Source organism: Myodes glareolus, chromosome 8 (genome assembly GCF_982192425.1).
Source record: "Myodes glareolus chromosome 8, mMyoGla1.1, whole genome shotgun sequence".
In the NCBI taxonomy this organism is placed as follows: domain Eukaryota; kingdom Metazoa; phylum Chordata; class Mammalia; order Rodentia; family Cricetidae; genus Myodes; species Myodes glareolus.
The window spans coordinates 70,229,061-70,370,588 of NC_142033.1; the positions used below are offsets into that span (position 1 = coordinate 70,229,061).

General features: G+C 52.3%; 2 protein-coding genes and 1 long non-coding RNA gene across 7 annotated transcripts; 2 read left to right on the forward strand and 1 right to left on the reverse strand.

The window, feature by feature from the left end:
• Positions 1-24,879: 24,879 nt before the first annotated feature.
• On the forward strand, positions 24,880-69,356 carry Sh3tc1 (SH3 domain and tetratricopeptide repeats 1). Of its 4 annotated transcripts, XM_087909097.1 has the most exons (19): positions 24,922-25,002; positions 29,652-29,797; positions 41,079-41,300; positions 43,464-43,538; positions 46,223-46,350; positions 46,871-46,976; positions 48,077-48,223; positions 48,853-49,063; positions 49,529-49,605; positions 50,344-50,539; positions 53,704-53,837; positions 55,005-55,046; positions 57,284-58,963; positions 61,933-62,113; positions 63,679-63,829; positions 65,415-65,537; positions 66,105-66,255; positions 67,511-67,707; positions 68,987-69,356. In XM_087909097.1, exons 3-19 carry the CDS (start codon positions 41,126-41,128, stop codon positions 69,242-69,244), a joined length of 4,032 nt encoding a protein of 1,343 aa, XP_087765223.1. In that variant the 5' UTR covers positions 24,922-25,002; positions 29,652-29,797; positions 41,079-41,125; the 3' UTR covers positions 69,245-69,356. The 4 variants fall into 4 exon arrangements, with proteins under 4 accessions (XP_087765221.1, XP_087765223.1, XP_087765222.1 ...); XM_087909095.1 differs by lacking the exon at positions 29,652-29,797 and having other exon boundaries at positions 24,880-25,002; XM_087909096.1 differs by lacking the exons at positions 24,922-25,002; positions 29,652-29,797 and adding an exon at positions 35,495-35,827.
• Positions 69,357-84,160: 14,804 nt separating this feature from the next.
• On the reverse strand, positions 84,161-88,349 carry LOC146893887 (uncharacterized). The gene is made up of 3 exons (XR_015738588.1): positions 86,393-88,349; positions 85,732-85,806; positions 84,161-84,381 (listed from the first exon to the last, which is right to left on the reverse strand). It is a non-coding gene; the product is annotated as an uncharacterized LOC146893887 (long non-coding RNA).
• Positions 88,316-118,819, forward strand: Htra3 (HtrA serine peptidase 3). 2 transcript variants are annotated; one of them, XM_048415157.3, is made up of 9 exons: positions 88,318-88,848; positions 98,267-98,366; positions 101,059-101,281; positions 103,343-103,537; positions 104,128-104,160; positions 105,798-105,912; positions 114,979-115,027; positions 116,745-116,840; positions 117,780-118,819. In XM_048415157.3, exons 1-9 carry the CDS (start codon positions 88,446-88,448, stop codon positions 117,943-117,945), a joined length of 1,380 nt encoding a protein of 459 aa, XP_048271114.3. In that variant the 5' UTR covers positions 88,318-88,445; the 3' UTR covers positions 117,946-118,819. The 2 variants fall into 2 exon arrangements, with proteins under 2 accessions (XP_048271115.2, XP_048271114.3); XM_048415158.3 differs by lacking the exons at positions 114,979-115,027; positions 116,745-116,840; positions 117,780-118,819 and adding an exon at positions 107,348-108,052 and having other exon boundaries at positions 88,316-88,848.
• The last annotated feature ends 22,709 nt before the right edge of the window (positions 118,820-141,528 follow it).

Below are 141,528 nucleotides of genomic sequence, written 5' to 3' on the forward strand. Positions count from 1 at the left end.
TGACCTGAGTCTTCAGCAGGAAATTCCACAGGGTCAAAGGCAAGGAGTGGGGTGACAATGTGATAGAGTTGGGGGGCTCCGTGGTCATGTGGAGTGGAAAAACGGCAGAGTCCAGATAAACGGTTGGAGGTGCAGGGAGAAGGTGAGCAGACTAGCAGTAAGGACAAAAGAACTAGTGAATGAAGGCTTCCAGAACATTTGGAACAGCTCTGAGCTTGAGCAGGGGCAGACTTTGATTTCTGGAACAAAGGAAGCCTCAACCAGGCTGAGGCTAGACCCACCTGGCCCTGCCAGAAACACTAGGTGGTAACAGCCTCAAGGTGACTCCTCCCCTCCCTCTTTCCCCTCCTTCTCTTCCTTCTCTCCCCCTTCCTCCTTCTCCATTTCCGCCCCTTCCCTCTCTCCTCTCCTTCCCTCTCCCTTTTTTTCCTTCCTCCTCTTCCCTTTCCTCTCTTCCTCTGTGTCCTCCCCCACCTCCTGTAACTCTCTCACCTGTCTCCTCCCCCTCCTCCCTTCTCCCAGCACCTAGCAGGGGCACCTTCCTCCATCTTGGGGAGTTTTACTCACCCCACCCAAGACAGTGTGGGATTTAAGCTCTCCCAACCAACAGTTCCTAGGGAAGTGACTGTCGAGGAGAAACACCCCCAGCTTCTTCATGGGACTGTGAGACTATTACTATATTCCCAACGGGCTGCAGAAGAATCAAACCCATCACCCATCTCCCCTAGTGATGCTCATCCTGAGGCTCCCTCCTGCCTCTCCCCTAACATTCTCTCCCTCCAACCGCCCAGGGTCCCCTACTAGTTAACCAACCCCTGCTAGTTAACACCTCCCTTCTGAACCCACTCAGAACAGAAGCCAAGGCCATTAAAGGCAAAGGACTGGAAAGTCACAAGTAATCTTGGTGATAGTGAAGGCAGTACTTGGGACTCTGCTTTTGTGCCTACTAAAGCACCAAAGCGGGAGTGGGGGACACAGGCTTGAAGGTGTCATTTTCCGTGTCAGATCTTGCAGACACCGAAACTCCACAGAATCTGCTTTCTGAGTGACAGAGGAGCCAAGTCCGAGGCAGGACCCAGCTGCATCCACTCACTCTTCCTCCAGGACAGGTGTCAAGGAGCCATCCCCCTACCAGGGATACTCGAAGAGGCTCAGAGGCTTTGGGAAAGAGTTTGGGGCCTGCCTTGCCCGAGGACAGACTCCTGCGGGCACAGAAGCTTCTATTTCAGTGTGCTGGCTGACATCACACTGCTGCCTCTCTGCCCCTTCCTGCTCCTGGGTGTGAAGATCCCAAGGAAGGCCCAAAAAGCTCAACTCAGGATATATGACTCAACGCAGCACGCAGGCCTCTGAGGACAAAGCTGAGGCATCGCCTAGGCACTCCCTAGAGATCAGAGGTGTAAACAGATATGGAGTGGGGCTGGGCTAGCGAGCAGTCAAAAGAAAGATACGATGCAAAGTGGTTTAGGAGGTAAGCTGACTTCAGAGGACGACTTCGGGTGTCCCCAAATGGGGCAGGGTCTTTCAGATGTCCTGCTTGCAAATATCCCCAAAAGCTGGTGCTAACTCTGCTCATAGGTGGGCAAACTGAGGCGAAGGGCAATTGGAAAAGGATACCTAACCCAAGGGCATGGAACTCCACTGTGCCATGGGGCCCCTATGCTCTCCACTGAGTACAAACTACCCTCGGATGGGGGACTCTGCAGCCGTGGAGCAGATGGTATGAGACCCTCTGCTAGCACCCACACGGTGCCTGCTTGGGACACACCTATTCACCACCAGTCAAAGCCCCCAGGAAGAGAGTGTCAGGGACCAGTCCCTGTGCTGAGCCTCACAGCAAAAATAAGGGTCTTAGAATGAAAACCCATCTTCCACCTGCCTTAATCCTTCCCACAGAGCCAAAAGGCAGTTACTACACATGCAACTCAGGTGCCTCTTCCCGGTCCGGCTGCTAGTCTTTCCACATCAGAACCCTAACCCTAACCAAATCATGAAGGCCAAAATATTTCCCCAGAAGGGAGCCTGGCAAAAAAAACATCAGATGAGGAAGACTGGCAGGCACCGTCACCTGAAACGAGGCCAGCCTCAGAAGGCGACTTCCTGGCCAGGCGTACTCCAAGGGGCCCTTGTTCCTACACATAGGTACACTAAGTCACACGGAGGGGCAATTACTTGCCCAAAGTTGCACACAGGGAGATCCTGGCAGGGCAGGGCTGTGGGAACCAGAGAAGTAGGCATTGTGACTACCCGCTTCAAGTGGATAGTGAGCTCTGGAGGGCTAAGGCCCTGCATGTATGCTGGGGGTATCTGAGGCAGGTGTCAGAGCCATATATTGAAGGGACCAGGAGGCATGTGAGCTGTGCATGGTAAGATCCCTCTCTGGTGGCCAGAGCTGTCAAAGTGTGAATCAATGAACCTAGGGGAAAACTTCACAGAAGGCAGAGGAGGCTGCTGGCATGTGTACCCTCAAGCCCCATTCCTGGGAAGTTGGAACAAGGCTCCCTGGTGCAGGTGAGAAGACAGGTATGCAAATCCCTCTAAGAAGCTCTGAGGTAATGCCCTAGGGTCGGACCTGTGCACACAAAGCTCTCATTCACATTGCCAAGCAACAGAAACTGCCCCAGCTGATGGCAGGGCACACAGGTGGAGGAGGACCAGACACTATCCACTCCATCTAGGAGACACAGGGTAGCTGAGGCAGGCCCCCTGGAGCTCAAATTCCAGCCCATCCACTTACCAATCCTGTGATCCCAAGTAACTACCGGGACCTGCAAGGCCTCAGTTTCCCTCTGTGTGAGGGAACCCCAGCACTAGGCCTGTGAGGTACAAGAAGGATACAGGAGAAAGCAGATCCCCCGTCTGGCCCGAGGCCCTGAGGAAGTGCCCCGTGAGCACGGCTGCTGAGGTGACATACAAGCCTGTCCGTCCTGCCTGGGTGCTGTGGATACCCTAGAAGCCCCGAGCTGTGTGGTGGTGGAAACATTCCTGGAGTAAACAGAGATGAGGCGCTCCAGTTACTCTGTCGGGGACCAGCAGCCATGAGGCTCTATGCAGCAACTTGGTTGAAGCCCAGCATGCTTGAAACAGCCAAGAAGCCCCCATTACAGTACATGATAGTGACCAAGTCCAAGTCCAAGTGACCAAGAGCTGACACTGCCTCTCACACTGTCTTCCTGTCATTGCTGTTTTACCTGCTCCTTGAGGCTCTGCCAGGCAGCTGGTAATGGTACTGAGTGTCTAGCACCCTCGGTCCCCCAAGACCCTGATATGCAATTGGGGAAATACATAGGACAACAGAGGCGAGGAGCCTGCCCAGAGGCCTGACACCAGGAAAGGCCTTACCTACCTCCGATGAGGCTGGCACGGCCACAGGAAAGCACAGGAAGGGTACAAGAAGCCCGTGCAGAGGACAACCACAGAGTCTAGAGCAGGTGGGCATAGGGCCAGCGTCCCTGAGTCCCAACAGCTGCCAGTGTCAGCAACTGTGGCCTGGCCTAGCCCTGAGAATAGGCCATGGTCCCTTTTAAAGGGTTAGTGACAACACAGGGCATTCCTCAGACCTGACTCGCCTCCATCTCACCAATTCAGAGCTCTCCAGCATTGGGTAGGTAGTTTAGGAACATTCAAAGGGTCAGGGGACACTCCCTTTCCTGGGATATCAGAATGGATTTCCCAAGAGTTCATCAACTTCAAACCTGATTCTAGACAATACCAAACTACTTCATTAGCAGGAACTTAATTTGGGGTAGCTAGTTTAAGAACTAACCTTGATCATCATGGGGGGAAAAAAGGGTCAGAGATTGGGGATACAGAGCATATGGAAGCAGAAAGTGCCAGTCCGTGGTCCTCAGAGTCCTGGACACATGTGACTCCTGACACATTTCAGGGCTGGGGGAGGGTTCATCTCTGCTGCACCTTACCCACCGTAGGATTGTTAGGGGAGATGGAACATAGTGTGTCTACCTGTGCTTGGCTCCACCCAGCCAAGGGCAATGAGATGCCCCTCTGTGCAAAGGGCAGTGACTCCTACAGACTGAACAGCCCGTTTCCCTGCAATCATGGGTTTCCAAACCAATGTGCACCATTCCCAGAACCAAAGCAACACTGCTTCCTGCTCGAGTCTACACAACGCCACAAAGAGGAGCGGGGCAGTGAATGGCCCTCAGACGCCGCCTCAGACATGCTGGCGATTCTCCTTCTAAGCCTTTCCTCCTTGTGTGGGAGAGCTGAGATCACATGCAATGCGCAGTTTCACCCTCCACTGTTTCTTTTTATTCTTTTATTTATGCGTGCAAGTGTTTTGTATGCAAGCATGTTTGTGCACCCCCTGCGTACCTGGTGTCTGAGGAGGCTAGAAGGGAACATCAGATTTCCCCAGAGCTGAAGTTACAGAAGGTTGTGAGCCACTATGTGGGTGATGGGAATCAAACCCTTGTCCTCTGGAAGGACAGCCAGTGTTCAGCTCCCCTCTGCTGCTTCTTAATGAAAATGGCTTCCTTAAACATTTTTCCGCTAACGCTGAGAGGTCACCAGATCCATTGTTCATGCCTCCCACACCCACCTAGGACGCAAGTTTCAAGAAACTGTTAGTTTCCTCATGTTTTTGTTTGCTGCAAAGTCTCAGAGCCTGGAGCGGTGAAGGCACACGGTAGGCACCGAGTAAATATTTCCAGGATGAAGGCATGCTGTCTGGCATTCTTTGTTCACCACCATGACTGGTGACCTGTTCTGCTTTGTTAGTGGTGACCAGGCAGACAGCTGTGGCCACATGCTGCCCACTCCTGGGATAGGAGGAGTGAATGCCACATTCCAAGTGTGTTAGATGGCTGTACCAAATACTCTCCTTGATCCTGGAAGACTGCCTGTCCTTCTCCAGTCCTCATTGCCCTGTGTGGGGGTGGGTATATCCGGAGCATCCTCAGGTCCCTTCCAGCTGCCTACACAGCATCCATGGGAGTAAAAGGTAGCTGAACCAGGCTCCCAGGTCTCCACCTGTTGTGAACTGAATTCACATAGTATAGTCTTGGCCACAATGCCTTAGTCTGTGGCTGTATGAGGGGATGAGGCTTTGACAGAGGTCACCAAGATAAAACTAGGTCACTCTTGTGCCCTCATCCAATCAGCATGGTGTCCTCAGAAGAGGAGGAGAGAGGACACAGACACACAGAGGGACAACTCTGTGAGGACGTAGGGAGGGGATGTTGTCTACAAGCCAAGAAGAGAGAAATCAGTCTGTTGATGCCTTGATCTTGGTTGTTTGGGCTCCAGCAACATCCAAAAATAACTTTCTCCATAAAGCCCCTGGTCTGTGGCACCTAGTTACAGAATCAAATACATAGAGACACAGAAACAGACATACAGACACACAGACACACACATGTGTATACATTTATTTACCTCAGCTCAGTTAGGCCTACAGTTACCCCCAGGGACATGTAGTACACAGGCCTTACTCAAGACCCAGTGCCTGTTGGCAGAGCCAGCACAGGGTCCATCAGGTCTGAACCAGTTCGGATGCCTTCCCGGCCCCCTTACCCCACTGTGGTCACATGTGTTCCAATGCAAAGGAGCAATCTCTGCTCCCAATACCACCTTCCAGTCTCATTGTCTGAGGGCTATCACTGCACACACAGCTATAGAGATACCTCCAATAGTTGGGGAAAAATTAAGGCACAGAGAACTGCGTGACTAGTGTCTTGATCTGGATCAAGACCTGACTGCCATGGAACACCATCTCTTTGTACCTTGCTGCAGTGTTCTGTAAGCCTTTTCCAGGCCACTTGAGACCAACAGGCAACCACAGCCAGGGTGTCATCCACAGGCCTCAGTGCCACACCAGAACCAGCACACAGCAGCAGGGTGGCATCCACAGGCCTCAGTGCTCCACCAGAACCAGCACAGAGCAGCAGGGTGGCATCCACAGGCCTCAGTGCCCCATCAGAACCAGCACGGAGCAACACTGTGCTGACAGACACCATCAGTGCCCACTCTGTCCTCACCACAACTGGAAAGGAACCTAGCCCAGAAGGCTGTACAGGATACCGGGCACACCATCACCTGCCTGTCTAGGCATGGCCAGGATCAGTATCACTCCATGACACCTGTCTGTGCCAGGTTCCAGAAGGATGCCAGCCTTTCCCAGGGAGGCACAGGGGAGTCTTTCCCTGTTGATAATGAATGCTCCTGAGCTGCCGGAAGTACACTGCAGCCCCACACTGGAACCTCGGCGCCTCTGTCCACTCTCCTCCACTGTAAATGAAGGCGACATCACAGTGTGTGTAATAGGCTGGTCAGAGCCAAGGCATGCAAGACAGGTGAGCCACACAATACTTGAGCTCCATTTCCAAAATGAACCCAGGTCACCCAGCAATGACAATGACCTTCCCCACTCCTGAGGGGCTGCTGTGTGCAGAGATTTCCTGTGTAGAGGGTAACCGCAGTTCCAGATGAGCAGGCCAAGACTGGGAAGATGCCCCGGTGCCAGGATCACCAGACACAGACAACAGCTCAAAACCCAGTCTCCTTCCCTCCATAACAACCAGTCTTCCTCCCCTGGGGACAAAAACTACAAATGCAGGGAGTGGGCACCTGTGCTTCCTCTGAGGGCTCCTGATTACAGGAGGACGAGAAGTATCAATTATGGTCAGGAAACATGAAATTACCCTATGTGCACCCAGCCATTATCCCCACCGCCATTAGATAAATGTCTGGAGGCCCTGCCAAGTCTGAGGATGGCCGCCCCATACACCTCCAGGTAACAGGTAGACTATCTCAGGAGGGCTCCCACTTCCTGTGCCACTTGCTCTTAGTTACTCTCAATACCCACTGAAGAAGTTCCTCCTTCCTTGGCTAGGAGGGAGAGGGGACAGTTTTCTGGGAGGAGGGACTCCAGGTTGAAAGCCTACAGCCAGCAGTCCCCACGCTCATTCCCTCCCTGCCCACTTTCTCCCAAAGGAAGTAGCTGGACATACTGGTTTATGCAATGTGGCCAAGGGCCATACTGCTGTCAGTAGCAACTTGGACTTGGGGAAGTATCCTGGAATCAAGATGCCCTGGGTTCAAATCTCTATCATTTGCCAGAGCTCAAGTCATTGAAGTCTGGCCATAGCTCCTGAAAATGGAGGCCTGCCCCTCTCTGCTGGGGAATGCAAGGATCAGCCCTCCCAGCAGGCCACACTCCTAAGGCTCAGATGGGTGCATCCTGAGGTGATGTGCAGATGCTCCCGCGTCTGAGTCAAAGCCTTCCAGCTCTATATCTCAGTTTCTCTCTGAGCACAGGCACTGCTGGGCTGCAGGGATGTGGGATTTTCCAGCATCGCACAGAGGCTGTCAAATCCTTGTGGGTGGGTACAGCAGGAGAGGCAGGGCTGAGACACTCGGGACTGAGGGGCTGGAAGGACAACGCGCGCAGACAGCGCCGAGACTGACACACATACAGGCTCTGGTACTCAGATCTGCAGCGGCGAACCTGGAGCGCTCAGGGTCTGCCAGACGCCACCACCCAGGCTCTGCGGGAACCGCTCAAGGGCGGAGTCCCCTGCTGCACAGCTCCGCCTGTCATCACACCTCTCTCCACGGTTAGGACTGCGATGACCCAGGGCCCCTCAGGGACCCAAGTCCCTTTACTGAAGCAACCTGGAACCCCCACAGAGAAGCAAGGAGTGGTGCCTCCTAGACATCTCTGCGCAGCTACCCTAACTGGCATGGTGGGAAGGGATTCTGGCGCACGCCACGGAACTCCGCGACCCCGCTCAGGGAGAGGAACTGAAGGCCGGGCTTTCGGGACTGCACACCCTGGAGCAAAAGTTGGGTGGAGCTGCTGTACTGAGGGCACTGCAGTGCAGGTGCAGCCTGATTGCCACCCAGTCCTCGAGACCCTGCCAGGACTGCAGCTCGGAACCCGCGGGTTCCCAGTCGCAACACTCACCTGCACTCATGACAGCGGCAGCTCCTAGTAGGGCGGTCCCCGCTCTGCGACAGCCCGACAGCTGGGCCCGCAGGTGCGGCGCTCGCACGATCCTCGGCGCTCCTGTGGCCAGAGGCTCGGAGCACAGTACCCTCTGCCCGCAGCGCCACCGCAGCTCGGGGCTCCCGCCCCGCCCCCTAGTCCCGCCCATCAACTAGGCCCCGCCCCTGGTCGAGTCGCGGGTGGGTCGCACCCTGGGAAGTGTAGGCGCCGCGCCCCCGCAGCCCGCCTGCGTGCCACCGCGGTTGGATGTGAGGACTCCAAGTCCCAGTAGGCTATGCGGTCCGCGCAGGCGCAGGCTGGCGGTAGCGCAGGTGCCCTCCCGCACCTGCTTCTGGAGCTCTGCAGAGCTGTCAACACGGTCTAAAGGACAGAAGACTGTGGCTCATTTCAGTACCGGGATCGTGAAGAGGGAGGCGCAGTGAAAAATGATCTTGGTGTAACTCTCCTGGAGTGATGGAAGGTCTCGGAACCATATCTTCCCTTCCTTCCCCGTACACAGAAAGGGGGAAACTGAGGTGGGGCAGGGGAAGCAGGCGGGGGAAGCAGACCAGGAGCAGTATTTAATAACACACACCCCCAGGGCGAGGTTGGGATTCCGGCGCAGGTGTACGAACTCCTTGGCTAAGCGGTTGGCCACCTCGCCTTAAGCCCAGGCGTCGCTCTTACCACTCGGCTGACGCTGGGTGGTGCACACTGAGAAGACTCTGGCTCATCCTACTCTCTAGCCATCCTGCCCACACGGTGACCGATACCCTTGTGACGTCAGGCGTCCAGAGCAGGGCGTGGAAACACAGACTGAAAGGAGAGCCTGCATAGGGAGGCACAGGTGGATTCTGCCGTGCGCTGGTGGTGACAACAGGTGGGCACAAGGGCCTGAGAGGAGACGGGCTAGAGAGGGGAGAGAGCACGGATGCGCAGGGCCCAGAGAAGGAGCATGCAGGATGTGGCACTAAATGGAGAGGCGCGGGCCAGAGGTGTTTGGCCCGGGTTAGGGCTGCTCAAAGTAGTGCTGAGGCAGAAGCAGAAATGCCTCCCCAGCAATCACTATCATTCATCTATTTCAAAGGGGACCAGGAGGCCAGAGGCTCTGTTGAAACCTTGAGGGGAGCAGCACATTCCTCCACATCCTGTAAACCAGGAGACCCTGCTGGCAGCTGTGATTGCAGCAGCGGGTGCCCACAAAGAGTGGGACTGAGTCTGGGATCTCTTGTTCAGAAAGCCAAATCACCCAGGAAGTTGATAACCAAGGTAGGGCTGGCCCAGCTGCAACTTACTCATGCACAGAACTCTGTAGGGCTGGATTTGACTTGTAGCAAATCAGTCGATTTGAATAGATTAAATTTAGACTTTTGTTCTGGGTCTGCAGGATTTTGACCCATGGGTGATCTCAGCCACTTGATTTCTCTCGGCGCCTCAGTTTCCTCACCTTTTAAGTCACAATTCATACCCTTGGCTTATTAAATTGGTAATACAGAGAAAACTGGTCAAAGCTACTCGCCTAGAGCCAATACTGCATAAACAATAGTCAAGATGACAGTAAATGTGGGGTAAATGTGGGCCCATCACACCCCTCAATGGATGGGCCAATTTCACAGGGATCCATTCATGATTTCAGTCAACAATGACTTGAGAAAATTAAGTCCCATCATGATTCACTGTTACCAAGTCCCACTGCTGCTGTTTGAGCATCCAGCCTGGAGAGGGCGCCAAAGGCTTCAAAGTGGGCACAGGAAGCTCTCTGCACCCTTAGCAGCCAGACCAAGACTCTCTCACTGACCATTGAGACTCAGAAGTGTTGTAGGGAGGCCACTTGTTGGTCCTGGCTGCTCAGAACCAAAATAACCACACAGAAACTATATTATTTAAAACACTGCTTGGCCCATTAGCTCTAACCTCTTATTGGCTAACTCTTACGTCTCAATTTAACCCATTTCTAGTAATCCATGTATCACCACAAGGCTGTGGCTTACCAGGTAAAGTTCCAAGCATTGTGTCCAGTGGGGCTCCATAGCTTCTCTCTGACTCTGCCTCCTTTTTCCCAGCATTCAGCTTAGTTTTCCCACTTAGCTCTGTTCCACTATAGCTCTGCTATAGGCCTAAAACCATTCCTTTATTTATCAATGGTATTCACAACATACAGAGGGAATCCCACATCACCTCCCCTTTTCTGTTTAAATAAAAAGGAACATAGTAAAATTACATAACCCATTTCTATTAATCTGTGTATCACCACGTGATTGTGGCTTACCGGCTAAAGTTCAGACCGGCATCTCTCTCCAACGGTTCCATGGCATCTCTCTCTCTCCACCATTCTTTCTCCCAGCATTCAGTTTAGTTTTTCCTGCCTAGCTAACTTCTGCCCTGCTATAGGTCCAAAGCAGTTTCTTCATTCATTAATGGTAACCACAGCACACAGAAGGAAATCCCGTATCACGGGGGCAGATGCAGATCAGATGTGGGAGACACATTCTTGAATATCCAGCCTCCAGAACCATGAGATCTCTCAGGCTCAGGTGTGTTGTCACAGCAACAGAATATGGTCTAAGATAGGTCAGTCTCTCTTTCTGGAAAACCCTAGAGGGAGTGGAGCTTTCCTAGGTACCAGGGCACCAGGGGAGAAAAAGGTGTGGTCCAACCTCTGGAACTGCAGGCAACTTCAGATGCATCATTGGCCTGTGCTCTTCCAGGGAGGATCTGTCTGTACAACACTGCCACTTATGAGATCTACCTTCTTTGGGATTAGAAAACATTTAAAGACAAGAGCATCCACAATCTCCCTTTTTTCTGACCCAGTGTTCTCCTAACTTGGAACTTGGGCTCTGGGGAAATCTCTTGTGTTATCACTGCTATGTTGGAGCTACTAGAATATTCAAAGTCATGCCCAAAGCTAGCAAAGAAAGGGATGAGGTACATGGGAGACAGGGCAGGATTGTCAGAGCCCCCAGTGGGCCATAAAGACATCCAAGGGAGCGATGTCGCTCCTACCCTTAGGAGAATAGCCTAACCACTGATTATGGAATGTAGATTAGCACAGGACGAGGCACAGAACAAATAGACAGCTCCTGGACTGTGGCCTGAGTATCACAAGTTCTGAGTATCACGAGCCAGTCACTGCTTTCTCTTGGGCAACAGGTTATAAACTTGAGTGTGTTCCTAGAAGCATGAAGATAAAATATGAGGGAAACAAATGAAGTTGATGCTTACATCTGAATCTGACAGTGCAGCTAACGAGCTCAGCCCATCCTGCCATGTCTTGTAGGAAGTTTCCTCATAGTTGGGACCTTCTGAGACACATGGGCTGTGACTACAGTGAGGGCTCTTTCTTTTTCCATCAGTGCCCAAAGGACAAGACCAAGTCCCTGTCATGCTGCATGGCCTTTGTGTTGCTTCCAGGTGAAGAGCATTTGTCTTGGATGTATTCACTTCCTTTTTTTTTTGGACAGGGGGTCCCTGTTGGAGAAGGCCACTTGTTGGTTCCCAGTTGCCCGGCTAGCTTAGACCTGAAATAATCACACAGAAACTGTATTAATTAAATCACTGCTTGGTCCATTAGCTCTAGCTTCTTATTGGCTAACTTATATTAATTTAACCCATTTCTGTTAACCTGTATATCACCATGTGTCTGTGGCTTACTGGGTAAAGTTCCCAGCATCTATCCCCTATCCCTAGTGGCTCCATAGCTTCTCTCTGACTCTGCCTCCTTTCTCCCAGCATTCAGCTTAGTTTTCCCTGCCTAGCTCTGTTCCCCTGTAGCTCTCCTATAGGCCCAAAGCAGTTTCTTTATTCATTAACCAATAAAAGCAACACATAGACAGAAGGCCCTCTCACACCAGGTCCTCCACCAGGAAAGCAGGTGGAGCCCCCAATGTCAGCCTCATAGAGACAACAGGTAGGATGACAGCAGATATGTGGAAAGTTAAGACAGGAGAGCTGAGTCTGTTCATAGGGCAGAGGGGCCCCTTTGGCAGCCCACGAACCTCACATGGGGCCTTGGCTCAGACATAAAAATGGAGGATGAATGTAAAACTGTACCTGAGGGGCCAAACCAAAGAAGGAAGGTACAGCCAGGGCTGTTGTGCCTCTGTGCCAAACCCTGAGATTTAGTTACCTCATCTCAAGGGTCCTATTATCACCATAGTCACCACTACCATTTTACAGACAGAGAAACTGAGGCATTCGCTATTACTAAGTGCAGCCATTAGAATGTATCCAGACCTTTTGGAGAAGCATGAGCCATGGGTCATCTGGTAATGTGCCATCCAGAACCTGTCACTGCCTACAAAGAACGTAAGAATCTAAGAGTCCCACGTGGAGTGAATGGTCAAAATGGGTCCTGTCCCACTGGCCCACACCTTATGCTCTACCTCTGGCTGACAGGAATGTCCACCCTTCTGGAAAGCACAGGCTAACGCTTTGGACTTTCTCCTTGTAACAGCCTCTCCTGAGCCCTGCTAAGTCAGTGCCCCCCATACCCAGGGCCACTCACGGCCATGTCACTTCCGAGTCTCAACTTCCCTCTCCTACCTGGCTCCATCCCCAACACCGGAACTGACAAGTGTCATTAAACCTTCTTCATCTTAGTGTCCATGGTGCTCCTCCTGGTCTCTAAAGACTCCGGGGGTCTCTAGCCCAGAGGAAAAGGGCCCACTGAGCTGTGGGGGTCAATGTGTGCCCCCAGTGCCTCTCCATTGACACCCCAACTCCATAAAAGAAAGAGGCCAGAGCTGTTAAACCCCTTCCATCCTCTTGGTCCTTTCCCTGGGTCTGAGGAAATTTCCCTTAAAGTTATTCTGGGGAGGGAAGGGTGCCACAAGGCAGCAAGGCTCACGTGGGACCTGGTTGAGAAAAGTGTGGGTCTAGAAATGTCACAGTGCCGAGTTCCTGCCTGTAAGGGAACCAAGGCAGAGCGAGACCTGCTCTCCAGACTAAGCCATGACCCCCACATGGAGCGGAAGCATCGATCTGCTTCCCAGCCCAGGAGAGAAACAAATGAAATAGGCTGTCACTGTGGGCCTTCCAACCACTCAATAATTTAAAGCCTTGCCATGTGAAACCAGGAGAAGGCCAGCAGCCAGGTCGCTGCTCTGCACTGCTCTCTCTGTGGCAGTCTCTATAGCCGGGAGGTGGTGGTGCACACCTTTAATCCCAGCACTGGAACGGCAGAGGCAGGTGGATCTCTGAGTTCTGAAACTCAGCCTGGTCTACACAGTAAATTCCAGGACAGCCAGGGCTACACAAAGAAACCACATCTTGAAAAACAAAACAAACAAAAAAGCAGTATCCACACATGGGCAGACAGCTGAGGCCAGTCTCAGTTCACCCGAGTTCTTCCTGGTGGACAGAAAAAGGGAAGAATGCAGGATGGTGGCCGTCAGCCCGAACTGTCCCCACTGCTGCTGACATGAAGTGATGTGTAAATACAACAGCGTGTCTTCCATCACTGAGTCATCATGGCACACGGTTGCCCCGAGGACCAGAAAGAGGCACAGCGTAAGGTTACGTCTGAGAATGGCACACACGAGGCTCCACACTGCGAGCCGCTGGATGGACTGGACTCGTGCTGCAGAAGCAGAGGAGTGGGGAGCATGTGACAGAGGGTGCATAGCAAGCCCCGGATGAGCTGGCCAATGAGGGCTGTATGACAAACACCACAGGTTGTGCTGAAGGCGCCTTGAACCCTTCAGAAATGTGTCTTCTCCCAAACCTAAGAGATGGAAGTTTGAAAGGGAGAGGGGAGGAAGGAAGGGAAGTGAGGAAAATGTATAACTCAATTTAAAAAGAAAATGAATAGGAAAAAAAAGATGGAAGTTCAAGGTCGGGGTGTCCTTTCTGAGGCTTCTTTGTTCAGGGCCCCTCTCCTCGCAGTGTCAGGAGCACCCCCTTCCTTTCCCTGCTCTCCTCTTCCTCTGCATCTCCATCACATTTCCCTTCTCCTAGGTTGCTGCTGGGCTGGACTGAGGCCCATCCTGGTCACCTCATCTTAACTCTGACATCCTCAACAACCCTGTCCCATGTTGTGATGGCCAATACAGATTGCCAGCTTGAAAGAGTCTTAACCACCTCGGCCCTGTGCGTGAGGAGTCGGTAATAGTGTGACTGAGGGAGGAAGAACCACCCTGAGTGTGGGCAGTGCCGTAAGCAGTACCGGCCTGAATTGACAAGAAATGGAGAGGCAGCCCTGTACCATCCGTCATTTCTCTCTGCTTTCTGGAGGTGGACACAGCTGACCAGCTGCTTCAAGCTCTTACTCCAAGCCTTTCTCCCACTAGAGGTTGTATCCCTTGAACAGTGAGCCACCATACACCTGCCTCCCATAAGTTTCTGTTTGGGGGGTAGGGACAGGTGGATGCACAAGTGCATATGGGGATCATTGGACAACCGGATACCAATCCTAAGATGTCAGTCCTCCTTTTCCTACAGTATCCTTGTCACCCTAGAGCAGTGGTCCTCAGTCTTCCTAATGCTGCAACCCTTTGATACAGTTCCTCATGTTGTGGTGACCCCCCCCAACCATAAAATTGCCTTTGCTGCTACTTTATAACTATAATTTTGTGGTTACAAACCTTAATGTAGATATCTGTATTTTCTGATGGTCTTAGGTGGCCCCTGTGAAAGGGTCAAGGGCTCGCGACCCACAGTTTGAGAACCACTGAACCTGTCATACTCCTGGCCCATGAGCCTCTGGGGGTCCACCTGTCCCCATCTCCCATCGCACCATTGCTGGCATTCCAGGCACACACCACCACAGCCCGCTTTTTACATGGATTCCAGAGGTCTGAACTCAGCTCCTCATCTTGTGAGGCAAGCACTTTGCTGATGGAATCATCTCCCCAGCCCTTGGGTTGCTTCGCTTGACTATTCTTGTCACAGCAATAGGAGAGTCACTAATGACATGTTGACTTTCAGTGTGTGGACTTTGGGGAGCCACAAGTCAGACACAATTCAGCCCACAGCCATGCTAGCATGAGAGAGCTCAGTTCCTGAGAGGGGATCATGGGATGGGCCACACAGGCCATCTTATGTGGGGAGCCAACTGTGGTCCTAACCTGAGTTATGGAGATAGAACAAACACTAAGCAATGAGGGAGGGAACTACAGGTAGCCCAGAAAGTGTGTCTACATTGAATCCTGGTAAAACTTTCAGATTGAGGGCTCACCACAAGGACAATACTTGCCCAGAAGCACTGCAGAGCCACTAAGGCAATGACTCATTGGGTGTCCAACAACCCTTTCACAGGGGTTGCCTAAGACCATCAGGAAACACAGATATTTACATTGTGATGAATCACAATAGCAACAGTAGCAAAATTACAGTTATGAAGTAACATTGAAAACAACTGTATGGTTGGGATCAGCACAACATGAGAAACTTTATAAAGGGTAGCAGCATCAGGAAGGTTGAGAACCACTACTCCAAGGCCTTGAGTAGGGAGAACCTAACCATCTCTGGCGAAGAAATATCCCTCAGGGCTGGAGAGATGGCTCAGTGGTTAAGAGCACTGACTGCTCTTCCAGAGGTCCCAAGTTCAATTCCCAGCAACCACATGGTGGAAAGGTAGAACACTGTATATACATAATAAATAAATTTTTAAAAAAAGGAAAAAAGAAAAAGAAACGTTGCCCCTCTATGAAGCAGACAGAGCAGAGGCCAGCATGGAAGGGAGGGGCTAAGACTTGTCTTTGCAGTGCACATAACTCAACCTAACATATGAGGCATCCAGTCTCAGGCTCCACAAAGGACTCTGTGGTCCCACAAGAGCTGTGGATGCTGCCCTGGGAAGGGATAGGCAGGTGTACAGACTTCTGGGGCAGGAGGAAGAAAGTGAGAACAAACTAGGTCACCAGAACCAGGTCCCCAAGGTCAGAATCCCCTGGATTCTGCCAGACACATGTCCCATTTACCAGTGGGATACCGACTCAGTGACAACGAGGACACACAGCTCAGTGGCGTCTTAGAAGACAGCTGTTCCTGGCAGAGAGATCAGTTCTTGTCCTGGGACCTGAGAAGGACCTGTCTGAATGGAGCCTGTTTGGTGTCACTGAGCAACTCCAAGCCTATGGTCACTTGCCACCTACAGGCTCGCAACCAATGACTTTTGGGTAAACCTCATTCACATAGAGAATGGGTCTCAGAGGACATGTGCTGTGGAACATGGGGAAGCTGACCCTCAGCCCTTTCCTGCAGACTTTGCACTAGGCTTCACAGGCCTAGCTCCTCCTCCTCCCATACCATGACGTCCTGGTGATGAGTCCACCTGCCCCATAGTTTCATCAAGGCTATGAACAAGGTCAGTGACGCCACTGGGCCATCTCCACCAGGATAATTTTAGAGAGTCTAGCCAAGCCACTGGGAGCAGGGGTCATTTGGCTCCATGATAATGCCAAATGTCCTGCCAGGGAAAAATTAAGGTAAGTGTTCTGATTTCTGCCTATGAAAACAATGCCAAACAACCTGAGACCACAGCCTGTCCAGCTCAGATGTCTGTCTGCCAGGGTCTTCGTGTTCTGTGGAGCCATCCACACCCACTGTGGCACCGACTCTGTTCCCATTCACCCGAGTGTCTCTCCTCTGCCTTCTGCTCCACCCAGCCCAATTGCTCTGCCATAGCCTGGAACCCTGCATGACTCTGCAAAGCGGAAACGTTCCCGCATTTATCTGACTTGCTGTCTAAGCCGCCCCCACTAGGCTCCCATTTCTCCCTCTAGTTTGACCCACTCTCATCCTTGTCATTGGGTTCTCAAACCTTGACCCCTCTCTCTGCTCTGCTCCTCACTCAAGCAAACACACTGAACCCACCCTCCCATCCTTCTACCACCACCAATCCATCTACCCATCTGTCTACACTTTCACCCATCATCCATCCACCCTTCTAGATATTCATCCACCATTCCACCACCCATCTTCTGCCACCTGTCCATCACCCACCCTCTCACCACCCAGCTATCCACCCACCCACCCACCTATCTACGCACCCATCTGCTATCTGCCTACCCTCTCAGACACCCACCTAATCATCCGCTTACCCACCAGGCCACCTTTTCCACCATCCTCCCACCCATCCATCTGTCTCTATCAGTTGGTTTCTCTGGAGAGCCTAGATTCCCAGGTGCCACAGGGCAGACCTGGCCCGAGTATGGCCTGCCCTCAGCTTCTCACACCGCACCCTAGCACTTGCTGCCACTTTTGTTCCCCTAACATCTGAGAACGGAGAACCCATTTTGGCACAATTCCAGGTCCTGCCTTCGGGTCCCTGGGCCTGTTCCTGCTGAGGACTGGTCCAAGTCCTATCCCTTTTGGGTGGCCACAGCCACCTCCTTTTGCTCTCTCTGTCCTCATCCTGGCCTTCCCATCCCTATTCCAGCAAGGCAAAAGCACCTGTTAGCAATACATATCAGTCCCTGAAGCCATCCTGCTGAAGGCCCCCACTTGCCTCTTCCTTATCCCGCAGGTGGCTCGTCAGCCCAGCTGTCACTTCCTCTTGGGTAGCAGAGTTGGGTGTTCTCCTGGGCTCCTGCATATCCTGGGTTCCCCCTTTCACAGGTGCTAAGCTTTTCCATGCTGGCAAAGCTGAAGCTGAGTTAGAGAAGGAGCCAAGTGAAGGATGGAGTCAGAGAACCAAGGCAGGGGAATGCCTCATTTGACTTTTCAACTTCAGGAACAGAATGCTAACAGTCCAGCTTGTTCTAAAGAGTACTTGGAGTGTCCTTCCAGGAAAAGCTTTCTGTGGGAAGATCTTAAGAGCAGCGGTAAGAACATTTAGATTAAGGGATAGTGTGGAAAGACGAGGTGATGCTGCAGGGCTGCACTCAAGCTCCTAGCCTTGCTCAGGGACCGGGGTCAAACTCTGAGCCTGTGCAGTGCAATGGGTGGAAGCACAGCAGCTGAGCACAGCCCATCTCCACCACTGCGTGTCCAGGCAAAGGGGTGCATTTTCAGTTACATCCGTCTTGCTATCCATGGGATTAAGACCATTGCTGTGGGGTTCACATTTGCTACTCAAGACTTGTGTCAACTACTCTTGCAGGTCCAAATAGGAAAGCCAGCAGGGCTTCACCCACAGCCACGACCAATGCAGTGTATGCCTCACGAGGAGGCTCCTTCTCCTAGCCTTTGTTCCTTCCTGTCCCTTTATGCTGCTGGACACAGAAGTTTGGGGTTTACTCTGGGTCCCCAAAGTGTTATATATGTATACATATGTATAGCTTTATTATTAATATTTTTAAAGTGTGTGTGTGTGTGTGTGTGTGTGTGCGTGTGCCAGTATGGTGCGTATGAGTGCAGGTGCCCAGGGAGACAAGAGGCATTGAATCCACTCTGAAGCTGGAGTTACAAGTGGCTATAAGCTGACCAGCATGGGTGCTGGGAGCCAAACTCAGATCCTCTTCCAGATCAGCATGTGCTCTTATTTGCCACGCTATCTCTGTTTTAACAGTATGCATACAGTAAAGAAAAACAGCATTTTAATATCAATAAATAAAAATACTTTAAAACTTTAAATAAAAATTACACATAATTTTACAGGGAAAATATGTGATGTCATCCACTTCCGGGGATACTTGCTGAGGCTTCTGGAACAGAACAAGCAAGACCCCAAGTGTATTTACTGTACTGCCCCCTGGTGGGAGAGTGCTCCACTGCCGCCTGCTGTCACGGAAGGAACACCCTAGCATCTCTGACGGAAGCCTCTGCCCTCACCTTACACAGAAACAGAGTAAAGGGACAGTTTCCTGCTAGGTTACTTCCCAATTCTGAGGTCTTGGTGCCTAGGTATTCCTAGCTTGTGACCATTGTGTGATTAGGCTCCAGGATGGAAAGGGGACTGCTTGAGTCTCTTCTAGTCTCAAGTTACCTGACTCCCAGTTCCTCTCTTTCTCGTGGTACCCCACCCAGCAGTTGATTCAACAGTAAGTCAAACCTGTGTCTAGCTCAGATGGTTCTGGATGGTCACAGGATGAACCCAGGCCGTGAAGACAGAGCTAGACTACATCAGCCATCACCCAGAGTCCCCTAGACACAAAGTCTATCCAGGAGGGCAGACGACCCAAGCCTGGCAACTCTGAGGCTAGCTAGTTGAGTAAAAGTGTCTCTTACCTTAAAGATGATTTCAATGATCCCTCCTGATCAGATTCAGGGCATCCTAGAAGAGTGAACCCAAAGCGCCCCTGGATCAAGTCAGTCTTGAGATCTACCTTTAAACTTCTAGGGACAGACCCAATGGAAACCTTTCTTTTTGGGCCATGTGAACTTGAACTTTGCTTGTTGCAAAGCCCAACCTGAGCTCCCAGATGATCAGGTTTTTATACCACTGGAATGAATAAATGCTACTGAGCGTAAGCATCCTTGGCATGGCCTCCCTCCAATGGCTTGGGGTTTGCTTTTGCCTAAGTGTGGAACACCCCAAGGTCCCCCCATCTCTTGTGTGTTCCCTCTTCTGACAGACATACTCAGGGAAGTCCTGGGCCTCTGGGTGACCTGATCCCTCTCAAGAACTAGAAGGAAAGATGAGAGGTTCTGCTCCAGGAGGGGTTCAGAGGGAGCAAAAGGCAGCAAGTGCCAGACAGCATTCCCAGCATCCCACTACCAAGAAAGAAAAGGAGGACATACCCATGATAGGATAGCCCCCAGACTCCAGTTTCTCACCCCAGTTTTACAAACCCTACTGAGCCTGCGTAATCATCCCTTCATTGCTAATATACTCAGCAATATTGTCCATGCATCAGAGTAGACTTCTATTTTGCAGCAAAGAAGGTATGACTTTTATCTCGGACCAGGACATCCATTTGTCTTCCCACCTCCCATCTCCGGGAAACGGCAGCTATTGGAAACAGTCAGGTGGTGGTGGAGCATGCATTTAAACCCAGCACTCCTGGCACTCTGCCTCTTTTGAGGGAGGCAGATCTCTATGAGTTCAAGGCCAGCTTGCTCTACAGAGAAAGTTCCAGGACAGCCAAAGAAACTCTGTCTTAGAAAAAGAAATTATATATATATTGCTGCTATATTCTTTATTTCACTTTCCTTTTATTTCCTTATTTATTTTGTATACATGTGTGAGTGTGCATATGGGGGAAGCGGTCAGAGACAACTTGAAGGAGTTAAGTCTCTCCTTCCACCATGTAGGTCCCAGGACCTGAACTCAGATTGCCAGGCTTGGTTGCCGCCTTTACTAGCTAAGACGTCTCACAGGCCCATCCTGTTTCTGGACTCTTGCTCCCTTTTTCTAAGCCCATTCCTGGGGGAAATGGGAAGCAGGAGTCGAACTGGGTGGGGGTTGTGTCTCTGGCAGATAAAGAATTATCTCACCTCTCAGAGAGCAAACTAGGGGCTTTCTTGCAAGAAAAGATAGGCGGACACTAGAGGGCGCTGCAATTCGACTCTTAATCTATGGCCCACCAATTGTCTGTGCAACCCGGCCTTTGTGGGGGACTCCAGGGTCCTGATATCCCATTTGAGCCTCATTCTTCTTGTCTTTAAAAGGGGGCATGTCCCCTTGCACCTGGCAAGTCAGCTATGAGATCTACATGAGCAGGTACTGAGGAAACACCCCCGGCACCTGTGAATGACAGACAGACTACAGCCTCCAGCGCTTATCTAAACCTAACCAGCTTGACCACTACCCATGGAGCGGAAGTATTCATGAGGGTCTGTTGGAGAGGGGGTGGGCAGATTTTATTGTTGCAGGAATAGTTGAATGACAGTGCAGTTTAAAGCAGAAACACTGGGTACTGCATCACACCTTTGTAGTCTATGTGTTTAGGAGGCAGAGGAAGAGGCAGGAAGCTTCCTTGAGCCTAGGAGTTCAAGGCTAATCCAGACAGCATAATGATACTCTGTCTCTAAAAGCGAGACAGGGAAAAACTCTTTCAAGAAAACAAAACAGAACCTTGCATGTACACTTTTACTCTCAGTACTTGGGGGGCTGAGATCAGGTCTACTGGTTTAAACAGTGAGTTAGAAACTAGGCAGGGTTGTGTAGACTGTCTCAGTGAAGCCAAAGAGAGAAGGGCTCACTGTATGCTGGATTGTGGGCTCCCATATACTATTTGTAATCCTTCACTGACCCTGTATCCTGTCCCCTTTGCACACAGGTGAGCAAATAGCAGGCCCAAGGGAGGAAACTTCCAGGCCACATGGCTATGAGTGATGGCACTGGCATCCAGCAGCCAGGACCACCACACGCTGCAGGGACACAGTAAAAAAAAGCTGCTCTGCCAGGTCATCTGGATTCTGGAATGTTCTAGACAGCAATGCCTTTTGTCAAAGCTGTGGCCTGCCCACACATCTTGCAGGATCTGTGCTTGCTCATTCCTGCTTCCTTCCAAGAAACTGCTTTTACAGTTTCTTAAATGGGACACTGCTTCAGATCCAGTAGTGACTTTGACCACTGCTATCCCGGACAGGGGTGCCCACACAGCCCCTCAGCGCCCAAGGTCAGGAGCAGAGGCATGGGTCAGCAGGCCTAAGGGAAGGGAGCCACCATTCACTGCAAATTGCAATGAGCCCTGCCCCCTCACTCTCCTGTTTCTTGCCCCACCTAACCTGTGGCCCGGCTTCCTGGGTCACACAAGTGGCATTTAGGAGTGGTTGTATGACCATGACCGGAGGAAGTCTCCTGATCCCTCACAGCCTGCCCCCCTCACCTAGTCCTGGGTGAGATAAATAACAACACAAAGTTGGGGAGCTGTGAGGCCTTGACAGACAGCTCCTTAGAGACAGGGCTGCAGTCTTCACAAGGAGGGCTTGATTGACTGATGGGTGGTGTCAGGGCAGCCTAGGACTTCCTGAGAAGCTAGACTAGAAAAAGCAGAAATCCAGCAGGCCACAGGCAGGGGACAAGAAAACAGGCCTGACCCACCTCAGTCGGGCCCTTACTGAGGTGAGGGCCCTTACTGAGGTCACATAGTCCAAACGCAGTGCCAGGAACACACACGAGATGAGAACTGGTGTTGGGAGAGGCGGCCTGAAGTTAGGCCTCTGGCTGAGACTCCGTTCTTGCTTCACTAGCAGCCTGTCTCCATCCTGAGACCTCTATCAAGGCCACTCTGTGTGTGTGTGGCACACACACACACACACACACACACACACACACACACAGGGTGAGGAGGTCAGAGGACAACTTGAAGGGGTCAGTTCTCAGCAGAAAGGGTCTGAGCCTTGTCCCCGATCCCTTTTAGCCTAGTGCCTGTTTGTCTTCCAGGTTTCCACCTGGAAGAAGTGGCAAGCCAGGACAGGATCATCCTCTTTAGACGGGGACACTAAACACTAAATCTGAGCAGCACGGATGTTCCTTAGAGAAGCAGATGTTGTCCCGAGTAGAGATGGAGAAACAGAGGTGGCTGGGGGAGGAACTTTTGTATAGCCATAAAGGACATAAGTGGCTCTTGGGATCAGTAATGCAGGAGTTTACAATATAGGCAGGGGAGGGGGATCCACCTCAGGTTGGTGGCATCTGAAAATCTGTCCTCAGGAGCAGCATGAACAATTGGGGTGTCCTGACCAGCACTTTGAGGGTAAAAACTGGACAAGAAAAAAGGGAGCTTTGCTTTACTGTTTTTTGTTTGTTTATGTATTTGTTTGTTTGTTTGTTTGTTTAAGACAAGGTCTGTCTGCGCAGCCCTACCTGTCCTGAAGAAGACCAGGCTGGCCTTGAACTCATAGAAATCCACCTGCCAGGACAAAGGTGTGTGCCTCCACTCCAGCTCTTGGCTCCAGACATCCAATATGTTCTTTAAAGGCTAAGACATTGGCTTTAGGACTTGCGTAATGGATCCATGTTTTAAATGAAGTCAGGCTCCACAGAGCCGGTCCTCTTCGGCGGATTGTGTTGGGGTTCCATGCACTTCCTGTGAATTCTGAGCTCAGACAAGTTAGCCTGAAGGAGGTAAGTGCGGTGCAAGGCTGCTGTCAGAAGCTCATAGGCAGAACCGGAGAAGGGGCAGCTCATGGTGTGCCCCCTAAGGTGTGTCTCTTGGCACACAGTGGCCTGGGGACAAGGTAGGGAACCACTACCTGATGCTGCCACAATCTGGAAGGTAAAGAGGGCACCTGCTAGTGCCAGGAGTTCAGAGGGTTCTGGCAGAAGCTTACTTAGAGAGCTTTAGGCCGTCTCTCCCACTATACTCAACTAAACTGTAAGAGGTACCTGTCGCCTGCCATGGAGCTGGGAGGGAAGGTGTGGGCCCTGTGAGGGGACCAGTCAGGTCAGGGAGGCAGAGCACTGAGCCTCTAAGTGTAAATGAGCCTCCTGGTCCTGCCCTTCGGGGTTGGGGGAGCCATGGGAGCCGTTTGCTCTGTTGCAGTCCCCGCACCCCCATTTGGGACCTTCCAGGATGACATTCCCTCATAGCAATTCCACTGCTCAAGTCAATCTGTGAGCCTGGAAAAGGGACAGCTTTGCAAAGCTTGTTGATCAGGGGACACCCAGACTGAAGGCACAAGGGAGGCACCCAGCAAGGCGCCTGGTAACACAAGCCTTTGGAGAGGTGGGGGAGCAGGTTGGACTAACCTTTTCTAAGGCCCCAGGCCTGGCCACTCTGCTAATGATAATGCACTCCAGGGCCACCAGTTCCTACCAGACAGTGTCACTAGGGGCAGAGGGGGAGGGAATGATCTCCCAGTCACACAGGTTCTGCCATACCTGTCTACGCGAGGTGTCAGCCAGCAGCAGCCCTGCCTGGGTGGTGACAGATAGGTGTGAGAGAGGTCACCAGTGTGCACTGCAGAGCTGGAGAGCTCATGGCAAGGGCTGGCAGGATCCCAGGGCCTGGAGCAGCCTTGGAACCACAGGCATGCACACACAGAATAGAGCAGGGAAGAAGGCAAGGCCTGGACAGAGGAACAGTGCCAGGGTCCCCTGAGGACATGGTATCGTCAAGGAACAGAGATTTGAGAGCAGATCCCATGTACATCCTAAAAAATGCAAAGAGAGTTGCCACACAGCTAGAATCCCATTGGTTCAGGGGTCCATTTGCACAGGTAAGAATGAGTGGCCAGCTCCTGACAAACCCTCGGCCTGGCTGGCGTCGGTGTTTCCTGCCTCCCTGCTGAGTTGGCTCTGTCCCCCGCCCCCCCCCCCACCAGTACAAACAACAGTAAATAGAGTGTCAGAATCCCGCAGGATGACTGATAAAAAAACACAGGGGTGGGGGTTGTGTGCAAGCTCGTGCACGCCCACGCGTGCACGGAGGCCAAATCCTCTGCGTTACTATCTCATCCTTTGCTCCCGCGCTGAAATTCCATGGGTTCATTCAGAACGGGAAGAAAGGGAAGCCCAGAAAGGTTGAAACACACACATTCTTGGCGTCATCCAGTCGGTCAGGAGACAGCAGCCTCACCTTGGCAGCTAGGGGGCCCTGGCGGGCAGGGTTACAGCCACCTGTTGATAGCAGGAGTAATATTTAGGGCGGGGAATTCGCAGACCTGGCTGACGAGGATCATTTAGCAGCTCTTAAAAAGAACCCAAATTTGTCACCCTCACAAAGCAAGTGTAGGGGCCAGGTCCTAACTTTAGGGACATCCACATTTGGGAATAGTTTCTCTAGACACCACCTGGAAGACCTGCCCATCTTTGCTGTCGCTTCCATGGCTGTACACGGGGCCTGGAGGCATAGAGTAAATGCTCTCCCAGTGTGGCTAACTCCAGTCAGTCATCCCACCGGGTGAGAGTGAGCGAGCCGTGAGCATCCTAGCACAGCCTTTCCTCTGCGAGCTGTCCTAATGCCCTGCCACTGCTCTCTGTAGTCTGGGCTCCTCTCACACCCCCCAAAGCCTGGGCAGAGCTCCTAAACTGCTCCTCCGCCCTGCAGGGGAATGCTGACCAAGAGCTGACGACTGATAAGGAGGAGGAAGGTCAAAAGGAGGCTGGCCCTTTCCCAGCAGGGCGGGCCCAGCCGACTGATGACTCAGGTTGTCTGATTGGAGCCCAGTGGCCTGGGCAGGGCCTCCTGAGGACTGAGACAGTCATCCCGTGCAGGTGAGGGACCTGGAGGCTCCCTAGCCACCCCTTCCTCCTTGGCAGCGTCTGCTCTCCAGGCAGGGTAAGTTCTAGACAGTTCTGCTGGGTCTGCCCCCCATGGGGGGGGGGAGGTCTACAATCTGCTCACCTGTGGGCTATAGAGGGGGTGCTGGGGTGGCCAGCACTTGAACAGGTCTGGTCTGGAGCAGCAAGGACAGGTTCCAGGTGGCTGTGGTCAAGGAGAGGGACCCTGGTGTCCTCCAGTCTGAAAAGTGTGTGGAACTGGGCCCTGTCAGGGCTGATGTCAGGTCTGAAGAGGAGGGCGTGGTCTCCCCACACTACTCAGAGCCAGACTGGATTCAGTGCCTTGTGGAGTAGTGAAGTCCCCGCGGTCTCAGGGCCACACGTGTTGGATGAGTGTCTTAGGGCAACTCCACTCCTCTGAGCATCATCTCCTCATTTATCCACTGAGGCTGTACTGCTGGGTGCCCAGAGCAGTGTCTGCATGTGGCCAGTGACCATAGTTGCTACTGTACATTACCAGGCACCCTGTAGACAAGCAGGAGTCCTGCAGGGTCTGGGATCTGACGGCAGGCTACTGACCGCCTTTTAGTGTTTCCCACTTGCTGGACACCAACACGAAAGGTCAGGAATTCTGTGCTTTTTTCCCAAACTCCTCTGTTCTCAACCCAGCACAGGCCTCTCCTCCCAGGGGCTAAAGCTCCTGCCAGCTACCAGCCGCTGGGAACAGTAGGGCTCTGACATCCTCCCATCCCCCTCCCCTCTTAGGTCAGGACTGACGGGTGGTAACTGAGTGAGTCTGTTGGCCTTTGGATTTTAAGGCTACCCCAGCCTGGTGAGTGTCTGAACTTTGTACTGAAGCTGAGAAGGCCAGCTCAGGCCCTAGAGAAAGGGGTAGGTCTCCTGAGAATCTGTTTGTCCCTGGGTGCCATAAACCCTGGAATGTCTCCTTGCCCCCCAGGGTGCCTTTGTAACCCGTGCACACATTGGAGCCTGACTCTAGCCAAACTTGGTTCATGGTGAAGGGTGTGTCTCTGCCCTCCAGGCACCCAGCAGGGCCGAGGCTCACAATTCCACAGATCTGGAACAAGATGCCATTTCAAAAGACTGCCTCAGTTTCCCTGGTGCTTCGGGATAGTAGGAGAATCCTCGTTTCTGTAGTTAGCAGCGTGAGGTGGTGTGGCCCAAAATCTTGTGCAGGCGCTGAGGTAGGAGGACTGGGGTGTGACCTTCAGCAGGATCCCATCCACTGTGCCCATCTCTGAGCCTCAGCCATTTGTTCTCCAAAAGTGTCTAGCCTTGTCCTCTGGAGGGGAGTTATAGACTTCAGTATAAGGAACATGTCAGACGCAGGCAATGTGAGAGTCCTGAACAGTCCTCTGTCCCCTGCTGTTGGTGTAGGGTGATGCAGGGATGTTATCATTTCTACAGTAGTGAAAAATGCAAGGTCCAAAAGCAGCTGGTGTGGGGAAGGCTTTCTTCAGCTTACAGTTTGTAGGGAAGCCAAGGCAGGAACCTGGAAGCCGAAACTGCAGCAGAGGCCATGGAGGAGTGCTGCTTTATCCTTTGTTTGTTTCAAGACAGGCTCTCATCATGTAGCTCTGACTGTCCTGGGACTCACTATGTAGACCAGGTTGGCCCCAAACTTAGAGATCCACCTGCCTCTGCCTCCCAAGTGCTGGAATTAAAATGTGTATGCCTAGCCAGTTTGCTTTCTTACATATCCTTGGACCACCTGCCAAAACCATCCACATCAATCATTTATCAAGAAAATGGCCCACAGAGGAACCTGCAGGCCAATCTTAGAGAGGCAGTTTCTCCATTGAGATTCCTTCTTCCCAGCTGGCCCTAGCTTATGCTAGACAAACAAGTAACCAACACAAGGGGTTATCCACTCAGGATCTAGTGCAGATGTTAATATGACTGGAGGCCTCTCCACATTCAAATCCCTGAATGTATTATTTCCAAGGACCCCCCCTCCTTCAGTTTTAATAAGATCCACCATGCATTTGTAACCCATGGAATTATTTTTGTTTGTTTGTTTGTTTGTTTTGCCTACATGTCTTAGAGTGTCCCCCTATCCCCCTGATTGTGTCTCCACTGAGGTCTGCTCTTTGTGCTGTGCTGGTCAGTGTCTCCTGAGAACACCAGGGTGCCACACCCATCTTCACAATGTCATCAGATGGTTTCACTCCAAAGTCCCCTGAACTCCCATGTGACACCCTCTCTGCAGGCCCCATGCATCCTAAGTACCTGGTCTCTTTTCCCATGCAGAGGAACGGAGTGGGCTCCAGTGCCCAGGTGGTATGTGGCTGCTCCTGCCTTGCTTCCTGCCCGCTGTGTCTCCAGAGCATACCTCGTGGGCATGCAGGGGAAGCCCTGGCTCTTTATCATTGCACTTGCTATGCAGTGTGGGAGGAAGTGCGACTTATCTGACACCAGGCTATTTCCAAGGCTCTGGGTGTTGTAAACAGCTGGGTTGGTTGGCACCTGTCCCCACACCGGAGGCAGCAATCTGAACAGGAGTATCCAGGAATGAGGCCGCTGGCCAAAGGTGACAGCTATTGTGATTGCAAGTGTTGGTGACCTAGTGGTGCTCTGATCTTGGCTACCTGCCAAGGATGTGGTGACGGATGTCAGTGCTGCTGATCTAACCTTGGCAGTGACAAAGGGGGCCTTGTCGGGGGCCAGTCAACATCTTGTCAAGTTTTAAGGTAATAGATAGGAATGGGGAAGTCAGCCCTCTTTTGACTACCATTGCTTAAATGTAGGTGTCTGGTGAGGTCTGTTACCCAACTGTTTCTCGTCCCCACTGTTGTCCCCTCAGGGGTAAAGGAGGACTGGGACCGCCACTGCAGATGTGTCTCACCGTGGCGTGTGCTTGCCTCCACCTCCCTCCTCTGTCAGGTCCACTTGGGACTCGTCCACCTTGAGTCTCACGCTGCCCAGCACTCTACACCCATGCAGCCTCCAAGACCTGCTCAAGAATCACCAAACTGAGTTCTAAAAGTCTTCCCTGACTGCAGAGCAGAGTGAATGCCCCCATGTGTCCCCCTACCCCGTTCTGCATACACAGTAGGATTTGCCTGGGTTTGTGGGATTGGGTGATGGGTTCCCAGGACCCTGCTGTTGGTACTAACCCTGTCCCCTTGCTTTTCTGGTCATGAGTCTGTATGATAGGGTTGCTCTGGTCCCCTCTAAACTGTCCTGGGGAGGTCACCATGTATGGTACACTTAGGGAGTAATTGCCAGGTTTCTTGCAGTCGGGGTAGGAGAGTAACATGTTTGTGGAATGCACTGGGTGGTCTGTGTCGTCCCCCTACCCACCCCGTTTACCTACTGTCTGTGAGAGTTTGAATGTATTTGGCTCACAGACGCTCACAGGGAGTGGAGGAGGCTGGATAACACAGACCTTTAATTCAGACCTTGAAGCTGGAGGGCACACCTTTAATCTTGGCTACACCTCTGTTAGAAGTGTGTCACTGTAGGGTTGGGCTTTGAGGTCTTTTTCTTCCCTCAGTATGACAGTCAACTTCCTGATGTCTGCAAGATGCAGCCCTCCCGGCTCCAGCACCTTGTCTGCCTCCACACAGCCATGCTCCCCTTCATGATCATAATGGACTGAGCCTCTGAACTGTAAGCAAACTACTCTCAACTAAATGTTTTCTTTAAAAGAGTTGCTGTGGCCAATGGCATCTCTTCGCAGCAATAGTAAACCCAAGACACTGTCTCAATAACCTTTCTACTGCTGTTAAAAGACATCACGACCAAGGCAAATTCCCAATGAAAGCATTTAACTGGGGCTTGCTTCCAGTATCAGAGGATAAATCAGTGACAATCGTGGCAGGGAACCTGGGGGCAAAGAGGCAGGCGTGGCACTAGAGCGGTAGCTGAGAGACCTTACGTACTGATCCACGGCAGGGGCAGCTTGACACAGGCCTTGGTGTGGGCTTTTGAAACCTAAAAGGCCCCGCACCGAGGACACACCTCCTCCAAGGCCACATACCTCCTAATCCTTCCTAAACAGTCCACCCACTGGGAACCAAACATTGAAATATATACCTATGGTCAGGCAGTGGTGGTGCACACCTTTAAACCCAGCACTCGGTAGGCAGAGGCAGGCAGATCTCTGAATTGGAGGCCAGTCTGGACTTCAGAGTGAGTTCCAGGACAGCCAGGACACACATAGAAACCCTGTCTCCAAAACCAACCAAACAAACAAAAACAAAACAAAAAATCAAATATATAAGCCTATAGAAGCCATACTCATTCAAAGCACCACGCTTAGCTAGATTTAGGGCCATGATCTTATACCTTGTGTATTAGTCGGGGTTCTCTAGAGGAACAGAACTGATAGAATGAATATAAATTTTGTCAACATATAAAGAGAATTTATTAGAATGCTTTACCATCTGTAGTTCAGCTACTTCAACAATGTCTGGAGGTAGTTTTTCAGTCCACGAGGCTGGATGTCTCAAGTGGTCTTCAGTATATGCTGGAATCCTAAAGAACTAGGCTCCGAATCCGATGAGGGAATGGGCTTGCCAAAGTGAGCGAGAGCAGACAAAGGGAGCAAGCTTCCTTCTTCCACATCCTTTACAGAGGCTGCCAGCAGAAGGTGTGGCCCACATGAAAGGTGGGTCTTCCCAGATTAAAAATAAATCTTCCCACTTCAAGTACTTTAATTAAGAAAAGAAAAATCCTTCACAGGCATGCTTGGCCACCTGGGTTTTAGCTCATTGTGGATGTGGCAAGCTGACAGCCAAGAACAGACATCACGTGTTGAGCTGTCCCCCACCTGCTGCTTCATTTTCTTGCTCAAATTGTTCTAGCTGCATCCACTGGGACCTTTTCAAGTGAGTACCAGTGTCCTCTTGGCATAGTCATATCACAGTGGGCACCTGTTGAGCCACCAATCATTCATTCACCCATCTATCTGTCTATCTATCTATCTATCTATCTATCTATCTATCTATCTATCTATCTATCTATCTATTTATCTATCTATCTATCGGTCTGTCCGCCTATCGGCCTATCTGTTTATCTACCTATCTGTGGTTGATTCATCAGTCCATCAGTCCACCAATTGTATTCTCTGACCTCTTGGCACCTCCAGCCACTCCATGACCGTATGGAAATGCATTCAGTCACATTTCCTGAGCCACAGCTGTCTGGGCACCCCACCGCCAGGCCATTTCCAGCCATCTACAGCCAAGATTTAGTCACTGGCCTGTTGCCTGCCTTGTCCCAGCGCTGGGGGTGGAGCTGTTTTATTTGTCTGGCCCCGATGGCTACCATTGCCACTTGACCGTGAACTCTTGTGGGTGGCTCCGCCACAACTCTGATGCTCAGCACTGGTCCGTCTCTACTCATACCCTGCTGAAATATCATGAGAGTAGAGATAACGGTTTCCTTTGTGCCCCTGCTTCTTCATACCTAGCAGGTGCTGAGCCAGGCAGACCTGGAGGCTGAATTTGAGGTAGCTATCCAGAGGACTCATCTGAGCTGTCGACTCTAGAACCTGCTCTTCCTCAGTCACCTCTGAGGAGAGTAGTGTATGGGGGTGAACAGTGGGAGATAGGTGTCTGTCTCCAGGTTGTCTTTTGTGTACGAATAGTACGAATAGAGGCGAAGGGCACGCCCCTTCCTTTAGCAGATGAGAAGAGACCCCACAGTACACACCTGGCTTGGCCTCAAAGTAGTGATCCCTCTGGTCACTCCTCCATTACATCACTTGGGAAACATCACAGCTGGACTCCAGGGTTGTGAAGGGTGCAGGTGTGGCTGTCACCTTGGGGCTTCCTGCTCAGAGCAGGCAGGGAGGGCTTGCCTGCGGATGCCCCTCTGTCTCTCCAGGGCCATCCATGATGTTCCACAGTAAGCAATCCCCTCCCACTTAGCTGGCACCAGAGCAGGACCTAAGGAGGACTGGGCACGTGCAGTTTGCTTGGTTGGAGAGATCAGGAAGGGGGCCTTTGGCATCCACAGCTGATGTTGAGCCTATAGCTGAAGCAAAGGTAGCTTGGGGTGTGTGGCGTGGCAGGCACACCGGCAGCACTTGAGGCTTGGCTAGGAGTGAAGAATGGAAAGTGGCTGAGAGAGCAAGTGTGTCTGTTTGTGCCTCCGTAACAACCAAAGTGACCTCAGAGCCACTGCCCCCATTTTAAGCCTGTGCCTGACACTGGGGGGCAGGGGGCAGGTCTGCAGAAATCCCTGCCTCAAGTCCTCCTGCCCACCTTAGAGGGCAGTAATATGACCTGGGGACCTCAGTTTCCGGAAAGAGGTCTTAGCCAATATAACTTTGTTTCTCACAGAGGTGCATGGGAAGTGTGCGCTTAGACTGGTTGATGTTTGCATAAGCCGTTGCCAGGATCATCCCAAGAATAACTGGGCTCTAGGCAATGTCAGTAAGTCCAGGCAAGGCCTGTACCCAAAGTCGGGAGCACAAGGGCTCTAGGAAGAGAGAACTCATGGGGTTTGGGGCCTAGTATCCTGGCATGTCATTTATGAACTGGGACAAGACTTTCCTAAACTTTCTGGTAAAGTGGCAGCCATGAAGTGCCCACATGGTGCCAGTCTAGAACTTTCTATTCAGGACCCAGACTGTCTGAAGATCTGACCCCTTCCAGCTCTGTGACCTTATCCTGTGAGATCTCCACTCTTCGCTGTTGAGGGACAAGCTGCTGGAGTTTTGTTGGCTGCCAGCCTGGATGGGGACATGGTCCTAGCATGGTAACCTAGACACCCAGTGAGAAGAAGGGCTCTCTGTGGCTAGTTTCTTTCCTGTGCACTGGTCTCCCTATGTGGAGTGCTAGGCCCCATACCCTTCTTCTGACTGCCTTGCCCCAGATGGAGAGCAGTTCAGGGGAGTCCCTGAGACCTGGCCGACTGAGGCTCACTCAAGGGAGAGAAGTGATTGTGGACTTTGTAAGCTGCAGTGTCAGAGACTTCCCAGGCTGGAGGGTGATGCTGGACACCACTGGCTGGTGTCACATCACTGGACACCACTGGCCGGTATGACTACCCTAAGTCTGGCACATCTCCTTTGCCGGGAGCAGGTGCCTTTGGGCAGTCAGAGGCAAGGGAACTGATTCTGACTTCCTGTGAGCCTCCTCCTGGGTGACCTGTCTGTCTATTCATCTGGCCTGAGTGGCCCTCAATTATCTGAGATCCCATTTCTCTCTTCCTTTGTTTTGCAAAGAGCAGCTCTCACGATCCAGGGCTGGAGAGCCTTTTTACTCAGGGCTGGCTCCAGTGACCAGAGCCAACAATAGCAACAGATCAGCACCTGCGGGGCAGACAGGGTTCTAGGCCTACCCATGTGTGCACACAGCAGCTACCCTCCAGCCCCAGACTTGTGCTGCCCCAGTTAGTATTGTACAAGCAGGGAGTGCACGTGGAGGGACAGCTTGTGCAGAGGATGCCACCCAGCAAGGACACTCAACACCCACCAGCTTGCCTCTCAGGGTAGGTGGGGGTCAGGGATGAGTTTGCCTTAGAGGTGTGGTTGGGGTCATTCTGTTGAGGTACAGGACACTGCGGAGACACAAACTGGTTTCAGGGCTGGCAGCTTTGACACGGGGAGAATAAGGCTAGGGTGCACCCCCAAGGCTGTACTCGTGTGTAGACAGGGCTGATCTCTAAGAATTAGCCTGGAAATGAAAATACATTGAAATCCCTCTTTCCTGTGCAAGGGGCCGAGGGTGGCTCTCTTCACAAGCCTCGGTTTCCCCGTGTGCAATCCTGAAGGATGTCAATTGCTGCCTTGTCACCCAAAAGTCTTCATTTAGAACCACTGCCCACGAGAAAACAGAGGGTTTACTGTCCTCTGTGTGACTGCGTCCACTCCTCTTAGAGTAGAGAAAGTTTGCATTGCTGTATTCTACGCAAATCACCTGCTGAACCATCTCTTAGCCCCATCTCATATCCTAACAGGAATTCCCCACACATTGAGCCTTTCTTTGCATGCTCAGTCTGTCACAGGGGCCTAAGTGAGCTTAGGTATCCAGGCCAGCATGACCCTCTCTGCCTCGAGGCCTCAACAGAGCGGTCTACAGACCACACTCACAGGCCAGACCTGGTCCCCTGCTGTGAAAAGTGGTGGTGGAGGATGGTCATGCCTATCCTTGGCTACTTCTCTAATGCCCCATTATGATGGCAGAGTTATACCAGACCCGATGGTCAGCAAAGCTAAACACATTTCTTCTCTGGGCCTTAAAGTATGCTTGTCTTCATGTTCTATAAAGATCTTTAAGGTTCTGCTGGAGGCCTCTGCTCTACTGAGCTCAACATTTTTATAGTCTGTTACAGATTAACCTCAGGGCAGGGCGGCTAGCCTCTCCTAGCTGCCCATGTTAGGGTGTGAGTTGCTTCCAGAGGCTTAGTCCTCTGGGATATGCTTAGACTTAAGTGGTTTTCAGAGCTCACCTGTCCCCTTGGAGACCCCTCACAATAATACATCTTTGCCTAGTTTCCCTCCAGAGTTTGGCTTAGAATCTTCCACTTCCAGGAAGTCCTGCTTCTGTTGTCCACCTTGTCTGCCCTCCAAGGCCTTCTCATCACTGTCCAAGTCAGTCATGGCATCCTGGTGTCAGAGTTCATACAGTGGACCACCACAGTTTTGGGGCTTCAAGCCACAGCTGGATCCTGGTGGGCAGATGTGGACTCTTCCACAGGTAGGGTCTGGAGCAGAAGATCCTTGCAATGGCACCCTTGTCTCCAAAGAAGCCTTTGAGTGTGTCACACAAAGGGACACTATGCAGAGGAGGTGGAATTAGCCTCAGAGTATGTTTGGGGAGAACAAGGATGTGGGGTGAGAGGGCCAGGAACTTTTTTTTGTCCCCATTATGGTATAATGGCACCATGGCCTCCCAGGGATGGCTCTTCCCCTTGTCTTAGATGCATCCTACTCTTGCATTTAATAGTCACAGGACAGTCCAAAATAGTAGCTGTGCCCATGACTTCATTCAATGTGTGCCTCATTGGCCTGGGTGGACAGGGAAAGCCTGCCTCAGAAGGCGAGCTTCTCTCGGCGAGTCCTCCTTGAGGAGGATAGCATACCTTCCATGTGGCTCCATCTGTGACTTCCCCTCCTGGGGCAGGTGAGGAAATGAGAGGAGCTGGGACAAGAGGTGGGGCGGGGTGAGAAGTGGTCACGGGTCACTCTTGCGCCTAATGCATCTCAGGAGCACCCAGGAAGTTATGTGATGAAGAGGGACAAGAGAAGTGGGGCCGCTGCTGTTTGGCTTGGCGTTTTAAGCATACACTTGAGATGCTCTGGAGACCTCACCTCTCAGGGTAGGGTCTGATTCTTGGGGTTCCTAGGAGGAGGGCCTGCTGCAAGGAGTGAGGGGATAGGGAGAAAAGACCCTGGTTCCAGTGCTTGCCTAAGTTGAGGGGCCCTGGGAAAAATACCTCTCTAAGTCTATTTGATATCAAGCCTGTTGGGGTCACGGGGCTGTCACAAAGTCCCATGGCATGATCTACCCAAGGGATCAGCATCATGGCAATGACAACTTGAACATGCTACAGCCATGTCATGGGTCAGAACTGTGGGAGCTGAGTGCCCCCCAACTCTACTTTTTGCAAAGGGGAAACTGAGGCTCAGGAAAGTGACAAGTTCTTCTAGAGGGATCTCAGGAGAGGCAGGCTGGGGTTTGAGTGGTCCTCTGGAAGTCAGAGCTATGTGGTTCTGTTTTGTACCTCATAACTTCAGGATGACCTTACTGAAGAGCCCTGGATCAGAAAGATAGTTGCCCCGCTGGATGGTCCCGGAGTGTCCTGTACACACTGGGGCAGACTCTCAGAAAATCCCCCTGGCCTTGGACCAAGAGAGCAGCTTCTGAGACAAACAGGATACTGGTTTGGGCGCAGTGGGGACAATAGCCGGGAGAGGAAATGCTTCCAGACCCATGTATGGGTGTGGGCTTGCAGGAACCTCTATTGACACAGTTTTCAGAAAAATAGGCCTGGTGGAAGGCTAGCATCCCACGGGTCTGTGTTCTCCGGAGAGGGAGGTGAAGCACAGTGTACTTATATCCTCAGAACTCCTCACAAATGAAGACAGACAGTGGGGAGAGATACCCACAGTGCCTAGTGAGTGTGGCGGACAGACCAGCCCCATCTTTCAGGGTGGGTGCTGCACGGGCCTGAGAATAAGAGGCAGGCCTCAATCTGGGTCATGGGGAAGTTCTCCAGTCAGGCTATAGCCTGTGGGAAAGGAAAGTGTCTACCCGCTCAGGTCGGCTCCAAAGCTGTGGTACCTACAAGCTGAAAAGGAGGCTGGTCTGCTCCAGAATGGACCCCTTGGAGTCAGAAGGCTGAGGTGGTGCCAGCCCGTGTGTATTTCGTGTGTGTGCATGCGGACGTATGTGCAAGGTCTGCGTACCCACACACGTCTCTAAGGCCACCCACATGTCTGCATGCATGTGTATGCATGTGTGTAGCAGGGAAAGGGGAACAGAGAGCTGGACTGGGGTTAGCAGGGCCTGAGGGCCGGCTTCCGGTGGACTTCCCCAATCTCAGCACTGAGGGTGTCCCCAGCCTTCACCACAGAGCACGGGGCTGGCAGTGAGCAGGCAGTGACAAGGCCTGGCTCTGGTCCACAAGGAGCTAATGATCAACCGGTCAGTGGAGAGCTTGGAGTACTCAGCCCGCCTTGGGTCTCCAGGCCCCTAGGCTCAGGGAGGAAGTGGGGCAGGAAACAGGGGGGCGGTGGCCGTACTGATCAGTCAGCCAGCCGGCTGTGGGCGGCCCCTGCCTGTCCAGGCCAGCTGGAGACAGACAGCCTGTGGGCCGGACAGTCAGCAAGGAGCTGAGCCAGAAGTAGCCACCTGGCACCTGTGTCCCCGGGCCTGGAAGGCGGTTCTCTGAAGAGCCGAGTGCAGGTAAGGGGGCTCCGGACAGGGGCATGGATTTTGCTGGTCGACTGTGATTGGTAGAGCCAGGCTTTGCCACAATTGTATCTAAGAATAGTATTCCACCTTCCTCTTTCTTCTGGCTTGTTTAGGGTCGGGCTGTGCCAGAACCCTGCCAGGGAACTGTTAGAGACTGGCACTCAGCACCCCAGGGTTCTTCTGCTAGACTGTCAAGATTGCTCAGATGAGACCAACGGCTAATTGTGACCTGGCCCTTTGAATGTGTCCTTGAGGTCAGGACAAGACAAAATCAGTGGGCCCCAAGTGTTGAACTCTAGTTTTTGTTCATTGCAGGCCATGACAAGAACGCCCATGCTAGCGTGGAACTTGTGGCGCCCCTGTGTCTGTGACCAGGCCAGAGGCCACTCCGGGTCTCTTTATGTTAACCAATGAAATGCATATCTTGGCTAGGGTTACTGACTACTGTCTCTGGAGACCTCAGTAGGAGCAGCCTGTTTTAGGTCTCTAGGACTCCAGGGCTCCAGGACCTGTGCTTGGAGTGAGGGACCAGACTCCCGCCACCTGACTTACAGTCCCCTGCTTCTGGGACCCTGGCTGAGCCAAACCTTGAGTTCCACATCTGTGGCATGGGTGGAGTGAGGGTCATCCTATAGGCTGAGGTAAAGGTGAAGCCTGCAGAGGGTGCTGAAAGGTGCCACCTTTACGTGACTGTCACCATGTTGCTGGTTTCACGGAGCTTCTTGCAGTAGGCGGGATGCCAGTGTCTTAAGTGTGTGAAATCACAAATGGGTGTGTGAAGCCCATTTCCCAGGAGAGAAACCTTTAGGTTGTCACTATGTTTATGGCTGTCGTAACAGACTGCGACAGAAATTGTTCTCTTAGGGTTTGAAGGCCAGGAGTCAGAGACAAGGGTACAGCCTCCAGAGTTCCCAAGGCACGGTCCTTCCTGCTTCTTCCGGCCTCTGCTTGTGGCCCAGTGGCTCCTGCCTCTGTTTTGTGTGTGCCCTTGTCTTTGTAGACCCCAGGCATCAGGTAAAGGCTCACTCTTATCTGGCATGACCACCTAGTCGGTTTGAACTATTCTAATCCAACATCCAACAGGACTGAGGGCCACTTCATCTGAAACCACCTGTTTCCAACCAAGTCCCCACCCTGTGGAGAACACTGCCACCTCCAGGCAGTCTCAACAGTCCTGCAAAGCATAAGCTCAGGATGTCCGTTGGTGGGTCTCCGGCCAGATCTTTTGGGACGCAGGCAGGGCCAACCATAGAGGCTCCTCCGTCCAGCCTACAGTACTGAGGCCGGCTTTAAGCCAGCATGCTGTTTGCTTGCTTGATGTTCCTAACACCTTGAGTGGGTGTTTTCGTTCTCATTTTACGGGTCGGTAAACTGAGGCATAGAACATTTCCCCCACTGAGATTGGTCCTGGGTCTCTGTGTTCCAGCAGTAAACTAGGTGGGAGTTGGAGGTCAGAGCCTGTGGTGAATGACCTGGGGTCACTTCATGCTTCTGCCACCTGGGCAGAAGGCAAAGGCCGGAAGAAGACTCTGTGCGCCACTTTTGGTCACTTGAACCCAGCAGGTGTACTTTTGAGGCTTCTGGACACCATATGTGGCTGGGCTGGCTGGGCTCAGGGCTGCTTCTGTTGCTGGAGCAGGCCAAGCAAGCCTGTGGAGGTCTGTGCAGGGAGGAGGTAGCTCCGCATATGCAAACAGGGCCCACGTCCTCTTTGGGGCTCTTAAGCCCCACTGTGATTGCAGTTTGGGGGCCTTCAATGAGTAGGTGGGAAGTTCCCTCAGCTGGGAGTCCCATTTCTCCAGAAACACTTTAAGCCCAGCCCCAGGGCTGTGTGAGACCCCTGAGTGCCTCCCTGACTCAGGAATGGAAAGTTTTGTGGGATCAGTCGGCTTCTGTAGAGACACTGGCCAGCCTGAAGGTAGGGACACCTGAAGATCTAAGTGGCAGAGAGAGAAAGACTAAGAACCCTGGGGTGGGACATGGTGAATTTGTGTGGAGGGGGTAGTGATTGGGAGCCACAAACCCTATAGACCAGGGCCTCACTCAAGAGACTGGATCAAATACTTGGTTGAGGGCCCCGATGTGTTACATGAGAAGGGATCAGAAGTCACCTACCCCTTGGGAATGTACTTATCCTCATAGACCTGGGCAAGAAAGAGAGTGGGCCTGTGCAGTGGTAGGAACCAGGGTGACAGTTTGGTAAACCAAGGCAGGGAAGGGCACAAGTCCAGGCTCAAGCTGGACTAAGGTTATGGGGGGGGAGCAGGCTGGTAGGGCCAATTCCTGAAGGATGATGGCCTGGAGGATCTCAGGCATGACCAGCCGGGACCGTGCCTTAGGACAGGGGACAGGAGGGCAGACTTGGTCTGTAATTCTGTCCTTGTGTTGTGAACTGGGCCATGCCAGGATCCTGGTGCCTGAAATTGTTTTTGTTTTGTTTTTGTTCCTTTGAGATTGAATGTTGAGGTGAACAGGTGTCTGTAAGGATCCAGGGTCCCCGTTGGTACCTTTGGTATGAGATATCTCTTTTCTATCTGCCTATCTCAGATCTTAGCCTTTAGGCATAGTTGGAGAATGAGAAGGATTTGTCCTGCAAATAAACCTATTGGATTCCATGAAAGGCAGGTGCTAGATGGGTATAGGTCAGGGGCTCACTGAGGCCACTTCACCTGGGAACACAAGTCTCCTCCCTGTGAGTCTCCCTCCCTTTCCAGCTGCCCACCCCCAAGGTTAGGTGGCCCTCTCTTTCTGTCGTAGAGCTAACCACCTGCAGCTGAAACTCTCTGCTGTGTGACTGACTACCCAGCTGCTCACAGGCCTGGCACGAGACTGGCACAGGGTCGAGGGCAGCAGTGTTTGTTGCAACAGCAGAAGGCTTCAGAATGGGGACCCTGCCACCCCGGATTTGTAGAAGGGGAGATGCCATGAGTTAGGCCTGGGCCAGTCCTCCTGGTGCCAGCAGCGCCCAGGGGAACTTGCATTGACTCTTCCCATTCCCGATTCAGCCATCTAGGGTTCTGTCGCTCTGTGCCCAATCTCTGCTGGGGTCTCTGTGGGCAACTCCCAGGGAAAGTTCTCCTCCATACCAGATGGTCAGCCTCCTGAAAGCTACAGGGCTCACAGTCAGTATCAGACAGTGACTGGAGTTACATGTTCCTCCCTACCACTAGAAATGGGCATCACTCAGGTGGTGGTGGCGAACACCTTAAGTCCCAGCACTTGGGAGGCAGAGGCAGAGGCAGAGGCAGGTGGATCTCCATGAGTTTGAGACCAACCAGGTCTACAAATGAGCTCCAGGGCAGCTAGGACTATTACACAGAGAAACCCTGTCTCTAAGTAAAAAAAGGAAGAAAGAAAGAAAGAAAGAAAGAAAGAAAGAAAGAAAGAAAGAAAGAAAGAAAGAAAGAAAAAAGTTTGTGCACAGTTTCAGCCTCAGTTTCCCTATTTGTAAAGTGAGAAGTTCCATGGGCCTTGGCTCCAGGCAGTAGATGACTGGTGAGTAGGTGTGTGGCCTAAGTCTCTCGAAACCTCCTAAAGCTAAGCCTGGCTGGTTGGCCCAGTTTCATGAGCCTGGGCAGTTCTTGGGGAGGGAGCAGGAACCAGGCCAGGCAGTCCTGATGTACCTAATATACAATGAGTCTCATAAAGGTTCTGTTGCCCTATTTTGGGGGGAAGACCAGTCACAGTACCCCTGGCCTTTCTACTCCAGCCTCTCCTCTCCACTACACCCCGCACAAGCACGAACAAAACCCCAGGCATGGCAGCAAACCACTTAGTCCTGGGTAAAAGTTTGCTGGCGCCTCTGCTTTCTGCATTGTAGGCCTGGGCTCCTGCCTATCCTAGTCCTGTGACCTATACGCTAGATCTGAATGGAGCCCAGATGCCCCACTTCCCTGTCTACCTCTGCTGGGGGAGTTCCCCACCACGGATCAGTAGACATGGGCCATTCACGGTAGCAGTTGGTGGCACATGTGGGCACTGGTCCCACTCTGCCCGCTGGGTTTCTGGGTCTGTATCTGGGTACCCCATGCCCAGTATGTGGTAAGAAAGGGTAGGGTCAGACTGTGGACTCAGTAAGAGAGTGTCCCCATGGCTGTTCTGTCTACAGAGATGAAAACCCTCAACCCTCGGCAGATACTCTGTCCTGAAGTGAGTGAGTCCTGTGGGCTGGAGTGTTCAGAACTACACCATCCAGCCTCTTTGTCTTCTCTGAGGGTGTTGAGGCTAGCCCTGTCACAATTACCAAAGCTGAGAGTCTGCCCCATAGCCCTGCCTGTGGCCCCTTCCGTTTACTTACCTGCATCTGGTGCTCTGTGCCCTCTGATGGATGATAGAACCATTCAGAAACATGGCTGTCAGGTTGCATTGTTCTTCTATCACTTCTGACACCAGGGAAGATTAAGGCACAGTGACAGGTCCTGGGGTCACCAGTACTACTGAGGTCATGGGATCTGGAACCCTGTAGCCTATAAAACCGAGATCCCTTCTCTCCCCCACCCTCCTTTCTCTCTCCTTTCCACCCCTCCCTTCTCTTTTCTCCCTTTTTTCCCTCTTGGCCCATCTCTGAGCTGATTCCCTCACCCCTAGCTAGATGGGGTGTGTGGTCATCCCGTTGAAAACCAGGATCCACAGGTGTCTGATGGAGACTTGGACTCAATCCTGTCCCCACAGCATCCTGTACGTGTGTTGAGTCATCTACAAGGATGTTTGAGCAGCTGTCTCAGGTCGGACACTGAGCCATTTCTCAGGGACCTCCTGGAGAGCAAGAAGGGAGATACCCAGCACCCCTACCCACCCTGTCTTGTCAGATGAGGTGCCTTTGATTTGATGTCCCTGTTGGTGCTGGGCTCTGAGGAAGCCTAATTCATCTGTCCGACTGAGCTGGGGAGGAACTTGTCAAGTGTAGCTCTGAAACGTTGCTTGGGGATTCACTAGGTGAAGGGTTTGGGTTCTCTGGACAGAAATATCAGCCTCTGCACAAAGCCCCCACCATTGTGAAAACGTGGCAGACACGAGGGTCTGAAGAGGTGGGTGAGATGGTTCTGAGGAAGAACATGCAGAAACCTACGGGCTGGTCATGAGACCAGCCTGTGGGGTCACCAATGGCAAACAAAGCTCACCGCCGGATCTTGGAGGTGCTGGGCACCCTGTATTGCCGGTCTTCTCTTCTCTTGACCTGCCTCTAACCACAATATCCTGTCACTAAGAGACCCGTCATCTGACCACTGTCCTCTCTCCACAGAAGGCCAACAACATGCCCAGCTCTTAGCCTTGAGGCCACTGTGTGTCATGAGGAGCTCCAGAGAGGAGGAGGTGTCTTCTGAACTATTCACCATGGGACAGGGCCCCGAGGAGCCTCCAAGAGGCTGTAGCCATGGGGACCAGATCCACAGTGTATGTGTGAGCTTGCCTACTGGTCAAGAGAGAGCAGGGCCTGAGGAGGCTGAGGCAACAGTCAAAGGTGGTGAGTACAGCTGCTGAAGCCCATCTTATCCTCCTGCCCACCTGTCTACTGCACGTACTTCTAACTCCTCCATGCTGGGAGAGCCGGCATGGGTACCCTGGTGCTACTCACTGGGCCCACTGGGTTCAGTATGGAAGGCCAGGCTTCTGGGCTGGGAGAAGTGCAGCTAGGCCCAGTGAGCCATTTGCTGACCAGGGGCCTCTCTAGGAGCCTCAGTGATAGCAAAGCTGCCCTGGAGCCAACTTGCTCATCTAGAGAATGTTCTAAAAATACCCGTGATGGACTGACTAGTTTACGCAATGCTATCCTACCTTGTCCTCATTGGCTCCCTGCATTACTCAGGGTGGGGTGCCCTCCCATAAGGCAAACCAAGGCTCAGGCTCTATAGTGACCAGGGCCAAATCAGGACTGGAGTCTTTTCCTGAGGCCTGGGTGGTGCCACCTGCTGTGTGGCTACCCAGACAAGCAGCTGGGTGCTATGATGAGGAAGCTAGAGGGGCCACACCCCAGGAGGGCTCCTTTGCATCATGGCTGTCCACAGGGTACTGCTAGACTTGGGCCTCAGTTTCCCCCACTTGAAAAACCTGAGAAGCAACCGTAACCACCCCCAAGGGCCCTATCACTGCTGTCCTTGGGCCCTGACAGAGAAGAGAGAGGAGGAGGACCGGCCCTCCCTCTCTCAAGCTTCCTCATGTTGTATGACTGTTACTTGCTCAGCTGTCCGGTCTTTGGCCTCTAGAGATGGCCAAATGCTACCTTCTCGGTCACTCCTGGTTGACACAAGAATGAATGACATACCAAGAGAAGGGAGCCCTAACCTCGCAGGCAGGCCTGGTGTGCGGAGGCTGAGCACCTGCCGATTGTAGACCTGCCATTTGGTCCTTCTGCCCCTGGGTGAGGAGGAGGAGGAGCCTGGTGGTCTGGTACTGACTCAAAAACAGGAAATGGTCCTCCCAGGAAGGGAGGGTTGGCTGGGGCTGGGGCTGGGGCCTGGGCCTGGGGAACCCACAGTTTGCCATGGCTCTTTTTTTCCTGGGCAGGAAAACAAAAGGGAACATGCAGATAAGCAGGGAAGTCCTGAGGGTCACCCCCAGGCCACCCAGGGAGAGAGAGCTTGCCAGTGGCCGAGCTGAGAGAGAGCTTGGGAAGCATTGTGGGCCATGTGGCCAGAAACTTCCCCTTGGAGGCTGCTCTGTGGGTCCCAGAGATTGAATGCAAATTGCCAGGCTCAGCAGCAAGTTCCTTTACCAGCAGCGACATCTCACTTGCCCCTCTCCATGGTTGGGATACCTGCCCTGCACACAGGTATAAATTTTTGTGTAGACCTGATTCTTCATTTCTTTTGAGTAGATACTTAGAAATTGGAATTACTGGGCTGTAAAGTAAACTCTAACATTGCGGCTACTACCACCACCACCATCACTGCTGCCGCCACCACCACCATCACCACACACACACACACACACACACACACACACACACACACACACACACACACACACACATTGTGGCTTCAAAATGGCTGCAGCCAGGCCCATCCAGTCTGTGAACTTCTGTCTTGAGAACCGCTGGCAGCAAGGCTGCGCAGTGGATAGCACATCCTCAGTCCTGAGTCCTGGAAGGGTGGGGGCGGTGCAGCAGAAGTCACAAGAAACAGAGTAAACGACTGTCTCCTCTAATGAGTGTTTCCAATGTGGCATTTCTCCATGTTCACTGCCTCTCGCTCAGAGGGTATATATAGACACGACAATTTTTTCTAAATTGTTCGAGAGCAAATTTTAGACATGCTGCCGTTGCATTTGGAAAGACATCTGGTAAGGGGGGCAGAGTCAGAGATCTGAACTTGGAGAGTGGGCAGAGCCATGGAATATGGACTGCGTCCTGAAGCTGCAGGGAGTAAGACTGTATGGAGCTGCATATACCGACTGACCGCACCTTAATTCACTCTGATGCCCATATTGGACTCCAGAACATGCTGGGTCAGGACCTATTTCTTGCAGCATGCTGTCAGGCTAATAGCTTAACCCCTTTGGGTGGTTTTGTGAGGCATCCCAGGTGGCTGATGAGAAAGGATGCCAGTGGGTACCAAGCCTTCTTCCTGAAGGACCAGGTTGTTTGGAGAATCTCTTGCCTCTCTAATCACCATCACCTGGTATGTTGCAGATGCGTCTCCTCCCCCCAGCATGGCTGAGCTGGCTGCTGAAACCCGTCCCCGCCAAACGACAGTGTATCCCACAGGTGAGCATCAGAGCCTCGGTCTCACAACAGGCCAGATCTGTGGTCTGTGTCACTGGCTGGTACTGTAACCGCGCAGAGGTAGATTGGTAGAGTGGGTGGGCCTCCTGCTCACCATGGTTGGCTGGCTCCTTGCAGAAGTCACAGCGGGGAACACTTGTCAGGAAGCAGCACTTGTGCCATGGCTGGGAATTGAAAGAGAGAGGAGACTGATCTTGCAATCCCCTGCCTTCTCCAGTGACTCCCACTCAGCCCCAATTTCTTTGTTTTGGTTTCATTTCTTTTTTCTTTTTTTCTTTTCTTTTCTTTCTTTTTGTTTTTTTGAGACAAGGTTTCACTGCCGCTTTGGAACCTGTCCTGGAACTCGCTCTTGTGGACCAGGCTAGCCTCAAACTCTCAGAGATCCTGCCTCTGACTCCCAAGTGCTGGGACTAAGGTGTGCGCCACCACACTCAGCTGGTTTTGTTTTTTGAGACAGGGTAGCCTCAAACTTGAGGCAATCCTTCTGCTTTAGCCTCCTGTGTGCTGGGATTATAGGCATGAGTCACCACACCCAACTTAGGCCCTCCCCTTGAAGGCCCCACCACCTCCCTAACACCACAAGTTAAGGACCAAGACTTCAACACAGGGCCTTGGGGAGGGATCATTCCAAGTCACACAGTAAGCAAGTGCAGAGCATCTCGGGAGCACACAAAATCCACCCAGGGCTTTGCCACATTGACATTATTTGGAACAAGTCAAATGCAGATTCCTTTTTCAGGGTGCTAAGGATAGGCCTTCGATCCTAAGTGTCTCCACACATAGAAGGCTGGAAGGTCACGGTCAGCCTGTGCTTGCCTTTGCACCCTTACGCTGGCATCTACTGAGGACAGTTGGGGAGCCCTGCATATAGCACTGGGCTAAGGGAGTTCCCTTTGGAGCCTCACTGTTGTCTCCAGTTGTGGGAGGCTCTGCAATTGAACTTTCACTTCTGCTGTTATACCCATCTTCCGTGGAGTCCCCTTTGGGGTGCTCAGTGCTGCCCGAGTCGCTTGGGGTGCATGAACCATTGGGCAATTGCAAATGCAGAGCCTGCCCTTGCAGGGAACAGGGGGTTCAAAAGTGGTCACAGCTCTGGATCCTTGTGAAACGTGAGATTCCAGAGCAGTGCTTCTCAGCCTTCCTAATGTCGCGACCCTTTCACACAGTCCCTCATGGTGTTGTGACCCCCAACCACAAAATCATTTTGTTGATACTTCATAAATGTATTTTTGCTATTGTGGTGGATCATAATGTAAATACCTGATCCGGGGTGGGGATGTGTGTCTGATATGCAAACCCACAGGTTGAGAATCATTGTTCCAGACGCTTCCACACTGCTCAGACTCTGGACCTTCCCCAATTGGGGTGAGAATATTGACATCAGAATCCCCAGGCCAGAAGATGCAGGCAGGTGCTCTGGACTGTCCCAAGGATGTGGGAACCAGCATCTCTCCTTCCTTCCCTCACGCTCTTCTCCCACACCCCAGTATCCTCCATGGAGAGAACGGCCCCTGAGAGGCCTGCTGCCAGTGACCTTGAGGGTCAGGGGGCCAGTTTGATTAGCATTTCCAAACACTGGGACAGATAAATTGGTTGCTCAGGGGCCTGGATTCTGGGGTAAGAGGCATTAGAGGAAATGGCAGCAGGAGGGAGGTCTAGCCCAGGTTAGGCAGCGGGCAAGGCAGGAAAAAGAGCTAAGACAGGGCTGAGGGTGCTTTGATGTCTTGAAGCAGCAGAGAGGATCACACAGGGCCAACAGATTTTATTTTGGGGACAGGGTGGAGACACTAGTCACACAGGCAACTCACATTCAAACTTACTGGACTATATGACAAATATATATATATATATGTATGTATATATATATATATGTATATATATGTATTTATATGACATATGGACAATATGGCACCTCAGCCACATTGGGAGGCTCTCAAGGGCCCTGAAACCCCAAATGGTTGGTGGCCACTGCATGTAACATGCAGACAAACGGGGTATTCACCATGAAGAAAGACCCACTGGATCACGTTACCCTGCAATTCTGGGAGCCAGGCCAGATCATAGTACACAAGGTTCTGGATGTGTGGCAATCAGAACACTGTCTGAGAGAGGCCCAGGGGAGCTGGCTGCAGCTCAGCTGTCCCTTCCCAGCCAAGGCATCTTAAGGTTGGGCAGGGTCAAGGGTGGGGACTCGTGGTAGATTGATAAGGTGTGGGGGCCTTTCTGAAGATGGAAAAGAGCCAGTATGGAGGCTTCAGAGTACCTGGCACGCCCATCGTGGTTGAGTCGGGCTCACCTCTGAAGTTGGGTTGTGGGAGGGGGAGGATGAAGTTACTAAGGCTTAATGGCTACCGTGGCTGAATGGGTACTCTTTGCTGGCCCATGGGAAGGATGGAACACAAATCCCCTTCTTCCTGTGCAGGGTAGGCACAGCTAGGGAAACCACGACTGGAGAGGTAAATGGTGGCCCAGGGTCCTGTCCCCTACTTGAGGACACAGACAAAGAGTTGAGAGAACAAGGCTGGGGAGGGAACAGCCACTCAGGCCTTTACAGGCATTGTGGAGTTTGTTGTATTATAGATGCGTGTTGAGGGGTGGAAGCTGGTGGGGAACATGTTCCCCCATCAGGCCACATAAGCTGCCTGAACCTCCCTCTGCTCCTTCAGACCTGACCCTGCAGTTGTTGGCCGTGAGGCGGAAGAGTGGACTGCGGAGCCCCAGCCTGCAGCAGGCCCTGAGGAGCCGGCTCCGCCTGCTGGAGAATGACAGCCGGGAAGTGGCCCGCGTGCTCGGCGTGAGTCAACCCAGGGGCCTAGGGAGCCAGGCGGGACATCTCCCTTCAAAGCAAGGACAGAAGAGGAAGGTGACAGAGTTGGAAGAGTCACTCAGGACAGTGAGGGACAGGACTGGGCTGTGTGTCACCGTCACAGACTTGGGGTAGAACGTCATGCATGGCCCGTGTGAAGCCAGCTCCTTTAGCTACATTCTGGAAATTCTTAGACTTTTGTCTTCAGTGAGACGCTTTATCAGATAATCACCGCCAAGCTCCTAGTACAGCCCTGGCCCTCAAGCTGCTCAACAAACTGTACCTCTGGGCTGCTGGCTCCAGGCTCTGGATCCCAACTGACCACTTACAATAGGAAGCAGAGGACAGTGATAATGAATTTCTGAAGTGTAAGGGAATGAATCCCGTACTTGTCATCCCAACCAGGGCCATTTCTCAAGTTCTCTCCAGAGCCACGCACCTGTTCTCTAGTAACTGGAGGCACTGAGGCCATGGGGAATATTGTCACTCACTGTCTCTTCCTCTTAAGGAATTGTCAGCCAGGTTGCTGTCCATCCACAGTGACCAGGACCGGATCGTGGTGACGTTTAAGACTTTTGAAGAAATCTGGAAGTTTTCCACCTACCACGCTCTTGGTAAGGCACCCGTGGACATCCACAGTGGGTTATAGCGCCCCCTTTGGAGAAACCTAGCATTACATATGGGACTGAGCTCTATGGTCCCTCCCTGCATTTCTCAGAGGGAGGCTTGGTGTGTGCGCCCAAGCACACCGTGGTACAACCCTGTCTAATCTATAGCTGTGGGCTATGTGCTGTCCAGCAAGACTCAAATGTGGGCCAACACAGACTTATAAATGTATTTAAAACATGATTTTTTGACTGGGTAGTGGTGTACACTCTTTAATCCCAGCACTCAGGAAGCAGAGGCAGGCAAAGATCTGAGTTCAAGGCCAGCCTGGTCTATAGAGCTAGTTCCATCCAGAACAGCCAGGGCTACACAGAGAAACTCTTGTCTAGAAAAACAAAAAAACATGAGAGTAAAAAAAAAAATCAATTGTACAGTTGTTTCCCAGTGTGGTTTGTAGGACTTTGTGGATGACAACGATGTGTTCACACCTGCAGTCTCTGTGGATTCACCATTTCTCACCCTCCAGGCAGGCAGGGGAGGAGCCACCAGAAGCTGGTGCATTGCTCAGTCTTGAATCAGTCAGCTTGGCCTTTGGATACTCTCTAGGCACCAGTCGGGGACTTTGCCATCCAGAAAACAGTGGCCTGTTTAGTTCCTGTCCTCCATGTCCACCGACATCCGTTGTAAATGAAGGGTTCTCTCAGCATTTGCCCTGACTTTATAAAGGGAGTGAGGCCAGGCCTCCCAGCTAAGCAGTCCTTGATAACGGGATGGATGGTCCCTATATGGGCAATGACACCCAGCATCCCATAGGCCTGCACAGGATTGATGGAAGTGAGCATGGAGGACACTGGCTATGACACTGGGGCGTAGGCATCACAGTGTGCAGAGCACTGCACTCATGACATCTCTGAACCCCAAGACACAAGGCCAGATGAAGTAGTGAGTGGGTGTGCAAGTGTATCCCTAACAGCCAGGATAGTAAGATAGGGACCCACAGAGTCTGGAGAAGAACAGTCTGTCAGGGTCCTCTCCAGGTCTGGTATTTGAGGTCTTGGGATCCTCTGCCCCTCCTGGAGCCTGTTGGTAATCAAACCTGGTCTTGCAGGCTTCACACACCACTGTCTGGAGAACCTGCTGGTGGACCAGACCTTCTGGTTGCTCTCACCCAGTGAGGAGGAGGAAACGGCCATTCTCATGTATGTAAACAAGGATGCCTTGAAGCAGACACACAAGAGCCTCCTCGCCCAGGAAGGTGGGCAGCAACGGTGACCGTGGTTAGATCACACGGGGTTGGAGACATTGTGGGGGACAGCTCCAGACACAGGAGTGTCTTGGGTGGGAAGCATGGTGTAGCATAAGCTGCCCTAGACACTGTCACTGGTTAACAAAACTATATATGACTCTCAAAGAGGTGAGGGGTAAAGAGAATGGAGAGGAAGGTTTTTTTGTCTAGAACCCCCATGCCCCTGCTCTGAGCTTGTTGGCATCATAGAAAAAGGGTCTTGAGTCCCCAGGAAGGAATCTCAGGGCTGCTTTTCTCCCCTGACCATGGGGTGGACACCGAGATGAGGCCAGGCTCCTTGGTGATCATCAAAGCACAAAGGGACATATGAATCCCATGTCTGTCCCTGAATAGTGCAGGTTGGAAACTGAGGTCAGAGTGAGTCTGAACACGCCTCACAGTGTCAGTGGAGGTGAGGTTGGGACCTTCTTTGGGCCTCCACAGATGGGTATCCTGGGAAGAAGAGGGTGCAGCGGGTTCCTGCAGGGTCCCTTCTCTTACTGTGTGTCTCCTGGAAGTTAGGGCTGGCAGCTTTCCTGTTTGACAGAGCCATGACTACCCCCCTGGTGACCCTGTTGACCATGTCTGTCCTTTCAAAGGGCCTTTCTTTGTTCTGTGTCCTGACCACCGTGTGAGAATGACGCTGGGACCCCAGGGTGCAAGGAAGGGCTCCCAGGCCCTCAGACGGACTTCGGGGGTCCCTCTGGGAGTGGCCATCCTGGAGACAGACTTATCTTCCCCCATGCCCAGCACATCCTCCAAGGCAGAAGCAGCAGAGGCCGAGCCAGAGCCCTTGACTCCATTCCACCAGTAGGTACCAAGCTCGAATCTCCATCCTGAGACCTTGGAACAGAGAGGAAGGGCTGCAGGATTCAGCTAAGACTTTTGGAGAAACTGAGGCCCAAGGTGGGGGCAGTTTGGCCAAGCCACAGAACAGATGAGAATCCAGGAGTTGAAATCCAGGTCCTTGCCTGGACTGCGGGCCTTCACATTGCTGGCCCCAGTTGCTCCAGGAGAGTGGCAGGGCAGGTGTTTTGCCAGGGGAGGAGGGTAGGGGGGGTCTGCCCGGCTCATGATAACAGGGCCGGCAGTGTCCCCTAGGGTGAGGCACCCAGCCTGAGTAGCACCACACATACCAGCTGCACATCTGGCATGTATGTTGAAGAAGGGGTGGGATCCATGTGTGTCCTAAAGGGCTGCTACTCCTGAGCATTCTATAGGACACACCTGTCCCCAGTTTGCGACCATGGCACAGGCCTCTTCTCCCTACTCCAGGTGGACTCTCAGGGTCCCATGGGATCCTGTCGATGAATCCATGGATGGACCAGGGACACCTGAGGCCCAGCTGATGGGTGAGTATTATACTTCTTTCCCTGGGGAAGAAGCGGCAGAAGAAGATGGCAGGGACTAGAATTCTGGAAGTTTCTGTGTTTGTTCTGAATGCTCCCTAAGCCGGAAGAGGACATCAAAATCCTTTCTACAATACTCAGAATTATCTAAAGCTCAGAGAAGTTTAGGGCCCAACTAAATTGCCCAGCTCTTGGGGAAATGTGTTGGGACTCTTCTCACACCCAGGAATGTGAGCTCACAGGATACCCCTTTGAGACTGATTCATTGGAAGATCCTAGGCTTGGCTGACTGGCTGGCCTACAATCTGTGGGTCAGGATGGAGGGTGGATAAGTTTTCTGGCTTTGTCCGGGCCTTCCTCATGAGGAACTGGTCCTTCAAGCTGCCCTTGGGGTGGGGATGGGGACAGATTTCTCTTCCCCTTGTGGAGCCTGCTGGTGTTTGGATGGTTCCTGTGCCTGCTGCGTGCACACAGTCTAAGCTGCATAAGGCCGAGTCCTGTTCCTGAAGGCCCGTGGCCTAGGGCTGAATTCACCAGTGTCTCCTTAGCCTTGGTGGCCCATCTGGTATGAGGATCAAATGGCTCCTCTGAGGACTACAGAGAGGCCCAGCTCCTCAGACCTCAGGAAGCAGGATTCATTTCACACACCTCTAGCCATGTTGTGGACACCAGCAGATGCCTGAGGGCTACCCTGTCTGTCCACAGGGCCTCAGCTCTGACCACATGGCCTTCTCCCTTCAGGATTTGGCCTGGCCTCTGCGGTAGCTGACTTCCAGGGCTCAGGGCCCGAAGAGATGTCCTTCTGTGTTGGTGATGTCATTGAGATCATTGGTGCCCAGGTGCCTGGCCTGCCCTGGTGTGTGGGCCGGCGTGTGGCCTCTGGCCAGGTGGGCTTCGTGAGGACTGGCCTCGTCAGCATACAGGGCCCGGCATCTGAGTGAGTGGCGGAGGTCCCTTTCCTGAACCCCACACTGCTCCTACGGGGATGCTGGCACCCTCCATCAACCTCTCAGGAGCCACCTGGGCACTGTCCTGGGCAGCTCCTCCCTCTCCTCCTCCACTGAACCTTTCTCAGCCCTTTTAGGTTGCCACCAGAGGGTCCTGTGTGACTGTCCAGGGTGTCTGTTCTGCATGCTTTGGTGAAAAGTGCCCACTCGCTAGGTATAACCTCCACAGTGGGAGCCTGAGGTGCAGCAGCTGAGCTGCTGTGGCTCTGGGAAGTGGGGAGTGTGCCTTCCTGCTGGGCCCAGCACCCACTGGTCTGGGCCTCCCTGGCTTCTGACTGGATCCTTCAAGTTCCCAGTGACTCCTCAGCCGTGTCTGTTTCCTCCTGTGAGACGCTTGCTACTATCTGTCTCAGCTTTCCTGGTGACATTGACAAAGACCCGATTCCCAAAGGTTGCCTGCCCAGGTTCCAGAGCCACAGGCATTTTTGAGGGGTTTCCATGTCCCCTCTTCAACGTAAAGCCCTGTGAAGCTTCTGGACCTGGTTTCCATGGCCTCAGAGTCCACTTGCCGTCAGCCTGTATGTAATCCCATCCCTAATCATTAACCCCTGGCCCTGTTCTGTCTGCTTGCATCTGCTCCAGCCGAGGGAACCTCCGGAGGAGTGCTCTGGTCATTTCTGGATGAACTCTGTATAGCTTTGGACAATGGTGGGTGGGGGAGTGACCGGGGAGTGTCCAGTGAGTCCCTCTGAGCCTACTGTTGGTCAGTTCCTGGTTTCCCCTGGACTTGGCCTGGTTAAGAGCTCAGGCGAAGAGCCTGGAGATGCAGGTGTATGCAGAGAACCTGTCCTCTGCTCCTGACCCCTCTCTGGCCACGCCTCCCTCAAACTGGACATGTTTCAATGGCCCTGTTGCCTAGGGATCCCGTAGCAGACTCTCAGATGCAGTTTCTAAGGCTGCTGCCATCCGTATGAGTCCCCTCCCGTCTAGCCCCTGATTTAAAGTGTCCCTGTCAGTCAGAGCAGGCAGACACTGGCTGGACCTGTGTACTGATCATACTTAGAGCCGCATTTTCCAGCACCCCATCAGAATGTCAGCACGCATGCAGAATAGGGACACAGCCTATCTACGCCCCTTGTGGGTGACCTCCACAGACTCTCCACCCAGGTCCAGGGACAGAGAACTCTGGGCTCTCCCTTTCTGAGTTGTGCAATGTCACTTTATGTGACAACCTCATTAGCTCAGCTGGGTCCTTGAAACAACGGTGTGGCTCGTGGTTTGTGTCTTGGTCTCTCAATACAGAGATGGCGCAACTCTCCAGGCAATGCATCCTCTGTCCCTGGCCTCTTGGCAGATTGGGATCCTAGTGGCTTTCGTGGTTCTGAGCTTAACAAAAGTGAGGGCTGGAAGAGCTGGGTTCTGGTCCATTTTCCCTGTCTCCCCGGAGCATTGCGGGTGTTGGCATTATCTTTCACAGCAAGGGACTGTATCCACTTCTCTGCCACTCAAATATTTTCTGGCATTATTTCTGCCTTGAACCGGTGGGCTCCCACCTTGGGAACAGCCCAGAGGCTCTCCTTTTTTTCTTTCCTGATGTAATCTGAGACTTATGGAGAAGGTAGGAGCAGACAGCAATTTCCATCTCTTACCAGCTCATGGCTGAAGCCAGCTTCTCATCTTGGTTGCTTCGTCTTTTCTCTCTCTCTCTCTCTCTCTCTCTCTCTCTCTCTCTCTCTCTCTCTCCCCCCCCCCTTTAATCTGTCTCCAGACCCTCTGAGAATGAATCCTGCAAGTCACAGAACTTTACCCCTTTGTAGTACTTGGCTCTTAAAGCCAGGATCTCAAGTATAAGCCCAGGGCAAATGTCAAAACTCAAGAAATTCACATCTCCACCTGTTCACATCCTGTTTACAGACAAAGATGACCACTGAGAGCGGCCCACACTCCCTGTGTCACCTGCCTCGCTCCTTCCCCACAGCCTTCAGAGGCCCAAGGAGGCCAAGGACTGGGCTGTGGTTTCCTTGGTTGATAGAAGGTGCATTTTAAAGTTTCACATTCCCCTGCTAACTTAGTCCTATAGGCAAAATACCTTCCTCCCTCGCTCTTCCCTTTCTGTGTCCTCTGCCTGGCTTCATGGCCACATAAGCCCTGTCCTTGTGTTAGGTACTGTGCGAAGAAGGGTGGCTTCACAGGGGACGGTTCAAGTGGGACTTAAGAATCTGCCCAGGCACTCACCTTCCCAGGACCTTTATAATCTAAATCTCTTTTTTAAAAATGAGAGATTATTTTATTTTATTTATCTGATTTTATCTGTGTGAGTGTTGTGTCTGTGTATATGTCCGTCTGTGCACCAAATGGGTGCTTGGACAGAAGAGAGCATCAGATCCCCTGGAACTGGAGCTATAGATGGTTGTGTCTAGGAACCAAACTCAGAGATCCTCTACAAGAGTAGCAAATACTCTTAATTTCTAAGCCATTTCTCCTGTCCACTTAAAGTCTTTCTTAATCTTGAACCTAACAAGGGTCCTCTCAAGGGCAGACTTTGGGTTTTGTTGTTGTTTATTGTTTCCGAGTCAGGGTTTCTCTGTGCAACCCTAACTGTCCTGGAACTCATACTGTAGACCAAGCTGGCCTCAAACTCAGAGATCCTTCTGCCTCTGCCTCCCAAGTGCTGGGATTAAAGGCCACCACCGCCAAATAGGCAGTCTTTGTGTATATTTAGTGTCTCCACTGCGGTAGGGTGGGGCCAGCAGTTGAATGAGGGAGAAGAAATGGGTCTTACTGTGAAATTTTGACTTTTGTTTAAAAAAATAAAAAACAAAAACACCCTCCCAAGTTCAGCTGTAGAGATAAGTGGCTGCTGATCCTGCTTCCTGGCTCTGGACAACTCCATCCTACAAAGAGAACACAGCGCCCAGGGGGCAGTGTCCTTTGTGAGGTAGGAAGTGCAGTGGAGTGAAGCCACCTGGCTCTTACAGGCAGGCGCTCAGCTGACCCATGGCTCTGTTCCAGAGTTCTGGAATGACAATAAACTCAGTTAACCTGAAGGCAAGCGGCTCTATTGGCCAGATTCCTTCTGCCCACTCTCCTGGGGGCCTGCTGGACTTTGAATTAGTTCTTCTAAATACAGCCTTTTTTTTTTCTGTCTCCCTAGTCTAGAAAGTGCACTTTTCCTTAGTGAGGAAGAAAGATCATTCTTCCGCAGAGAGGGCCACTTCTCAGATGAGGATGCTCGGCGGCTCCTGAGCAGAACATCTGGCACAGATGTGTGCACCACATGCAGCCTGGGTAGGTGCAGGGAGTGTGTGGCACCTCTGTTCTCTCTGAGCTGGGGAGGCATAAAGATTGTTCTGAGTCAGATTAACCTGAAGTCTTCCCAGGGCAGATTCCTGGAAGAACAGGAACTTTTCTGAAGGGTGTGGTCTAAATGCTTTGCAACTGGGTGGAGTCCAGTGATCTGGTTAAGGCCACACATGATGATTGCACTCTGCCCTGCTAGCGCTGGGTTCATGTACCCAAGAGAGTTTGGGTGCCTTAGTCCCAAGAGAGCTGGGTGCTGGTTGGATGCTTTTGACTCTTTCCAAGCTCCCCAGGGGTTCTCTCCTCCCCTCCCTTTCCAACTATACCATCTGTCTCAGGGCATCCTCAAAGAAGCAGTGAAAGTCCACCAGGGTGTAGGGAAAGGCAAGCCAAGAATGTGCCCTCAGGGCTGGGTGCAGGCAACTCAGAAGGCAGTCCTGAGGCCCTAGCTACAGAGGGAACCTATCTCCACTGTCATCAGGCACCAGCTGACATAACTGAACCCTTAGTTTCTGAGGGTAGGGCAGTCTGGGAACCCCGTTGTGATCTGACCAGCACCCTTACCAGTACATGGGGTTGGCTCCTTTGCCAGTGCCCATCAGATTCATTTCACCAAGCTCTAGACAGAACTGGTTCCATGGTTGTTGGTTAGCCTGGGGCACTTGGTCCATAGAATCCCCGGACCAGAAGTACTAAAGACAATGCAATTCCTCTCCACTAGACAAGCCTCAAAGTTTTGTCTGATGTTATAACGTCCTGGTTTTTATATGTTTTCTTCAGTTCTTTTCCTGATTTGGTTGCTAGAGCAATCCAGCAGGCAGTTAGTGCCAACCCAAGGAGGTAGGAATGAGGCACCAGTGCCTCCTGAGTGAAGAGCAGTCAGCAGAGGAGATACCCAGCCCAGTTTGTTCTGCAGCTGTCTGTGCCCCCCCTTGTCACGGAGCTGACAAGGATCACAGACACCCTCAGTAGGATGTGTGGGAATGGGGACACCAGAGGTAGACATGTGCTCCATCGTTGCCTGGAGACGTCTGAGAACATGGATTCTCGGGCCCTGGCCATTGTAGGTGCTAGTGACTGGAGAGCTTGCATTCACCTGGCCGCACGAGGCAGGGTGCAGGCGGAGGAGTGACTGCTTCTCTTTCCCTTTCCCAGACTGCTTAGAAGAAGCTGAGGGTGAGCATCTGGAGCAACCAGGTAGGTACCACCCTGCAGCTCAGGTTCCTCCACTCACGGCTGAGTCTCAGGTACCAGGTGTGAACCCAAGGCAGTATGGGGACACCATAGGCACTCACCACCAATGCCACGCCTCTGCAGGAGGTGGGGGATGTGGGATGGGTAGCCTGGAGCTCCTCTGTTGTACCTGTGGAAACCTTGAGGACCCAGATCTCTTCCTGTAGATGCATGGCCTCATCAGGACCTCCCAAGAAGGTGGGCATCTCTCTCACCTTGTTCCAACCCATGCTGCTGTGGGTTCCTTTTCAAGACCAAATGCAACTACCCAGATTTTCCACTGAGGGCCCATTGGTTAGAGGTTGAAGAGAAAGTCCCCCATAACTTAACCTTAGAGGTCCCTCCCTCTTGGGGCCCATTCCAGAATGCCCTTCCCTTCGCTCCTCCTCAGCCATCTTTTTCCCTAGAAGGTCTAAACAGGGGATCTAGAAGTGTGAGCCCTCAGGGTCCTGGGATATTCCCCAGCAATGGACCCATCTCAGCTTAAGTGGGATTCAGGCAAGAGTGTCAGGAGGAGGCTGGCGCTGATGGGATGGGCCCCAGGCCTCCTGCTCTGGGCTCAGTGAGCAGAGGCAGATGAGGATGGAGCAGCTTTCTCCCGGGTAGCCCGTCCTCTGCCCAGGATTTCTTAACCAATCCAATAGCCTCAGGTCTGTTCTAAGGCTTTACAGAATAGTAAAGAGATAGATGTAAATAAAAATTTTAGATAGTGGTCTCAGGCTGACCTCAAACACACTATGTAGCAAAAGAGAATCTTGAACACTTATTCTTCCTCCTGCTTCCCAAGTGCTGGCATGGTGTACACTACCACACCTGACTTCAGATTGTGTGAGCATATTTTTTAAAAAGATTTATTTATTTTTATTTGTGTGTGTGTGTGTGTGTGTGTGTGTGTGTCTTAAGTGTTTGTTTGCATGTGTGTATACACCAGACATGTTTTCCTGGTGCCTATGGAGGACAGAAAAGGGCATTGGACTCCCTACTGGAACTAGAATTAAAGATGGTTATGAGATGCCATGTGTGCAGGGAACCAAACCTCTGGATGAGCTGCAGGTGCTCTTAACTACGGAGCCGTCTCTCCAGCCCATGTTTTGAGCATATATTAACTTTCAAACTTGAGAGCAAAAAGGCTCTTTTATCCCAGTGGAGGAGCTCCAGAGCCTTTGTTCATTCATTCCCTTCCAAATAACTCTGTGTTAAGCTTGTGTTTTCCCAGGAGAAAACAAGGGTCTGCTCTGCCCCCTGAAGGGGTGTGACTTTGGATCTGAGCCCATCTGAGGCCAAGGTCCTGATAGCAGATGGTGGTAGATTGTGCTCAATGACCAATCTGTGAACCTTCCCTGGGTCATTCCCCAAGGAGACTGTCCCTTTCTCGCTCTTTTTTTGTTTGTTTGTTTTGTTTATTCAAGACAGGGTTTCTCTGGGTAGTTTTGGTTATCTTTGGAACTCACTCTGTAGCTCAGTCTACCCTTGAACTCAGAGACCAGCCTGTCTCTGCCTCCTGAGTGCTGGGAGCAAAGGTGTGTGCCACCACCACCCGGTTGACTGAGTGGTACAGCTGAGGCCGGTGACCACAGCCATCCCTGTCCTCATTGTCATTGGTTTTGTCTACCTTCTCCTGTGTGTGTGTGTGTGTGTGTGTGTGTGTGTGTGTGTGTGTGTGTGTGTTGTTGAGTATTGAACCCAGGCCACATGCATTCTAGATACACTGCTTGTCACTGAGCTATGACCCCTACAGCCTGGTTAACTTTGCCTATTTTATGTGGCAGCCTTTGAGTCCATGCTGATCAGTTGTTCCAATGGCTGTCAGGGATTTCATGACTTCTAGAGTCCGAGGGATCTGCAGAATCACACACCTGTGACTGGACTCTTGCTGTGGGCCAGGTGTTTAGGTAGCTTTCCGTTCTTTCTAAAGAGAAACCGTCTACAATTCACCCCTGTGCTCTGATGAGCAGGGCCTCTGAAAACTCTGTTGTCTAAGAGCAGGTCAAAGAGAGGGGTCTGCTGGGTAGGAAAGCTGACAAGAGCCATCAGGACTGGCCCTGATTCAGCCTCCAGTGCTCTGGAATCCAGGTGCGAAAGTGTCATCCAGAATCTGAGGCTAGGGGAATAGTGGGTGGAGCGGAGATGGAGGATATCACATAGGTCAAGTTAGGACTCGGGTTCAGAACTAATCCAACTGCGCCTTCTGTGACTTCTAGAAATGACTCTGCCTCGCCTGAACCCAGAACCACATGAGACGCTGCACATGGTAAAGGACATTCTAGAACGGTGCAAGGCTTGCCCTGACCACCCTGAAGACCCAATAACCTGGAGCCTGGGAGCAGTGTCCAGCAGAGTGAGTTCAGCAGACAGTGAGGAGCCCCCCTTCTGCCTGGATCCTGAAGATGACTGGACAGATCCTGAGCCTCTAGACTCACTGCTGCAGGTCCTGAACGCCCCTGGTTACGAAGCCCACTTCCGGAGCCTGTATGACATCTCACTTCCCTGGCTGAACACTGTCCTCTGTGGCTTTGACGATGAAGAGGAGTTGGCCGGACGCTTGGCACAGGCCCGAGGAGTTGCCAAGAAAGTCGGTTTGGGCATGGCCTTGGCCAGGCTCTGCCTCCTGCTGGGGCGACTGTGTGCCCGAAAACTGAAGCTATCCCAGGCCCGGGTGTACTTTGAAGAAGCCCTGGGAGCTCTGGAGGGCAGTTTTGGGGACCTCTCGCTGGTGGTAGCAGTGTATTCCAGCCTGGCTACCGTGTACCTAAAGCAGAAGAACGGGGAGAAGAGTTTACAGGTGGCACCCAAAGCCGCGGCCCTACTTCTCGGGACACCTGGCCATGCGCGTAACACAGACGCTGAGCTCCTGAAGTACGCACTGCGCAGGGCCATCTGTAGCCTCAGCCCACAGGCCGAGGCCCGGGCCTGCTTCCTGCTGGCCAGGCACTACACGCACCTCAAGCAGCCTGAGGAGGCACTGCCCTACCTGGAGAGACTGCTTCGCCTCAACAGGGATGTGGGGACCCCACAGGCCTCATGGCCTGAGGACTGTTACCTGCTTCTGGCGGACATCTATGGCCGGAAGTGCTTGCCCCACCTGGCACTGAGCTGCATCAGGGTGTCCTCACTGTGGACTAGGTGCTCATTGGCCGGCTCCTTGAGGAGTGTGGACCTGGTCCTCCAGAATGCTCCTGGGCCGAACAGCCAAAGGAGGGCAAGCCTCCACCTCCCCTCCCAGATTGCTTACTACCTCAGGCAGGCATTAGCCTCTCTCACTCCGGGCATAGGACAGGCACTGTGTGGGCCCCTTTATGCCAGTCTAGCTCAGCTGTACAGCCACCATCAGCAGCACAGCCAGGCCATTGCCTTCATGTCTCAGGCTGCAGAAGCTGACACGGCAGCTGGGATCCACGCTGTCGTGGACCGCTTGGTGGCACTTGCCTGGCTGCACATGCTTTGTGGGAAAAACTTAACAGCCATGGACATCCTGAAATCCATTTCAGATGCAGCCGTGGCCAACAAGGCCCAGGAGTGTGTGATGACCAACATGGTAGCCATGGCTCTGAAGAGGACGGGCAGGACCCGACAGGCTGCTGAAGGCTACTTCCGAGCTCTGCACATGGCCTACAGCCAGGGCCACGTGCAGAGCCAGGCAGTAGTCCTGGCTAACTTTGGGGCCCTGTGCCTGCAAGCTGGTGCCCGCAGCTTGGCACAGCACTACCTGCGGGAGGCTGTGGGGCTCTTCTCCCAGCTGCCCAGTGGTGTGTGTGGCCGGGACTTCACCCAGGTTCTCCTGTGGTTGGGCCAACTCTGCACCCGCCGGGCCCTCTCCCAGCAGGCCAAGTGCTACTACGAGTGGGCCTTTCTGGTGGCTGTGGAAATGGACCATCTGGAGAGTAAGTACCACTCTTGTCCCCTCTCCACACCTCCTGGGGTCTGCGTGTCATTCCTTATTCAGAGTACCTTGGCGTGGGAGGCAGAAGACAGAGGCTATTTGGCCTCCAAGTAGTAGAAACCTGGAGTTTTTGCCACCATCTTTAAGATGCAGCCTCTTCCCATGCTGGGCTAGATATAATGACATGGGGAGTGAGCTGAAAGTACCTTGCTCTAAGGACTCCACATCCCTGTCCGGCACCGGAATAGAGGTTACCTTAGACACAACACTGAGCTAACACAAGCCTGGGGTTCTGTGAACCAGACCTCCAGATACATTGTCTGCAGCCCTGAACACCTCCCATGGCCTCTTCATAGAAGTCATCAGAACCTTACAACAGATCAGATTCACCCACAGGGACCTTGTACAGGTGTGATCCCAACCCCATCACAAGTGAGACCATGTTGTTCTTGCTGGGGTCTGGAGCTAAACAGAAAACCGATGGTCGGGTAAGAACAGCCATAGAGAGGGTGATCCATGTGCTCACAGGCATCTCTACTCCAGCCTGTGGCTGGCTGATGTTTCTTTGCTCTGAGACTGGAGGATTTAGACAAGCAGGGAGTACTGGGTAAGGCACCTAGAACAAGGTGACTGAACCCATGCACTTTTGACTGGGGTGCTAAGCATGGACCAGGAACCCCAGCCCAATTAGTTCCTTTACTAAGAGGACTGGAGAGCCATCAAGTGCAACTGAACACTCGCTATGACATGGGGAAAACAGAATAGGTGAATCTTCTTGGAGTCTGTTCTCCAGCAGAGGCCTAACCCACACTTGAGGTCTTATAGACGCAGTTGTGTGGAGGGAGCCAAGGAGGGAAGCAGGGTCCAATAGGTAAGGAATTGGCAGGACAGATTCTGGTATGAAAGGGGCCCAGGGAAGCCTCAGGTTACATCCTCCCTCTGTGGGCCAGACTTCCACAGCCTCCGCAACATGGCCACAGAGCCACCAACCCAGATACCCCTCAAACTCGGACAGCAGCAGCAGAGGACCTAGCCGTATGTGTCCCTCCTCCCCTGGGAGGCTGAGGGATAACGCCAGGGTCATCGTTGAGCCAGTATTGGTGCAGTGCGTCTTTCTGGAAAGCGTACTGGTGTGTTGATGGGCAGTGGTTCACGCGGTCTGTCCCTTCCACGAGACTGTCAGCAGTGGCACCCTCTTTTCTGGTTTTAGAAATTTGCATCCTCAGCTGGGCAGTGGTGGTGGCTCATACCTTTGATTCCAGCACTGTGAGTTCAAGGGCAGCCTGGTCTATAAGAGCTAGTTCCGGGTCAGACTCCAAAGCTACAGAAAAACCCTGTCTCAAAGAAAGAAAGAAATTTGCAGCCTCTTTTTCTTGGTCAGGCTGTCAAAAGGTTTATGATTCTGTCGATGTTTTCAAAGCCTCAGACTTTGGCTTTGCGAGTTTCCTCCACAGCTGGCCTGCTCTCACCAGCATCACATTTGCTCCATATTAGTTCAGTAAGATGGGAGTTGAGGTTTGAGGGTTTTTTTTCTCTTCCCTTCCCCTCCTCCCTTTTCTCCTCCCTGTCTCCCTGTACCCCTTCTTTCCTTTACCTTCCTCCCTTCTCCCCTTCTCCCCACTTCTTTCCCTCCCTGTCATCTCCATCAAAAGCATTCACAGCTATCAGTTTCCCTTCAGCTCTGCTATTCAACACCCTTTAACTTTATTATTATTATTATTTATGGGTGTTTTGCTTTCATGTGTGTGTGTGTGTATGTGTGTGTGTGTAGCACATGTGTACCTGGTACCCAAAAAGGTATCAGGTGCCCTGGGACTAGAGTTACAGGTGGTTGTGAGGCACCATATGGATGATAGGAATTAGTCCAGGTGTTCTGCAAGAGAAAACAATGTTCTTTACTGTTGAGCCATGTCTCCAACCCAATCATCCCTTAAACTTCTACGCTTCTGTTTCCCTGTATCTCTTCCTTTAACCTCTGGCTATTCAGACATGGGCAGATTACTTTTGTATATCTGGGAACTCACCAAATTTTCTGATATTGATTTGTTTGTCTGTCTGTTCAGCAGGACTGGGAACCATCCCTAGGGCCTCATACATGCTAGACCAATGCTCTGTAACCTTTCTGTATTCCCAGCCTTCTTTGGCCTTTTACAAAAGATAAGGTCTCACTAAGTTGCCCAGCCTGGCCCTGGACTTACTCTATAGTTCAGTTTTGTTGCCTGTGTAGCTGAAGAACACATTCCTTATGACTTCCATACTTTTGCATTCACTGAAGCTTGGCCAGTGTGTGTCTTTAGCGACTGCTTTATGAGCCCTTAAGAAATCCTTGAGGTCAGGCTGGTTTATGGCTTAGGCCTTCTGCCTCAGTGTTGATTTCCCAGTTGTCTTCACAGTTGGGAATGCCACATAGCTCCCAGCTCCTCCCTGGCTTTGGGATAGCCCAGCGAGCCCTGGCTTTGGGATAGCCCAGCGATCCATGAGTTGGAGCCTGGCCTCCTGAATGAAGCACAGGCTTGTGGGTGCCTGGGCTAGGCTAAATCCATTATTCTGTGTGGCAGGTTCCAGGCAGGATGCTGGCTGTGGACTGTCCATGTGTCCAATTGTATTGAGCTGCTATTTCCCTGGCTGCTAGGCCAGGGTGGAGGTGGGGAAAGTGTGGTGAGACAGACACAAAAGGTGTGGACCAGGCAAGTGCCTGGACAGGCCCCTTCCCTGGATTGGCTGGAAGGGCCAGCACTATCTGCAGGCTTCCCTGGTATGTCAACTAATGGGAACATCATGGTAGGCTATTCTACAGACTAACTAGCCTGGTTCTGGGCTCAGTATCCCCATTTCTGAGAACCTGATTCATGGAAGTAAAGGAGAGGGCAGTCATGCACTGGGACCTTTAACCCCTCCATACACAGGCCCTGGAGTGCCTCGAAGGGGGTGGAGTCAGGAGAGTGACTTCCTGTCTCTGTCCCCGCCCAGGTCAGTTACAGGCTGTGCAGAAGCTGTGCCACTTCTACAGCAAGGTCATGCCCAACGAGGTGCGATGTGTCATCTACCATGAGTTCCAGCTGGCACTGGCTCGGAGGACGGCTGACAAGGTGCTGGAGGGTCAGCTCCTGGAGGCCATCAGCCAGCTCTACCTGTCTCTGGGCACCGAGAAGTAAGAGCACCAGCTTTGGGGCACAGAAGGCCTGGGGGAGCCGCACCCCCCCCCAGTCAAGCCCCAACCCCTTAGGGCCCATATCATTCCACTAATTGTTCATGACATCTGAGTCCCAGCATAGGCTTCTCTGGTGAGGGACTAGCCCTCCTACCCTCCTGTCCCCACTTTCTCAGTTACACAAGGGTCCCTGCTACAGGCATTTCGAAGCCACCCATGCTATGGTTGCTGCTGTAGGCTGACCTCTATTTGCCCCTGGTCTTTAGTTGTCATTCTGGGGCCGGGGCAGCCAGGTGTCATTCACCTGCCAGACATATGGTAGTGGCCACATGGTCTTCAGCCTTCTCACCATAGAGGGCAGAGTCAACTTCCCTGGAGCCGGATCTCGGGGTCATGTTTAAGGTGCGACCAACATTCAAGTTCTGGGTAGCCTGAAAGCTGGCAAAAATCCTCAACATGACACCTCCCCTAAGGCAGGGACACTGGAGCAGGAAAGAGCCTGAGATGAAACAGGAGATGCTCCGGTCCCAACACAGAACTCACAGCAGGAGCAGCGGGCTAGCGGCCTAGAGCAAGGCTTCTGGAGTATGTCCCTGGACTGTTGTCCATCTCCCTGGGAGCTTGTTGGAGGTGCTCAGCCCAGGCCAGGCCTCAGGTCAGAAGCTTAGAGCAGGGACAGTGATGGCTGAGAGCCGTCCTCTGTGCCACGGCCGGGTGTACAGTTTGAGAAACCCAGCCTAAGATGTGAATTCTGCCCTATGCCAATGTCTCCCTAGGATCCAGAAAAGACAGAGGCTGTGTCTTAGTTAGGGTTTGTTTATTTTTATTTTATGAGCGTTGGTGTTTTGCCGTGGGTGTCAGGCCTCTTGGAACTGGAGTTACAGTTGTGAGCTGCCATGTGAGTGCTGGGAATTGAACCCGGGTCCTCTGGAAGAGCAGACAATGCTCTTAACCTCCGAGTCATCTCTCCAGCCTCTAAAACACCATGACTACAAGCAACTTGAAGGGGAGAGGGTTTATTTCCATTTATACTTCTGTATTATAGCCCCTCACTGAGAAAAGTCAGGGCAAGAACCCAAAACAGGGCAGGAAGCTGGAGGCAGGAGCTGATGCAGAGGCCATGGAAGGTGCTGCTTTCCTGCCTTCCTCAACCTGCCTTCTAGAGCCAGAACCACCAGCCCAGGGATGGCACCACCCACCATGGTCTGGGCCCTCACACATCAGTCATCAGTCAAGAAAGCACGCTGCTAGCTTGCCCACAGGCTAGCCTGGTGGGGGCATACTCTCAAATGAGATTCCTGTTTCCAAATGACTCTAGCTTGTGTCAAGTTGCTATAAAACTAGCCATTACAGACTGGATTCAGCCGGTGGGGGTTGGTAGGTCATATAGGTTTACTTACACAAAGCTGCCTGTCTTCCCTCTGAAGAATTCCCCTTGTCTTTCTATGCTGTGTTGGGGTACCTGGGGCAGGACAAGATGCTGCCCACAGAGTATCCCCTCAGGTCCTGACCTTCTGGACCATTCTGGAGGCAGATCCTATTCTGACACCTGTGTTTGACCCCAGGGCCTACAAGTCTGCTTTGGATTACACCAAACGGAGCCTGGGGATTTTCATTGACCTGCAGCAGAAGGAGAAGGAGGCACGTGCCTGGCTGCAGGCCGGCAAGATCTACTATATCCTGCGCCAGAATGAGCTGGTGGACTTGTACATCCAGGTGCGCTCAGGGCCATCAGGGTGCACTGGCTTGCTCACTCATCACCCACCCCACCTAACTACCACTCATCTACCCCCAACCACCTGTCTACCCACCTAACTACCCATCTCACCCACCATCTACCCACCTAACTACCCACTCATGTATACCATCTACCCACCTAACTACCCATCTCACCCACCATCTACCCACCTAACTACCCATCTCACCCACCATCTACCCACCTAACTACCCACTCATGTATACCATCTACCCACCTAACTACCCATCTCACCCACCATCTACCCACCTAACTACCCATCTCACCCATTAACTACCCATATCACCCACCATCTACCCACCTAACCACCCACCTCACCCATCAGCTACCCACCTAACTACCCATGTCACCCATCATCTACCCACCTAACTACCCACTCACCTACCCATACTCACCTGTCCACCAACCCACCCATCTACCTGTCTGCTCATTCACCTACCCATCCACCAATCAGTCATATATCCATCCATCTATCCTTTCAACCTATCCATTTACTCACCACCCATTCATCCATCTCCCTGTTTCTCACTCATTTGCTCACCCATCCACCTGTCTATCCATCTATTCACTCACCTGTCCATCTACTTGTCTATCTGCTCACTCATCCATCTCTGTTGAGTACCTACGGTATCCCAGGGGCCTGCCTCCCACTCTGGCTCCCTCAGTCTCCTTCAATGCCCAGACTATCTGACAGCCATCTGAGCTTCCTGGGCAGAGTGTAGGCTCCTCACAGTACCCATCTTTTGTCAGTACACAGCAAGTGCTCAGTGTATATAAGGATGCTGCGTCCACGCTGCACAGAAGGACATGCTTCAGTAGCTCATGGTCCATTTACTTCAAAACATGTTTATCATAGAAGCTGTGATGCTTCCCAAACACAGTGTGATCTGTACAGATAAGGAGCACAGGAGCAGCACTGCGCACTGAGGATCTAGGATCAAGGAAGGAGCCCAGGGCTCAGAGGGTCCATGGGCTGTGGCAGGCAGCTGCATGGAGAGGGCCGGCTGAGCCTGAGCTTTGAGTCAGGGTGGTGAGCTAGCGCCACCTGCTGGAAGAGAATATTAACATCCAACCTAGAAGCTAGAGAGTGGGTAGATTTAGTCTCTCATCACTGAGCAGGTGTTTGTTGGGCGTCTACTATGCACCAGGCACTGCAGGAACCCCTGGGCATAGCAGGGAAGCCGCAGCCTCCGGCCCTGTCTTGTGGCACTGGTGGGGGAGAAGGTGGGCATGAATGGGTTAGGAAGGAGCAGGATGTGGTGGGAGCCACAATGTAGGGGCAGGGAGCTGTGATTCCAACATGGTAGACAGGCCAGAGTCCAGGTCTCAGTTGTTCTAATCTCACCTGGGCAGCCCACACCTGCTGGACTCTTGGGCTGCAGCTGGACCAACACTTCCTGGCTCTCAGGTCCTGAAGATTGCTCTTCTCAGAGCCACAAACCCACAGAGACTGAAAGACTGGCCCATCCAAGTGTGAGGCCGCCCATCTCGGAGGCATGACCACCCCAGGTGGTACTATCTCCAGAGAACTTCTGGTCCTTACAGGTGGCACAGAACGCAGCCCTGTGTACTGGGGACCCTAAACTGGGGCTGGAGCTGTTTGAGGCAGCTGGGGACATCTTCTTCAATGGCACCTGGGAGCGGGAAAAAGCTGTATCTTTCTACCGGGTGAGTGGCCACCGTAAGCAAGTAATGTGTGCTTCACATGGGTGCCTCTTGGTGGGCACAGGTGTGGCAGGGGTACTCCCACCATGTAACTAGCTTTCCTAGAGTGATCTTTGAGTCCTCTGTAAAGCACAGTATATGACTCATGCTTGCACACAAATATCTAAAGCAGCCCTGGGTGAGAATTTTGTCACCTTGCAGATGAGGAAGCTGGGCTTTGAGAGGGGCATAGGCATGTGGAAAAGGTCACATAGGGTACCAGGGAAGACAAGGACTTCTCCTCTGTCCCCATGGCTCACAGTGCACAGCTGACTCTGAGCACACATATCGTGCATTTTAGTAGAGTACTTGATTGTCGTGCTTAAGCCCTGTCTCCTGGGCAGAGAGGCACAGGCTGTGCTGAGGCTGAAGGTGTAGTTGACTAGGTGACATCCCAGCCTGGGGTGTCAGGACAATGACATCATGAAAAGACCATACCGTGGGGGATGGTGGCAGTTCCTTGCACACATGTGGGCCCAGGAGGTATTGCATGGTGGGCGCTGCAGAAGCCTAATCTCAATATGTGGACAGGACCGGGCGCTGCCCCTGGCTGTGACTGTAGGGGACCAAGAGGCAGAGCTGCGCCTGTGCAACAAGCTGGTGGCCCTTCTGTCTGCATTGGAGGCACCCCAGGAGGGCCTAGAGTTCGCCCATGAGGCCCTAGGACTCAGCATCACCCTAGGTGAGTCCCCAGCCCTGTGCCCGCTCTGCACTCCATCCTACTAGGTCTCCAGTCCCAGGACCGCAAGCAGAGCAGACATTGCTTGGCGTCTCCCATGTCCTGCCCAGGCTGACTGAGGCCCACAGCAGCTCTGCTGAGCTGGCAAGACCTAGCCCTGGCCGAGCACAGAGCAGGCAGGGCCTTGGGGGCAAGAAAGCTCTGAGGCTTTCTCTGCTACTTTCTCTTGCTGCACCAAATGCTGGCCAGCTGCCTTCCACACAGGTGGACGTGTCTATGCTGTCCTCTCCCATGTCCCGTCCCCACCTCCTGTCCTGTCCTGCAGCCTGTTTCTTAGTGCTAGGCTTCCTTCTCTCCAACACCGAGCCACTGACTGGGAGTGTCTGTGCTCCTCCCAGGAGGGAGCCCTGAGTGGGGCCTCAGGCCTGCCGGAGGAATGCAGCTGAACTCAGTGCAAGGCTAAGCCTGGGGCTCTAAGCATGGCTCCCTAAAGTGCCAGACTGTGCTGAGCAAATAAGGCAGCAGTCACAGCCAGGCATTGAGTCCTGTGCCTGAGAATGCATAGATCACGGACAAGCCTAACTGTAGCCTCCCCCAGGCAGCTCCCCAGGCAGCTCCGTGTAGACACAAAAGGGGGCATGTGAGCCTGCAACTTTGCCAGATATGGAAACAGAAAGGGAACTGTTGTGGGAGTAACTTCCGCTGCCTCAACCAATAGTCGCTGAAGCAGGAGCCCACAGTGCAGCGGGGAGCGACTTCCGCTCCGTCAGCCAATAGCTGCTGAAATACCAGCCCACTGGGGCGTGGTATATTTCTCTTTTAAAAAGAGAAGCAGATCCGTCATTAATCATATATATTAATCATATATTAATATCATATATTATACGATTATAATAATATATAATCATATATTAATCATATAGACATAAACAGACATACATATATTCAATAAAAGACATGATAGATATATTTAATGAAAGGTATGATAGATATGAAGAAAAGTAAAGATGTTTTCTAAACTCATATTCCTTTCTGTCCCATATCAGGGAACTACTGTCATTAGCTCACTTTCCAGATCACAAAATGAGTCCGGGGACAGAGAAGAAGTGGCTAGAGCAGCCTGGTTCAAGGCTGTGAATGTACACAGCTGCCGTGATCTGCTGCTGCATTTACACGCATGCTCCCCCCTGACTGGCTCATGCCATTTTTGCCCCACTGGGCAGTGTCCTCACCCCTGCCCCTCCACCTGCATCCCCAGGTGACCGCCTGAATGAGCGCGTGGCCTACCACCGGCTAGCCACCCTGCACCACCGGCTGGGCCATGGAGAACTGGCCGAGCACTTCTTTCTGAAGGCTCTGTCGCTCTGCAACTCACCCCTGGAATTCGACGAGGAGACCCTGTACTACGTGAAGGTGTACCTGGTGCTGGGTGACATCATCTTCTATGACCTGAAGGTGGGCAAGAAGGGGCTCCACCTGGGGTCACGTCCTTGCTCTCCTGAGTGTGAGGTCTGCACTTGCAGTCATTGCCTCCCAGCAATGGCTTCACGTTCTCAGGGAGCAAGGCCCGGCTGTGAGCAACTTGCTTCAGCTGTTCTTCCCACTTAGCTGGGTGCCCTTTCCTCCAGAGCTTCTCTTCCCCCTGAGATGCAGTACCCCCATGTTTCCCCATGTCCCAGCAATAGCCAGGGAGGAGTGGGCCATGTACGGAGCCCAGGGTGAGGAGTGCCCACCACCATACCTGGCCCATTCTGCTCTGTTCTCGGGTACTGGCTCTGTGGGGGTGGTACAAGAGGAGATATTGGTAGATCTTGAACTTTGTTGCCAGCAGAGGGCACTGTCACAAATGCTGAACAAGGGGAAGCAGGCTGGGTGGGGTCTCAGGAAGCCCCTCAGTTCACTCTTTTGGAGACCTCTGAAAGAAGTTAGGGTGGTGGGAGACTCCTGTGGGGTGGGTGCAGAGGGAGTTGGCCTCCTACTGGGATGCTGAGTTTGAGGCAACGATGCTCTTGACCTGGGAGAGGGGTGTACCACACCTCATCTTAGTTCCCAGGGACATGGGCCACTTGTACAAACACTCTGGGGCCAGGAAGCCCCCAGAGTCAGGGAGGCTCTGAAGTCCCAGGGGACCCACTTCCTCTAAGGAAGGTATCATACAGCCCTCTGGAATGACTAGGGACAAGGTAAAGTAAGATCCAGGCAGCCAGGAGGCTCAGGAGAGAAGCAGATGCCATGACAGGTCAAGGCCTGAGGTTCTGGAATCCTGGAGGAAGGAGGGAGCTTCAGAAAAGGGGCACAGATGTGTGCACAAGGTGGACCCGAGGGGCAGCCATAAAGCTCCTGGCCTCTTGGATTGCTGAATCACACTTGGGGTAAGATAGACCTGATGCTGCTCTGAGCTAGCCCCCAAGCTGGTGTGCCCTTTGCTGGGGCAGTTTAAAAAAAAAAAAGAAAAAAACAAAACAAACAACAACAAAAAAATGATGTTCAAAGACAAGGGCCAGAAAACCCTAGCTAGCCCTGTTGGGGAAAGAGGCTAAGTTGTGACTGGGATGAGAAAAAAATGGGATGTCCTCACAGCACCCTGATATGGCCTATAGGTCAACCATTTTGGGCGGGTGTACCCTGGTATAGTATAGCCCTTGGGCGTTGCTTCAGGTACCCTCCCCTCTCCCCATCCCCCACCCCATGGCAGTGTATCCGTTAAATCCCAGTCAAACACATTTACCCACAGGATCCCTTTGATGCAGCTGGGTACTACCAGCTGGCACTGGCAGCGGCTGTGGACCTGGGCCACAAGAAAGCTCAGCTGAAGATTTACACACGCTTGGCCACCATCTACCACCACTTCCTCATGGACCGGGAGATGTCCCTCTTCTTCTACCAAAAAGCAAGGACCTTTGCCTCAGAACTGAACCTCCGCAGGACCAACCTGGTGCCCCAGCGCTTCTGTGGCCTGGCATCCTGGCTGGCCCCTGGCTACTCATCCTGACAACCTGAGAAAGACTTGTACAAGAAGACTTCTTTTTTGGGTGTGGGTGACTTATTTTGGGGTGGGAGGTGCTGAAGAAAGGACCAAACAGTAGTAAATATCTTTCAGCAACTGCGGTATCTTCAAGGTGTATAGTATGTGTCCCAGTGGGTGCAGGTTCTACCCCCCTCCCAGCTCCCTGACCCATTTTTCTGGACCCACACTGCAGCCTGTCCCCACCTTATCTCCAGTGAGAACTGAGCCGAGCAGGTGTCTGCAAGGCCTCCTACCTGCTCTCATGGTGTGGTCCTTGCTAGTCACTTACCTCAGTCCTCTGTTCCCTTGTCTATAAAAAGGTAAGGTCGTGATGGGAGTCCCTTGGCAGGGCCTAAGGTGGCCTTGTCTCCCTCTCTGCTTGCTCATGGATCTGACACAAGCTTGCGCCTTTCATCCTCCCAAGTTCAGGACATTATGGTCCATTTTGACAGTGGGAGATAGTGGGGACCCAGATTATCCATGTCACAGCAGGTAGGAACTGAACCTCAGGGTCAAGCACAGTGACCGCTCTGCCTGCCTGCAGGCACGTGGACCCTTGGACCTCAAGAGCAGCTTATGGACATCACTACCTCTGATGGTGTCAGGAGAGCCATAGGCCATAGGAGGAGGATTCTCCCTGCTCAGTGTCCCTTGGTCCAAGGCTTCTCTGGCCTGCAGAATGCTGCCATTTGCTGCCTGAGAATGGCCTCATGGCCACCTTTCCTGCCATTGTCTGCTCCCCTCTGGCCTCTGCTGTCATCTAGTCCCCGAGACCTGGTGTCCCTCGAGTCTCTAGCCCAGGCAAGGTGCTTCAGACAGTTTCTTTAAGCATGGACACCAGGACACAGGAAGCCCTTCCATGGCTTCCGGTGGTGTTGACAGTGTCACCGTCCTGCAGCCCCCCCCCCCCCCCGGCATCCCCTAACACTGCACTCTCCCCACGTCTCTCTTTAAGACAAACACTGCAGGCAGAAACTGGGGTGTCCACTCTGAACAACTTCACAGAAAACCAAGGAGAATTATCCACTTTTCAAAGGCTGAAACATGATCCTCCCTATTTCCCCACCAGGGAGCAGCAGAGAACTTTCCAGAATCAGTTCCTCCCCCACCCAAGCTCTTTACCAGTTGTGGACAGTCCTATCCCTGGGTGGGTGGGCCACAGGGGGAGAGGAGGTAGCCTTCCTGAAGATGAAAGGTAATGGTGACTCACTCTGGGCTCAGCCAGAGTCGTGGTAAATAAGGCCACTTGGCTGAGGTCATACCCTGCCTGCTGTTCAGCAAGGAATCGTCCACAGCCTGGGGGTCCTCAGTGGCCAGCTGGCTGTCTTGGGAGTGCAAGGCCTTTGGGAGTAGATCTCTTTGAGCCCAGGTTGGTCAGCCCTGAAGCAAAGTGTCTGCCTTGGGACTGAGGTGAGACTTGGGTAGCAGCATGCTCAGGAGCTTTAGGGTGCTCCCTGAGCTGGTCTTCCCATGGGGCTGTTTCCTATTGTGATGTTCATGATCCCAGGATGCCCCAACAGCCATACCATGCTACACCAAGGCTGAGTGACACTGGCCACTGTCCTAACCTTTCAGACCCTCTGTCTCATCATCTGCAACCAAAGAAGCCCAGCTTTGAGTTTCTGCGCATGATGGAGGAGACAACACGGGCCCAGAGCAGCCTGCAGAATCTCTGCTGAGGCAGGAGTGGAGGATGGAAGCTAGGGCTCTCAGGCTCCACCTAGGTCTGATGCACCCCTTAGGGCTCTTCCATCAGCATGGGTCTAGGATATCCTGTGGCCTGGGGAAGGCTGCAGCAGCCAGCAGGCCCATCACCCATGGTTCAGACTTAGATGGAACCTAGTGTCTGCTAAGTCTATCCAGCCCCATCCTTCACACACAGCCTGACTTTGAGGCTATGGTGCTGTGTCTACTCTCTTGGGAGCACGGCCACTCTCTGTACCAGCTTTATTCAAGGGCAGAAAGATGCAGGCGCTGAGGAATCCGAGAAGGCATGAGGGCAGGATCACCAGAACCCCCTGTGTGACCTGGATGAGAGCTTCAGGTTGCTTTGCTGTGCAAAATGGCCTTCCCTGCCCACTGTGGCATCTCTGCAAAACCAGTCCTCCTGACCAGACTCAGGTTGGCAGCCCCTGTGTCCTAGAGGCAGAAATTCTAGGCTGATATCTGTAGAGAGCAGGGGCATTGGCTCTGGGAAATCGAGGATGCCTCTATGACCCTGTGAGCAGGATGAGAACATCTCTGTGGGGACTCATCAGCCTGGGAGTGGGGATTCCAGATATGTCTGAGGACAGACACAGGCTCGCCCTAGGAGGAGGGCAGTGGGTGTTGATTCCTCACCCATGTTTCCCTGTTCCCAGAACCTCCATAGCTCCCCTCACCTTCCCCTGCATGCTTGCCTCAGGAGGCTGGGAAAAGGACCACTAAGTAATGAACTCACTCACACTAGATGGCCACTTCTAGACCAGAGGCCAGGACAAAGGCTCCACCAAGCGGTCACCATTTAGTAATGACTGGGCACACCCATTCCCAGCATAGCCTGTATCGGGGCCAAGTGAGGCTGGACTAGCCCTGATCTCAACGGTTCACTCTGGAGGTGGGGATTCCCTCCCCCCATAGGGCATGGGGATCAGGGGCTCTGTGGGAACAGCTAGGACAAGCACTGGGGAGGACCCAGTTCCAGTTGGCTTTCAGCCATCACAGCCATGCAGCCATCTGAGCTGAGAGTCCTACCACTGCCAGCAGGGGGCATCAGAAAAAAAGCACTTAAACCAAAGAGTGCACAGGGTCCCTGGTGCAATCATCCCCACCTCCCAGAAATGCCACCTCAGGGACCATGGCATTAGCACATAGACCTTTGTGGTACAGCAACATCTAATTCACATAGCTCTAGGTAAGTCGGCCTCCCCTAAATCCTGGTCCATCTCAGGAGCTCTGAGGCCCATCTCAGACATGATCATAGGAACCATGGGAGGGTGTGAACCCCGATGACTATGTCACTTGTATTTTACTTCTTTTGCTTCAACAGAGGTCACCACACATGGCCAACATTCTACCCACCATTCATGCTCCCTGTGAGCAGCTCACGCTCATGGGCTCCTACTTAGCCCACACAACCCCATGCTGATAGCTCCTTCACAAGCTTTCCTTTCCCTGCCGTGCACCCCTATTGTTGTTTAGTCTCTTCTCCCTGAACACCCCAAGAGCTGCAATCATAGGAGGCTGTGTGATCCCATTCCCCAGCACTTTGCTCTCACTGCGATGCCACAGTTGGGTCTCAGGTACTACCTGTGATGACCAGCTCAGGCTGGCTCAGAAGAGCACAATTCTTGCAGAAGCGATCTGTCCGGAGGTCAGGAGGCTCCCAGAGGCAGGAGGTTGAGTTCAAAGTCCCAACCTTCTGGAGAACTGGCAGGAAATGACGCTGTCTCCAGGGAGGCTGGTTGGAGGATTCTCCATGGTGATGTCTTCTTCCCAGAAGTCCAGCGGCTGCTCTCCAGGTCATATGTCTGGGGGTACATTAATGTGATCTATATTTTCTGAGAAGTTTAGAAGAGCCACTTAGGTTGGATTTCTGCCAGAGCAGAGCCTGCAAGCTACTTGTGTCAACTATGGTGACAACTGAACTTTTCAAAATTCCAGCCTCAAACTTCTAAGGTGGGTAGCTGGAGGCGCTACACTGTGGGGATAAGGGGTGTCCCAGAGATGGTGGTGAATAGGCGGCTGGGAAGGGCAGAACATCCTAGCCCAGCTCCTGTGCCACGTGCTTAGCAAACCTGAGGAGCAGGCCATGGGAGTGCGGAGCACACCAGCTCTGGGGGCTCCAGTCACTTCTGCTGACTGTACCATTCCAGTCCACATTCCTCCAGTCACACCAGTGTTCAGTGTGTGGGGAGTGGGGGTGTCTCCTTGTTCCTCACTCCAGCAAGGATACAGAAAGCGAGTCATGGCCCCCTAGGAGTCTTCCTTGTTCCAAAAGCACAGATTTGGTAAGGATCATGTTTGCAAGGTTTTCACTGTTACTTTGGCATCTCCAGGGTCACTCTGGCTCTCTGATTGGGTGCCTCCAAGCAGAGAGGTAGAAGATATTAAGTCAGGAATCTGGAAGTGGGGCAGGGTAGAAGCAGAGGAGCTAGAGTGGTGGAAGCTTGTCTGCAAGTTTGAGGGGTGGGCTGCGTATCACAGTGGGGGATGGGGCATGGCTTGGAGGGGTCACTCCCCTTGCAGAAGTCCTACGGTCCTACAGGTCCCAGGCACAGGCAACATCTGAAAACAGATTTCCCTTTGGTCGATGCTTCAAGGCATTCCTTCTCCCTTCACCCCTGCACCTTGAGCTTCTACATGTCCACCATCGCATATAGCCTCTATCCACAGAGACATGGGGGTGCCACTTTCTCCCCTGTGTGCCCCCAGTGTCTTTCCCCCTCATCTGACATTTCCATGGAGGGACTCCTCTAGCCCTAAGTCCTGCTGTACTCTTGTGAGTGGCTGGGTGAATTCTTCAGCTCCCTCCTCTGTGACTTCAGAAAGACCCGGGGAGCAATGCTTCACTGGGTGGTTCCGAGATCACCCATAAAGGCACTAGATCCCTGCCTGATGGAAGGGGGCCAACGTGGATGACGTCAGGATCAGAGTACGTATTAAGACCCAAATAGATCGGACAAGGGAACCCAAAAGTTTCCTCTCAGGTCCTTTCCGCAAGTCACCAGCTCAGATGATTGGTGAAGAAGGAAGGGAAAAACTAAATGCTGTCCAAGAAGCTCCCTCCTCTGGGTAAATCCAGCTCTAATGTCCCATCTTACGCACAGCCTACTCTGGCTCCAGCAGTCAGGGATTCACACACACACACACACACACACACACACACACACACACACAGAGAGAGAGAGAGAGAGAGAGAGAGAGAGAGAGAGAGAGAGAGGAGACAGTCAAAGTGCTCTTGACTTCTCAGGCAGTGTAAACACATAACTTTTTAGTTCTGTGCCGCCAGCCTCCTCAGTTCCTTCTATAAAGGGCACTGAGACTGGACAAGAGTGAGGAATCCCTAGTCACATAGTTAAGGTTGCCCAGCCTATCCTAAAGTTCTCACACCAGAGGAGCCAGCCCACTGCTTTTCACCAGCAGTCAGTCATGACTGGAGTCCTGGGCTGCCCCTTAGAGACCCCCCAAGTAATGATGCCCAAGCTTTGTGTGGGCTCCTCTGCCCCTGGATGCCATTCTATAAGCTGGATCACCCCAATGGTTGACCTGAGCTGCACAGGCTCCTGGGTCAACTTCCTGTTGTCTATCTAAGGTTGTCAAGAAGAACCTGTATGTGAGGGGGCAGTTCTTTTCCTCCTCATTGTGCAGGCCCTCTGTTGTCCTTACCCACCCAGGCCTGCTTCTTTGCTCTGTTTAAGTACTCACACTGATCTACTGATAGGGGAGTTCATCCAATCACATTCTGTCTGTGGGGTGTGTTGCCCTAAGGCAAAAGTTTACCTATAAACCTGGCTGGTGCACTCTCCCCACCCTCTCTCTCTCTGGCCTGGACCCAGCATTTCGGACGGTTGGGATTCTGGTGTAAGTTTTTCCTTCTGTTTTATTAAAGCTGTATCTCTTGTAAGCTAGCCTGGCGGACTTTTAATTACCGATCACACTGCGTCATCAGATCTATTGTGGCTGTTGTGGCCTGGCTCTGTGGTCGGCACGGCTGACAAACAACAGGCCCTGGCTTCTGTCTGTCTGTGGGGCAATGGCAAGGTGCAGTAGAGAAGGCTTTCTGTGTCCCATACCTTTCACCCTCTAGGCTTGCTCCGGCCGTAAGTACTCCATCCTAAGACCCTCTGCCTTAGGGGTCAGGATTTCAACAGATGGTTTGGAGCTCTCCCATTTAGCCCCATAACCAGGGTCTTCCATTTTGAACCTTGTTGCCAGGATCAATCCCTTCTGACCAGTCATGGTATCCACATGAACACTTGCCGTTGTCTCTCCCTGACGCACAGGCAGGAGGGGATCTGCATCCTCCATAAGGCTTCCCACACAGCCACAAGCTTCCCAGGCTGGCCAACCAACATACCCTTGACTACCTCTGAAATGACCAGACACTCTGCCTGTGGCCAGGTGGGTCACCTCCTCTCTGACCCTTTTGTTACTCGGCTGTGAGATCCCAGTCTGTGAACAGAATTGTGTTCCAAGAGTATACGGTGCTCTCTGGAGGCTCCAGCCAGGCCAGGCCCAAGACCACTGTGTGTGTCACTGTGTAGCAGGTCAGGGAGCAGTTCCTAGTTTTAGGCCTGAGTTCCCGATCTAGAGTAGAACAGAGTGGCTGAAGTGTTGGCGCCGTGTGGAAGACGTGACGCCGTCCATGCAGACAGACAACAGGACAGAGGGCAGTAGACATTCACCCAGACCCTGAGCCACAGAAGTTGAAGTTCAGTGAGAACTTAAAACGTATTAGACATTTAGAAGTTTCCCACCTCCCTGGCCAACCCAGCTCCTTGGTGCTGTTCACATAGCCCCAGGACGCAGGATGTGATTGAGGGAGCCAGGAGCGAATAGATAGAGGCAGAAGCAGGCAGGGGATTCCAGACTGCGCCAGTAACTCCTGGCTGACAATGAGTCTCAGGGCGTGCCTGCGGAGTGGGCTGCAAGGAGGGATTGATCAAGCCGGCTGCCAGATGGGAGGGTTTGGAGCATGAGCAAAGGCTGGCCAGGGGTCACTGAGGGAAGATAAGAGTCATGCTGATGGAGTAGCAGGACTTTCTCTGGCTTTCTGTCCTCTACCCTGCCCATGGGCTGAGTGTGTCTGTCCAGCACCATGAATAGGAGGAGAGAGATGAAATGACAGATGCCCCATTCAAGATGACATTCTATATGGTGACGATCAAGACGGCCCCGGCAGGAGGCAAATAGACTGTGAGAAATGAGGGGGTGCAAGATTTTCTGTTCACTGACTGGAGACACCCCCTCCTCATTTGCTCTAGCCAGGGAGCTGCCTCCCTGTTGTTCTCTTGCTGAGCTCAGCCTGGAACAGCCCTGGGCTGGACTGGGCTGGACAAACACCAGGCAAGCTTCCCGTGTCCTTCCCGACAGTTCTACTTCCAGCCATGGACTATTGCCTCAGGCTCCGCTGCCCTGAGCCCCTTAGTGCTCGGGAACATAGCTCCCCGCTCAGGTGTTCATGTCCTCCGCCCACCAGGTGGTAGCTGCACAGACTCCATTGCCCATCTATCTTTCCCATCCCTGAGGTAGCTTCCACCTTCAAATCAGGACCACTTTGACTTTTTATCTTGAAGTAGCTGTAGATTTGCAAAACAGTTTAGACAGGTCCTGCAAGCCTTTCTCCCAGCATCCCTCAAGATCACAGGCTATGTAACCTGTAGGGACACCAGGGTGGTGTCCTTGCACTGCTGTCTGTGACTCCATGTTATCGCATTTCAGTAGATTCCTATGACCACCACAGCTAAGAGACACATCTGGCAGCCACATGCCTCCAGCCTCCCTGGCAGCCTTCAGGCTGTTGCCACCATTTCAAGCTATGCAATGAGACAATATGTATGCTTCTCTCACTGAATCCTTGCATCCATCCCAGGCTTGTGGGGACCAGTGATGCTCTTCTTCCCGCTGACGACAGCGTGGTCTGTGGCATGCTGGGGACAGACCATAGCTGCTTCAGCATTAGTTTGGCATAACTGGTGAGTCTTTGGCGGTTACAATGAATGTGCTGTGGGTCACCCTGTCCCAGCTGTCATGTGAACAAGTCTCTTGATCTAATAGCTGGGATTCAGCCAATGGATTGAGAAGCCCGCGAACCATTCTCCGCCATGGCAACACCACTTTAGGTTCTCTGAAAGGATTTAGTTTGTGATTGTGATGTGCATACATGTTTGCACATGCGTAGGCACGTGTGTAAATGTATACATGTAGATGTGTGCATGTGTGTGTGTGCACACATGTGCGTGCGTGCGTGAGGAGGTCACAGGTTGCTGTCAAGTCTCTTCTTTAGTCACTCTGTTTACTGAGTCAGCACCTCTTACCCGGATCCAGGACTCACTGATTGGTCTGGTCTCTCCAGCCAGCTTGCTCCAGGCACTAGCTGCCTCCCCATTCCCCCCCCACCCAGGCTCCGCCATCTCCACATCAGGAGCACTGGGACTGCAGGTAGGCACCATACCTCTCTGGTGTTTTATGTGGGCGCTGGGGCTCCACACTGCAGCCCTCACACTTACACAACAAGCACTTTAACCCACCAGATCATCTCCCAGACGCTCCTGGGAGGGTTTTGACAAAAGCCAAAACGAGAAGAAAAACAAAACTGGTCCTTGCTTTCGAGTAACATTAGATGTAATTTTTTGTTCGTTGTAGCTCTAGCTCTAAATCATCCAACTTCTGGAAAATAAAAATACATTTTGCACTATATATTTTGCAATCAGAAGAAGCAATTCTCTAAAGAGCATGTGATAAGACAGGAGGATTCTCAAGGAATCAAGCTCTTTGGGTTCATTTTTATTGCTTTTTATTGCATTATACATTTTTCTCTACTCTCCTCCCTTCCTCCCCTCTCCCTGTCTACTCTCTCCCATGACTCCCACACTCCCAATTTACTCAGGAGATCTTGTCTTTTTCTCCTTCCTCTTTGGATCCATGTATGTCTCCCTTAGGGTCCTCTTTTTTGTCTAGGTTCTTTGGGGTTGTGAATTGTGCGCTGGTTTTCTTTGCTTTATGTCTAAAAGTCACTTATGAGTGAGTACATATTATATTTGTCTTTCTGGGTCTGGGTTACCTCACTCAATATGTTTTTCTTTCTAGATCTATCTATTTGTCTGCAAATTTCAAGATGTCATTTTTTTTTTTTTTACCACTGAGTACTCCATTGAGTAAATATATCACAATTTCTTAATCCATTCTTTGGTTGAGGGGCATCTAAGTTGTTTTCAGGTTCTCGCTATTACAAATAATGAATGCTGTTATAAACATAGTTGAGCACATGTCCTTGTGGTATGCTTGAGCATCCTTTGGGTATACACCCAAAAGTGGTATTGCTTGGTCTTGAGGAAGGTTGTTTCCTAATTTACTGAGAAATTGTCGTACTGATATCCAAAGTGACTGTGCAAGTTTGCACTCCCACCAGCAATGGAGGAGTGTTCCTCCGACCCCACATCCTCTCCAACATAAGCTGTCAGGGTCTCAGGGCTCAGTGTGCTAACTACTGTCTGCTCTGACTTTGTGGGCCTCACAAACCTGGCTCTGGCCCCTTCTGCCATGATCCCCAGAATTTCCCTGCCTTGGGGCAGGACTGTTAACAGAGTCAGACAATATGGGTTCCCTGGAGAACATTTGTTGAACACCACTGTATGTAGACCAGAAAACATGCCCCTAGTTATCCTGACACTCCAGTCCTGCGATTTGTGTCTGTCAGGTCATCTCAGCATCTTGAATTCCCCACCTGCACGGTTGGTGGGGTCAGCTTCTAGGCATCGCCCTAGCTACTCAGCTGTATGATCAACCAGAAACCAGGGTTCTCCTACACTCTCAATGACTCGAGACCCCTCCCACTGTCTCTCTGAACAGGTGCCCTGGAGTGTGTGTGTATGGGTGGGGGGTAGGTTTGGTTTCCCCTACACTCTCAATGACTCGAGACCCCCTCCCACTGTCTCTCTGAACATGGAGTATGTGCATTTGGAGCGGGGGTAGGTTTGCTCCCTGGACCACGCAGGCATCTATGTGACCTATCTCATCTGCATGTCCGAGGAGACAGCCAGTCAGCGGGGGTGCACCGTGATTCCCCCGCCTGAGGGAAAGGGCCTGCTGCGGACAGAGCCCACAAGCCACAGTGGAGCTGCAAGCCAAGCTGTCCCTCTCGTGGATCTGTGAGGTGATTACCAGTAGGTGGCTGAAGATCTGCTTGGGGTCACAGTCCAGTGCTCTGTCCGCCACAGCCAACTTCAGTTCAGTTACTGTGCAAGAGTCACAACGAGGTGCACTGACGCTTGGGGTCCCTGCTGCCCTTTCTTCCCACCATGTCCCAGTTGGCAGAGTCTCTGCTGTCCGAAGTTCAAGAGATCTGGTAGCCAGTGTTGGGTTCCTCCCAATTTGATGGGGTCACATAAGAAACCCTCCTCTTTAGCCCTCCACTACCACCCCACCTCCCACCGTCCCCCCCCACACACGCACACACACACACAGCACTCAGAGCAACAGGGAATAAGGCCAATGAGCACGACCAGTCCCAGATGCCACAGGGAGAGGAGCCTGCATTCAGCACTCACACCCCAGCTCTCCTGCGTTCACCCCTCTCAGGGGCCACCACTCTGTCTGCCACACAAGGGGCTCAGCCTTGACTGTTCTGTGTGGCCCAGACAAGCCGCAGGGCAGTGTGTCTTGAGTTCTGAGACTCACCAGGGGTTGGAACATGCCATCGGAGGGAGGGTTGCAAATGCAAACAAGTAAAACAAAGATTTCCTGACGGGGGGCTATGGTGGCTAGAACAGTGTGCTGGTCGTACTTGACCTGGCTTCTTCAGGGGAGCCCAGGACCATGTGGGCCCAGAGGTAATGCCTGTCTCAATTTAGGGAGTCACTGCCAAGTCCAAACACACAAAGATGGAGAAGAATCCCAAGTTATGGCAGTGAAGAAGGTGTCATGCCAGAGCAAAGGCCCTGGAGCCGGGAACAGCACAGATTCCTGGAGGATTCTCATGGAGCCAGGAAGTAGAAAACTAGATCCTGGGGAGCCATGGCAGACACACAGAGAGGGGACGGACCTGACTTAAGGTTCCCAGAAGGCTTCAGGCTTGTCCAGAGCACCAGCCAGTCATGGGGACCTTAGTCTAGGCTTGTGGGAAGGAGATGCCTCAAAGATGAAGTCACTTGCTGCCAGTGCTGTGTCTGCACATAGCTACTGCAAGGGCCCCCACAGTGACCCCAGTCAGAGTCCCGCAGGCAAGGGGCCCTCTCTGACAGGGCAGCCACAGCAGATGTGTGGCTGGAGCTTCCTGCCCACTGAACAGGAAAATTACAGGCCGAGGCTGACGGGGACCAGACCCTGCTGCTGCCGGCGCAGTCGGCTGGCAGGAGCAGTTGGCCCTTGCGCCACAGCCTATGGAGTCTGTCACTGACCACATCACGCTAGGGCACATAAGGTCAATGGGGCACTGGGTCTGAAACTCCAAGAGCCACCAAGATGTCCCTGATAACTGTGGTAGCGGCACTCCTGTGGCTACCCTGAGTGCCTATCCCACACAGCGTGCGAACTCGGCTGTCTGAGCACACATAGGCTCACGCTCCAGCCCCAGCCACCCTACAAGTTTGACTGGAGTCTCTTGTCAGCTCTGCCTCTCCCACCTGGCCTAGCCTCACAGTCAGCCTCAGAGCGAGGGCCAGACAACACACCTTCTCAACATGCCCCGTCATCCTCTTCCAGGAGTAGGCATTCAGCCCATGCTCCATGCTTAGTGTAGGGCTGTTCACCCTCCTCCTCCCCCCACAAAAGAAAAAAACTCTGGCTAGGCCTAAGAAGAGAATCCTGCAGCCACTTGGGACAACCCTGCCCAACCCTTGGCTTTGGGGCAGGAGTGTGAGTCCTGGGAGCCAGCTTGGCCCTCCACTGACCCTCAGTGAAGCAGAGGCTCCACTTCTTTGTCCCCAGTTCCCTGTGTTTGGGCTTCATGTGTCTGGCCTGCAGAATGAAGCAAGCAGGTAGGGCAGGGGGGCATCAAGCCCATTCCCCTTCTCCCAGCACAAACAGTCCATAGTTCTGTCCAGTGAGTGACTGTGGGCAGAGAGAGGCCTCGGGTACAGCAAGCTTTGCCCACTCTGGGCTCCCACTTCAACTCCTGGCTCCACAGACGCAGGTCTGGGTTGGACTTTGACCATTGTCACTGGGCATGCGAGAGGCCACCCTGCTCTCTGTATGCACGCTGGCAGACAGCGGGGCAGAAGAAGGAAGAGTCACAAGCTGAGTACAGCGCATGCGAAGGAGGGGGAAGTAAGGAAGGGGAGGAGGCAGATGACATAATCCACACTGTAACCAGACATCTGAGAGCAGCTAAGTTTTAACGAAGAGAGGTATGCTTGGTTCACAGTTCTGGAGACTAGAGCATCAGAAATGTGGCGGTGGTGTTTGACGGTGTCTGCCGAGGCCTTGTGCTATGTAGTGGTGTGGCACCGGGCATGACGTGGTGAGACAGAGCCAACTGCTGGCTCAGAACTCGTTTCCATTCGGAAAGTCACTAATGCCGTCCAAGGGTCCCATCCCCGTGACAGCATCTATTCCTGGTCATCTCTCCAAAGCCCAGCCTCCTCGTCCTATCTGACTTTAGGGATGACATTTCTGACTGGTGGCATTTAGAAGGGCAGTCAGAATGCTGCAAAAGGACCGAGCAAATGCAGTAATGTGCTGGCCATCTCGTGGTCAGCACAGAGACATCTTTCTTTGGGTCACTGGTTCAGCTTTTGTGAAAATCTACAATTATCCCAGAATGAAAATCCCAGAGCACAGTGACATCACTGGGGAAGGTGAAGTGGGCGGGGGCAGCAGAGGGAGGGCTTGCACACAGCCTTTGGATGTGCAGAGAAGATGAGGTGGGTTGGGGAGAGGACAGCCACGTAGCATGGTCAGCACCAGCTCTCCCATTCCAGGAGAGGCGGTGATGTGAAGGCTGGAACTTCTGTAGCCACATAGAGCAGGTGTGGGAGGGGTCAGGGCTGAGGCAGAAGGGTCTGGGGGAAGATGAGTCTCTGAAAGACACCAGTATCAGAGGATAGAGGTGGGTGTGTGTTCAGAATGGGGAGAGGAGGGGGTCCATGGTGCTGGCCAAACAGCTCTCTTGGCTTCTGTTTCCTCTCTGAGGGCATCTGCAGTCCCATATTCTTGAAGTACTCTCCACCATTGGCAAGTATGGGAGCAACTGCAGTCCATCACCAGGCAGGTGGGGTGGTGTGTGCACACACGAGAACACTATCGGGCCCCAAAGCGGGGAAATCTGTCATAGGTAACAACACAGAGGAACCTAGACAACGGAGCACTGAAGGGTAAGCTGGGCACAGGAGGGCAAGAATAGTGTGATGTCACTCATAGGGGATCGAAGAAAGCTGGTGTCACTGCAGTTGCAGTGATGCAGCTGCACAGAAGATGCTCATAGGGCCCAGGGATGGGGAGGCAGGGCACGAAACATTAATGGTCAAAGGACCCAGTGTTCAGACAGACAGGAGGTGTGGTCCTGAGACCTCCCACCCAGGGAATCACAGCCAGCAGTAGCTCCCAAATGCCCAGCTGTGCTTTCCAAGGTCTTATCAGAAAACAGCGGGGAATGGGGCAATGACCATGCTAACACACCGTTCACCCGGAAGCAAGCATTGCCTGTATGCTGCAGTGAACAGTGGTGATTTGCTGATCAAACACAGGATTAAGCCTGGCATGCTGGCTCACACCTATAACCTCACCACCGCTGAAGAACAAGGACACTGTCTTCCCTGCTCAGTTGCTGGCTGCTGACAGATCTGGGAATGGCAAGCAGAGTTCAGTTGTGTGCCCATGGGTAAGCGCACCAATAGACAGCTCCCCATGGTCGCATAGATGGCCTTTGTTAAACTCAGTGGGTCATGGAATGAAACGATGTGAGTGTGGAAAAGGGAGCTGTAGGAGGAGGGAGGTTGAGATGGTGGGAGAAGGATGAGGGAGGATGGGGCTAAAAGTAATCGGAATGCATCATATAGATGTGCGAAACTGTCAGAACAAATTTAACTAGTAGAAAATTAACAAGAGCAACACTGAAAATAATGTTTTTTAAATAAAGGGCATGTAGGCCAGGAAGAAAGTAATGTGGTCAGGCCCAGCTGAGCAGCCCCAGAGAGTGGGGCTTTAGAGGGATAAAGGAGCAGAGATGTTGCCACGGAATGATGCTGAGAGGAAGGGCAGCAGACAGGCTGTCAGGCTGGTGGCCACTGGCCATTCATGGCTCCTCCTTGCTTGTCCTGTAGCAGTGATTTGGGAAGGCAGGTAGAGAGCAACTGCTCAGAGTTCTCCAGAGAGCAAGGGAGAGAAGGAGAGAGAAGAGAACTTGCAAGAACTTTCTGGAAGCCTACACAATGAAGTCTGAGCCATTCAAGGAAGAATGAACATAGGCTGTCTGGGAACTTGGGTCCAAGTGGAGGAGGGACAGGCCTGGAGCATCCCGGAAGTGAACCTATCAGAACAGCTGTAGAGAGAAAGGAAGTAAGTGGCAGGGAGCAGAGAAGGTGCCAAGACCACCCAGTGGGGAAAGAATAATGTCAGCCCAAGGGCCCTGGGGAAGCCAGACACCTGTACATAAACAAAGGAGGCCGGACCCTTATCTCACTCCACACAAACCTTGTTCAAGACCAATGGCGAAACCAAAAGCAAGAACTCAAGCCAGGAAACCTATAAAGACACTGAAGAGAGATGTTGTGATCATGGCTGAAAGAATGACAAGGCTCAACAGATAGCTCAAAGCCGTCCTGCGTGCTGGGAATAAATGCCTGTGTCACCACACTTACTAATGAATATGCAGAGACATCTCTCCCAGGCACAAGAGACACAAGTGACCAAAGACACACAGAAGACATGTGCTATTGCCTGCTCCCTGGAAAACATAAATCAAAACCACGAGGAGACCCCCACGTCACAGCTACTAGAATGGCAACAGAAGTTTTTTGTTTATAAAATTTTTTTTCCATAAAAAGGTCTTTTTTTTTTCTAAATGGAAAATACCAAAAGTCGTTGAGGGTTTGGAGTAAATGGAACTTTGTGGTTTTGGGTGGAAAGTGGGGCCGATATGGAAAAGCCTAGTGCTCCTTAAACGGACGAGCATGACACCACTACATGGCTTAGTCATTCTATTCCTAGGTATACTCTCGAGAGAATCGAGACCATATACTCATGTAAGCCTTCAGACAGGAATGTTCATGACAGCATTTTTTTTCATGATAACTGAAAAGTGAAGGGAAAATCCATGCGTTGGCAGAAGAATGTACAAACATATGTGGTCTAACCGTGCAATGGAATATTATCCAGTCATGCTAAGGAAGAGAGAAGGACTGATTCATGTTGCCGTGCTGATGAACCTTGGCTCGTGATGTTCAGGGAGAGGAGACAGACAGAAGGCCATAGTTCTTATGATCCTGTTCATGGGGGAAGCACAGAGCAGCTAACTCACAGAGATGAAAATGTTCTAAAATCATTGTAATGGTAGTTGTATACTTCTATGAAGATGCCAAAAAAAATGACCAGCCACATGCTTTAAAAGGGGGAGTTGTATATGCAAGTAGGTAGATGTGTTCCAAGGGTTAAATGGTTAACCAGGGATGGGATTAAAGAAATGGGGGGAAAGGATGGATAGGGTGGGATTGGGTAAGAATGAGGGAGAGGATGGATGGGGAGGGTTAATCAAAACTAAGGAGATATGAGAAATCCATATGGAAATTCACTATATTAAAAACTCATCTTTAAAAAAATGCTCTTAAATAAATTTAAATGGAGGCACCCTGCATAGGTGGACAATGGTGCTCCTCCTAGAAGACACAGATTATTAAATGAAAGTCTCAGTGCCAGATATGGGATACCTCCCTATGAGTTGTTAGTCAGGGAGGCCCCAGAGGCTTTCCAAACAGCATGGGCTGTTGCCATTGTTCTTGGCTTCCCAACATAACCAAATGATAAGACCCTATTGCTGGAGACACCACACACATTGGGTGTAGGATACAGAAAAATCAACCTGGATCTGACTAGAAAACTTCCTCCCTGCTCTCTAGTTTTCAGATGCTACTGTGCATTCTGGTACTGTACAGGTTGCTGGGGGAGAAGAGACATTGGTGGTCTCACCCTGCAACCACCCCTGTATGCTGCAATACTGACCTGCTAGACAAGGTGTGCCTACAGGCGCAATAGCGGCACCACTGTTATGGGAGTTACCAGCTATTTCTGATAGAATCTAAAGCCTGTTCCATAGGAGGAATTCATGCCTGATACTGTAAACTTCATCAAAAGTCCAAGGCTGAGGCATCCATAGACCCTCAGTTGTTTTGATGGACATATTGTAAAACTTCTTTCTAAATATTTATATTTATAACCATAGGTTAGTGCAGCTCTCAACCTTAATCCCAGGAGCTTCTTTTTGTGGTGGGCAGCAGTTCATATAGAGACTCACAATAATGAATCAGCCTGCCTCCATTTTAGGTTTGAAAGCCCTCTTACAGTAGAGACAAACTAGACTCATTCCTATGTATGATTAAACCTCTGTTTCTCAAGGATTGGGCTATGTCCCACATGTAACCTTAACTACAAATGATTCTGTACTGCCTGTTCCAGAAAACAGCAACCTCATCTTTGTTTTAAAAAGTTGTAACGATTCTTCTGTAACCCTACCTTTGTTTCAAAGAGTTGTTATGACTACCTTGTTATTTTCTGCTTCTGTAACCCCACCTATTTTTTCCCACCAACCTCCCCCCATCTCCAGTTTGGAAACTCCCTACCTGGTGAGTTATAAAAACCTTGTCTTCCTCATGTCCAGTGCTGACCTCTTGAATGCCATCGTAATGGGAGTCAGCCTGTGTACACAGATAAAAATATTTGCTTCAGTTAATTGCTTGCTTTAATTAACTTGGTCATGATGATTCAAGTCAATGGTCTTTCTCCTCACATCTTGGGGATTAACAATAACTGGTCAAAGATCATCACATCCATCCTTCACAGGGCTTCTAGGAACAGCTAGCTGCTGCTCCTGCCCTTCTCAGCACCCCCATGAGGGAGTTCCCAAAGGAGGGGCTGTAGACAGTGCCTTGTATCATCACCCAAGCAGGGCCCACCCTGTGAGTCACCAACTAACATGGGCTGAGGCGCCTTATCACATGCCAGGTGTAGCCAGAGATGATCCTTGAAGTCCCCCAAAACCATGTAAGCTGTGACCTCATCTGATGATGTATGGGCTGCAGCAAGGGTCTGGAAGGTCAGTTTGGCTCTGTTGTTCTGCTATGGCCTAGCAGGAGGGACAGTCTGGGATGACCAGAAAGGAAGCAGACCCTGGTTCAGCCTGGCTGCAACCAGTTCCGTGCTGTTTTGTGGTAAAGAATTATGGCATATTGGGCAGGAAAAACAAAGATTGATGGTACCAGATGGATCAAGTCAGCCACCTACCATGATTCAAGAGAGAGCAGCAGGGGAGAGCCAGTCCAGAGCTCTCACACTGGTGGATGATAAAGGCTGTCAAGTACTTGTGCCTCCAGCTGTCCAGAGAGTAGGAGGGGCTGCCCCTTCCCTGGTGGACCATGCAGGAGATGCCAGGGCCCTGGAGGTCAGAGGCCTGGGGTAGTGGGTCACTCAGAATGCAGAGACAGATCCGAGGTGTCCCTGCAACTGAATGAGAAGCTGTAAAGGGCTAGGGCAGCAGGGGGAGCCACTTCCCTGCCTTTGCAGAAGACTCCCTGGAAGCTTCCAGAAGAACAAAGACAGGGCCCGGAAACTACCTCCCTCCTAGAAGAGAAGCTACAGCTGGAGTTTTGCTTTAACTCCAAGCCTCAGTTTCCCTTCTGCACAGGGGACTAAAGCACTGTACACAGTCATGGTAAGGATCAGGTCAGGTGACCATTCAGGCTAATGTGATTGAGAGGGGGAAAGATGGACTTGAGACTTCAGACAAAATGGATGCAAGTGAAGCCCACTGTCTTTTCCCAGCCTCACTTTGAGGCCCCTGATACTCACTCACCTCTCAAGCAGGAAGGCGTGGGGAGCCAAATAACACATGCATAACAGCCTGCCAAACAGCAGCCAGGACCTCTTATACACCATGAAACATCCAAGCCTGGAGGAAGGCCTGGTCTACCCCTTTGTGAAGAGACAGCAGCACACACACACACACACACACACACACACACACACACACACACACAGCCCCGACCACCACCACCAGCTAAGTGCTCACACCTCCTCTCTCCAAACAATTCTGTCTGATGAGGTCACTCTGTTTCCTGGTCATCGGGCATTGCCTAGACCTCAAAACATGAGAATTCCCAGGAACCAGATTGCTTGTCAATCCTATCTCCCCAGCCCTCCATCAACAGCCATCCACTGACCCGTGAAAGCAAAGGAGTCGCCACGCCACGCCACGTCACGCCCTCCAGTGGTGCTGGGAAACTTCAGGCAGGTAGCATCTTCTTGCCAGAACCCTCCGCTTTGTATTTTTCTCTTCTGTGCTGCAGACCAGGTTTTCTAGCCCTTGGACTGTGTATTCAATCTAGAATCACCTATTGGGACAAGGGTGGGGGAGTCTGTTGGGTTCTCTGACTCCTGCAGTCTCCACAGCCAGGGACTTGACATCCCTGTGACCAGTGCACTCTGCGGCCTGGCCTGGGTCTGAAATAGCTTTCGGTGAATGCACAAGAAGGCACCCTGAGATGTGGAGGAGAGCTGAGGCGGGGAGAGCTGAGGCCAGGTGCTTCCTGCTCCTGTACTACCTGGTACCTTGGCTCTTTCAACCACCCAGAGGTGAGAGGTGCTCAGTCCTCCTTGTAGGAGAAGAAACTGAGGCACACCAGGCAGCAACCAGAGTTCTAGATCTGGGAGAGAAAATAGACCCTAAGAGAAGGCAGATGGGCCCCCTCCCTAAGCTGGGGCATGCCCTCCAGTTGAAGATGGGAGGAGGGGGCACCCAGTTGTTTCCTAAGTATCTGTCGCAATGTCCCCAGGGGGGGGAGTGATGCAGACCAGGAGGGGTCTGGGTTTGGGGCCTTGCTGATCTCTCCTGCTCAGGAGGGTAGAGGAGGGGTACCTCTATGGAGGAAAGCTGGGGACAGAATTGAGACTTGTTATGTCTCTGGTGTTGTAGTCAGATCCTTGGCTAGGACTTGGATACTCCACCGCAGCTCCCTTTTCTCGGGCACTCACCATGGGCTAGCAGACCTGTCATCCAAAATGCACCCCCCCCCCACCAGGCAGGCCTGGCGCAGGAAGCTCCGGGTGGGTCCCCACCAGCCGGGGCGGGGTCCCGTGGGGCTGGGGCGGGGCTGACGGCGGGCAGGGCCGCCCCTTACAGAGAGGGCGGGCGGCCTTGGCCTTTAAACGCCAGTAGACGGTCGGCAAAGGAGAGGCCCGGGTCAGTCCCCATACCATGTTCATGCGCTCCCGGCCAGAGTGCGCCTGAGCCGCCCGGGCTTTGGTGTCCCCGCGGGTCTCGCGTTGCCGCCTTTTTAAAATGCAGGCGCGCGCGCTGCTTCCCGCCTCGCTGGCCGCGCTGGCCACGCTGGCTGTATTGGCGCTGGCCCGGGAGCCCCCGACGGCGCCATGCCCTGCGCGCTGCGACGTGTCGCGCTGTCCGAGCCCGCGCTGCCCCGGGGGCTATGTGCCCGACCTCTGCAATTGCTGCCTGGTGTGTGCTGCCAGCGAAGGCGAGCCCTGCGGTCGCCCCCTGGACTCGCCTTGCGGGGACAGTCTGGAGTGTGTGCGCGGTGTGTGCCGCTGCCGTTGGACCTATGCAGTGTGTGGCACGGATGGGCACACCTATGCCGACGTGTGCGCGCTACAGGCCGCCAGCCGCCGTGCCCTGCAGGTCTCCGGGACACCGGTGCGCCAACTGCAGAAGGGCGCCTGCCCCTCGGGTAAGCTCCACCAGAAATCCTAAAGCTTGTTCTGAGTAAACTGAGGCCCAAGTAGATTCTGCCCGATTCCGGAGTACCACTGGGCGGCCTTTTAGGAACAGTTCAGACAATCCTCCGGCTTTACAAATGGAGAGACTGAGGTCCAAGACGTAAATGCTGTCCCTAATGACACAGAACAAGTTAGAATTGAAACCTAGTGTGGCAGCCCGGTAGTGTCTGTGGGCTGTGGAGTTCTGACGCAGAAACTCCTCTGTTTCTTTGAGTCCTCTAGTGGTTTAGAAGGGAACGAGTGATGAGCGGTCTTTTCTGGTCTTCAATTGCTGCTCTTTGAGTTTTCTTTTCTTCTGTCTATAGCCAGGTGGTCTTGGAGGGCAGTTTGGGGCTGCAGCCAGAGTGTAACTCGCATCCTCGAGGCTCCAAGGGTACCTTGGTCGGGGGTGGGGAATCCTAGGTCAGCCTCCTCTGGTTGGCAGGTGGCTCTCAGTCACTTCTTACCTCGCAACAGGACTCTGTACATCTGGGAAAATGCCAGAAACCCCTGCCAATCTGCGTCTTGTCTGGGGCATTGTTTAGGATGCCAAGCTTTGCCCTTGGTGATGGGGACCTCAGTGACTGATCCTTAATGCAGCTCAGCCAGCCCCAAGCTCATGCCGAATCAGACCCCTGTGTGTTCTTAGCCTGAGGTCAGAATGGGCTCTGCTGGTCGCTCAGAGGACACCTGGGAACCAGACAGAGGGTCATCGGGCCACCTCTTGGGAAACAAGGCTGAGTTTTCTCTGTGCTGTGTGGAAGGCATCCTGGAAAGATGCACTGGCATGATCAGACTCTTGTGGGCGTGGCTGTGACTGGACACTCAGGACAGTGCCAGTAGCTCAAGCTGGGTGGGGATGGGATTTGGTGGCTGTAAGCATACTGCCAGAGGCTGTCAGAAAAACACTCAGACCCTGTGCCCCCAACAGGCTAGGGGGCTGAACATTCTCCCGGGGAGTAGGTATGTAAGCCTGGAGGGGCTCTAGACAACCTGAGGCCAAAGGATGAGTGGCAGGCACTGCTCTTTCCTGGTGAGCATCTGCCTTCTCCAGAGGCTGGGTGACCACAGGTGTCCAGGCTGGGAAGTGTCATGTAGGACTGTATGGACCACATGGGTCAGCCATTTCTGAGAGTTGGGAGGAAGATGTCCTTATCTGTTTTATGGTATTATAATGAAGTACGGAAGACTAGGCAGGTTATAATGAACAAACATTCATGTCTCATAGTCTGGGACCTGGAAGTCCATGGTTGAGGCCCAGCCAGGCTCAGTAATGTGGTGAAAGCTGCGAGCCCCTAACGAGGAGGCTACTGTATGTTCAAATGCCATGGTGGAGCAGAAGGCAAGGAGGTGGCATGGGTGAGAGATCCAAAGGGGTGTGGCACCTTTTACAAAAGCCTTAGGCCCCATTTGTAAGTGGAAGGATCTTATAGGGTCTATACCTAAATTTTGGAGGGGCTTTAAGTTGGTATGGTTGGGATCACAGGCCACATGAGGGACAGCAGCCCAGTGTTCTCTTTGTCTGGGTGGACACCCAGGGTGTGCTGGGTGCTGGTTCTGTGTGCCCATCTTGAGTCTTGCTGTCTGAGATGCAGAGGGTTCAGGGTGGCCAGGCACCTGCCCCCGTCCTTTGCTAATTTGCTGCCATTTTGGTTGTGTTCAGTGTACTCTTCCCCTGGTCTCCCATGTGGCAGGATACTATTAGCATCAGGCTCTGGGCAGAGACGGGCAGGGTTGGAGGGGGCTCTGTTCTTCACAGACTGAGCCATCTGTGAAAAATCCTTTCTGTGCCTGGCTGTCCCTTAACTGGTAACAGTGTATGGCATGAAGTAGATCTTGCAGGTGCACTTGAGACTTCTAGACCCTGGAAGGCACAGAGCAGGGAGAGAGGAGAAAGTCAGCCTGAGGATCAGGCAGGTATCCATCATTAAGAATGGCGGAAGTGGCTGAGAGTCTGTGGATGCTGGCAGGACCCGGGCTTCATAGACCCACTGTTCTAAGCTACATTGTTTCATTGTATTCTGGGTCCTCATCCACAAATGGCCTGATGACAGGCCTGGGAGACCCAACACAGCTCCAGTGCTACTTCCTGCACCATTGCTGTTGTGCAATGAGTCCCTTAGGAGAGGTGCTAATTTGGGACAATGAATGGGGCTCACTGTCAAAGATGGGGCGGGTGGAGAGGCTTAGGCAGAGCAGAGACCAAGGTCTGGTCTAGAGTACTGGCCACCATCAAAACTCAAGGTGCCAAGGAGCTGAAGCCAGAGAGAGAGGGTACATTACCAGGGATGTTAACAAGCCAGGCTCTACCACCCATCCTCAAAGGACCAATTAATACAATGTGGCTCAGTGACAGCTCCCCAAGTCCATCTAGGGGTCCTGACATGAGATTTAGGTTTAAATAGAGGGGCAGAAGTACTTACAACCCACCAACTCTTCCATCCTTGACCCATCATCGTCTCTACTCCGGTCTCTCCTGCAAGGTGACCCGATGCATCCCTCTCACTGCCTGCAGCCTTCTTCTCCCAGCATGAGAGTCGTGGGGGATCCAATTTCTTAGGGCCTGTTGTCTCAGTAGTCTGATAGTCAGAGGGGAGGGCCAAGTGTCCTTCAAAATGTCTTCATTTCAGTAAGGATGGCTACAGCTAGACAGGGCCAGTGACTTTGAGCCTGACCCCTGTCCATTGCACACGTTGACCCGGATGGTCCAGGTTGCTGCTCACTCCAGGGACATCATTCACAGAGGCACCCTGGGCTTCTCTGCCGCTACCTCCCGCTGCTCAGAAGCTTCACACACTAGAGCGAGTGCTGGGCTCACTCCACGCAGATGAAAGTTGGCCCAGGCAGCCTGGCTGTCTCTAACTGGTCCTCCCAACTCAGCCGCCAGCACCACCCCAGGACACTGATGTCTCAGCCTCTGTCACCACTGCACCTATCATCGCCTCCTGTCTACTGTGAGTGCGGTCACTAATCAGCCTGACCACAAACCACAATGCTCAGATGCTCTGGGCTCATGAATGTTTCAGAGGCAGGGAGAGCGGGTGAGCCCCACTTGAGGATGATGTCTGAGAGGGGACCTCCTGGGGAACTGGGGTCTCAGAATAGATTGGGTAGCAGTGGGAAGCTACCACTGGCTTTTACCCTCCTGTATCACAAGACCCCTCTCAGCTCCCCGCACACATACCTGTACTCTCAGGCCCTGTGTCTGCCAACACACACACACACACACACACACACACACACACACACACCTCTCCATCTTCTGCAACCTTTTCATCCTCTGGCCATCTTACTCTTTCCCTCTTCCTACCTCAAGACCTTTGCACAAGTTCTGCTCACTGCCCACAGTTCTCTCCTGCATCCTTTCCTAGAAGGGTTCCTCTTCCCGACTTTCAATGACCCACCACCCCAGCAGCCTTCCCTACCACTGTGCCTCTTGCCTCGACCTATACCACCTGTCCATTGACCTGTCTGTTCTCTCTGCTTCTTGCTCACTCTGGGCCTCATGGGCCATGCAGGGGTGGGTCCTGCACCTGGTTGCACACAGTAGGGGGTGGTATATGAATGTCTGGGTCCATAGCTCCCTGTGGCTCTCCTGGCCCATGACCTGTGGCTGTCCTGGTCCCTGTTAGATGGCCCCTGTGGAAATGACAGGAGTTGTTGGGTACCACCTGCACGTTAGGAAAGCATTCTCATGAGAAGAGTCCCTTTGCTAGGATGATCTGCTCTCAGGCTGGCTTCCTGGAGTCCACGTTCCACATCCAGCCTCTCTTGGAACTGGCCGGGGGTGGTTTGGGGCAGTTCCCACACAGCTTTAACTGGTAGCTTTTAATGTGCAAGACCCTGCTGGCCTCTCCCAGTCTGTTTATTTAAGAGCTTTAGGTGGCTTTTGTGTTCATTCTTCTTAGCAGCTTCTAGGGGCTCAGAGCTCAGCATTTGAGACTAACCAGGCAAGAAGATGCATCCTCTTTCGGCCCCTCTGCCTGCTGGGACAGCAGAATTGGACAGCCATGTGTCCATGAGCGGGGATTGGCAGGATGTCAGTGGCCTCATCCATGTATTTGATGGTGGGTAGGATTGTGTGTCATGGCCGGGTACAGAGAGGAGCTCCATGATCTGTGAGCCCAGAGGCTCTGTCAAATCCCGGTCCTTTCTTCATCTACCTCTAGGGCATGCAGAGGTGACCATGCAGAGAAGCCGTGCAAGGATAATGCTGCCTAGACACAATGGCACTCACCTGCCTGCTGCCCCTGGTGTTTTACATCACCAAGAGTCTGTGTGTGCTCACTGGCCTATAGGAGCTCTGGACACAGTGAGGCAGAGTCTCCCTGTCCTTTACCATAGGCCTCAGACCTGCACGGGTGTCACAGCAGCCTGGGCAGGACATCTACAGCTTGGTGCTTTGAGGGAGGTAGCTAGCAGCATTCCTAGGGTCAGGTGTCTCAGATTCCTGCTATAACCTCTGAAGCCTTGAGCTCATCATAGGGGATAATGCACCTTACAATGACAGGTCCTGAGGCTTGTAGCATGCCTCCCGAGGGCTCTCAAAGTAAGGGAGAGCTTGCCCCAAGTCATGATCTCCCCTGACTCCCTATTGCTGGTCTGACATACCATGGTCATTGAGCTCCATGAAGGGATGGCCACCCTGGAGGGCACGGGTGAGGAGGTGACTAAGTGATGAGAAACAGAATGCAGTCACAAGCCGCTGTTTTTGGGACTGCAGAAGCATGGTCAGACATGACCATGTCAACTACATGACAGGCCTGGGGCACCGCAGGCTGTACCTGTATATTTGTGGTATCAGCATGACTCCTTCAGCAGAGGCTCTGGGACCTGAATATCCAAGCCCCGACTGCTCAGTGGCCTCACCTTCTGTCCCGGCTCCAGTCTCGGGCTCTTGTTCCCTGCAACACTCGCCTTTGCACACACAGTGCCTTTGCCAGGTGTGCCGACCCCCCATTTCTCAAGGCCCAGGCAAGCAGGTCACCAACCCTACGGTCACACTTGTGCCCTCACAGAGGGTTCTCTACAACAGTGTGTTTCAACCCTCCTCATGTATGTTGTACCATATGTATCATCCTTATTATTTCATTGCTACTTCATAACTGTGATTTTGCTATTGGGATGAGTCATACTGTAAGTGTCTGATACATTGTCTAAGGGGGTCACGACCCACAGGTTGAGAACCACTGCTCTAGCACATCCTCAGTGCTTGGGTACCCGGGCTGGGCTGGCCCTGTAGTGAGCAGCGAGAGTGGAGCACACAGCCCCTATAGCTTCAGCCCGGCCACAGCTTTCCTACCTGGAGGACTGGTCAGCTCACTGTTTTCCCTTCTCCTAAAAGTTTCTCTGTCCCTAGTGACCCATGGCCCTGTGGCCACCAACATCAGCTTAAGATCCCTCTGTGGTTCCCAGGGACCTAGGCTGCTGGGTCTGTGGCCCTCAGACCCAGGTCCTGCCTAGGGAAAGGTAGATGGGGAAAGCAACTGCCCAGCTTGGAGCACACATACCACACCCCACCTCTCCCTCACAGTCACAGCCTAGGGTACCAAGCCAGGTGCAAAGCGTCAAACCCAGCACACCAGGCACTGGGCACCAGGCCCTGAGTCGGGTTCACTAAGCTCTCCAACGCTGATAGCCGTGGCTGTTTTATAGGTTGGGAAACAAGGCTTAGAGAAATTAGGTGGCCTGCCCAAGGCACACAGCCAGACCCCTAAACCTAGATACATCCCAGCTCCGTGCTGCTCCTGGGGAGGGTGTAACAGCTGGTTAGCTTCCAGGAGGGCCCAGCTTTGACCTGTCTCTGGCTTGTGGCCAGCCCAGCGCCTCTGGCTGTGAAATTCCAGGCTGCTGGCTGGGGCAACCTCTGGAGGAGATGCTGCCTGGGCACCCCTGTGCTGTGAGGTTATTCTCAGCTTCCACCTGTGCCTGAGTGGGGAGGGGCAGTAAAACTGGCGGGTGTGGTGTGCTCAATGCTGCCTTCAGTTGTCCCGCACCGTCTGCACAACAAACACATGCCATGTATAGATTTATTTGCCATCCCCGTTAGGCCTTACACCACACCAAGCCTGCAACTTCAGTGGAGGGATGCCACTGTGTCCCCAGTAAGAGAACCAAGGCACGGTGGACTCAGGAGAACTTATGGGGTCTTCCTGTTAAGAAGTGGCAGAGTTGGGGGACACCGTGGAGGAGCCAGATATGGGGAACAGAACCAGGCTCCTTTACATGTTGGCTGTGTGCTGGCTCTGGGCTAAAACACATAGCTGTATGTGTGGCACGCTGTAGAACTCCAGGGGATGTGGGCACACATACAGATCCCTGTTAGCAATGCCAACGAATCCGGTAGGGTGCACGGTGTCCCCGGGGTGCGTCTCGGCCATTCACTTCCCATTCTGCGCCTTTGTTTCCTCATCTCTTCCACTGCAGTTTTGACTGTCCAAAGTGCGCACACCATCCTGCTGAAAGTCACCCACTGTTACTTAGGCGGGAATGTTGGCGTTGGAGCCCTGAGGCCAGCTTCCCTCCCGGGGGTTACTTCTTACAGCCCTTCCTCTCCTAGGAGGCCCCAGAAACCCGGCCACAATGGCTGTGCTCTGTGTCGGGCTGCCGAACAAAACTTCCGGGCCTTCAGATTCTGTTTATTTTTGAAAAACAACAAAAAAACCAAAAAAAGGCAACAGCTGAGTGTGCCGAGACTAAGGCCTTCAGAACTTGGCTGGGCCTGGCCTGGGGGTGGGGCTGTTAAGAAACCCCAAATAAACAGAGCTGTTTCCTGGCCCAGCCAAGCCAGTTCATGTGGGAAGCCTGTGGTAGGGGCCCTGGTGTGACTCATGGTGACTCATCTGAGAGTGGGGCCCAATTAAAGGGCCATGCCTGGCGGGCCTTGACCTGGTGCCGGGCTAGACCTGCCATTCTAAGATAGCCTTCATACTCAACCTCAGTTTGGGGGGCTGTAAAATGGGCAGTAATCGCTGCCCTGGGGTGGGGGTTCCAAGCTGAAGGTTGGGCTGAGCAAGTTCTGTTTTCGTGGGGCTGGTGGCTGCAACCTCCTCCTCCCTCCTTCCAGGAAGCTCATGGGGTTGCCTGCCTGGCTGAGGGATGAGCCAAATAATGTCTCTGTGCTGGGGCGCTAGTGCTGGGGAATGGGGCCGTGTAGAGCGTCTCTTTGGCTGTTACTTTGGCTGAGCGTGAAGAGCCAGCCTAAAGCAGTGCGCTGTCCTGGGCCCTGCTCCAGGCCTTGCCATCTCCCCAGTTGCTGTAATTTATTTAAAAACGCTGCGAAGAGAAGTCACACCATGAAACAAGACTCACATTGGAGGTTTATTGGAAGAGGAGAGAGAGGAGGCAGAGAAGTGGGCATGGAGGTGGGGGGGGGCAGAGACCGGTCCCTGGGGATAAGAGTAGCAGAAAGAGAGAGAGAAACAGAGAGCAGAGAAAGAGCCAGGAGGTGGGCAAGGCCCACCTTTTATAAGGGAAAGTAGTGAACTGAATGTGCACAGCAGATGCTCTTAGTGGCTGACTATCCTGTCAGGACCCCAAGGGCAGACCAGTACAGATGCCTGAATACTAACACCAGTTGCCTACCATGCGGAGTCCTAGTTGACAAGGTCCTTTTGAAGGTCAGGTCCTTACTCTGGAATGAAAAGTGAACTAAGAGCTTGGAGCAGCACCATGGTGGGTCTGCTGACTGACTTGAGCCTCAAAGTTTGCACCTAACAGCCTGAAGATACAGGACTGGGAAGCCTTGGCTCCTGCCTCAGTTTTACCCCTGCCCATAGTAGGCCTGGCAGACCAGGTGGGCAGAGCCTGGGGAGGGATCTGCAGGTCCTGGAGGTGCCGAGCCCCAGGATGGACCGGGCAGTGAGACAGACAGGGTGTTCTGTTCTCCAAGCTGTCCATGAGAAGGGCAGTCACAGGCACGCGGCGCCCAGAGCTCAACCCACTTAGACAACTTCTCTAATTACTTCCTGCCAGTCATGGGCAGCAGATGACTTTGCCCATATAGGGACCCTCTGCACAGCCCATCTCACCCCAGGTTCCATCTGTTCCAGCCCTGTTCACACGTCTCCATCCCTAGCTGGTCACTGACTGTCCCTCACTGCCGGTGGATGCCAGGGCTGGGATCACAAAGGCTGTGGGCAGGCGTCACTGGCTACGCTGCACAGGAGGCCCGGCTAGGAGTTGTTTCATAAGCCTCCATTTCCCCACCTTGACATTTGCGGCTCCAGTCCTCCCAGGCTGCCACTCTGGGAGTCAGGGACATTGCCGGGCTGTGTGTGGTGACGGTGCTGGCCCACAATTGTTCCAGAGCACAGGCTGTGGTCTGTATCCCCCTTATGGCTGCTGCTGTGGACATGTTTTTGTTTTTTTGGTTTTTTCCATCCTGTTTGATGGTGTGGAAAACCAGGTTTATGAGGTGGAGGCTCAGCCCCAGAGAGCCATGTAGAGTCCTTTCACATCACCAGGTACCAGTGGCTTCCTGGGACAGGGAATGTCACTGTTTACATTCTTATCAGTTCACCCAGGATCCGTGAGGGGTCACCTTCAGTATGATGGGAAAGTCAAGGCCCAGAGAGGGTAAGCGACTTGCACAGGTCCACAGCTAGAAGACAGCAGGTCCCACTGAGCCCAGTTGTGTGCAGCTCCCAGTCCTGTGCTCATGCTAGCGCCCACGAACCACCCAGAAGCAGTGCCAAGGAGCATGGTGTCAGAGGCCGGAACCTGGAGGCCTCAGCACAGCTCGTGCCACCCACATGCCTCAGGCCTGTGGTCCTGGCAGGCCACAGTCCTGTTGCTGATGGCGGCAGGAATCTGAGCCAGTGATTAAGGTTTGGGGGATGTTTGTGAGCTGCCTGGAAGTAGGCCTGGGCTATGGCCAAGTCAGACAAAGGCGGGGTGCTCTATCCACCCAGGAATCTATAGCCCGGCCAATGAGGGAGGGCCTCACAGAGGCCAGATGGGGGTGGCTCAGGAGAGGAGGCCTCGGGGACTTTCACTGTGCCCTTATCTATAGGTACAGGGGTCCTTAGGCAGAGACAGACAAATGGTCAGATTTGCAACATACTTCTGTCACATGGGAGCAGGCAAGGACCCAGGGGTGCTGGTCCCCAGCATCAGTCCTGTGCTTCCTGGAGCAAAGATTCAAACCTCTCTAAGATTCCTGCACAACACTGAAGAGTCTGGTGGGGAAAATGTGCAGAGGCTCAACTCCCAGAAGTCCTAGTTAACCATCTCAGATGTCTGGGTATCTCTGCACTTCTGGGGAATGGGGTGCAGAACATGTTGACACTGGCTTTGAGTCCAGGCAGGGGTCTCCAGCAGGGCCTCTTTCACCCTGGGTCTAGGGGCAGCAGGTCTCACCAACACTCTTGGTCCTTGCTGCCAGCGCAGGTCTCCACCAGCTGACCAGCCCACGGTACAAGTTCAACTTCATCGCCGATGTGGTGGAGAAGATCGCGCCAGCCGTGGTCCACATAGAGCTCTTCCTGAGGTGCGTGGGGGCCTGAGTTGCTCTGCAGCTTCCCAGCCATTCGCAGTTGCCCTGCTCCCTACTGCCACCCAAGCTAGACCTGATTCCAGCAGCCAGAGGCACAGGAACAGTTGGGGTAGGATGTGTAGCAACTATGGAAACCTGGGGGCTGGAGATTAAACCTAAAGTGAGAACCTGGGAGTCTAGGAGATAGAAACAGGAGACAGTCCCACTGAGGTACCAGCCCAACAGGGCACGTGTGTCTGAATCAGGCATGAGGGAGAATGTGCCAGCTCGTGCCTAGCTGCGGAGGAGAGGGAGGATTGACTGAGTGGAGGTGGGTGGATAGGGAAGCAGTTCTGTCCATGGGAAAGGAAGCCCACTGTGTGATGTGCGGCCTAGCATCCTGGCAGGATCCCTCTTTACAGACAGGGGAGGAGCCTCCTCCCTTCCTCCCACACCCAATATTCTATCCCAGAGATGTTTGTGCTGGATGAGGAGGCCCTGCCTTCCAGACATACCAGCCAAGGTCCCATCACTCACATCCGGTCCTGAGGTCTCAATTTAGACCCCCTAGAGAGAGACTGGTTGTGGCAGGAGCCTCAGGGCTCTAGACACAACAATCTCCACCCTTCTCACCCTGCAGCTGAGGGGAGAGAGCCAGCTGGGATGGTGGAGCCAGACAGGAGCCCACCTGATAGGGATCAGGGACGCTGGTGAGCGGCTTAATAGTCTGACTCTGGTATGGAGTTGCCTGGTTACTGATGTCAATCATTATCCCCTCCCTCTGTGCTCCATTAACAGTGGCAAAGTCTCACGGTGTCAAGGTGTGTGTGTTGGGGTGGGGGGACGACTATGGTGAGGGAAGAGGATAGGCCGTACTCATCCAGGGTCTAGCCAGAGCTCTGAACCGCATCGGCTCTGAGTCTGTTTCCTTAAGCCATCCTGGGGCTTCTGCTCTTGGAAAAGAGAGGTGGATGGGAAATCAGCCCCTGTGGGACTATGGGACCCTTCTGCTTGCCAGGTCCCTGCTGTTATTGACAACTTATAGACCTATGCCTCCCAATGCTTTTACACACACACACACACACACACACACACACACACACACACACACACACACTACAACCACATCCCACCTAGAACTGAGGTTTGATTTCAGCCTGTCTGACCCTGGAGCATGTCCCTGCCATATCCGATTTTTCCCTGCCATTGCCTCTGACCCTGGGGTGAAATCCAAGACACATCATTGAGGAAATTACAAATGAATGTACTAAGAGGCTGTCTCAACCAAAGGGGGCTAAGGAGACACTGTGTATATCTAGAGGGCCTGGGGCACTATCCCTGACCTGGTTAATCACAGGCTAAGGAAGCTAGGTATCAGCTGTGATGTCTGGCTTGGGAAGCCAAAGCCTTATGGGTGGGTAAGGCCCCTGAAGGGCAGACAGCACAGAACCTGCCAGCTACAACCCTTGACCTGTGGGATCCTAGGAATCTAGGATCTCTGTCTGCAGTCTTGAGAAGAGCTGGGTGTAGCAACCCTGAGGCATGGCTGGTGGATGGAAACAGACGATGCTGTTATGTGCAGGAAGCTGAGCAGCCTGGCATGGGGTGGGAACACTGCTCTGCTCTGCCTCCTGCCTGACTCCAGCACGTAGTACCACATCTCTGGACCTCAGGCTCCCCTGAGAGCTTTGTGCGGCAGTGGTTACCTAGGGCTGCATTACAGAGTTCCACAGACTGCAGGATTAAACAATGAGCCCTGTTACCTATCCACTCCAGAAGTTGAGGTCCAAGATCAGACGTCTGCAGGACATCCTACCCTGATCCCAGGCTAGCTCTTAACTTCTAGTGGCTCCAAGCTTCCTCAGGTTGGAGTGCATCCTCCACTCCCATCTCCCATGTCTCCCTTGTGCCTCTTCCGGCTTCCAGTCTTCTCAAGGTACCGACACTTGGACATAGAGCTCCTACTCCATCAGAACGTCACAGCCCTGCCACACCTGCAGAGATTCACTTCCAAATGATCACATTTGTTTGGGGGACACTAACCCACATGAACTTGTCCCTGGCTTCAGAGAGCACTCAGAATGTTTGTTGCTTTTCCTGGCCTTGACAGGCTGAGGTGACATTTTGAAAAGACTGGCACATGCTCAAGAGTGCTAGACACTTGGGTTCTTTCATCTATTTAGTGTTTTGGGGGCCTGTATACTTTTTTGTGTTACCCCGAGGAAGGGAAGGCCCCAAGCTGCACCCAACCTTTGTCCCCTCCTATCCTGAAGGTAGAGTCAATGTTCCTTCAGCAGATAGACCATTTCCCAGATGGGAAGACAGAGGCTCAGAAGGCTTACAGAGCTTGCCTGAGGGCAGCTAGGTCATGGGTGGGGTTGGACTGGCAGTTAGCGTCCAGGGCCCTGCTGTCAGCATTGGCGCCACTGTGGGTTGGTGCATACTGGCATGTCAACAGGTACTGTGTCTCACTGCAGCAAACTGCAGACCAGACATGATGGTCATATCTTTATGGCCATGAACCGGGTCTAGATCCAATGTTGCCAAGGACACACCCGCAAGTGATAGCCTCAGTTCAAACCCAGGTGGTAGAGGGAGTGGTCCCCCAAGCCTGTTCTTTCCCTACACACGGTTCTGCTCCCTCTACCATGCTGACTCCCCCAGGCCAAGGCCTTGCCCTGAATGTCCCCTGTACTTTCCTGTTCAGACACCCTCTGTTTGGCCGGAATGTGCCACTGTCCAGTGGTTCAGGCTTCATCATGTCAGAGGCTGGTTTGATTGTCACCAACGCCCACGTGGTCTCCAGCTCCAACACTGCCTCAGGCCAACAGCAGCTGAAGGTGCAGCTACAGAATGGGGATGCCTATGAGGCCACCATCCAGGACATTGACAAGAAGTCCGACATCGCCACTATCATAATCCACCCCAAGGTGAGTGGAATGGGGCGCCTTTGCCTGCCCCAGCAGTGCCCTCCCCAGGCCACACAGCCGTCCTATCAGCCTTCCCAGAGGATAGCCGTGATCTGAGACCCAGGGCCACTGACCTCACCAGACCCAGAGCCTCTGAACTGCCCCTGCCCAAGATTCCAACACCAGGAGCAAGCAAGACACAGGAGGGAGGGGACAGCATCCACACCTCTGTACCTCTTTACTGTTCTAGTCGGGCCCGCATCTGGAGTTCCCTGTCCCCAGGGGCTGACAGACCCGGGAAGTCAGTTTCTACCTTCCACCCCTGTACCCATACTTCCTCTGGCTGCAACACAACCCATTATGGTCCCCAGTAGCTTCTAGAAACGCAGGGAGTGTTCTTCCTGTTTGTGGCGCAGCCCCAGAAGGGAGAACCCTCATCACCTAGAACCTTCAGGGAGAAACAGAACCTTGGGAAGATTAGAATTCTCATCGCTTGGAATCTGAGGGGAAACCGAGGCTCGGAGAGGTTAGATCACACACCTAAGATCACGGTCAACAGTGGCAGGGCCAGCCTAGATGCAAGCCGTCCTCAAAATGGTTTTTATTGCACCTGGTGGTACTATTGCATGGCTCTGGGATGGCCATGGGGCTTCCTGTGTTCCCTGCACCCACCATCAAACATGTCACTGTGCCTTTACTGGGAGTCAGGCACATTGTTTCCTGTTGGTGTCTGTGAGTCAGCTGGTGTGGCCATGTGGAGCCTAGTCCCTCCTGGGTGCAGGTTCTCAGTGTCCATGGTAACAGGTGTTTGCAGTGTTCACTACCAAAGTGGAGGATCCATAACGGACTACCCTGTGCAGACGCTCTGTAGTCCTGAGCCCTGTCACAGGTTGAGTCTGGGTGCATCCCTTCTTCATGATAACACAAAAACCCAGAGTGAGTGGAACAGACTGAAGGTGAAGTGGCAGGAACTCTTCACACTGTGGAGGACCAACCCCAGCTTCTCTGTGACCAGCATGCAGCTCTGCTGCCGTCAGAGTGTCCAGGCTGGGAGAGGCTGTATGCTCACCCAAGTGTAGCTGTAAGAAGCAATAGGGCCACACAGGGTGCCACAGCTCTTCCAGAGAGTCCCTGGGGTTAAGAGCATAGATGCAGAGACCGACCAGGGACACTGCCCCAGGTAACCGGTAGAGCATGCCTGGCGTTCATTGGTAGCACAAGCCTGGTGTGGGTGCCTCGGCACCACACACACCCCTCCTTGGAGCCTCTGAAGCTCAACCTGTGCCCTGCAGCTCCCCAAAACATATGCATGTACATCTACTCTCTTATACCGCAGCAACCTAAGGGCTGGATAGCTGAGTTCACAAACAAATTCTGCGAGCCCCGTACAAAACAGTGTTCCGTTACCTAGTGTGCCAGAGATGACAGGGTAGAGTGTTACTTTCCCTAGCCTCAGTTTCCCTGCGTGTCTATATTAAGATATCAAAGATTTCAAACTAGGTTTTCCAGGCCCTTGGTAGGGCTCTGCGGAGCTGCATACCCTTTGGGGTGCCTCTGTTGGGTGCAGCACACCAAGCCTTGGGGTATCTGTAGCTTTCAGCTGCCCTGCAGAACAAACTGTCACCACTAAATCTCAGGTTTAGCTGGGCAGTAGCACACACCTTTAATCACAGCACTTGGGAGACAAAGGCAGGTTGATCTCTGTGAGTTTGAGGCCTGCTGGTCTACAGAGTGAAATCTAGGTCAGACAGGGATACATAGAAAGACCTTGTCTCAGAAAACAAGCAAAACCCTAACAAACTGCTGGACTCAAGAATGTCAGAGGCCAGGTCCCAGCCTGGCTCTCTGTCTGTGTGCTCCCCCATGACAGACATTTATGGCCTCCTAAGATAAGCCTTGGTTCTGTGAGCTCCAGCCTCAGTCTCAGCCAGCTGCTGGCCTGGCTTTAGTTCACATTGGCGACTTGCCTCAGCCTGGTCTCGGGGCTGTGAATCGCCTCCTTCCTCTCCAAAGAGCAGCCGTCAGGATCCCTCTCTGTGGTCTGAGCCACTGTCCTCTCTCACACCCCTCTTCTCCTTCCAGAAAAAGCTCCCTGTGTTGCTTCTGGGTCACTCAGCAGACCTGCGGCCTGGCGAGTTTGTGGTGGCCATTGGCAGCCCCTTTGCTCTGCAGAACACCGTGACAACGGGCATTGTCAGCACTGCCCAGCGGGATGGCAAGGAGCTGGGCCTTCGGGACTCAGACATGGACTATATCCAGACAGATGCCATCATCAATGTGAGTCCTGTGGGCAAGGCTGATCTCAGTGACCTCTGACCAGCTTGTTCCCTGTCCCATCAGACCGCACACCACTATCTAGGAAGGCCTTTCATTATCTTATGCAGAGGTTTCACCCAGTGATTGCATCCCAGAGATGGGCCACCTTGGATAGCTTCAGAGATGGGGTAGCCCAGTCACACCCCTGGAAGGTCTTAGTCTGCCCAACACAGCTTGGCACTTTACTAGGCTTAGGACGGCACACAGCTCCAAGGCTGGGTGCCTTGGTATGTACCCCCCCCCATGTGTTCCATGACTGGTTGATGGAGCCATTCATGTCCGTAGAGACTACCAAACCTCAGACACTGTCTGTTCTGCAGGTGCCTAGCAACTGGTGAGTTGTGGAGATACATAAGTGTACAGTCTGTGCAAAGACCCAGAGGGTCAGTGAGGTAGCTGCCTGCTGATGGCTGTGGGGTTTGAGCACCAAGGCAGTAGAAGTCAATTCCAGTGACGCTTCTTGTCATTGACTGGAGTCAGTGGTGGAGAAAGAGCTTGGGCACCATAAGGGGGTTTGTGGCACAGCTAACATGGTGTTTCCCCCTTTGCAGTATGGGAACTCCGGAGGACCCCTGGTAAACCTGGTAAGTGTCCGCTAAAGTGGAGTGTCTGGTTTTCTGAGGCTTTGCTCGCCCAGAGGCACAGGCTGGAGGTGGATGCGGCTGTAGGGACTGCATGTCCAGAGGTCAGTAGTGTGGCTGGGTTGGAGGCCCAGGAAGACCTGAGCACCAGGCCTGTGCTGCCTGGAACCCTCAGGGACAACTAAAAACAGCTGCCAAGCTGGGACTATGTGCCCCATGGTGACACTGGGCAATGGGGGCTCCGATCAGGCTAATATTGCCCTGGACTTTGCTGTTCTCGGTTATAATTTAAGGTGGGAGGAGAGACCACCCTTTTTTTTTAAATCTTTTTTTTTAAGATTTATTTATTTATTATGTATACAGCATTCTGTCTGCACACCAGAAGAGAACACCAGATTTTATCATAGATGGTTGTGAGCCACCATGTGGTTGCTGGGAATTGAACTCAAGACCTCTGGAAGAGCAGCCAGTGCTCTTAACCTCTGAGCCATCTCTCCGAGAGACCACCCTTATGAGCTATGTTACCCTCATTACTTCCGGAGTCAGGCTCCGCTTCACCCTGGCTGAGATTTTTCCAGAATAGGGCGGTGGGTTCAGCTTGGATTCCAGACTCTGAAGTCTCAGTGTAGCCTGCCTCCAGGAAACCTATCCATAGAGTGGGTAGTGTCCAGAGTTGATAGGAACACATACTACGGGGATACCTGAGGAGGCTCTGCAGGGATACAGGCCTGACCACTGACACAGACCAGGGAGGAATTCCTGGAGGTGGGAGCATTTAGTGAGGGTGTGGAGACGAAAGAATGGGGGAGGATGCCAAGGTTAAGACAAAGCGCACGGGGCATTGTCAGGGTGGGAGAAGACAGCAGTGGGGCAGCCCGTGGGCCGGGACTGTGTCTAGCTGACACTTAGGCCCCTTGTGTAGGTGGCTTTCTCCTCCACACTCAGTATTTTCCAGCAAACTGCTGAAGGGGAGAGGTTCATGTGGTAGGGCCTGGGCTAGATTCTTTAGTTTCTGCCCTAGGCCCCAAAGAGCTTCCCTGAAAAGCTGGTAGTGCCCTGATTGGGTTGTCTAGAAAGAGCATCCAGCAGCCCTCCAATGGCCAGGTAGCTTTTGGGAGGGGTCCTGCCCAGGAGTGGGTTGCATTGACTGAGCCAGCTCCGGCTCTGTTGGCATTGGTCCCATGAAGCTGGGCAGGGTGGGAACCAAGTTCAAAACAGATTACAGTCTGCTGCCCTGGCCCCGCTCACTGGTCTCTGCTTTCATGAGGAAGGGATAGAAGGGGCCCACGTCTCTGATGGGATCAGATGATGTCCTGAGTGCAGTGGACACTGCCTCCTAGGGCAGAGGGGCTGGGGCTAGTAAGGCAGGCTCAACCCAATAACATCTTCCAAAGTTTTCTCCAGGGGTAGAAGAGAAGTCCCCACGATTTGAAGGTTACACAGAGTAGGGGAGGTGTCACTGACCCCAATGTGACCTAGAGAGCCATCTTTCCAGGGTAGCCAGGGGCTTTTTGGACCATCTCTGTGGGTCACTGGCAGCCAGCTCTACCTCTGGAAAGGGTGCTCTCGCAGCCCAGCAGCAGCTGGTGACTTGCTTGAATGCCTCTGAGTAACCCCCACCTTCTGCCCACCCTGCTCAGGACGGTGAGGTCATCGGCATCAACACGCTCAAGGTCGCAGCTGGCATCTCCTTTGCCATCCCCTCAGATCGCATCACACGCTTCCTCTCCGAGTTTCAAAACAAGCATGTAAAAGGTAAAGAGCTCACTGGAGGGGCAGGTAAGGCGGGGCACCCAAGACGTGGCCCAGCCCCACCCAGCTTAGCCAGGGACCATCTGCAGGGGCTGCGTAAGCCATGTTTACTCCTAGACTAGACCCTTCACCCTCCCAAGCCAGCAGACCCAGGACTCTCTTAGGGTCTTCCTCCTTGCCTTCTAGCTCGTGGCCACATTCACCTCCTCCTTCAGACAGTTTCTTCTCAGGTCCCACTATCCAAGCTCCAACTCCCAGGACTCTTCTTAGGTGGCAGAAAACTGTGTTTCCTTCCCGCTTCCCGCATATCCATCCATCCATTCATCCCTCTCTCATCTACCCACATCCAACCCTCCCATGCATTCATCTGTTTACTCATTCCCCAATCTACCCATTCATCTGTATGTCAATCCACTCATCTTTTCTATTTACTGTTCTTTCCCTTCATCCATTTACTATTTACTACTCACCTACCCACTCAGCTATTCACCCATCAATCCATCTAGCCATCCACCAACCGATCTACCACTCTACCCACTAATCTACACATTCATTCACCTGCCCATTCATCTTCCCATCTATCCATCCATCAATTTATACAGCCACCCATTCATTCATTTATTTGTCCGTCTATCCATTTACTATCTACTCACTCATTCAGTTATTTACCCATCCATCCATTCATCATCTATCCACCTACCCTCCCATTCACTCATTCACCCATCCACCAGTCTGTCTGTTCATCTGTATACCATCACATCCATTTATCCACCCTTCCATCTATCCACATGCCCACTTATCCTCTGTTCCCCCATCTGCCCACACATGTACCCATCAGTTAATCTGACCGTTCATCCTCTTATCCTTCCATCTATATACTCATCTACTTGTACACACACCCAGCCATTCATCCACTCTCTCACACACCCACCCATCCATTCATGCATCCATCAATCCACCCATCCATGGATTCATCTACCTATCCTTCTTCCTCCTATCCATTCATGCTTCCACGCATTCACCTACCCATTCCTAAGTACCCTTTTCAGCCTGTCAGTCAGCCTAGTAGGGTGTCCTCTGTTCCAAAGAAGCAAAGTCCAAGAACCCAATCCCTGGGAGTTACCGTCTGCCAGCCCCTATCCCCTCATCCCAGTCTAAACAGGAATTTCCCATCCCTCTCAGCCTTGTGGGTGGCCATCTGCATTCCTCTGGGGAGTGGACTTGCCAAGGACAAGGTGGCTCTCCAGGTGAGAGCATGCTAACTTTAGTTGGTGATCATGGCCACGGTTCAGATCTCAGGCTCCTGGTGGCTCTCCTCATTTTCGGTCCAATGAGCGGCCAGTGGCCGTGTCTCCCCCATCCACCTCCTGGCTGATACCCAGGTCTGACCCTGCTCTGCCGCCCACACCCTCTTACACTGCCTCCTGTCTCTTCCTAGCCCTCTCACCAGCACTGCACTAAGAGCAGGGGCCTGCCTCCTGCTTGCTCCTTCCTTTGCGGCCCTGCCAGCCACATACACAGACCCCAGTACAACCGAGACTGGTCCCATGAAGAACTGCAATTGAAGAGCCTCGTTCTGTTCCAAGTGGCCCTATGTGAAGATGTCAGGAGCATGCAGAGCCTGTCCCTCCCAAGAATCCGAGGCACCTTCTGGTGACCAGTGGGAACTAGCCACCTTTTCTCTCGACTGTAGGAAGCTCAGAATTAGCCCAAGGTTCCACCTTTGCTCCATTGGTTGCCTTGGCCCTTTCTCTAGTGACCAGGGCTTTCCCGTTTATCCTGTGTACGGGATCAGAGCTCCATCCACACAGACCGGCCTGTGGGTGACTTCGGTGCTGGACATGGCCCTGTGGCCTTCCGTCCCCTTGTCCCCTCTTCCACTCTCAGATAAGAACTCACTGGGGCCAGATCTGCTTCTCTGTTGGACAGCAACTGTCCTAGTCATGTGTCCTAGTCACTTACCTGGGTTCTGAGGACATGCTCACCCCATCCCTAGAGCTCTGTTATCACGTAAGGACAGATCCTACCACCCAAGGGTCTGGTGGGGCTTAGCTAAGTGGAGTCTGTTGGCGTAAAGTCCTTTCCGAAATTTGTGCTTATTTATGCTTTTCCTTTTTTAAATAAAAACATTGGATGACCCAAACCTAGCCAATCTAAGTTCTTTAACACATTCCGTTTATTAAATCAGGGAGGCATCGAGTACATCTCCTTTCTCATCCAAGGGTTAGTGTAGGAGCCTGGGGAGCCTGGGGAGCCTGGGGAGCCTGGGGAGCCTGGGGAGAGGGTCAGATTCCTGAGTGACCAGTGCAGTACTGTTCAGGGGAGCTGTCCTCTTGGCTGTGAATCAGAAGCTTCAAGGTAACAGGAGAGGCAGGCAGTGGGCAAGGCACACCCCGACCTCCTCAGGTCAACATATTCCCTTTGAGGAACACCCATGCTTGGTGGGGTCCCAGATGAGGAGGTGGCTGGGACTAGGGGGTACATGAGACCTGCCACAGCAGCAGGGGCTGGACAGGAGCTTGGTCTGGGCCCTAAGCCAGTGGCAGAGCTGCTGGGCCTCTTTGCATCCTTCCGGGGACAGCCCTGGGAACCTTGACCACCGAGGACGGGCTAGCCAGAGGTCTGACCTACTCTCAGCTCCTTCCCAAGACTGGTCAGTCACAGTAGGTGTATGACCGGCTGAGCTACCCTGCCTACTCCTAAGTGTGCGTTCAGCCTTCTGAGCTGTCCCTCTAGTGGGGAGAGAAACCTAGAGGAACCTGGGATGATATAACATCTAAATGATGGGTCTGCGCAGGAAATATGGGGAACAGAGGAGCTCAGGAGATGGGTATGTACCTATCCCAGCAGGATAAGTACTGTGGGGAGTGCAGGATAGCCCAACATCCCAGGAGGCCAGTGTAGGAAGATACTGAGGAGACTTTCAGAGCAGGGGACCTACACAGGCTCAGTGTTGTGGGGCCTTGGGGAAGGAGTCATGGTAAGTAGGACACGTTGGCTGTTGGGTGGGGGTCAGTGGCTGAGAGGAGGCAAGAAGACATCAGGGCACTGTCACTTTCTCGCGGTTGAAGCAGTCTTTGTTTCAAGGTTGAGACATGGCTTTACCAAAAGGCAAGAGGTTTACCAAAAGGAGTCAGGGAGGGGTTTATTGCTGAGTGGAGAGGGAAGCAAATGCCAGGGAGCTGTCATGACATTTGGCTGGGTTCCTCTGCCCTGACCCGAGAGAGATCACAGACAGTCAAAGGGCAGCTTCCTTAGTGCTGATATTCCTGAGACAAGGGGACTCACAGACTGGGCTTCTAAAGTTCCTAGAATTACATCTCCAGAGCACTGGGTGTGGGGACCCTCTGCGCCTCAGCTCTCCTCTCCACTCTCCACGTCTCTGCACCCTCTTTGGGCTCTTCATGGTTTTTCGGACTGTAGTATTGTTCTTGGTGATTTTCTTTCAGAGTCTCCCCTCTGTTGATCTCTGGAACTCTTCAGAGCTTTGGGTATCTATAGCTCTCATGGCTCTCCGGGGCTCAGCTCCCTTTGAGGCTACCACTCTGAGATTTGGGTGTCAGGGTCCATAGTTCTCAGGGCTCTCTGGGGCTCTCAGCTCCCTTTGGGGCTACCACTCTGAGCTCTGGGTGTCAGGGTCTATAGCTCTCAGGGCTCTCTGGAACACTACTTGCTGTCTCTTTGCTGTTGCCAACTGGACTGGGAACTTGGGGGTTTGTCTGCTTTTTGTACAACCAATTCAGCCCACTCTATCTGTGATAAAGATCAGAAGTAAGCAAAAGACCAGTCAGTATGAAGCCTTTTTAGGGGCTGAGGGATGTGTCCTTATATAGCAAGAAAGAGCATGGTAGGATCCTACCAATCACAGTACAGCTTTCTGTCTACCAATCACAAGCCTCTCATGAGCACAGTTGCTTTTCTGCCAATCACAAGCAATTTGTGATTGACAGCTCCCACAGTCACCGGGGAGGTGCCGCCCCCCACCCCCTTGAACTCGTTGAAGACTCCCGCTGCCAGGGTTGAAGCGTCTGCGAGAGGGGTTGTGTGGAGGTCACCAAGGCTTCTCAAGGCTGGAGTGAGGCATCCTGGAACTGTCTGGAACTGGCCTGACTGGAGCGAGACCTCCTGGCTCCAGAGGCAGCTGTGGTTGCAGAGGTTCTTGCAGCTGGAAGTCCCCACCCCCACCCCCAAGGACTGTGGAGTGTGCACTACAGCCATACAGGCCACCAAAGAAGGCTTTGCTTGGCTTATAGCCCCTGTTCAAGGCTGTGAGACAGAAGGGCCTGTCAGCTGTCATTCTGGAGACCTAATGGCCTTCTTCTAAACGCTTACCCTATTTAAAGAAAGAACAAACCCAGAAACACTAAAATCTGCTTACCTCAAGGAACATGTATGGGAATAATGTCACCTGTGTCCCCTGCTTACCCTTGAGGCCAGGCACTCCTCCAACCGGCCTCAGAATGATGCTCTCAAATATGGGAAGCCCTTAATGGAGATTTGCCCTTAACGTTGTTTGGAGGGGTGTGTGTGTGTGTGTGTGTGTGTGTGTGTGTGTGTGTGTGTGAGAGAGAGAGAGAGAGAGAGAGAGAGAGAGAGAGAGACAGAGAGACAGAGAGACAGAGAGAGTTGTTTGGAGGGGTGTGTGTGTGTATGTATGTGTGTGTGTGTGTGTGTGTGTGTGTGTGAGAGAGAGAGAGAGAGAGAGAGAGAGAGATAGAGAGAGACAGAGAGACAGAGAAAGACAGAGAAAGACAGAGACAGAGAGAGAGGGTGGCAAGTAAGTTTAGTGGTACTTTCTGTAGCCACTGCTCTCTAGGTCCAGAACATTCTCAGGTACCCATATATCTCAGCCCTTTAAGAGACCCCCTTCCCTGTCTCTGGATTCTGTTGCTGATGCCCTGATGCTCATTAAAGTGGGGGAAGCTTGGGGGACAAAGTGAAGATTCTCACCTGAACTAGTCTCTTTCCGGCTGTGCTGTGCGTGCCTTACAGAGGTGTTTTCCCCACAGAGATCGGGATTGGATGGCAGAGTTGATGGATACAATGGACTAGCCCTAGAGAGCCAACAGAACCCCACTACTCCTCCATACCTCAGCTCAGCAGTGTGCATAAATGCCCAGCCTCTGTGGTTGGGGCTGACAGGTGACCTACAATAGTTGTTCCCTATCTAGGATGTCACTGGCCTCAAAGGTGGCCCCAGGATGCTGTTTTGCCAGGAAGGCATCCCCCATAGGAAAGAGATGAGGCCCCACTCCTCACACCGATGGGAAGCTGAACTTTGTGCTTTTTAAACATGGCCTTAGGCTACAGGCCAAGTGGAGGTGTCAGAGGAGGGGCATCCTGGATACCCAAGCTTGGAAATCGGGTTTCATCCTGTCCTGATCCAGATTCCTGGATTTAGGTGGCATTCACAGTGAAGTCCCATACTCCCCACCTCATCTCCCAGCCTCTTCTTGCATGAGCTGAATGTACAGTGCTAATGGGACATCAAATGAGTGTCAGAGGCACTGTCCCTAAACACCACCTGCTAATCTCTCAGTGAAGGGCACTCCCTCATCCTCCCTGAGCCCTATGCCCTTCTTCCACCTATCTGCAAGTCTCCAGGCCCTCCCTCCTGGGTAGATCTGGATAGATTGGCCCCACAACTACTCCATCACTCAGCATCACCAGCCTGCAGAGCCCTAGTTCACTATAGAACTCCCACACCATGGACCCTCCCACAGGCCTCAGAACTACAGTGGAGTGTGTCTGTGGTTCAAGTAGGATTCAGAACCTTTCAGCCCAGTTCCCCGGGGCATTGTTGCTGCTCATTCATCATTTACTCTGGACAATAAATTGTTCTAGCATCATTTGCTCTAAGGACTTTGCTTTGTCCACCCAAATGGTTTTCCAGATTTACCACAAATTAAGCTGTTCATCCTTGTCCTAGTGCTGCATGGCTTAGCACCGGTGGCTCTCCCAGAAAGTCCTGAGGTCAGGGGGTCTGAGAACCTGTGGCTCTCCCAGAAAATCCTGAGGTCAGGGGATCTGAGCGCCTGTGGCTCTCCCAGAAAGTCCCGAGGTCAGGGGATCTGAGCGCTCTGCTCTTTCTCATCATCTCTGTTCTCTGAACTACTTTGTTCCAGATACTATTAAGAATCAGCCTCCTGGTTTGTGTGGAAGGAAATCAACAGCCAGATGGTGTTTTGATTGGCGCTTCAGTGTGTCTGCCAAAGATTTTGGGGGGAATTGGGGTTTTAATAGTGTTGCAACCTCAGATCTGGGATCACAGCATCCGGTTTTTCTCAGCATGTTATACAGAGTATACAGTATACTGACCAATTTCTGATGGTCTGCTACCAGAATCTACAAGCAAATGTGACTTTGGTATGTTGAATACTGATAACTCATGGGCTCTAGTAGCTTCTTGGTAGATGTCACTGGGTTTTCTGTTGTAGGGGAGTGTGTGGTCTGTGAATAGGGACAGTTCTCCCATTTTCCAGCTGAATGGCCCACCCTCATCCCCCAAATCGACCAAAATATTGAATAAAGTTTTGGGGAATGGTCTTCCTTGTCCAGTCCCTGCAGGAATAGGTATTCAGTCTTATGCCAGTATGCATACTGCTGGCTAAAGTTATTATTATTATTATTAATAATAATTTTAATCAAGTTGAAAAGTTTCCCTTCTGCTCTGGCTTCTCATAGGCACACAATGTAAGGATTTGCTCAGTGCTTTCTGTGTGTCTGTTTAACTCATAGTATTTTTTTTCCTTTTCAATCCACAATATAACTAGAATTAGCTGACTCTTTTTTATTTTTTAAGTATTGGGAACTGAATCCTGGTCAAATACACAGTAGGCAAGTGTTCACCACTGAGTCATGTTCCCAGCTCTCGTCTAACTTTTTATATTGAGTCAGAGTTTCAGCACATTGCCTAGGCTGGCCTTTAACTCACTTTGAACCTCAGGCAGGTCTTGAACTTGCCACTCTCTTGGCTCAGCCTGTGGAGTAACTGGGGTGACAGACCTGTGACACCAAGTCAGGCTGCTCTTTTTTTCTTAGTTTTTTTGAGACACGGTTTCTCTGTGTAAGAGCCTAGCTGTCCTGGAACTCGCTCTGTAGACCAGGCTGGCCTTGAACTCAAGAGATCCTCCTGCCTCTGCCTCCCAAGTGCAGACTGGTCTTTTAATGTTAAACCATCCTGTACATTCCCGAACTAAATCTTTCTGTTGTGATATATTATATATTTGGTGTGTTGGATCTGATTGCTGCAAGCTTTTGAAAGTAGTTTTGCTTCTACCAAGACAAGAGGTTGATGGTCTAGTTTCTGGGTTTGGTCAGGGGACACCAGCATCACTTTGAGGTCCGCTGGAGGTATCTGTAGAACCTGTTTTTTCCTTAAACCACCAGTTTCAGCAACAACATCATCTAGGTCTGAGCTCTTTGTGGGAATATTTTAAACTATGCATCAACTTCATTACTAGATGGAGGGCTTCCGGCCATTCATTTCTTCTTGACTGAACGTAAGTGGGGCTTTCCAGACCCTGCACGGTGGAATGCATGGACACAAAGCGGTGGAAAGCTCCCCTTGCAGCCCTGTGGGGTCTGAGGGTCTGCAGCCACACCTCCTCTCTAATTCTTGACTTTGGTAACTATCTGTCTTTTTCTCACAATCACACTGGGTAACAATTTGTCCATTTTATTGATTTCAGAGGGTTGGAATTTGGTTTCCATCTCTGCTGGGCTGTTTTGTGGCTCATTGGTTCCTGTTTTTTCTTCTTCCTTTGAGTTTCACCTGCCACTTTTGCTTTTTTTTCTTGTTTTTAAAAAGGAATCTGAAACCAGTGGTTTGAGACTTTCCTCTTTAAATTAAAAAAAAATACTGTGGCTGGAGACATGGTACAGCAGTTAGAAGTGATTACTGATCTTGCAGAGGACCTGGGTTCAGTTCCCAACACCCACATGGCTGCCATCACTCCATTTTCAGGGGACCCAATGCCCTCTTCTGGCCAACATGGGCATTGCATGCATGTGATGCACATAATACATACAGATAAAATATTCATGTGCATAAAACAAAAGTAAATACATCTCTTTAAAAAAATTATTATTTCTAAGGGAGCCATGTGTGCCATGGCATGCATGCAAAGGGGTAGAGGACAGCTTTGTGGGGTCAGATCTCTCCTTCCATCTTTATGTGGACTCTGGAGATCAAGTCCAAGTCACCCAGCTTGTACCACAAGAACCCTTACCTGCTGAACCATCTCTCCCGCCTGAGTCCTTTTCTCTGATCTGGGTGTTCAGTTGTGCTTTTTGCTTCTAAGATCAGCCTTTGTGCCCTGAAAGTTTTGGTTAGGGATTCACTGATGTGATTGAAACTGTTCTCTCCTTTCTCCTTTTGTTCTCAGTTACTTACTTCCTAAGCATTGGGTTTCACAGGCTCTTCCTAGTGTTGATTTCTGGTTTAATTCCACTGTGTTCAGGTAATTTTAGCAAATGAAAACTTGAAAGGTGTTAACATTGCTTTGGGTTCAGAACCTTTCCCGTCCACTGTGTTCAGATAATTTTAGCAAATGAAAACTTGAAAGGTGTTAACATTGCTTTGGGTTCAGAACCTTTCCCGTGGTTTTACCACTAGAGCAGCCAGGGGTGGCAGCAGGGAAGGTGAGGGAGGGGAGGGTTTGGGGAGGCTCTTGAAAAGGGTACCTCACTGTGACCAGTGCTCTTTGGGCATCGCCAGGTGATGCTGCATTTGCAGAGGGGGCAGAGAGAGGTACGAGTTTAGGCTCCAGCAAGGCCAGTGGGGCCTCAGCAGTGGGGAACCTGGAGAAGCAGGAGTGAGGAAGGGGTTCAGCGGGGGGCAAAGGTCAGGGCCAAATGAAGGGTGAGAGGGACTAAAGCCGCCTGCCAGGAGCAGATTAGAGCCAGGCCTGTCGCAGTTCCAGAGAGCAGTCGGGACACGGCAACCCCAGGATCCTGCTCATAAGCAAAATGGCTCCTGGTCCCCCACCCTACTGAGTCTCCCATAGGTTCCTTTCTCAAAAGCAGTGACCATGTAGCCTAACGGAACCTACTGTGTTCCATTTCCAGACTGGAAGAAGCGCTTCATTGGCATCCGGATGCGAACCATCACGTCAAGGTGAGTGTCACGGGTGACATCCCTCTGTCCTGTCTTCCCACAAGCCGCTTCCACATACTGTCCACTATGCCCAGCTGCTGGCAGGCGCTAAAGGGGTCAGACTCACCACCATTGCCTGATGGATTCCTTCTGCTCCTTCACAACTCTATTTAGATGTCCCTTCCTCCAGGAAGCCTCCAGAATTTGCTTCCTAGGGTTCCCATGATAAGTAATTAAAACTAGACGGCTTAAAACAACCAAAATAAATTACTTGGGGGTTCTGTAGGTGACACACTGAAATTGGGTGCCCACAGACCTCACTCTCTGAGGTTTCAGGGTGCATCCTGCCTGTGTATCTTGACTCCCTCTGGCTATGGGCACTCCTTATCAGGCTGAGCCCTTATCCCTGTCCATCTCCACATGGCCTCCTTTACCCTGTGTCAGTCTCAAAACTGCCAGTCACTGGATATGAGAGCTGCCCAGGTCCATGACTTCATCTCAAGGTCGCTGACCAAGCAGAGTGGCAAAGACCTTGTTTCCAAACATGGTCATGTTCTGAGCTCCTAGTGGACACTTCTCCATCTCCACCAGCCACTTATGTAGAAGAGCCTCCCCTGTTTGCACTCAGCACCTTCCTATGGCACCGTGCCACCCCACAATGTTGGAATGGCATGTCAGGTGTCCTCCTGATGGAGGAGGGTTATCTGTCTATTGTGTTATTTTCATTGGTCAATAAAGAGACTGCCTTGGCCCCTTGATAGGGCAGAAAATTAGGTAGGTGGAGTAAACAGAACAGAATGCTGGGAAGAGGGCTATGAGGCAGATGCCGTGGAGCCAGTCATCAGGTCAGACATGCTGAATCTTTCCCGGTAAGCCACCACCTCGTGGTGCTACACAGATTATTAGAAATGGGTTAATCAAGATGTGAGAGTTAGCCAGTAACTAACTCTCTAGAGATAATGGGCCAGGCAATGTTTAAATGAATACAATTTGTGTGTTGTTATTTCTGGGGCTAAGCTAGCTGTGCAGGAGCTGGGCAGGACGAAAAGCAGGCCTGCCCGCAGCCCTCACTACATCCTCCCATCCTGCCTGCCACCTTGACTCTCAGTTCCAAGGAGATGGGTGTGTTCCCACCCATCTCTTGACTCTGGCAGAAGTTCAGAACAGGGCAGCTGCCTGAAAATACAGGATGTAGGTGATAAAGGGGGTTGGGGAGGAGGGAGGAGGAAAATCCAGCCCAGAGATGTGAAGGAGGCTTCTCTACACTGTGGAGCTCTGGGGATAACTTGGGGATACCCACCAACCACCCCTCGCTTCCTGCTTCAATAGCTGTCAATCTAGGGAGCAAATCTTCAGCAAACTGCAGCTGAGACCAGTATACCAACTCATCTTTATATTGTGTGCCTCCCCAGCCATCCGTCCACTTACCATCTGCCCAATCTTCTCTGTCCACTCCATGACCAAAGTATTTTCCACCTTCCCACCCAGTGCCTCCTGTCCTTCCACCCACCCACCTGTCCTTCCTCCACCACCCTTTCTAACCTGTCCTTCCATCTAGCTGTCCTGTCTCCACACCCGCAGCCAGCTGTGGCCACTGAGCAGCCCTATCTCATGGGCTCAGGATGCCCCGAGAGCACACAGGAGGCTGTTTGTCTGGCATGGGTGGTGGCGGAAAGGGAGAGCCACATGCCAGGGAGTTGGGCTGGAGGCAGGGGCTGACACAGAACTGCCTTTCCAGTCTGGTGGAGGAGCTGAAGGCCGCCAACCCAGACTTTCCAGCGGTCAGCAGCGGAATATACGTGCAAGAGGTCGTGCCCAACTCACCTTCTCAGAGGTATGCCCCGCCAGCAGAAGGAGGGCTGTAACACTCAGACACGTGGCGGGGGTGTGCTGGGGCATGGGCTGGGCCTGCTCACTGACCTTATGTGACCCACAAGCCTTCTGGCAAGGAGCTGTGGAGTCTGGCCTCTCCTCAGAGCCACGGGAGGGATGAACTATCCCTGAGAGCATTGGTCACGCCTGTCCTTGGAGCAGAGGGATCTTTCCTTTGTGAAGCAGAGGCTGAAGAGCCCCTGCTTGGGCCAAAAGGTGTCTCCAATCCTCCCTCTCTCCAGAAAGTGCTTTGGCCTCAGTTTTCTCATCTGTAGAAAGGACCTGATTCTGTTAACTCCCCATCCCAGAGACTTTGTCACTGCCAAATGAGATGAAACCTTTGTTTGTTTTTTAAGAAATACAGAAATGTTAGGTACAGACCTGGTAAGGTGGCACAAGCCTGTGCCCTCAGCATATGGGAGATAGAATCAGAAGGATTGGGAGTTCAAAGCCAGCCTTAGCTAGATAGAGATCCAGCCTAAGTCACATGGGACCCTGTCTCAAAAAAAAAAAAAAAAAAAAAAACAAAAAACCGAAATCCAACCAAACAAAGCAACGTTAAGTATTGGAGCATCATGAGTTGAGGCCATGTGACCCATGTGGTCATTCCCTGGCATCCTGGCCTCTGTCTCACCCATGCTGTGATAGGTAGGTCCTATCAGTTGTTTTGAACTATGGCTTTGGGGTCTAGAGGGACCCCATTGGCATGCTGACTGCTGTGGCGAGGTGGGCCTGCTCCTCCTCCTGCAGTTTGGACATCACTGGCTACCACATGCCACTGGCTTTCCATTGGTGTTCTTTCTCAAAATTATTTTGCTAAACTGCTGCTGCTGAGCCCAGGTGAGCCCCACCTGAGCCCTGAAAGTATGTGCATGCTGAGGGTCTTTCTCCTGGTTGGCAGAGGCGGCATCGAAGATGGCGACATCATTGTCAAAGTCAATGGGCGCCCCTTGGTGGACTCCAGTGAGCTGCAGGAGGCAGTCCTGAATGAGTCCCCACTCCTGTTGGAGGTGCGGCGGGGGAATGATGACCTCCTCTTCAGCATCACGCCTGAGGTGGTGATGTGAGGCTACCATCCTCCAGCGCCACGCCAAAGCCTACAGAAGGCAGAGTCCCTACCTTCATGAGATCAGGACGAAGGGCCGCTGTGATCCTCCGCAGGGCCAGCAGGCTCCTCTCTGCATCGGGGCTGAGGTGAAAACGGGGCCTAACCAGGGGTCTGGATCTCAGCCTTGACCCTGAATTCCAGTTCCAATAGAGGAAGCACAGTGTCCCCTGGACCAAAGGCCCCTGATGTCACCTTCTGAGTTCTCTGGATTTAGAAACTCCCAGAAACTTCCCTGAAAGTCTGTCCTTGCCCCAGGTTCCTGCCTCTACCCTCAGGAAGGCCTGCCTAGCTCCCACCCCACCTCCTCTCCCCTTGTCCCAGTGCCTAGACCTCTCCCCTTACAAGGACTCTCCTGACCCCATCTGGTTCCCTCTGCCTCAGCACCCCCTCATGGTAAGACAGGGGCTGCTTGCCCTGCCACCTGGCATCCCTGGGGGTCAGGCCCTGCAGCTGTCCCCTGGAGAAGTCAAGGTCCTGACCTGGAGCAGGTAAATGTTCCTCACTGCTGAGCTGAGCCCTGTGCTGGCCCAGGCAGGCAGGAAGCAGAGTGTCATGATCACACAATCTCCAATCCTGAGAGCTCATTCTCCCAAGGTGACCGTGTGGTGCCTGAGGTGCAAGGACTGAGCCACTTCACCTCTACACGCAGTTCTGGGTGCACCGGCCATCCCTGAAGACTGCCACCCAGCAGCCAGCAGGCTCCCGAGGGCATCTTTGTTCTCCCTAGTGTTTCAAGTATGTCTGTGAGCTTCGCTGTAAAATTACCCCCACTCCCCATGTTGCTTGTACTGTATGTTTCTCTACTGTACGAAATTAAAGTTTACAAGCACAGAGCTGTCAGCCAGAGAGGTGTTCGCATCCCGCCGACTGGGGTCTTTCTGGGGTTCCACACCGAGTACATCACTGGTGACAATCTGAGTCATGTAAGTGACCTTTCCAGGTTTATTCACTGTCACAACCGTTGAGTGGCATGGAACACACCAGATCCCAGGGCTGCCGGCTGCTGTGGGCAATCTTAAAACAGGCCTCTGGGGACAGTTCCTTCGCATCCAGTTTTGAGGTTTTACATTTCCCACCCTGACACTACCCAGCTTCTGTTGCCATGAGAAACAATAGCAGCTAGAAGAGCAAGGCCCCCCAGTGAGTACCCGAGCCCCTCCCTGCATACTTGGCCATGTAGCTAAGCTCTGTCTCTGCCCGCCCTTTCTTCTTTCTGTTCACAAACACTACCCACAGCCCACAGTGACTGGAAGCAGGACACAGTCTGAATTTTCCAAGAGGAAATTCTCTTTGGTGTGAGGTTTGGGGCTGGAGACCCACAACCATGTTGTTCTGGACCATAGAGTTCAAAAGGATCTGGGACCTTCTAGCTCATCCTACACACAGGGGCAGGATCTGCACTGCTGGATGACCCAGGCTGCTTCTCTAGCATAAACTGCAGGCGTTTTGAGTGACCCACTGGAGACTCCTGCTCCCCAGCCTCAAACACCCAGGGCAGCTTCAGCGTCTGTAGTAGGACCCCCTGGAGACAGAGGCCCTAACTTTTGGCACATTTTGTGAATGGCTGGCTGTGTGCTGTATAGCTAACTAGAAGGGAAGATGGGTGGATACTTCAATGCTCAGGCAGAAAGGACTAGAAAAGGGCAAGAAGCAACTTTGTAAGGAGTGTGCCTGCTAAACCCACTTGCCACTCTCTCGACTTTGGGACACAGGCGCAGGTTGTCACAGCATGGCTATCCCAACATTTCCCAACCCACGTCATATCCCGCCTTAGATGCCCATTGGCTACCCACTTCTGTCCGTCCCTTGACCCAGTACAGCCACCACTAGCATCTTCTGAGAGACCAGACCTGACTTCAGAGCCTGGTAGAGTTCATGCAGTGTCTGCCCCTCCCAGGCCCTGCTTGCTTCTGTGGGGACCCTGACACGAAGACACCACAGCTCACCATAAAGATTTCAGACCCAGGTCTGTGTTCTGCCATTCATACCATGTGTTAGTGCCTTGCATGTGGTGAACACAGGCTTGGCTCCCCTCAATGTCCATCTCCACCTAAGCTTTAGCACCCCAGCTAAGTCTTCCTTGCTAGGCCATGTCCACCCCATAGCAGTTGAGAGACAGGGGTTCACAGGGCCCTCCTCTCTCAGAGGCCAACTCAGACAAGCTACGCTGCCCTGAGTCTGTGCGGACCCCTACTGGCTCTAGCACTGGGACCCCACAAGCCCCATGGGTCCCCCAACAGCCTGACCCAGCACAACATGGTGTGGCTACCTCAGTTTCCCCAGCTATAAGGTGAAATTAATATTATTGTCCTGAATGAAAAGGAACACAGGGATTGTCTGGGCTCCAAAGTGCTCCCCACCTGTCTCCCCTCTTCCTCTTCCTACCCTACCACTCTCTTCTCTGGCCTCTGGTTGACTTTATATAATATGGGAGGCTGAAGGTGGAGTCTCTGAGCTCAGAGTGACTGACTGCCTGGGTTCTGACCCAGTGGCTTTCAGTTCTGAGCTACAGTATTCAGTAAGGTCATGGTCATACACCTCACACCCCCCAGAGAACCAGGAGCTCTTAGAGAGGGCTCATCATATGCCGGGGACCAGTACTCCCACCCCAGGGCCCTGTGTGGGTGGCCCTAGCAGTCCCCTTCCTCTCCCAGCCTTGGGAGAGTGGTCCCTGACCACTCCCAGCCAAGTGGGCTGACCCTCAGCTGTTCAGCCAGCTGCAGTCTGTGAAAAACAACTTTTTCAGAGTCAGCCAGCTGCCGCCAGAGCATTGTGCAACCCTTTGGGTTCCCACGAAGTCCCAACAGCTAAGTTCCTAGCCGCCCTCCACTATGTGTCCCATGAGACTATAAGCAGGGGTGTTCACAAGGCTACCCCATTCCAACTAGGAGCTCTGTTCACAAATGGAGTAGTCAACTTGGGGCCGCGACCTTCCAATGCCCTGCTGGACGTGGGGGGAAACTGAGGCCCTGAGAAGAAGAGGATTGTTCCGGGTCATACATGAACTGATGGCTGGTCTCCATGTGGCCTGGCCAGGTTTGACCCGTCCCTCAGGTAGATAGCAATGACGACAGCTGCTACAGGACAAACATCTCCTCAGTAAGGAGCACAGGGTGGCCTTGAACCGGCTTCAACCCTAAGGACTCATCCTGTCCTCCCCACCACATGGGTGGCCAAAGACCCAGCTGAGGGGAGTAGGGGCCCTGGGATGTGCCTGCCCCCACCCAGCCCCTGGCCCCAGCCTCTGCAGCACACGGTTCCCACCCAGTCACCGACTCGCTCTGTCTCACCTACTGTCACCCCTCCTCTCTCTCACAGCCCCCGGGCTCTCGGTCTTCAGGCCTTCCTGGATCCAGCTGGTGCTCTTTTCCAGTCCTGGCCTTTGTCCAGTGATTCCCCTGACTAGAACCTTCTCCAGATCCCTGGGAGTGGGACAAAGACATTTAGTGACAATCCTCTCAAGGACATCTTCCAATGTGGCCACATTGAATAAATGTCCCTTTTTTGTTTTCCACCATAAGGTTGACTCTTTGAATTGACTGATTGGTGATGGGGGGGCTGAACCCGGCCTGGGCACAGGCTGTGACCCCCACGTCCAGTAACACCAGCATTGACACAGCTGTAAAGGCAGCACCCTATGTGCTCATCAGCAGCACTGGCCAGGGGCCTCCATCTCTGGAGGGGACCAGGATGTGCAGGGACCCCCCGCCCCCGCCTGTGCCTATGTCTGACATGCGGCAATGCAGGCTTTCCTCCCCAAAACCAGCGTTCCTCTGGAACTCCATGAACCCATCTGTCCAGGATTCTGAGAATGCTCAGGTACTTTCCCTGTCAGGTTGCCTGTGGTCAGAGTCTGGCCTGCCTTGGATAGTCCCCAATCCCCTTTCTTAGGACAGGTATGCAAGGCGCCAACAGTGGCTTTCATGTATCTTCAGGGGTTCTTCAGATGCGGGAGAAAGAAGTGTGCTGGCAAGTAAAGGCACCTGCCACAACCCCTGTGACTGGAGTTTAATCTCTGGGGGCCATACAGTGGAAGGGGGCAACTGACTCCTGCAGGTTGTGTATGACCTCTGTATGACTGTTACGGCATGTGTGTTCAGCATCTCTCTCTCTCTCTCTCTCTCTCTCTCTCTCTCTCTCTCACACACACACACACACACACACACACACACACACAACTCCTTGATTAGATGAAATGTGAAAACAAGTTGTGTGGACTTAGCTTGAGGACTGTAGTTCTCATCCTGTTGGGAACCACCTAAGGCAGGTCAGACTCTGATGACAGGCAGCCTGGCTGGAAATATGTCAAGGAGTCTCAACTCCCCATTTGATTGAGAATGGCTCATTATTTGAAAGCTTGGTCTCCAGTTGTGGAACTGTTTGGAAAGGATTGGGAGGTGTCACTTGGGGGGGGGGGTTGTCTTAAAGTTTGAAAAGCCCAGCACTTGGGATGCAGAAACAACTGGATCTCTGTGAGGTCAAAGCCAGCCTGGTCTACAGAAGTAGTTCCAGGACAGCTATGACTGTTTAAAAAATACTTTCTTGAATAATAAACAACATAACAAACAAACAAACAAAAAAGCCCAGGACATTTTCAGTTAGTTCTCTTTCTGCCTCCTCTTTGTGGATAAGGATGTAAGCTCTTGCTGATGCTCCAACACCATGTCCGCTGGCCAGCTGCCGTGATGGTCATGGACTCTACTACTTCATAACTGTAAGCCCCAATAAACTTCTATCAGTTTCCTTAGTTCTGGTCATCACAGGAATAGAAAAGGAACCAAGATGTGCACACGCACGCACACACACGCACACACACCATGTACAGACATACAGCTGTACACGCATACACACTTAGGCTGTGTCCCTAAATACACCACATGTGCAGAGTCGCACACTATACAGAGTGGAGGGCGCTAGAGACCCATCCGACACAGGTGCTTAGAGACGTCTGTTGATTTGTTGGACATCAACCATGAATAAACTGTCCTTGAATTTTCTCCATAGCAGCTGACAGATTCCCTGATAGCGTCACAGAAACCACTTCCTGGAAACAGCACAGGCATCCACGGCAGATGGCTGGGAAAACAAATCCTGACCAGACGCACGATGTGTTCACCCTGTCATGGTTTGACTGAGAAAGGCGCCCCCAGGCTTGTGTTTTCAATGTTAGGGCCCTGGATGGTGGAGCTATTGAGACGGTGTCTTGCTGGAGAAATTAGGTATGGGGCCAGGTCCTTAGAGGTGCTCTGCTCTTGGTCTCTCTCTGTCTCTGTCTCTGTCTGTCTGTCTGTCTGTCTTTCTCTCTCTCTCTCTTTCACTCCCCTCTCCTTCTCCCCACCCCTTTCTTCTGCCTGCCAAGAGGTGACCACATACTTCTAGCAAGTACTTTGGAATGTCACTGAACATTGCTTGAAAATGGTGAGCATAAGACATTTTATGTTATGTGTGTGGATTTTTGTTGTTGTTGTTGTTTTATTTGTTGGTTTTGGATTTGGTTTTTCAAGATAGGGATTTTCTTCACATAGTCCTGGCTATCCTAGAACTCACTCTGTAGACCAGGATGGCCTCGAACTCAGAGATCTGCCTGTCTCTGCCACCCAAGCCAAGTGCTGGGATTAAAGGCATACACCACTACCATCTGGCTCATGCTATGTGTTGTTTTACCACAATTTTAAGAAGAAAAAAAAACAGTATACTGGCCCAGTCGTTAGGCAGACAGCATGAGTGAGGGGGAACCAAGCTGTGACGGCAATAGAAGCAAGCAGAGGGCAGCCCTGCATGTGCTGGGGCACGAGAGACATGGTCCTCAGCCTGGAGCCTGTGGTAGGGGGTAGGACGCAGCGTGCATCATGACCATGTGTGCAGACCAATCCCATGGCAGCATGCCTAAAGCCCAGCAGCATGAGGCATGCTGCCTAGGTCACTTTGACCCTGGAATCCAAGACTGATTTCCACCTTGCAAGGCCCATCCCACCCTTGGGCCTCGGTGTCCGTCCTTGGAGAATGAAAGGCTACATTCACCCCCTGGTTCTTCCCAGCTTGCGTACGCATACCAAGTCTGCTCTGAGGGGGCTGTCAGGACTGAACCCAAGAGACAGTAGAGAGGACCACACACCATCTTTGGCTACAAGGACTCTGCCTGTTGGGGGTGCTGTCTCAGTGATGTCTCCTCCAAATGAGGAAGCATCTAACTCAGTCAGGCAGGGCAGATTCTGAGCAGCTTAGGACTTGCATTGTTGTGAAATGTTGCTGTTGCGCTAAAGACGACTTCAGGGAAGGAAGGGTTTGTTTGGGCTCATGGTTTTGGAAATCCCAGTCCATGTCAATAGCCCCTGTTGTACTGGGTCTGTGCACCTCAGGAGTGCAGGCAGAAGAGGTTGTTTACATCCTTGTAGCCAGGAGCAGGGGTAGTTGGTGTTTCAATTTCCTCTTTGAGGGCATACCTCCACTGACCTAATTTCCTCCCTCTAGGCTCCAATTCCTGAAGGTTCTATCTCCCAGTACCACTAGAACCTGGAAACCACCGGCCTTTGAGGAACATTTAAGATGCAAACCATAACACGCTTGAATTCAAATCCTGGACAAACTGCTTTCGCAGGTCTTCAGCTTTCACAGTTATAAAATGGGCAGATACAGAAGGAAAGGGGATGGATATAGATCTCACAAACAGGACCTGTGTTAAATCACTGGAGGCTAGTAGAACTGTCACGCTAGGGTGGTCCACATACGATGGCTGATGGCTACCACCTTAGTGATGAAGCAGCACCGAAGTGTCTGAAGCGAACTCCCTTCAACAAGCAGGACCCACATGTCCCCCCCATACTTACCCCATTCCCACCCCACCCGGGCTTCTCTGCCCACTCCCTTGGCACTATGGTCACACTGGTGGGAAGTGGCCATTTCTCAAGATGAATGGCCACGGTGTTAATGTGCATCTTCTTACTGGATGTGGAGGAGCCCTTGATGTTTCCGGTTCACCCAAGGGCTGGACTAGAATCCGGCCTCCAGACACTGGAAGCCAAGACTTTTGCCAGAAGTCCTTGTCACCCCAACACAGACCCACTTTGTCTTTTGGTGTCACCGAGAGGTTTGTTCGTGGGTGGGATCCAAGCTGACCATGATCTTGACAATGTGTTTGCTTTCATTGCTGAACTTGACCTAAAAATAGACCCGTGTGAGGCAGCTGCCAAGGCCACGGTCCCGCCTGGCCGGTGGTGGGTCTGGGAGCTTGGAGGGTCTGGATGAGGCCTTGAGAGCAGCAGGTGTGTGCACAGCCCTGCCCATTGGCCTCCATATAGCCATGCTTTGATGTAGATTTCATCTCCCCAGGACTAAATGTCACCCCTCGAGCAGGCCTTCCTTTGACCCCTTGGCTGGAAGGTGTCTCTGTCCCTCCCTGGTCACGGGATGAATTCGTCTCCCTAGCAGGCCAGTCACACACGCACACAGATGGGCCAAGTCCACCGGACTCAGCTTCGCATCCTCAACACTTGGCCTGTATGTCATGAATGCTCTGAATTCGAACCTACCTGAGTCCTGCCTGGTCTCTGTTGATCTCAGGCAAGCTGATCATCTCTCTAGGTCTGGACTTAGGCCTGGAAAACAGTGGCAACCTTCTCAGGAGTGAGCACCCTCATTATACAGGTACCCTCTCCTCTCTGCCCCTGAACCCCAACTCCCACATGAGTTGCTCTCTCCCAGGAACCACTTGGACATGATGAGCTCATGTAAGGAGACATAAAAGTGCACACCTTAGAGGTTTTTCTAAGGATTAAATGGGTTAATTCAGGCGAAATTAAACTAACCTGCCTGGTTCTTGATGTTCCCAAATGTTAGCAATCATCAACACCACTATCATCATCTCACCACCAGCACCAACACCACCACCATCACTAGCAGCAGCAGCAGCAGCAGCAGCAGCAGCAGCAGCAGCACCACCACCACCACCACCACCACCACCACCACCACCATCATTATCATCACCACCAAGTGCCAGGAACAGACGACCCTTCAAAGTCACATTCCCATTGACCTACTTTACCCAACCAGCCCCCACCTCCTCACAGCCTAGTCCATTAGTGACTTCGCTGAAGATCAGCACCTTCATTACCCAGCTGCCATTCAGTAGCACCACAAGGTGAGTTCTGAGCCCTCAGCACATGACCCTGTGCGAATATTCATAACTAAACCACCGCAGCAACATTTCAGCAAACGGCCTGAATACCCGAGAGCTCCACAGCAGGGCACAGGCCCCACAGGACCCTCACTGGAGGACCATATTAACCACCTATTCTCTCACCTTTTGACCCCCAGGGCTTCAAGTTACAATGTGCCCCTCATCCTGTCTTGCAGCAAATTTCTCTCCTGAGTGTTGTAGGGTCCAGCTCAGGTAGCTACTGCTGTCTTTCCTGGCGCCAGTGTGTTGAGGTGTCTCTAGGAAGACAGGACCACTCATAGCACCCTGTTTACTTTATACCATGATGAACCCTGGGTGTACAGCATCCTGCCCTATGTTTTTAGAAGGGGCTAAGGCTTGGAGATGTCACCCTCACCCTCTGACTGGGTCCTCAAATGGCAGCCATGGGAAAGAAGTCACCCTGTTTTCTCATTCTGAGCTTCTAGCAAGTGGCCTGGAACTGGCTGTGGGACCCTGGGTGGTCTCCTTCTGAGCCTCTAGGGTGGTGGTCGTGATAGCTGCCCTGTTTCTCTCAAGGCTGTGCACTAGGCAGGCCCATAATGCTCCCCTGAGGAAAGCAGCCGGCAGGGGTTTCTGTGACAGTCCCATGTTTGTCAGAGAATGGTGAGGTAGGTAGGTATAGACCCAGATAACTCTGTTTGTGCCACGCACAGAGAGGGGCTCCTACTCAACCTAAGCCCCCCTTGTGTACAGTTTACTGCCCCAGAGAAACCACAGTTGAGGTAAGGTACCCATGCTGTCCCAGCTGGTTGTCTTCAGTGTCTCACTATGTAGTCCTAACTGGGTTGGGACCCACTATGTAGACTATGCTGGCCTAGAACTCCCAGAGACCCACCAGACTCTGTCTCCCAAGTGCTGGGATTAAAGGTGTGTGCCACCACTCCTGTTCCCTCTTACCCTCTTTAAAACAGAAATAGTTGTGTTCATCTGGAGCTGCTGTAAGAGAGGAAATTCAGGGTGGTGCCCACCAGACACAGGTCTTGCGTGTCTTTCCCATGCCATGATCGTGTTTCCTTGACATTCAGTGGGCAGCTTGGAACCGACAGTAGCAGGAACATTTACACCACGGAAATGGGCAGAGGTGGTTGTTAAATTGCACTCTGCCCATTCTCCTGTTCTATTGCCAGTGGCCTCCACTGACCTAAGATGGGAACATCTTCCCTCCACCAGGGGCTGATACTCTTGAGTATCCAGACAATCAAACTAAGCCAGCAGGGACTCCAAGGAAGGAGTTAGCTATGTTCTCATTCCTGAACCTCAGTTTCCCCATTTGCAAAGTGAAAGGCAGGCGTGAGGTCTCACTTTCAGAGCGTGGAAACTCAAATGTTCCAACACTGAGCGGATCAGTCTGCACTGGGTAGTCACGGGCTGCCTGTGGGCACGTGGGACACTCTTCTTCCCTGATTAGAGCACCCCCTTTGCCTTGTAGAAGGTTTCTGCACCCGTTCCTTTGGGTTTAGCGATCCTGTTTCTTGAATCTATCCTACACACATTCCTGGAGGCACGAAGAACTATGCCAGTGGGAGCCCCATGTCCCCAGTTGCTAACCAGGCCTCTGCCCAGCTAGATCAGTTTCTGTGGAGGGGAGGCTGACTTTAGGTAAGCTGGCTGTCCCCTCTGGCTCCTACTTAGGGAACCACACCCTACCCATGCTTTCTCTGCAGCTACCTTGCTGGAGCAGGCTGTATCCACAGGCACCTGGCTCCACTGCTCCACTAAGCTCTGCAAAGGGCCACCCTGACGCCTCATGCCTGCAGCCTCCACTAGGCCAGGGGTGGTTCTGGCTGAGACTGCACCTGGGGTGGCAGCTGCTTGATTCTCCGCTCCCAACTGGGAATGAAACACTCGGCTGCCAACCAGCTGTGCCCAAGCATCCTCACTCAAGCATAACAGCTATGTTTACCTCAGCAGCGGAGGCCAAGGCTGACACATACGGGACACCCTAGACGCTCTTAATCCCACCTCTGAGACCTTCTGGCTGCTTCCTTCAGCGTGGTGATCTAGCACTCTTTGCTTTGGGATACCAATTCTGGGCACAAGGAGCCCATCTAACCGCCATTACCATAGCAACGCGAGTGTTGACCACTCACATGTGGAAGGCATTGTACTGAACACTAATGTCCATGATATCATCACATCCTCAAGTGACCCTGGAACCGTATTTGTCTTCTACTTTTACAGAGGAGGAGACACTTGCAGGCAAAGGTACTTTCCTGAGTGTGTAACACGAAGGTGGCAGAGTTGCAATGTGAGCCCCAGTCCATAGGATTCCAAAGCTGGAGTTGTATTGGCCACATCTGTCCTCAGCCCTGGCCTTCTGTACCATGAGTGGAGGCCTCTCTCTAGAACTGGGGCGTCTGTGCCTTTGCCGGCTTCAGACTGGCTTTGCTCGGGGATGGCCAGATGCAGACAACAATAAATACATATTGAGTAAATGAATGCCATATCCAGGACTGGGAGGAGCTGACACAGACCTCCCGGACTCTGCACTCTTCTTCAGACTAAGAGAAAAGGTGAATCACCGCACTCACCCAGCCACTCCTGGGCTCCTCAATATAGGCCCTTAATCAAATGCTGCTTTTTGATAGGATGTTGGGTACAGCTTGGTGTCCCTGAGGGGTCAGAGGACACAGGAGCAAGACTTAGCCTGGGGCATGTCCTGTGATAGGGGAAGCAGTGCCCATGGTGGCTTTCTGTTACAGGTAGACAATGGTGTACTGGTGACACCAGCTTCCGTGTGTCTCCTGTGATCACTAGAGGCGTGTCCCACACAGTGTCCAGAGAGACCCAGGTACATTGTGTGTGACTGGGCCTTTTCCACCCCCTGAGTCACTTCTCTCCCCAGTCAGGGCTTCCTGAGATCATCTTGTCCCTGGTCAACTTCCGGGGAGTCTACTCTAAGCCTATCCCAGAACCAGGAAGCAACAGAACCACCACTTGGTTTTGTGTCCAGTCTACTCCCTTGCCTTTACAACCCTCCCTGCCAGGGCAAAAGAGGCCAGGGACCCAGATTGGGATAGTCGAAGGTTTGTGAGGGCGCAAGCTCTGTGGACTCAGTAAACCAAAAGTTTTTCCCAGGAAAGCCAGGCACTGAGGGCTGAGCAGTGTGAAGGAGCTTCTGCACACCCTGGGCCTCCTCAGGGCCTCCCCACTGCAGTCTGCAGACAGGGTCCATGATCTGAGACACTACAGTTGAATTTCTTAATCTCTCTTCCATCGTTCATCTTAGGAGCATTTTAAAATAAAGGACCCCAGCTGGAGAAATAATCCCCCCAACCCATCGAGGCCATGGAAAATGGGAAGCCGCCCAGGCCTTCCATCTCCACAGATGAGAATCACAGAGGGGCCCGGACCCCGGGATACCTCCCTGACAGAACCCTGGACAGGAGGGGCCGCCAGACTCCAGGAAGGAGACGTGTGGCAGCCGCCTTAGTGACACTCCTGGGCCCCATCCAGGTCACTCTGAAAAGATTCGGCTGCTAAACTCATCTGCCTGGGCCCCTCTTGGGCCTGCTTTCTGCTCTTTCTGCATTTTTTGTCCAAAAGAAAAAAAAAAGAAACATTTACTGCTCTTCTCAAATGTTAAAAGTAACACATGTTCATGGCATAAAAGTCATATAAGCACAGAGGAAAAAAATTAAGATTTTGCTTATAACGGCACAAATGACAGCATGCGCTGTCACACAATGTACAGGGCCATCTGATTGCAGGCCTGCCTTGCCTGTTGCTTTGAGACAGTCAGTTTGCTGGGGGGTTAACTGGGTTGGCCTTGAGGCTACAGGTAAAGGCAACCAAGATGCTGTTCTGGTTGATGACACCAAGCCTTTCTGTCCATGAACATGGGATACCGCTTCCTTTACGTAGCATCTTGATTTCTCAGTGTTTTGTCTACATAGGCATCTTGTTGCACGAGAATATTATCCAAGCAGGCGTCACCAGACTTCTGTCATTACGCCCTGTGACATCCGGTCTTTCCCTATACATTGCTAGCTAGGCCATGCCCAGACTTCCTTTACATGCAGACATTACAGCAACACAGGTAGCTGCTCCCCAGCACTGTATCCCCCAGGCTTCTCGTCAATAATGGGAACAGTGAAAGCATGCCCGTCTTGTTCCCTGAACCTTCAAAAACTGTGCCGTGAGAATTGGGCTGGTAAGACGGCGCAGGGGGTACAGATGCTCGCTGTCAAGAATGACCACCTGAGTTTGGTTCCCCGGGCCCACTATGGAAGGAGAGAACCGACGCTTGCAAGTTGTCCTGTGACCTCCATACATGTGCTGTGGACCACATGCATGTATACACATGCACACACACAAACACACACACTACATTTTTTTAAAAAACTCAGAAGATAGCTAGTGAATGTTCAACCAGCCACCATCTCACATGTACTTGGCCCTGACTCAGCATGGTGGCTCAGCCCTTATGGGTGTCAGGCACAAAAGACGTGAGTCCCAGGAGTCAGCTAAATGCCTGAGATCATAGTGGCAGCCCCTCATGCCTATGTAACACCAGCCCAAGGATACAGAGCCAGCTTCCTTCCGGGGCAGGTCTGTTTGACCATCATGGTTCACACTGGATTCCTTGGGACTCTTTTTTTGTTTTGTTTTACCTTATTCCCCCTGTTGGCACCCTCAGAACTCTGTTGGTAGATGCTCTGAGACCTCACCGACAGCTTCTTCATCTTTGTTTGTGGTTGAGACGACTGTTCTTGGCTGTCAGCTGGACTACATCTGTAATTAACTAAAACCCAAATGACTGGGCACACCTGTGAAGAATGTTTTTTCTTTTCTTTTCTTTTTACTTTTTTTTTGATATAGGGTTTCTCTGTCTGTAGCCTTGGCTGTCCTAGAACTCATTCTGTAGACCAGGCTAGCCTCAAACTCCTAGAGCTCCACCTGCCTCTGCTTTCCCAGTGCAAAATTAAAGGCATGCACCACCACTGCCCAGTAAGGGATTTTTTCTTAATTAAGTCATCTGGAGTGGGAAGACCCACTTCTCATCTGGATCTTTTGTAGTCGGAAGATCCACCTCTAATCCAGGTCTTTGAGGTAGAAAGATCCACTGTTAGTCTAGACCACCCCTTCTGCTGGCAGCCTACATAATGGACATGGAAGAAGGAAATGCCCTCTCTTTGTCTGCTTGCTTTCACCATCACTAGCAAATCCACTCCTTCGCTGGCTTTAGAGCCCACTTCTTTGGGATTCCAGCATATACTGAAGACCAGCTAAGACACCCAGACTCGGGGGCTAACCTGGACTCTTGGACTTTCTGTTCGCAGCCAGTCATTGTTGGATTAGCAGGACTGCAGCCTGTAAGTCATTCTAATAAATCCCCTTATATATACAATAGAGGTATTCATTATAAATTCTGTTACCCTAGAGAATCCCGGCTAATACATCTATGGCTCTTTAAATAAGACGTTGCTGGCTGTGGCACACCCAGACACCCAGAGAAGAGCACTGATCCCAGAGGTGCTGCTTGGCAAATGCTTGATATCTGTGTGAACCAGAGCAGATCACAAAGAGGAAAAAACAGCCAGTGCCCGAGGACTTCATCAAGATTCCTCAGCAGCAGTGATGCCCCCAGGGAAAGCTCGAGAAGATTCAAGTTCAGTATCCTGCAGCTCACAGGATGGCCCTTCCCCAGATTAGGCAGCCAGCAGCTCAGACAGTCTGGGTTCATTTGAACCTATGAGTCTCAGGACACTCAAGAAAGTGGGAAGCCCTGAGGTGGGCTCCTGTTCCTAGCCAGACCATACTTGTTTTCTTTCTTTCTTTCTTCCTTCCTTCCTTTCTTTCTTTCTTTCTCTCTCTCTCTCTCTCTCTCTCTCTCTCTCTCTCTCTCTCTCTCTTTCTTTCTTGTTGGGGTTCAGTTGAACAGGATGGCAGAGTGGGAGGGATGGTCTCGGAAACGGGGCCTACCTAACCACCAAGACCTTCTAGGCAATTCAGGCCTCCAACCTCTGAAGCCAAAGCCCTGTAGGGAACTACTTTGCACTGAACTGGCGCTCCTGTGAGAGAGAAAACCTCAAGACAGGACCTCTGAGGCCACTGGGGTCCTGTCACTTTATAGCCAGGAGGCAGCAGATGGCCTAGCATGCCTGGGTGGGGCAGAGTAGAAGGCCATGGGGTCTTAGAATTCTAAAAAAAAAAAACAAATAAACAAAAAAAGAAAACATTTCCAACAACTGGGACTCTCCTCCTGCAGCCTAGCGGTAGTCCCTCCTCTGGGGACACTTGAAGGCCCAGGCCACAGGTCACACAGTGCCTACCTCTGTAGAACAGCCTCTCACTGTCTTTATTTTCTAAATTCTCTGTGGCAACATGGGGTAGTCTCTCCAATACACATGTAACATTCCATGACTCTTTTCTAATTCTATTTATTCTATGTGTGTTTTACGTCCTCTATCTTGATCCCATTTATTTCCCCGTCCCTTCACATCCACCCTCCACCCCTGCACAACCCCCAAATGATATGAAATTTAAGAGAAAAAAAGGAAAGAGAAAAGAAAGAAGAAAAAAGAAAGGAGAGAAAAAATAAAAAGGGAAAAACTGTAGAAATCTCATCATAGAAGTTGCAGTGTGACACCATGAGTCATGAGCCCCTTTGTCCATATATCTTTACTTGCAAGTGTCCATTGCAAAGAGCCATTGGTTTGGTTCCAGGTCTCTGGTTTCTACTACTCTATCATTGCTGGGCACTCACTTGGGCTCCTTCTGGATATCTGGTTGTTGCCGTGGTGTGGAGATCCTATAGCTTAGGTTCCTTCACCTACACCAGTAGATAATAGATGGGGTGGGTGGTGAGGAGGGCTGTGTCGTATCCTTGGGTCTGGGTCTGGGCAGCTGTGCTCTCATTAACAGGGTGATCTCTCCCTTGCTGCCCAGAGAGAGTGCAGGGCAAGCTTTCCCGTGTGTTGCTGCCCTCATCATCTCAGCCTGCTCCCTTTCTCTCTCGTCTCTTCAGGTATGCCTGTGTCCACAGGACCTGAACCATTCTGACTCTCCCTCTCCCATGAACCACCATACCCTACCTCTGCTCACATCAAGAGTGTCCATCTAGCCAGTACTATGTACCAGGCAAGCCTGTGCTCTTCCCCCACAGATCCCAGAGTGGATGACCCCAGACATAGGTCTCCTTGACCCACACAGGTCACCTCGGAAGTGTACTGGGCCATGCTAGCTCATCACAAGATCACCACAGTGCCCAACCACCCGGCACTCCTGGTTGGTGGATTTGACTGCCTGGTGAGGGGTAGAGGGTTTCTCTGGACTAGGGTCAGGGTCTGGGGATTAGGAATCCCCCAGCCTGTGGCTTGCTGGGCCTCACCCATCCCAGTTGCGTGGCTCATGGGATAGGAGGCTTCTCTGGACTCCAATCAGAGTCCAGAGGTTGCTGTGGGCTTTATATGCATTGATGTCCACCTTGTTCAGCTATGTAAGATGGAAATAGGTTACTTTAAAAATACAAATGAATGAATCGTCTTTAACTGAATACTGTCTCTCCCACTAAAATCAGAACAGTCTATGAGTGCAGGCCTGCTAGTGAAACTTAGAAGCACACAGGTCAGCATAGGCCCACATCCAGAATGTCGATGCTAGAGAAATCCTGGGAGTGATGGCTCACCTTCTCCATCTTGAAAAGGGCCTCGGTCTTCCAGACCTCAGTCCTGTCCTCTGGTCCCCAGCACTGCCTCGCTAAGAACTCCAGGCAGCTAGGTCCTAGTAGTGACCTGGGGGCAGCAGGCTAAAAGTTCAGTGTCACCCCTAAAGTGGAAGCCACCTTGGTAAATTGACAGGAAGCAAAAGTCATGTCATGGGGACAGTGAAAGTCACTTGGTTACAGCGAGATGCTCCTAGCCTGAGGTGTCATGGTGAGTGCCAGGGACTGTCACGGACACGCAGACTCAAACAAGTCTAGATATGCCTGTGGGAAGAGGGTGGCCCATGACGTGTGGGTCTAGGGTCAGAGAGGGAGAAGGCCTATGGCCAGCCAGCGTGTCTGCACAGGCTGTGGGCAGCAATGACTGTGGCACACGGTCACGGCCGCAAGGAGTATGCAGCTCAGGGCCTGTGTCTCATGGTCTCAGACTCTGTGTGGCCAGATGAGATCAAAATCTGTGAGTATGGGATACATTAGTGTCAGCCCTGCAACCGAGCACTGCCTGCGACACCCCAAGCCATAGGCAAGCAGACTTCAGAGCTGCAGCAGCGGCAGACCCAGAGACCATGGGCTTCCACCTCCCCATGGATATCAGAAGACACAAAATCAAGAAGACACAAATCTGCATGACCGAAATCCACAGAAAGAACCAACATCCCATGGGGGTCAAAATGAAGGTGTCTGCAGGGGCACCCTGTGGCCTGGGTTCATCTTGCAGTCCTGGCAGAGGCCACAAAAGAAGACTGTCCCATGTTGTGACACGCATGTTCACAGACACATGCTGGTCTCCCGTGCACATATTGCTCACCTTTCCAATAGCTGCACAGGCCCCGGCCAGTTGCCAACTGACAACATGTTTCCTCCTCCCTGTCCCTGAGCCTCTGATGTTCAGAACAAGGAACGAGAACTCTGTGTCCCTTTCAGCAAAACACTGGGGCCTAGCCAGGTGGTTCAGGACTTTCAAAGCCACCACCATCCAAAAACCACAGAGGCTTTCTGCAGAGGTCTCCGAGGCCTGACGCATGGCCAGCAGAATGTTGTCAGAACGCGTTGGGCCAGCTCACACATGGCAAAGTCAAGGACTGCATTCCCCAGGGTGCTGACCCAGTGATGGCCACTGTAAGGGCCCTGGGAATCAAATCTCTTACTCATTGCCAACCCGGTGTGTCCAGAGACAGGGAGGGCTGGTGCTTGCCACTTTTGCAGCTGGGCTGGTGCTGATGGGGTAACTGAAAACGGTAGATCCAGCCATGCCTGGGTCAGGATCAACATGCCCCCAGACTCTAGGTTACACGATCAAGTCATTGTCCTTATGGCTTCAGCTCCTTTGAGATGAGGTTCTGCACCATGTGATCAAGAGTCCAAATGAACCCAGTAAATGTCACAGTGTCCATATCTGAGAGCCACCACGTGAGGACCTGCACCAGAGGAGCATGGGATGACAGAAGCTCCTGCATTGTGGAAGTAGTTGCCGGCGAATGAGCCTTGTGGCCTGGAATCCCCCGCAGCCACTCTCCTCCCTTTCCTGCTAGCCCTGGGCCATGGATGGCCTCATGGGCACAGGCGCCTTAGTTTCTGTGGGTCTCTTCCTGCTAGTATTGAAACAAATTTAATTGTAGTTTTCAGATGTGTGGGCACCAAGATGAGCACGGTCCTCTATTACACAGACACTATTATTATTTTTAATCATAATTTTTTATTGATGCTTTGGAAATTTCCCATCATGTACCCCAATTCCACTTACTTTCTGGTCCCCCCACATCCTCTTCTTATCCCTGAAGTGCCCCCTAAAATAAAATAAAGAAATTTTAAAAACAAAGCAAAGCAAAGCAAGCAAAAACAAGAACAAACAATCAAAAATAACACCTTTGCTTCTCCTTCTTTCCCGCCTTTCCAATACCTCTTTACTCGTCCCGTAGCACTGCAAGCAGTGTGTCACACGGCACACCCTTATGTCCAATCAGCTTTACTAGCAAATGTTCATTGCAATGAGTCACTGGCATGGCCCAAGGCCTTTGGTTTCTGGTACACCATCATCAATGGATCCTCACCAAAACTCTGGGTTATCTTGGGGTTGCCCCGAGTCATGGAGATCCTGCTGGTATTGTCCCACAGGACCAGTCCCTTCACTCCAGCAGGTCCTAGATGGGGTAGATTTTAGGGTAGGCCAACCCAAGGCCTGGCTGTGGGCCTGCATGGTAGCTGAGCTGGTGAGTCTGGGCCACTGGGGCCACTTGCCTCAGGCAGGGGCCAGCTCTCCTGTGAGGGTCTGGGAGAGCTCTTCTGCTGTTGTGTCCAGTGAGAGGCAGGGCCAGCTTTCCCTGGGCTGGTGAAATGCAAGGCCACCTCAGCAGGGCCCTCTGATTTCATCACGCATGGTTCCTATGACCCCCTTGAAGTGACGCAGGGCACAGACATCAACACAGACCCAACTGCAGCTGGACCATGGACCCAGACATGACCCTTAGCAGCAGTTTGGGCCTGAACAAAATCCTGGCTCCAGGGGGATGCACTGGTCACTCAGATCAGGATAGTTCTGGCAGCAGCTCGGCCCCGGCCGCCAACAATGCCGCAGGTTGTGGCCCTAACCCTGGGTTTCTGTGCCACCTTTGGATATGGGACTTAGACTTTAGCACAGACCCCAATCACAATAGGACCACAGACTCAGACATGATTTTCAGGAGCAACTGGGTCTGGATGTTACCATTTGCCCCAGGTAGTAGTGCAGGTCACTCAGATTGGCACGGCCCCAGTGGCAGCATGGCCCTTGGTGTCCAACATGGCCCTGGAGATAGCCTTTGATGGTAGCAGGAGTCTCAGACATCAACGCAGACTCTGGCAGCAATAGAGCCACTGACCCAGACATGGCCTTTAGCTGCAACTCTGGCCTGGACGTCACCCTGGCATTGGGTAGCAGCCCAGGCCATTCAGATCTGTATGGCCCCGGCTGCAGCACAGCCCTTAGACACCAACATGGACTCAGGTGGCTGACCTGACCCTGGGCATCCACTCGGCCCTCGGAAGCAACAGGATCCACATACATCAACCCAGATCCTGGCTGCTATAGGGCCCCAGGTCATGACCAGCAGCAGCAGCAGCCTGGCCCTGGATGACACCACGGCCTCGGGCAGCAGCAAAAGCACCCAGATCTGTATGGTCCCAGCTGCAGCATGCCCACCAAACACCAACAAGGTCACAGGTTGTGACCCAGACTCCAGGCTTCCATGTGGCCTTTGGTGGCAACATGAACCACTGAATTTCAACACAGACCCTGGCTCTGGTAAGACCACAGACCCAGACATGGTCCTTGGCAGCAGCCTGGGTCTGGATGTCACCATGGCCCCAGGTGGTGGTGAAGGTCACCCAGATTGGCACAGCTGCAGTGGCAGCATGGCTCCACAATACTAACATGGCCCCAGGTGGTAGCCCAGACCCCTAGAATCAGCATGTCCCTCTATAGCATGGCCCATGATGTCATGGACATCAATACAGACCCTGTCTGCAGTAGGGCCATGGACCCAGACTGGTCCCCAGCTGCAGTCCTGGTCCAGATGTCACCCTGGCACCAGGTAGTAGTATGTCACTCAGATCTGTACAGCCCCAGCTGCAGCATGGCCCTTGGGCACCAACATGGTCCCAGGTGGCTGGGCAACCACATAGCATTTGGTTGTAACAGGAGCTACAGACATCGACTCAGATCCTGGTGACTGTAGGGTCACAGATCCAGACACAGCCCTTGGCAGCAGCCTGGGACTGGATAACACCAGGGCCCCAGATGGCAACACAGGTCACTCAGACCAGTGTGGATGTCCACATAGACCCTGGCTGTGGTAGGACCAGAGACCCAGACATGGCCCTTGTCAGCAGCCCAGCCCAGACATCACCATGGTCCCGGATGGCAAGCAGACCTCACACATCAGCCTGCTCCTCACCGCCTTCATTTCTTCCTTTCTACCTCTTTCCACAGCACATGAACCATTGTGCTTCTCTTTCCCATTTTTCCCACCACGTATTTGCTCATCATAATGAGACCCACTTGCTCGGCACCAAAAGGTGCCAGGCAGGCCCATGGATGCCTTCCCTTCCTGGCCTGTGGCCGGCTAGCCCCCATCTAAGCAGAACTTCATGGAAGGGCATGGATTTGATACTATTATTATAGATAACTTTTCTTCTTTTTTGGAGAATGGGGCTAACATTCCTATGGGCATCTTTTGCATAATGCGCCTTCTGTTGCATCTGTTATGTCTGGGGTATGTTGCTGTGGGTCAGACAGGGTCCCCTGAGTTCAAATGCCACTATGAATCAAGAGTTTATGTCCCTCTATAATTTTATATTGCATCATTTCTGGATGGGATGGTGCCAGAGTATGGGGCATCTAAGGGGTGCCCTAGTTTGCTTTCAGTTGCTGTGATAAAAAAAAAAAACAAATATTTTGATCAAAACCCAATTGGGGAAGAAAGGGTTTGTTTGGCTTATGCTTCTAGATCACAATCCATCACTGAGGAAAGAGAAAATTCAAGACAGGAGCCTGGAAGCAGGAACCATGGAAGAGTGATGCTTACAGGATTGCTCCATCAGCTCATACTTAGCCAGCTTTTGTATACAACCCAAGGACTATCTGTCTAGGGATGGACCTGCCCAAGGTGAGCTGGGCCCTCCTATGTGAATCATCAATCAGTCTCTCATAAACATAGCCACAGGACTATCTTCAACCGAGACTCTCTCTTCCCACCTGACTCTAGATTATGCCAAACTGACAATAAAAACAGGAGGTGATGAGGTCATGAGGGTGGATGCATATGATGGGAAAAACATCTATATTCGTCTGGTTTTCCTCATTAGAGCGAAATACCCAAGACTGAAAAAACTTATTTATAAAAGAGATTTATTTGTTTTGTTTTTTTTTTCGTTCTCAGTCCTGTCTAAAGGTCAAAGGCAACATCTGGTGATGGCCTTCTTGCTAGTAAAATCTAAAAGTAGCTGAAGATATTATGGCAGTGTGTATGTGTGTGTGTGTTTGTGTGTGTGTGTGTGTCCTCTTGTTACAAAGCCACCATGATAAAATCATGAAGCTCCACCCTGGTGTGTTCTATCCAATCCCCATCACATTATTATTATTATTATTATTATTATTTGATGTGTATATAGGCATATACATGACACACAATATGTATGGAGGCCAACTTTGGGGAGCCAGTTCTCTCCTACCTTGTAGAAGTAGGATCTCTCTTGTATCTGCTACACTGTGCTCTCCCAGCTGGCTTGAGAGTTTTCAAGTGATGCTCTTGTCTCCATTTCACAGTAGGGGTGCTGGGATTGCAGATGCACACCACCATGCCTAGCTTTTTGTGTGGGAAAAGGGAATCGAATTTGGGCCATCAGGTTCGTGTGGTGTACTTTTACCCACCGAGCCCCCTTGTTAGCCCAGCTGTGCACTATGAAGAAGGCTTCAGTGTATTCTTGCCCTGGCTCCACCCGTGAAGACAAGACTAGAATGCAGCCAGCCTCCTGCAAGCCAGGAAGAAAGGCCCTGCAGCTGCATGCAGCTGCCACCTTTGTTCTCCAGCTGCTGAGCCTCCTGGTCTCTGACTCTCAGCACAGCTCATACAGACCCAGAATGCACCCAGAAGCACCCCAAAAATGCAGGGCCAAGCTGTCCATTGGCACATGGTGCAGGGGCCCCGGAAGAGGTGGTGCAAAAGCTGGAGCAAACTCAGGAAAGGAAAGTCAGAGCAAAGAGCCCATGAGGAGAGGTAAAGGGAGCAATCTTGGTGTCCCAGGCAGCCTTTAGGAGACAGAGGGACCCCACCTAAGACCTCACTTGGTACCCAGTGGCCTGCCAGCAATCTTCATCTAGCCACCCAGAAACCATCAGGATTCCTTGGCTCCCCCAGCCACACATCTAGTAAATCAACACTTTCTAGCACTGGCTTTGGGAAAATGGCTGATCCTTCCCAGGATTGCTGGCAAATCACTGTCCCCCAGCCATGCACAGGGGCCCACAGGACAGGGAATTTCCCCCTGACATACACACACACACACACACACACACACACACACACACACACACACACACACACTGACTCCACCTGGTATGCATAGTCCAGGCTACCTAGATCCATTACTGAAAGCATCCATGTTCATGCCTGCTCTCAGAGCCAGAATAGACAAGCTAGGCTTCTCGCCACCTCCTTTCTGGAAGGCATGGACTCCTTTGCTTGACTCTGGCAAGCACACTGGACTTGGCTGTGAGGTCCCCAGGGGACAGTGAGAAGTGAGACACTTCCCGACAGGGCCATGGCAGGGGAGCTGATGCGTCCTAATGAGAACCAGAGGTGGCTGGCAGGCTCTCTCCAGCATCTCATAGTGTGTTGGTGCCAGACTGGAGTCACAGAACCTGCAGCCTGCAGAGGGCTCTGACTTCTTAGGGAAAAGTCTGGAGCCTGCCCCGAGCAGAGGTTCAAGGGAGTTGTGTGTTGTGTCCGGGTCACCATGGGCCTCGGTTCTTTAGCAGACAACTTGACAACTAGTGACAGGGGTGACAACCAATATGAGGACTTCCGGGAGCTACTACACGTTTATCGAGTCACATTTCACCTTGGTTCTCAGTCTTTTCTTTCCCTACAGACGAGGCGACCAAGGCCCTAGGTGACAAAGCCCCCAAGGGGAGTCTCCAGTGTGCTTATGTTAACATCATAACCTGAGCCTTTAACATGGACCATTCTACTTCAAACCCAAAGTAGATGGGAGGCCAGAAATCTGTCCCCTTAGAAGGTGACCTGCAGCACGGAGGACTCTGAGGCTGAGGCCCCCTGGCAGATTCCTCCTGACTCCTGGTCTCTTAGAGCAAGACACAGCTGACTCTGGGGTGGATTTAGCCTTACTGAGGCCATTCCTCTCTGTTGCTTTGGACATTCCTTCATCCACACCTCAAGCCAAGAGGGGGTTCTGCTTGGGATAGATCTCTCTAGTCCACTAGAGACTGTAATGAGGAGACTCAGCTCCTGCCCCAAAGGTGCAAAGGCCCAGCTTCTTTTCCGCCACACTTTAGCTCCAGTGTATAAGGCAGGTGGCTCCAGACCCCAGAACCTGCCAATCTGCTGAGTACACAAGTGGGAGCTCTTCAATAAGAGGGTCTCCCCACCCCACAGTGAGGTGCTGCTGGCATAGCATTTCAGTCTGCCAAGGAAGGGAAGTACTTTTCCCAGTTCCCAGCTCTTAGCTTACAGAAGCCCTTAAGTACTGCAGGGTGAGCTCTCCCCTCTCCCCCTCCCTCTCCTTCACTCTTTCCCTCTCCCAGCAATGCCTGTACTGAAGACCAGGAACCCTGTCAAGGCTGTACTGGAGCCCACCATCACCCTCAGCCTCCTTGGCACAGCCACCAGTGCCTGCTCAGTCCTCCTGGTTTCTATTCACTGTTGTTTCAGAAGCGCTGTTCTATACTTCTCTGTGCTGTGCAGAGAAATAGTTGAGTAAGAAGCTCTGGGTGGGAACAGCAAAGACCGGGGAAGAGATGCTCCCAGCAGACTCTTCCTGTGTGGATCAGGAGCTGGTTCAGCACATCCTTAGCCAAAGGCTTGGGCACTGAGGGTGCCGGTGCAGGGAGTGCTAGGGGCAGGTGTACTCCAGGTGAGTGGGCAGGATAAGGGACTGTGCTGCTGAAGTCAGCCCTGAAGCAG

What these genes read in the sequence shown, in the direction of transcription:
- Sh3tc1 (XM_087909095.1), top strand. Translation starts at nt 41,126, where the DNA reads ATGAGGAGCTCCAGAGAGGAGGAGGTGTCTTCTGAACTATTCACCATG. An exon ending in TGAGGCAACAGTCAAAGGTG is followed by an intron (nt 41,301 to 43,463) that starts GTGAGTACAGCT and finishes GGTATGTTGCAG; the next exon opens with ATGCGTCTCCTCCCCCCAGC. An exon ending in ACCTGAGGCCCAGCTGATGG is followed by an intron (nt 49,606 to 50,343) that starts GTGAGTATTATA and finishes TTCTCCCTTCAG; the next exon opens with GATTTGGCCTGGCCTCTGCG.
- Htra3 (XM_048415157.3), top strand. Translation starts at nt 88,446, where the DNA reads ATGCAGGCGCGCGCGCTGCTTCCCGCCTCGCTGGCCGCGCTGGCCACG. An exon ending in GAGGACCCCTGGTAAACCTG is followed by an intron (nt 104,161 to 105,797) that starts GTAAGTGTCCGC and finishes CACCCTGCTCAG; the next exon opens with GACGGTGAGGTCATCGGCAT. An exon ending in CCCAACTCACCTTCTCAGAG is followed by an intron (nt 116,841 to 117,779) that starts GTATGCCCCGCC and finishes CCTGGTTGGCAG; the next exon opens with AGGCGGCATCGAAGATGGCG.